General features: G+C 36.8%; 5 protein-coding genes across 18 annotated transcripts in view; 1 reads left to right on the forward strand and 4 right to left on the reverse strand.

Moving 5' to 3' along the window:
* Positions 1–8,536: 8,536 nt before the first annotated feature.
* TRPM6 (transient receptor potential cation channel subfamily M member 6) lies at positions 8,537–80,382 on the reverse strand. The gene is made up of 40 exons (XM_026703808.2): positions 79,961–80,382; positions 75,164–75,243; positions 72,801–72,848; positions 71,480–71,518; positions 69,619–69,799; positions 67,531–67,744; positions 66,755–66,879; positions 65,041–65,212; positions 63,685–63,859; positions 62,987–63,110; positions 61,886–61,958; positions 61,681–61,781; positions 61,375–61,509; positions 59,466–59,519; positions 58,389–58,529; positions 57,553–57,687; positions 54,899–55,179; positions 52,539–52,767; positions 49,286–49,441; positions 47,525–47,668; positions 46,969–47,097; positions 42,610–42,861; positions 41,492–41,666; positions 39,620–39,734; positions 37,235–37,437; positions 35,388–35,520; positions 33,500–34,629; positions 31,049–31,155; positions 28,834–28,960; positions 27,341–27,438; positions 25,481–25,545; positions 24,942–24,967; positions 23,257–23,307; positions 21,059–21,124; positions 20,434–20,720; positions 19,408–19,490; positions 17,083–17,288; positions 11,967–12,018; positions 11,151–11,251; positions 8,537–9,342 (listed from the first exon to the last, which is right to left on the reverse strand). The coding sequence occupies exons 1-40, from the start codon at positions 79,976–79,978 to the stop codon at positions 9,206–9,208; spliced, it is 6,168 nt and encodes a 2,055-aa protein (XP_026559593.2). The 5' UTR covers positions 79,979–80,382; the 3' UTR covers positions 8,537–9,205.
* A 3,700-nt stretch (positions 80,383–84,082) lies between these two features.
* C2H9orf40 (chromosome 2 C9orf40 homolog) lies at positions 84,083–88,859 on the reverse strand. Its single transcript, XM_026703809.2, has 2 exons — positions 88,494–88,859; positions 84,083–86,386 (listed from the first exon to the last, which is right to left on the reverse strand). Exons 1-2 carry the CDS (start codon positions 88,812–88,814, stop codon positions 86,234–86,236), a joined length of 474 nt encoding a protein of 157 aa, XP_026559594.1. The 5' UTR covers positions 88,815–88,859; the 3' UTR covers positions 84,083–86,233.
* Positions 88,860–92,039: 3,180 nt separating this feature from the next.
* On the reverse strand, positions 92,040–111,597 carry CARNMT1 (carnosine N-methyltransferase 1). The gene is made up of 8 exons (XM_026703810.2): positions 109,965–111,597; positions 106,782–106,977; positions 105,266–105,429; positions 98,936–99,076; positions 97,829–98,007; positions 95,683–95,796; positions 94,818–94,921; positions 92,040–94,263 (listed from the first exon to the last, which is right to left on the reverse strand). The coding sequence occupies exons 1-8, from the start codon at positions 110,321–110,323 to the stop codon at positions 94,153–94,155; spliced, it is 1,368 nt and encodes a 455-aa protein (XP_026559595.1). The 5' UTR covers positions 110,324–111,597; the 3' UTR covers positions 92,040–94,152.
* Positions 111,598–111,611: 14 nt separating this feature from the next.
* On the reverse strand, positions 111,612–124,325 carry NMRK1 (nicotinamide riboside kinase 1). 14 transcript variants are annotated; one of them, XR_015742186.1, is made up of 10 exons: positions 124,305–124,324; positions 119,474–119,516; positions 118,755–118,845; positions 117,177–117,225; positions 115,145–115,313; positions 114,996–115,067; positions 113,405–113,511; positions 112,911–112,991; positions 112,582–112,669; positions 111,612–111,897 (listed from the first exon to the last, which is right to left on the reverse strand). XR_015742186.1 is itself a non-coding variant. In XM_087926734.1 (10 exons), the coding sequence occupies exons 3-10, from the start codon at positions 119,500–119,502 to the stop codon at positions 111,869–111,871; spliced, it is 627 nt and encodes a 208-aa protein (XP_087782860.1). In that variant the 5' UTR covers positions 119,503–119,516; positions 122,670–122,827; positions 124,179–124,296; the 3' UTR covers positions 111,612–111,868. The 14 variants fall into 14 exon arrangements, 9 of the variants coding, with proteins under 9 accessions (XP_087782860.1, XP_087782862.1, XP_026559600.1 ...); XR_015742187.1 differs by lacking the exon at positions 124,305–124,324 and adding an exon at positions 124,167–124,295 and having other exon boundaries at positions 119,474–119,507; XR_015742189.1 differs by lacking the exons at positions 112,582–112,669; positions 124,305–124,324 and adding exons at positions 114,430–114,487; positions 120,325–121,446.
* A 235-nt stretch (positions 124,326–124,560) lies between these two features.
* The window catches only part of OSTF1 (osteoclast stimulating factor 1), a 30,008-nt gene continuing 10,389 nt past the window's right edge, over positions 124,561–144,179 (forward strand). Inside the window, exons 1-2 of the mRNA XM_026703819.2 lie at positions 124,561–124,887; positions 139,749–139,795. Coding sequence (XP_026559604.1) covers positions 124,854–124,887; positions 139,749–139,795 — 81 coding nt within the window. The 5' untranslated portion in view covers positions 124,561–124,853. The remainder of the gene's footprint in view (positions 124,888–139,748; positions 139,796–144,179) is intronic.

Here is a 144,179-nt window from a genome sequence, read left to right on the forward strand (position 1 = left end):
CGGTGGCTAGTGACTCAGCGGTTGCAAGGTGCATCTGGTAGCCATCCCATCCTCGTCGCCAGTGTTAAGTTTGAGCAATGAGAGGCTGAACCAGAGCATGAGTGCAACAGTACTTTATTTTACAAATAAAGGGCTGACCGTGCTTGCCAAGCCTGGAACTGGCTCGCAGCAATCAGCAACCAGTTGGACCCCGCAGCCTGCTTTTATAGCTGGCTGCTGGGGAGAACCAACCAATGGGAATGGGGGAATATCGCCCACACAAAGTGAGTGGACCTGAGTGAGAACTCCTTGAGTCCTCAGGACATAACACCACTAATCTGTTTTCCAGCTCTATTCTCCTGTGCAAAAGAAGACCCAGCCGATCAGCTAGGACTTGGGAGGCAGAAAATAGATGGGGGATGTGGCCAGTCAGAGGTGGCATTCTGAACTATTCAAATTTTCTGCTACCGGTTCTCTGAACTACTCAAAATTTCCATTACCAGTTCTCCAGAACTGGTCAGAACCTGCTGAATACCACCTCTGAGGCTGTCCCAGCCAAAAAACAAGACTGGGAGCCTGTTTTTGTGGCAGAAGCACCACAGGCCAGTCCTTTGCTGTTTCCAGGGCAGCACCACGGGCCAGATCTAAGCACCCTGCAGGCCAGATCCGGCCTGTGGGCCTTGAGTTTGACACCCTGAATACAGTATAGCAGAAAAGCATAAATAGAGACTGTGGGAAAGAGAGGACCTGTCACCACTGATTGCTATAGATTATCCAACTCCTTTCGATTTATATGAACACTTTTCATATATCTTTTGTGGATTGGCACGACACTTTTTTTTTTTTAATTAAAAGCTTTGACAGAGTTGCATCACTCCGGGCTATAATTTGCAAAGAGTATTGTATGTTTAATCTTTTGCTTTCCAATTTCTCCAAGAGTGGCAAAAGTTATTATAAATAACTGCAAATTATACAAAAGAAAGAAGCAGAAAAAGTTACTGGACTGACTGAGTGGGTGAAGCCAAGGTCGTTCTGAAAGCTCAAGTTTTTCTGAGTGCATCAGGCTCGAATGAAGAGTCTGAGTTAATGCAAAGGACTTTGGAGACATTTAGATCCAGATTCCAATTCAAAACCCCAGCTGAGCTGCTTTTTGGGGGGAGGGGTCAGGCTTCTTGATTTTGTTAGCACCATTGTGCTCCTTTGATTGTTACCACTTAAGATTCTCTCTCTGTGTGATTCTAATTATTTCAGTCTGCCTGCCTTTAAATAGCCATGCTCGAGGTCACTTTCTCCACACGTTGCCATATAGCAGAGGTGTTGCATTTTCTTTGACTTCAGATTTGACAGCTCATTAACTTTGAGGAACACCTAAACAGATTCCCCATGTATGGCATGTTACAGAACAAACATTTTAATAGGAGCTGGCATAATGGTAAATGTGGCACACACGGGTCTCTAAGCATTTTCTTTCCCAGCAGTTTCATCAAGATTACAGAAACAGCGATAAGAATACCTTTATTACATTATAAAATAACCTAATCACAAGATTTGATGTAGTCTTTGAAAAGCACAGGGCCATAGCTAAGCCCAAAGGTTAGAAGAATGAGACTCTCAAATATTATCTCTTACAGAGCTCTGTATCTTCATATCCTGCTCACCTCTTGCTCTTCAAGGTAGTGGTGGCTTGGTAGCTCTCACTACCAGGGTGCACTTCCCCTGCTACCTTCCCCCTATTCCTGGATTCCTGCAAACAGAGACAGTTTTACGAGAAATTGAAAAAAATGAAGTAAATTCTGCAACAGCATCTGCTGATCTTGAAATATTGAAGTATGAAACTACGGGAGTCAACCATTTTTTATCCTTCTACCTTGAAAGACCATACAATCTCACAAGACACAAATGAAGTCAGACTTTATTTTGTTTTGTTTTTAAAAAAGGGAAAGTAGAGAATGTAAACTGCCCCACCCCCATTTTTTTAGCTTTAAGTAATCCCATGTATTCAGTCAGAAAGGAGGTAAAAACATAAGAGTTGTTAAAATCATAAAACGCAACAAATCCCATTTAAAACAAATACAAAGTTTATGGCAAACCACAAGACTTGTGGTTTGCCACTTGGAATCTCTTTATGGTGGGCTTGTGACGTATTTAGAGGCAAATCTACCATAAAGAGATTCCAAGTGGCATAAAAAAAGCACTGAGCATGAAGACAAACAATAATACAGAAGACAATGAAGCTAAAACAGTAGCACATAGAAAAAGGACAACAATTTACATAAACTTAGGATCTTCTCACTGAAGTGAAATGATGAGCAGGAGATTCACTTGCTAGCTGGATATTAATTGGAAACAGAAAATGCAAGGTATTGTATTTATCTGAAGAATCCTCTCACCCCAGTGGGATTGGCCTGCCCCACCCATGCCGGCAGAGTGGGGCATCCTTTGGACTCCTTTATTCAGGGAATTGCAGCTGGTTGGATGAGGAAGAAGAGCCTTTTCGGCAGCGACTCCCACATTCTGGAACACTGTTGCCCCCACACCCAAGATGAGGCCCCTTTTGGTCTTATGAAAGGACCTGAAGAGCTGGCTATGCCGATTGGCCAATGATGGGGCATGTCAGGGGATTAATGGCCTGTGATAACAACTTACCTCCTCCTTGTGTACATTTTGCTCCTTTCCTTGCCATCATATGTGTAACTCAATTTTAGTGTTAATATTATTTTAATGTTTGAATGTTTTTCCTTGTTGCTTTTATAGCTGCCTACGGTCACCTCTGGGAGAGATGGGAAGCATATGTTAAATAAATGAGTAATATACTTCCTACATATGATTTATAAACTTTTCAATAATCATAAATTGGATAGTTTAATTACTTCAATGGAGACCATCCAAATACAGTAGTGGAGTCTTTCATATTTGGTGCTTCATTGCCACCCTACCTGTCTCATGGATCTTAATAATGTGAAAGGAGTTTTAAAAAAAAATCCTAAGTGGAATAACTTGTCATAAAACTTTTCTTGGGTATATCTTTTTAATGCCCAGGGTTAATATTTAATATAGTGCTTATTTACTCAAAATACTAATTTAATATGCTACATGTATCATACAGTATATAGTTTAAAGAATTGCACATAAGTTGTATTAAATGCCTGTAAGATAAGGCTGTTAAACCTGTGGCCCGTGGGCCAGATGCATCACACGCTGACCATGTCCACACCAGGTTTACCAAAGGGGGGAAAGTCCCAGTACATCACGTGACACCACCTTGATGACGCGAGTTTGACACCCCTTCTTTAAGATCAAGTATTGGTCGGGGAAGATTTTGGGGAGGGATCCTGTACTTGCATAAAATAATGCTAAGCTTTAATTATTTTCAAATAAATAAAACTCCACTTGACTCTCGAAAATGCCTTTTCTTTCATGAATACTGTCTTTTCATTTTCCTCCATAGTGTCATCAAATTGCTATAGATTATCCAACTCATTAGCCCATTGTTTGCACAAATTATAAAAGACAAATAAACCAAGAGTTTATAAACCTGTGTATGACAGGATCCCAGTGTCACAAGATATGTTTTAGGTCGAAGATCACATTAAGAGAGTAAGATCATGACCTGGGTCATGAAATTGACCTTTAGACAATTCCATTTCATTGGATTCTTCTATCCTGAAGCTATTCCTTTTCTGCTATCAGGAGAAAACGATGACTGGTTGAATTACCCTACAATTAAAACGAGGAGAGGGCTGTGAAAATCCTGAGGGAGCTTATGAAAACAAATAAGTGGGAAAGGGCTATTGTGCTATAAAGCTGCATCTTTGTTATTTCAGGTCCTCAACTGAGCGAGAGAAACCAAAGATCATACTTGGTCCTATACATGCCCAGTGTTTTCATGCCTCTCATCTTCAGCTGAAGAACTTTAGCAGCTAAGCTAACCAGAGGACTGCTGCTGCTTAGAAAGTTATATGGACTCCATATAAAGAGACGACACCTATAAAGCCAAGTAGCAACCATTAGGGTTGCCAGTTAATCCCAGATGGCAACGATATAATTCTCTCTATTCCATGGGTAGAAATTCCAGGGTTTTATTAAGTGACCCAAATGGATGGAACTGAATCTTCGACTTGAGTTTCAAGGCCCAGAGTTTTGAATTACCAGATCCTCTGGGAAAGCTGGATAAATGTGCCCTCCTCCCTCATTGACTCCACCAGGGCTCCCTTTGCACATTTTCCATTATCTGAAGAGCTCTGTTAAGCAAACCTATTATCGTTTCTCCCCCTGGTTTTTTTTTTTTCCAAGTTGTGAGTGGGAAAGCAACTTCGTTAATGGCCCACAGATTGATGATTAACATTTTTACATATCCCTGCTGGTAAGTAAAAGAACTGCTTTGTGGACGAGGAAGCGCCTGGGAGAAGGAACAGGAGTCTGTGCTGCTTCATTAATCAGCGTCTTTTATTATTTGGAGGACTTTGAGCCAACTCCACAAGGCTTCTCCGGAGCAGGCTGGATCCAAAGCAAATGCTCCAAATGCACCTTTGACATCTGGCCTAGCAGCTGGTTATCTGCTCCACAGCTTTCCAAGAACAGAGAGAGCCACGTTCGTTGTGACCCTTCCATTCTGTCTGATTTAAAGTGACTGCAGAGGGCAATGAATTACCTTAAAGGAGCTCTTTGATAAAACCCCAAAGTTTTATGCCGGAACCCTGCCGGCCTTCCTACTTGGTGAGCGTGAACAATCAGACAATTGAACTGATTTGACTTTGCCACTCCTGGAGTTTCATTGCCTTTAACCTGGGGATGTAATGATGGTAATTTTATGCTAAGTGCCTCTCTTACGGGGGTTGTCAGATTAAGTAGGGCAACCCATTCTTGTTAGTTGAAAACTCTGGTGATTTGCAGCAATAGGGAAAATAGTCTGAGCCTGATTAACGTGGCTGGGAATGGAAGTGAGCTCCTTTAACGTTCCTGCAGGCTGGTTGATTATCCTGATTATCTCCTTTAATTGTTTATTCATTACAAGGTGAGTTTATTTTGGAATTCTTCAATGCCAAGAATCAATTTCATACTTTTGGTTTGGTTTGGGGAACTGGCATGTGGAGGAACATCGGTATTCATATGTCGGGGAAGGATTGTGATCTTAAGGCATTCATATCAAAAACAAGGCCAGAAAAGGTTTGTGTTTTAATAAGAACTGACCTAAGTCACACTTTCCAAATTAACTGAGATACAATTGGCCTTTGCACTTCTCAGAATTTTACAGTTCCTTGAATTTTATAAGCCATTCTCTGATTTTTTTAAAAGTACATTAGAGAAAAGGGAATTTTAAAAAGTCTATTAAGGGCAACCCAGCTAAGAAGAAATCATTTGCAAAAATATGGATACATGAGGAAAACATGCAAAAACCATTCAAGGTTTCTTGAATGCAAAAATATAAATTTTTATATAACTTTTGCTTTGAAATGCTCACATGGAGCCATGATGGAATAATTTTGTGGCTGTTATCATGTGGCCATTGTTGAAAGGAATCAGACAAACGTTGCCATTGTTATTAAAGAGATACTGACTCTTTCACAAGAGGCTGATAAGCTGTCTCAATAATAAATCAGTTAAGCTTCTACTGGTGATTCTGAATATCAAAATGGAAGAAGTGCTGCCTAGGAAGAAAGAGAAGAGCACTTTGCAAGTAGTGGTGTAACTCAATATTTGCAGTTCTGAACTTCAAAGATTCAAACTTCCTCTCTTCTGTTTTAGGCATTACTTCAATTGTGGTGCATAAACCAATCCTGGAGTAAATAAAGGCAGCATAATGTAGGGCAATGTTTCAACTTTAAGATGTGTGGAACTCCCAGAAGTTGTGAGTGCTTCATCACTGGAGATTTTTGAAAAGAAACTGGACAGACGCTTTTGTCAAATTGTCAATAGGTTATGATGCTACAGATATCGTCGCAGGATGGAAGCTGCTCCCAGTAAAGCCATCTTTTGCAATCGACTGATGGTGAATTTGTCAATGCCAATGGGCGTTCAAGTGATGCTCCAGTTGTTATTATTATTATTCATTTGTAGATATAGTAGATGAAAGTTGACTAGTATGAAGAGAATGCTGATGTTAATTTGAATGAAAAGCTGAAAAGTTTTATTATTTTATTTAGCTGTATCAATAAGACTTCGTTAGAGTGGCAAGGTTAATCCTCCTTTGGATTTTATTCATTCCTCAGTTCTCAATATGCTTGATATGGCAAGCCAATAGCTTTTAAGGTTGCCTTCTCTTATGCTAATGCAGGGGTCCCCACACTTGGCAACTTTAAGACTTGTGGACTTCAATTCCCAGAATTCTCCAGCCAGCTAAATTGCTAAGTTTGGAGAACTCAGTGCTAATGGAACATTATACTTCTGTACTTGTCCTGCCATTTCATGTGGGAGGTTCAACTGTCATCTCAGTTCTCTGACCAGTTCAGCATTGTTTCTGCAGCCTCTGCTAATCACCTAATTTCGACTATTGCTAGCAGGTGGCCCTTCAGATAGAGCCAACTGCATCAAAAAGTCTTCAAAGATTGCCCTTGTGCCATACTCCACCTAGCATCACACCTAGGCCAAGGTTGAGACAGTTTCTGATCTTCCACCAGAAAAATCTCATTTATTATCATGTTTCCGAAGAAATAACAGTACTAATAATATGGACTAGAACACTCTGGCTCCTGTTTGAAATATAAGCAACTGAATCCAGAATCACTGTGGTAGATCCATCATAGGAGCCATATCAAATCCTGGAAATCTAAGAGTTATTCCTGCTCTTGGATTAAAGGAAGGTTTGAATTTAAGCACATCAACTGTAACATCTCCACTATGTCAGTGTTTGCTGTTGACATGGCTACAATTTGTAGCATTTATGATCACCCAGCAATGCAAGCAATGAATTAAAAATCTCCATGGGGCCCGTAGTGCCATGCATATTAAGATTAAAAGGATACTTATGTAAAGAGTTACTTCATGGTTGTTTATCTGCCTGCTGTTGAGTTGAACCTAAAGTAATAAAGTGACCACAAAATGTACAATTTCCACAGGAGGCAGTTTTTCAGTGGTGCTAAGGGGATCTTCCTGGCATGTATTTGTAACAAGAAATGCAAACAAAGCATGATGGATAGAGAGAGGGAGAAAGGGATCAACGGATGGACAGACGGACAGACAAATGAGAGATAAGAGACCGGTGGATATTAAAAACAGGATAAAAAGTTCTCCAGAAGGTTATATATCTGACAACAAAACTATGGTATTAAAAGCAAGCTGTAGTGATTTCAATAATGGTAATAATGGTAAAAATGCTTGAAAATGTCAGGGGATGCAAACAATCCCTCGTCCTACCCAAATATCTCTCCTCTTTCCTAAAGCATTGAATTGCCAATTTGTTTTTGTTTTGTCTTTGAGCACACAGATTATAAAGATAGTCACTTCCACATAATGTATTTATTTTCATGCAATGATGGCAGTTCATGTTAAATATTTCTATTTCTCATCTCTCCTAAAACACCTACAGAGAGAAAGAGGGGGGGAGGGAGGAGGGAGGGAGGGAGGGGGGGAGGGAGGGAGAGGGAGACACACAGAGAGAGACAAAGATAGGGAGGGAGGAGGGAGGGAGAGAGAGAGAGAGAGAAATTGCACAAAGTTTAAATATTGAGTAAAGTAGTGCAGTGCATATTAAGATTAAAAGGCTACTTATGTAAAGAGTTACTTCATGGTTGTTTATCTGCCTGCTGTTGAGTTGAACCTAAAGTAATAAAGTGACCACAAAATGTAAAATTTCCACAGGAGACAGATGTATTCTTTGATTGATAATTTCTTTCCTTGCATAGATTCCTAAAAGCTGGAGGACTCAAGTGAAATTAAAGGATCATTCTAAGAGCTAAATTATACTTCAGGTAACAAGGCATGTCTGATAAATGTTGACAATATTGACAAGTGTTACATTTGCATAACACACTGTATGTTTGTGGTGCATTTCTACTTCTTTTTTTAAGTTACTGTAACCCTCATAAAAACAGGAAAACATCTATCAGATACATTCATGTAGGAGATTTAGCTATCTTTCTTCTTATAATTTTATTTTAGGGCAACATGGTGCAGCCTCATTCAGAGCTTGTGCTCTGTCTGAAATACCTCAAACTATTTCAGTACTAACATTCCATTCTTTTTATTGTTGTTGTTGTTGTTGGGAAGGACTGTAGCTCAGTGGGAAGTTCACCTGATTTTGTGAGAAAAGATCTTTGTTCAGTCTGCTTTGTGTCTATAGGGATAATTTATGACTGAAGCCCTGAGAATTTGATAAAAAACAGGAAATTAACTTAAATCATAAATCTGACTTGTAATAAGATCCTGTACCTTGTAATTCCAAGTTAGGTATGGATATGGATATTGTTTTTCAGTCATCCTAATTTAAAGTTTTATCAAATCCCAAGTAACTTACAACAGATTTATGCAAGAACTGGTTTATTTACATAGATACACACATAAACAATGAAAATCTAGATACAAAAAATATTAGGAACAGGTCTGATGGGAAACTGGGGGATAAGTACATTCTTATTGGAATGAGTTCTAATGTTAACAGATACCCACCAGATTTAATTTAATAAATATTTTCCATGTATGTGATCAGAACTTACTTGAAGTAAAGCCATGGTCAACCCAAACACTCAAAACTTTCTTAAAATTTCCAGCCATAATTATAGGATACTCAATTAAAGTAAAAAGATGAAAAAAACATTCATATAATATAAATGCAGGTGACCTTTTCTGATGTAGCTCCTGGACTTTGGAACACCTTTTCTTGGAAAATTGGACCCTCAATTTTTATCTGGCCATTTTGTCAACATGTTTGACCACCTTTGACCAGGACTGAATATTCTGGTTGCCATCTGGAAGATTTCTTTGAATTTGTTTCTAGGAAATCTTCCAATTTCTCAAAACCATTGGAACTTTTCTTATTTTAAGTGACACTTTTAAAGATTCATAAATTGGAGCACTGGCATATTTTCAATTACTCCAGTGACTTTGGTGAATATCCTTTAAAAACAGAGGAGATTCCTTATTTTAGAAAGAATTCATTTGAAAACACTTTCACATTAATGGTATTTATTTCTTTATTCTAGAACAGTACAGACATTGGAGGTAGCGGGGCTCCTAGGAGTTGGCCCTTCAGGGGGAAAAAATTCTAAGGCTAAAATTAGCAGCTCTTGCTTCACAGCCGAGTATAATATTCCAGTGGTTCATTGTTCCTATTGTTTGCAGACTCATCTGCTGCTACCATTGGTATTTCAGTTTCAATTTCAAAAGCTGGATTGATCCTCCCAGATGCATAATCATTTCTTTTCAAATCTATGAAAAGAAAACAAAAAAAAAGCTTTATCTTAGATAATACATCTTAATTACATTTGCATGCTGCTGTAATTTCCAAGGATTCCAACAATAACAAACATACATGCAATATACAACATTAAAATATCCAGTACTACTATTACTAATAATAATAATGTCTGCTGCTTTGTCCCCAGTGTTCCTCAGAGCTCCTTAAGATGTACCAATAGAAAAAAAAATCCACTTCAGAACATCAAGCTTCCAAGCCACATCCTGTTACCAGAAGTTAATTACCTAAATCAAACCTAAATCAAATTATCTAATCACCAGATATTGGGAAAACTCCCCAAACACTTTTCAAATTCCTTCCAGATCCATCAGTTACTGTGGACTTCTTCAGAAAAGTCCTGGGTGGCAATCAATCCCATCTAAAATAAGATGCATGAGGCCACAGCAAGGGACTAAAGCAAAGGTCTCCAACCTTGGCAAGTTTAAGACTTGTGGACTTCAACTCCCAGAATTCTTGAGATAACATGACTGGAGAAGGAATTCTGGGAGTTCAAGTCCACAAGTCCACAAGTCTTAAAGCTGTCAAGTTTGAAGACCCCTGGACTAAAGTGTAAGGCATTGTATAACAGCACACAAAGTTGTTTATGGGACAAAATTAACATCTAATCTATGTTGTCATGTGCGTGAGGCAGAGATGATCTGAGACAAGCCCCTTGATTCATGCGGTGGAAATCATGATTCTCTGATCCCACCTACAGTACATGAAGAGTGAAGTCCTCTAATATGAACAGGGAACAACATTTGTCCAGAGACAAAATCTAGGAATAAATCAGATGGTACACCATACAGATTCCAACTTTGTAACTCAGCACTCTTATCATCTTAACAGCAGTGGGATTCAAAAAAAATTATTATCGGTTCTGTGGGCATGGCTTGATGAGTGTGGCAGGGGAAGGATACTGTAAAATCTCCAGTCAGAGGTGGGATTTGCAGGTTCTCCGAACAACTTAAAATTTCCACTACCAGTTCTCCAGAACTGGTCAAAACCTGCTGAATACCACCTCTGGATTGAGCTCCAAAAGAGTAACATCACAGCCATCATCCAAATGGATTTTGGTAATATGTATTAATATTAGTAACTGAAGAGATACATCTTCAACTAAGCAGGACATCTTCATATAATATACTAATTAAACAGGATGAAAATAAATTATTTTGTTCTTCCTTCCTTCCTATAATCCATTAGATTGTAAAAAGATAAAAGAAGTGAAAGGCTGCTTATTTAATCTTTAAATCTACTGCTTTAGTCACTCTACTAAAAAAAGCTAATCTAATATCATATTTAGAGAAAGGACATGATTGTGTGTTTAATATGACATGTTAGTTCATAGGTCTAAGGCCTTGGGGCCTTCTACAAAAATGGCCAGTTTTAATGTGATAATAAGGAATGCAACGTAATATAAATTATTTTTTCCTTTTTATTCATTCCTTTTCTTGTACCTACCATTTTTGGAATGGACCATGAAAAGCCAAGTGAGACTTTTGGCATTAAAAAAAAGTGCATCCCATATTTAAAGTTTGCTACATCCAGATTTGAAAGACCAAACCAATAAATAAAGTTCACTATTGCTTTTTTTTCCTCCTAGGCCCATGTTAGTCTTGCACAGGCCCTCAAAATATTAATGGAAAATGTTCATTTATACAACTCGTTCTTGGAATACTTTGTTACCAACGGCAATACAAAGAGCTCAGTTTTAGATTCAGGGATTAGCTCTAAGGCCAGATTTGTTCAGAAACATTCAGAGTTTGCTACTGTATACCAGGAAGTTTGAGTTTTCTGCAACAAGAATTGCAGCAATGCTTTGAAATGAAGTTTTTGAAGGCTTCTTCTCCAAGGTTTGCCGGTCCAAAGGCCATCTCTCTATAGTTTGAAAATAATAAAAGAATAATTAATGTCACAATAGCTGTACATACCTTTTCCACCTGCATATCACCAATACGCTTAGTTGGATGTCTGGTTTTGGGGGGAATCTGCCTAAACTGATTGGAGGATGAGTGCAGGAGTAATGGAATAAGAAATGCTTCATTGTGTGAGCTTCTATTAGCCCAGAGGATGTAGCGCTTATTAAAAATTAATGGTCTAAACTCATAGTCACAATCGAGTTTGACACAGATACCACTTTGCAAAGTAGCTGGAGGGTAAAACCTAATCCTTCAACTAGTGTCATGAGCATTACTTATGAGAAACTGTGGTTAGATAACATTTCATTAACTGTAATCCATTTCTTGTGCATTCCTAGGATTAAAAGGCCTATTTAATCCACAAGAAACAACATAATGAACTTGGAAACCAGTTATGTCCACTCAATATAAGTCAAATATTTATCTCTTCTGTTGCCAGGTTTTGTGGTAAATATCTGCATTTACAGCTTTATTAAGTCACTTTCAGTTACCTTTTTGTCAATGCATTACATTATTCTTAATCAGCCATTTAAAACGATACACATACAAAATTGTGCTGTTAGCCAAAAAGAATAGCACTGTCAGCATATGTGAATTATAGCTAATATTGAAGATTAATTGAATAATGGAATATATGTCACATTTTATATGATAAATTTACCTGTGATACTTACTGTTTGTCTTCAGGTTTAATAACAGATGGATCTGTGAGGTTTTCTCCCACACCTGCAGAATTCAAATTTATAATAGTTATTAGAAGGTAACTGTCTTCTTAAAAACCATTTGTGAAATTATAACCTATGCAATTATTATACAGTTATCTAATCTTTTGGTTTACAGAGTAAAATGAAAAAGCAATATTAAAATTATAAATTGCATTAGACTATGACAAACAAATGTTGCATACTCAGCTACTTTTTAAAACATGTTTTCATTTAAATATAAAGCAAACAATATAAAGGCTATAATTCAAAAATATTTTGTGGATCCATATGTATATTGCTGGAACTATATGTAAATAGAATATATGTTTCAACATCAGAGAAAACTAAGATAAGAACTACTTTTTAAAATTAAACACATCACTAATTACAGGGGCAGCAACCCCATGTCGATCAATAAGGATGCATCACTGGCAGAAGAATTGAACTGTTTCTTTGCCCGGTTCGAACTGAATAGGTCTTCAAACACACTGACTCTACAAACCACCGATACTCAGCTGTTCACAGTACAAGAGTATGATGTGAAGCAAGTGCTTAGAGCAGTGAATGTAAAGGAGGCCGCTGGCTTTGATGGGGTACCTGGGAAAGTACTCAAAGCATGTGCTGACCAGCTCGCAAGTGTGTTTGCAAATATTTTTAACCTTTCTCTTATACAAGCCATTGTTCCATCATGTCTCAAAACTTCCATTATTATTCTAGTTCCCCAAAAAACCTCTCCTGATATTTTAAATGACTATAGACCAGTAACTCTCACACCCATAATTATGAAGTGTTTTGAAAGACTGGTCTTAAAATATATACAGGATTGCCTTCCATCAAACCTTGACTCATACCAGTTCGCCTATCAGAATAACAGATCCACAGAGGATGCTATTGCCGTGGCTCTCCACATTGCACTGAAACATCTGGAGCATAGTGGGAGCTATGTAAGAATGCCTTTTGTTGATTACAGCTCGACTTTTAATACTATCATTCCAGATATATTGATTAAGAAGTTGCCAGAAATGGGCCTCTCCTCTCACATCTGCTGTTGGATAAAGGACTTTCTTACTAACAGACCCCAAACTGTTAGGATTGGCAGCTATTTTTCCTCCACTCTTGCTCTCAGCACTGGCTCTCCACAGGGTTGTGTGCTGAGCCCCCTTTTATATTCACTCTATACCTACGACTGCACTCCCTCTTGTCCCACTAACTCTATAATAAAATTTGCAGATGACACCACATTGGTGGGACTCATATCAGGAGAAGATGAAACGGCCTATAGGTCAGAGGTTCTCAGACTGGTCTTGTGGTGCAAGAGTCATAACCTCGCCCTGAACATCAAAAAGACCCAAGAATTGATTATAGACTTCAGACGATGCAAAGCAGAGCCTCTCCCACTATATATCAATGGAGATTGTGTGGAAAGAGTTCATAGTTTTAAATTTCTAGGAACTCATATTTCCGACAATCTTACTTGGTCGGTCCACACTATGGCCACTGCAAAGAAGGCCCAACAGCGCCTGAACTTTCTGTGGCTGCTGAAAAAGAGTGGTCTGGGTGAGAAGTTGCTGGTTACTTTTTACCGTTCTACCATCAAGAGCATTTTGGCATACTGTGTAACGGTGTGGTATGCTGGATGCTCTGTAGTGGATAAGATGATGCTCCAGACAGCACAAAAAATCACTGGTTGCTCTCTTTCTTCTTTGGAAGAGATTGCGAAGACCAGACTCCTCCCTACAGCACAAAAAATCTCCACAGACCGTTCTCATCCTGGACATTCATATTTCGAATTGTTACCATCAGGGAGACATTATAGGTGTCTTAAAATGAGGACTAATAGACTGAAAAACAGTTTCTTTTCCAAGGCAATAATTGTCTTGAATCAAACAGTACATTTGTGATTTAGTTCTATTTATAAAGTGGCATTTTAAAACTAATTTAATATATGTTTTAAACAGGTTTTAGACTAGGTTTTTAATTATTATTATTACTTTAATTATTTTACATTTTAAATACTTTGTAGTGTGATTGTGATGTGGTGTTTGGGGCACTGTGCTGGAGTAGCTTTCAAATTTCATTGTATGACAATAAAGGTATTCTGTTCTGTTCTGTTCTATTCTCTTCTTTCCATCCAGTGCAAGGAAATTTCCCTACTCTGAATAAAATACATAAACACCATAAACATATTCCAGCTCTGAAACCTTCATATGATCCATAGTATCTAGATCAAGGCTGAAATTTGGATCCTCATATTTAATCTATTGCATAGGCTTGCTTTGTTCTCCTGAAACAATAGCTTACATTAAGCATATTAATGTTTTGTTTATTTATGTCAAAGTTGGATAACTTTTATGGTCCATTCTGGAATTTTGAAAGCTTCCATAGATCACTTCCCCAGTCACAAAATTACTATTGTGTGGCCAGTCACAAAACATCCATTTATCAGAAGGCAAACTAGTCCTCAATGATGCTTTCTTGATGATTCTCTGTGGGGCCTCATTCATGAAGCCCAAGAGGTTGATGCTTTGCTTTGGAACAAGTCAATTTCCTTTAAAACAGTTTTTTTTTAAAAAAAAAAAGTGGTGTAAATTGAAACTGTGTTATTAAGAAGACAGAACTGTTAGGTAAACATGGATCAGGAATCTATGATTCTATTATATTGTGTATAAGTGATAGATATAGATCAGGGTTCTCCAACCTTGGCAACATTAAACCTGGCGGGCTTCAACTTCAACGCAAAGCTGGCTTGGGAATCCTGGGAGTTGAAGTCCTTCAGTTTAAAATGGCCAAGGTTGGAGACCCCTGATTTAGATGCTTAATATTAGTTCTTTTTTTTTTTCAAATTCTTTATTCTATTAAAAACTTGTGATACATCTGCACAAGTTAGCCCCGAGAGTGAACTACCTATGCCAGCATATGAACTAGATTCTATAAGTATCCATAGTTTCCATGACTGGTCTGACATACACTGGCCACTCTCTCTCCTATACTAGCAGCCTCCTTCTGCAAATATACTATTCTCTGCGCTCACTGTGAATTATATATTTTGACAGACCAATTTCATGTAGAAATAGAATTTATTATCAGCTAATTATAGAGGGATCTGTAATATAGGCAACCTTGATCTTGAATAACTACACCGATGTACACTCAGAAATTAACTGGAGCCCAAATGTGTAGAGCTAATCAATATTTAGTTCTGCCTGATCCAGATAAGTGCAGAAATACACATGCAAGTTCTAATACACCAATATATCAAAAATAAAATAGACAGGAGATACTTAAAAGCAACCATATTAGTGGGAACTGCCAGAAGCACACCACACAATTCCATTAAAGAAAAGTAGCATGAGAACAAAAATATAGATGCGTCTAACCTGTGCTTTTTTTGAAACATGTTCTATACCAAGCAACCACACTTTCATTTTCCTAAGAGATAGGTAATGGTGGTATGCTATGGCAAAACAGAGTTTTTCAGTACTAAAAGATTCATACTGGTACATATACCATAACATGAACTTGCCAGGTTGACACAAGTGCTCCAGATCTCACTACTTCAAGAATGCAGATGTGGCAAGGCAATGACGGCTACCTTATTTGTGCCAAATGATCTCTGTGTCATCATATTTCCCCACATCAGCAAGAGGTCAAGCTTTGTTTGTGTGCTTGCCATCCCAACCCAACCCAACTCAACCCTCCACTAACCTCACCTCACCAAAGCCATCAAGGATGCAATATTTAAGTTAGTTAATTAGTTTTAGTTATCCCTATAAAAACCAGTGATCAAAGGCAGCAACATTGTCCTGCTAGTTAAGGGCAACTCAATAATTACTTAGTATTGTGCCAGGTCAGGAAAAATGGTGTTTCACATGGTTAGAATCTGACTTGACAAGGCTGTATATTAGACTGTGTGATGGGGTGAGTTCCTGTCATTTGCTCCAGCTCCTGCCCATCTATCAGTTTGAAAGAATGCAAACACAAGTAGATAAACAGGTACCACTTTGTTGGGCATAATAATAGGGACAAGAAAGGGACCATAAACAGGTATCCCTGGATAATGGTGATGTCACCAGCTAATTCTTTCCACCCCAAAATGCCTTGGTGCTTCTGACACGAGTACGATGCAATGTGATGCCAAGCCCTGCACTCCAGGAAAGCAACTGAAAAATTACTTGTGTATATTTTGTAGGTTTTTATTTATTTATTTTTACTTTCAGTATGGTCTTCAGTTTTAATTCAATGATCACAACTTTCTTCCTTCCTAAAAAGAAAATGGGAGTTCTCCTTTCCTCATACTTTTAATATATTTTGATGATAATTAGGCAATACTTGGTGATTCACACTTGGAGCACTTCTAATCCATTTGCTTGGCATCAGCAAGAAAGGGGTTTGTCATGCCCCTTTTCTGAAAAAAAATAGTTTTTGCAATTTCCAGACTAGCCCACATTGAAGTATTAACTAGGCCTAATCTTACCTTGCTTTGAGTTAAGACAAATTCAGACAAGTGCTGCTGCCTATTGATTCTCAGGCATATGATCTCAACCTTAAAAGAGACGTAGGGGGGAGATTTCAAAAAGAAAGTATTGAGGCCTTCCCTTTATAATTTAAAGAAACGGCTCAGATCAAATGGATATGTCCTCAAATCTCTAAACCTGGCCTTAAAACAAATCATATTTATTCCAAATCTCAAATATTCAAGGTGAATCAGAACTAATTCACTTAGGCCTCCATGGCATTTGCAAAGATGGAAGGAAAGAAGGTAGAATGCTGAAAGCAGAAATGCAATATCATGTTGCTCATACAACAACAAAAAGGACAGAACCTGTGGCATGCTTGCACAATCTTCTGTAAATGCACACATACACAAGCCTAGAAGTCAGTGTTACTCATTCAACCACTAACAATAGATGGGTGTTTGTGTGCCTGTGTATATTATGGACTGTATTTGTAGAACTTTTCTTGTTTCTGATAAACTATACTATAGCCCACAAATGCTGACACCCAAATAAATGTGTTACCCATTCAAGTGTCATATGCCATTTTTCTAACTTTTCCTAATTTTCATGGTACAGTCTTTTTTACTCACCTTGCAAATCTAATACAAGAAGTTCTCCTCGGGTATATTCATAACTCCAGTGAGAAAAAGCCAGCATAACTTCTTCCAGCAAATTGCTAGGTGTGATTTCATCCCCATTGTTGTTATTGTACTTGCGGAATTCTCCTGTCATGTATTTCTCTATTGTCAGCCACTGATTGGCTGAATGGCAATAAATTAAAAAGACTTCAAGGAATCTGAAAAGAAAGGATAATATCTTTTCAGGAGGTGTTATTCATGCTGCTTTTGATGAATAAAGGGTACTAATCTCATGTACAACTTTCATCAACATCATATATTCAAGAACATTCAAGAACATAAGTATGTGAATAAGAGTACAAGTATAAGAATACAAGTTAAAACGTAATGTTATCTTATCTATCCGTGTCTAGGCAGAAATAAACCTAACTGAATTAAATGACATTTATTCCCAAAAATTAAGTTTAAGACTATAACCAAATTTTCAGATAGAGTTTCATAAAATCTCCAAGCTTGATGGGAAAGTTGGGCACCACTTTGGGAAAATCTATTATCATAATCCTGACAAACAAATTACAGAGAACAACTCACCACAGGCGATTTAACAACAGAATAAAAATATAATAATTACACCCTAGAAGGTTCACTTGTGATTGCCAGCTAAACATATAAGCAGCCATTGGCTCTCACAAAACTATTAGCATGCCCCCCCCCCTTTGTTTCCCAAAAATCAGCAGTTTTCTGATATTTTTGTTTATTTTGCACAGTTACTTTCTACAGGGCTTAATCCAATATAGTCCTTTCTGCTAATTCTGAAGTTGGATACTCAAATGAAATCGCTATTCACAGAATTAAAAGCATGTCTTGTATTTCTTATTATCTTGTAAATCAAATAAATCTTCATTTTAAATATTAAGAATGAAGTTTTGATATTGCTCATTAAATGAATTCAAATGAATGTAGAAGCTTGAAGTAATGTCAGGGGAAAAAATAATGTATATACTTTAAAAGGATTTTAACTTGATTGTTAACTTGAGTAATTTTATCAGCACTGAACTGAACAAAAGGAATAAGATAGATATATAAGATAGTGTGTGTGTGCCTGTGTCTGTGTCTTTATATGATGTGTGTGTGTGAGAGAGAGAGACAAACAGAGAGAGACAGAGACAGAGAGTTGAAATAAGCCCCAAATTCCCTGAATAAATTCCCTGTATTTCTTGAATAAATATCTAATATTGTGGATCATCCCTTTAGGATTCATCACAGTCCTGAAAAGCGGCATCTTGTTTGTAATGTCAGGTTTTGGTGGTCATTATATAAAGAGATGGAAGGAGAGGAATGCTGTTCAGTCACTAAGTCATGTCTGGACCATGGCACACTCTCTCCTTCACTGTCTCCTGAAATTTGCCCAAATTTTATTCATTTATTTATTTTATTTGTCAAGCGATTATAAGATAACAGGTATAAGTATAAACATAGTTATGAATACATGAAATGGATACATATAAGAAAAATAAAAAGAAACAATAGGACAAGGACGGTAGGCATGTTGGTGTGGTTATGCACACCCCCTACAGACCTCTTAGGAAAGGAGTGAGGTCAATAGTAGACAGTCTCTAAGGTTAAAGTTTTTGTGGTTTGGGGAAGAAACCACAGAATCAGGTAGCATATTCCAGACATTGATTCATGTTCTTTGTGTCAATGACACTATCTAACTATCTCATCTTCTACTAACCCCTTCTCCTTTTGCCTTCATTTTTTCCCAATCTCAGAGTCTTTTCCAATTAGTCCCCACTTCTCATTAAGTGACCAAAGTATTTGAGCTTCAGTTTCAATTTCCGTCTTTCCAAAGAATAATCAGGGTTGATTTCCTTTGGAATTGATTGATTTGACCTCTTTGAAGTCCAAGGGACTGTCAATAGTCTTCTCCAGAACCATAATTCAAAAGCATCAATTCTTCAGCATTTTGCCTTCCTTATGGTCCAACTCTCATACTGGGAAACCATAGCTTTGACTATGATTTTATAACTATGCCATAGCTTTCCTCCTAAGAAGGAAAGTGTCTTTTAATTGTCTGAAGTCACCATCTGCAGTGATCTTGGAGCTCCAAAAAATAAAATCTGTCACTGCTTCCATTTCAATGGAATATAGACTGTAATAATATATAAAACACATGAATAAATAGTTGTCTGTTCCTCTAATAGTTGTTGTAATTATAGTGCAGGATATAGTGCCTGTCTATTAACTGCAGATATTAATAATTAAATCACCATATAGTATATAGAATGAATAGGCTTACTCTTTTACATTTTATTTCTAGAAACACATTTTTCATACCTGGGAGTATATGGAATGCTATGGGGCTTCATTTGATTGAAGGTATATATCAATTTCTGAGCTGCCCTTTGCTGCTGTATTTCCTAAACATAATAACAAAACAAAAAACAAAAAAAACCTAGCTATATTATTTCAGGAATGTTTACAATAACATTTAACAAGTTAGTGCTATTTCCATCCACGTTTTAAGTACATCCATCCTTTTTAAGATTATGATGAGACAAGGTGATTTGACTAAGTCTGCCCAATGTCTCTTTCTAGAGATGAAGTAAATAAGAGATGAAGTAAGAACTGAAACCCCAGCTTAGAGATCATATCCAAAACTATTAATTGGCTTGGGTTGGGAAAACTTAAAAGTACTCGTAAGTGTCATTCAAAGGACAGGATGAAAATTTAGTTTCTTGGAAAACAAAATCACAAAATAATTTATAAAATATGATTGAGCTGATCCCATGTACCTGTATTTCACTGACAAATAAGAAGAATACACTTTCCATTTTCTATTACAATGATATTAACAGTTGTGTGACCCCACACTACAGAATAACACACTTGGAAGGGGACCTTGGAGGTTTTCTAGTTCAATGCAGATGTTTTCTGGTCATGCAGGAGATCCTATACCATTCCAGACGAATGATTATCCAATCTCTTTTTTAAAACTTCCAATGATGAAGTACCCACAACTTTTGAAGGCAAGCTGTTTTACTTATTAATTGTTTTAACTGTAAAATTTCTCTTTATTTCTAGATTGGTACTAGTTTGAATACACTACAATATATACCTGAGAGTACTAGTACTTAATAATATGACTATTTATGTGCTATAATGAATCCATTTTAGCCATTCTCATAAATAGAGCTACTTTTGGGGAAACAGGGCTGAGATGCCTGTTCACAGAGTTGGGATTTAGGTAACAATGGGATTTAACAGATCTCTTGTGAACCACCATTTTAGACCATGGTGCAGGGTTCCTTCTGTAGAGTGTTGCTAGCCTCCAGTTATTAGTAGGGATTGCTGATTACTCACTCTGAGACACAGATGGAGGACTGTGCTTTCATGGAAGATCTTCTGCCAAGTCCGAACAACTTCAGGAAGGAAAGATTTTACAATGAAAACTTCACCTAACTTGAGCACATTATTTTCAGACCAGGTGCAGAGAGCTTTCATGGCTCTCCTCAACCCTCCATCCATTTCCTCCTGAGACAAAACTTGAATCATGGCAGCCATGCCGTGCTGGGACCAAGAGGACATGCTTTTATCAAGGTTCGAAGGTGAACTTTCTTCCAGTCTATAAATCGTTACTTCTTCTCCAGCTAAATAAATTGAACAAATAAATAAATAAATTGGAGATCTTGTAAAAAAAAATTCTGAGATTGACAATAGAAAAACAATGAGATTACAAAAAAAGAAAAGAAACCCAGTTAGCAATAGAAGAAAAATGCAAGGATTTTTAATGACAATGTTTTCCAGTTATTTCTTGATATTATACAAAATAATGCAAAAGATAGATGTATAGATGAAAGAAAGAGAGGTGCACCATGATTTAATAAAAATAACTAGGCAATGGAATTATTGCACATTTTAAGTCTAAATTATTGTGAATTTTCCTTATGGCTAAAATGTTTTCATCAGCATGAAATCCAGTACTCACCAAAAAACTGCACTGGTGTGAAAGGGATGGTTTGAGCCAGCCTCATTAAATTGTTTCTTTCAACAGCTGCAAAAAAGCAAGTTAATCATATGATCTGAAAAATTTTGCCCACCATTTTAAAAAAGAAAATTTGAAGAGCTGTCGCTCCCACAGAAGGCCTTTGACTGGGAGACATAAAATACAGTACAACATTTGAAGTGATTAGAATAATGTTTTATTTTCATTCATGAAAGTAAAACTAATTTGTTAAAATGTTATCTAAAGAGTAATTTCAGCATTTTAATTTTCTTACACTACTATTTTTCTGACCACTGGCTGGAATGGGCAAAAAATATAGAATGGGGGAATAAATCTACTAGACAAAGATTGAGTTAGAAGATGGAAAGGAACTTAAATGAACAACATAGCACTGGAAAATCTTTCAAAAAAACCAAACCCAGTTGAAATCATTTACTCAACCCTCAAGGGCCATCCACTGAATTTATTCTTCTGATTTAAATAAAATGGGCAGTATTTGATGATATCATTTCAACTCTACAACTGATCTAAAGCCTTACTGTAAAGTACTGTCAAGATTTAAAGCTGAGTTTCCCTCAGATCTTTGGCAAATTACTGATACCTTGTCTGAACTCAAGGTATCCCTTTCTATATTTCTTCTCAGATAGCAAAGCATATTATAATATAGGATGTATTTATTGCTGAATATACATCAAGGTGGGTTAATGGCATTTCAGAAAGTTATGTAAGTATTTTCGTAAACTCTTACCAGTTATAAAAATGATCCTTCACTTTATCCACATTTCCAACATAAATTTGAACTATCTTATACATTCTAGATATTTTTTTCTGGAATCATTTACCAGAAAATACATTTAATTTAAATTTAAATATATATTTGACTTTTTTCTTGCTATATAGATTTTGATATATCTTTCTGCCATTGTTCAGTTATCAGAACTGGTTTTGTTTGAAACAAAAACATTATCCTTGGCAAAAGATACATTTTCTTAGAAAATTTTTTCCCAACCATCACAATTGTAATTTCTCCTGTATTAAGATTCTTTTTATGTATGATTACTACTGCAAGATTATTATATGCACAAACATGGAAAGACTCTGAAACATCACAATGGAGGAATGGCTGGGAAAAGTGACAAAACTAACAGAGATGGTAAAATCATTTGGTTAGTGACAGATCAACAATACATTTATCAGTGACTAGAAACTCCTTATGGACTTTATGTTGAAAAAAGAGATAAATTTATTACTGTTATCAAGGAGATTGGAAACTATTTATATTTTTTTCTTTTATTTCTTTTTCTATTTTTTTCCTCCATTTACTATTTTTTATTATTGTCTTAAAATTTCTTTTATTGCCTTTATATTTGTAAAAAAAATATTGAATAAAATTAATTTAAAATAGTAATGTGTAAGGTTTGAATAGATTTTCCTTAAGTTTTTTCAAAATCCAGCTTGGCTCTATTTTTAATATATACTAAACTGACTACAGCAGTTTTCATATATGCTGATATGTATTTATGATATAATAGCTTTCATACTTATCGTAATAAAATAATATACTACTGCTAGCCATCATACAATTGTTACCTGCTATAAATACTGCATTTAGCAATCTAACTGAACAATATTTGCAAAGGCTGTATATATACAGTCTTAAATGTGTGACAGCAAGGACATCTGCTGGTGAATTTTACAAATTTCATCAGCTTTGAATATGTAGCAGCTTAGCAGGTTCATATGTGTTCATTGCTTCCATTACAGTGTGAAGTCATTTTTTGGATATGAATTCACTGGGGATTGATATTAAAAGCAGATTTATTTCATCAGAAACTGAACTAGCTGATCCTCAAGCTCTACTTCCTTTCATTATATTTCCTAAATATATTAGAAATTATATTTATAAAAGAAATTATAAAAGAAATTTTATTTATATGGCTTTTGATTATAGATCTGTTATTATCCTTTCCAGTAACCAATTTATTTTACCAACAACTACTTGGCATGCAGAAAGCAGTGCTAACATAATAAATTATCCTAATCTCCCCAAGATACTCTCTTAGGAATTATTTTAATATACGGCTCTTGATAATGAGCTACTTCAAAGTCAGATAATTAGAAAATGATAGAGGGAAAGAATTAATATACTCAGCATACTCACTTAAATACTCACTACGTACCTGAGTAATGATGGTGCAAATCTTGAGGGGGTTTAAAGCAGAGTGAGATATCTGAAATATTTTTAAAACATTGTTAAATATGGAAAAAAATACAGTGTTGTGAGCACTACACAGTCAAGATTGCCATAAAATGATTGGAAATGAAATACAATCCATTTTAACTTTTTATTAAATTATCAGTAAAAAGCATATAATTGTATTGGGGACCATGATATTATTTATTTCACAAGACCTATAACTTCCTCTATTTCTAGCAGTCTTTGGGCAGAATACAACAGGGTTCAAGCATTTTTTCAAGTATTATCTTAATTGTATTTATATACGATTCAAATAATATTTTAGAAAGTCAATGATCAATATCATAGGTACCAATAAAATTAAAATAACAGCTAAACATATACCATAATCAAATGCCTTTCAATTCAATTGAAAATCTGCTCAGTTGAAGAACATGCTATTTCTCTGAATTTGAACATTTATTATAAATTTTATAAAGATAGATCTGTTTTATTTGGTCAAAGGCTAGCACTTAAAATAACATATCAGGACAGATTTTTCCAGATACAGTTCAAAATTATGAATCAATATATGGAAAACAGGAAAAAAGAATGGTAGGTGAATAAAATAATAGAAAATGATAGAATATAACTTTTATAATAGATAAATTTTAATTTAAGTTTAATGGTTACCGACAGCAGTCGAGATAAGTGTTAAAGTTTGCTATTTTCCTGGAAGCTTCACTACAGTAATCACTTAATTAAAAAATGCACTGTATTTTGTTGGCTCCAAATCAACTATTTTGCAATTAGTGGTATTATTAATTCTGCTTTCCAAGATTGGACAGGCCAGGAATCAGAGGTTGGTATTCAACAGGTTCTGACCAGTTCTGGAGAACTGATAGCAGAAATTTTGAGTAGTTTGGAGAACCGGCAAATACCACCTCTGACTGGAGATTTTACAGTATCCTTCCCCTGTCACGCCCACCAAGCTACGCCCACAGAACCAGTAGTAAAAAAATTTGAATCCCACCACTGCCAGGAATATATGTGTAACCATATCTATATCAATATTAGAACAGATAAAGAGATAATCTTGGAAAGGAACATTATGGCATTTCCTTGTGAAAACAATTGAGGGGAAGGTATCTTGATGTGCCCCAACGAATATCTTTTGCCGTATCAATACAGAAATTTGGAGCATACACTAAAATGTAGTGAAAGGTAAAGGTCAAAGTAAAAGTGGTGTGAGGTGGTAGAACTAGTCTGAACTGGAGAGACAGTTTTTTTATTTGCAATCCAGAAATGGATATTATAGTTTGAAACTAACCATAATTTTCAATAATTGTTGATATAATAGTTGAACCTACATTAAAGGTTTTCAACATCTTTGGGTTTTTATGGAGGCCTTCAGATATATAACTAAGCACTAATGCCTGATTTATACTTTTTTTTTCTTTTTCAATCCCTATCTATTTTCCACATATTGTATGACTTTTAAAACAAAACAATCTCAACAATCTCTACAAATCTGGGGGGTATCAGATTTTATATCAGAGGGATAGTCAGTCATAGTAAGTTTCCATATAGGAAAGTGAGTTAGTAGTGAGAGGCTCTTTAAATTAAACTTTGTTCTAAACAGGAATTTGACTATAGTATTTACAGATAAAATAAAATAAAATAACTTACTGCCATCTCCATCTAAACTTCTCAACCTTTTTGAAACAAAGAATGGAGTTAGATTTTTATCATTAAATTAAAATGCACCCACACAGAGAATGTTTCACTGCATTGGGAAACTTAAATAACTTTTCATTCATTTTAAGTTTGCAAAAGATATATAATAGTCATTACAATACAGACTAGGTTCATTTATACACTAACTTGTATTTCTTAATATTTCATGACTACTGATAGACAAACTACTTAACTGTAAACTCTATCATTTTTATCCAGCATTTATTTGCTTGATGTATTCTAAGTATTGCAAGTGGTGCATGCAGAGATATATTTCTTTGCATTTTTGGCACTAGTTTCAATGAGGATCACATGCAGATCAATACAATTTAATATAACTCACAATTTGTGATAAGTTTTTAGAATGGGACATCTCAATTAGGTTATCAGCTAAACGATTAAAGGTCACAAGGGCATGTCAGATAATAGAAATATTATGGTTAAAAACCATCAAAAATGCCATCTGCAATCAAACAGACAAGAATACTTACGAGTAGCTTCTGCTCAGATTATTCTTTCTATTCTTCTTAGTCCAAGCAATGCTGTTATTTAAATCCTGGGGGAAAGTTGTTGTTTCTATTATTTTTTTTATGAATAGACATTTTAAATAAAATTACGATTAGTAACTTTCATGTATCCATATCTCTTCTTTCCTCTTTAAGCAGCACAATATACACATTATATAAAATTGTACTTTCTTTTAGCTACAATTTATTGAATCCACTTCAGAGGTGGTATTCAGCAGGTTCTGACCACTTCTGGAGAACCGGTAGCGGACATTTTGAGTAGTTCGGAGAACTGGCAAAGACCACCTCTGACTGGAGATCTTACAGTATCCTTCCCCTGCCACGCCCACCAAGCCACGCCCACAGAACTGATAGTAAAAAAATTTGAATCCCACCACTGATCCACTTATAACATTAAGCCATATTTGTAACTCACCAGTTATAATAGCTGTATTTTTTTTATCATGTTAAAACAAAACCAACCACTTCATGCAATATGCAAACACAAATATTATTAGTTCTTCACTAAGGATACCGAAAGGCAGAGAGCATCTAAGATTATATGCCATATTTAAAGCTAAACCTCTCGTTTTCATCTCAAAATGTTTTCAAGACAACCTTTGTTCTTAATATTTTGTTATTGTAAATTTATTCAATGTACCAGAAAACAAACTTGTTTTCCATAATTTTATATATATTTTTATTTCTATCTCACTTGTATTGCTATATAAGCAATTTAAGACAGCAAACATACATAATCCTTCCTTGAGGTTTTCCAATTAGCAGCTCAACTTGATTAAACTATTTAATCAACATTAAATCTTTTTCTGGATTTAGTAGAGGTAGTCCTTGACTTAAACAGTTCATTTAGTGACCACTCAAAGTTACAATGGCATTGAAAAAAAGGAACTTATGACCATTTTTCACACAACTGTCATAGCATCCCCACATTCACATGATCAAAATTCAGAGTCTTAGCAACTGACTCATATTTATGACGGAGTCATGTGATCCCCTTTTGCAACCTTCTGACAGGTAAAGTCAATAGGGAAAGATTCACTTTACAACCATGTTACTAACTTCATAGCTGCAGGGATTCACTTAACAACTGTAGCAAGAAAGGTCATAAAATGGGGCAAAACTCACTCAACAAATGTAGCACAGAAATCTTGGGCTCCATTGTGGTCATAAGTTGTGGGCTACCTGTACTATAGCTTAACAAGGTTGGTGGTATCAAGAAAGCAAACTGGATTCTGATTAGGAAAGTTCCAAAGAACGAATTATAAAATTCTTTCATCAGCAGACTATATTAGGACTGTGTAAAAGAGTTGATCAGAACATTTTGGAGTATTCATGAACCTGTTTTAAAAAAATAATAACCCCATGTTTCTTTCCATCTTCCATATCTGCCACAGAAGGTATTTCAGGGAACAGCCATGGAAAGTAGCTTCCAAATTAGCGACATGAACCTGGCAACAAACATGGCTGCTTTATCAAATTGAGAAGACACGCTATGCACAGGTTCTCTGCTGCCCAAAGGATCCCTGTGAAGGATTGCATACCACTAATCTATATTTACTCATTGATACTATTTCCTTAACAACTCACAATCATATAGAACCTCAACATTTAAATTTATTCTCTTCCTATATCCTTGATTTATGTTTTGATAAGTTAGGTTTTTTTAATCATTGATCTTTAAAAATATTTCAGATTAATTATTTATTTCTTCACCAGCATCTTCTGCTCTTGCTGTATAAAGAAAAAATCAGGGTTCTTTAGTTTACTCACTAGAGATTCGGCAATTAATATAAATACCCTAAAAATCTACCTTGCACATCTTACCTCTTGCGACTGTCTCAGGTAGTCACAGATTTGCACTGTTTGCCTCACTAGTTCTTGATTTTTCATTTCCTGATGCATACAGTTGATATGATCTAAATCTAGCCAAGTAAACAAATGTAAAAGCGGTATACACAAAGTTATTGCAAGTATCTTGTTCCCCCAAAAGTGAAAGTATCCATAGCAATAAATCAACTTAAAGCAAGGTGATTCTTTATCTTTGGGAAATAGGACTTTCATAAGGGTTATGCAATGTCAACAGAGGACCGTGTCATGATGGACTCTTTTTAGACATGACAGACAAGCTGTTTTTCCCATCCTTTGTTTGACTGTCACTAGAATATTGTTATCAAGGGCCTGCAGAGTATGGGAAAGGAAATTTGATGATAAACCATTTATATAATCAAATGAAGGTAATCCTCGACTTACAAAAGTTTGTTTAGTGAATGTTTGAAATTATTATGGCACTGAAAAAAGTGATTTACAAATGGTTTTCATACTTACAACCTTTGTAACACCTCCATGGTCATGCAATCAAAATTCAGACACTTGACAACCGACTCGTATTTATGACATTTGCTGTGTCTTGGGGTCATGATCGCTTTTTGCGATCTTCTAACAAGAAAAGGCAATGGAGAAAACAGATTCACTTAGCAGCCATGTTACTAAAAACAGCTGGAGTGATTGATTTACTTAACAGTGCCAAAAAGATCATTAAATGGGGCAAAACTCACTTAACAACTATTTCACTTAGCAACAGAAATTTTGGGCTCAATTGTGGTTGTAAATTGAAAGTCACACATTATTAACATGATCTGGATAAGGTAGGTGAAAAATCAAAAAGTTTTGGGCATGTGGATGAATCGTGCTAAATATGTTAAATCTTTCTGTGATTCTGGGATAGAGTGGTGGTAATTTGCATGTGTTAACTTCCTGAAATATTTAAGGCATGCATTTTGCATTTTTAAAATTCCACAAATAAAGACAGGCTAAAAATACCAGCTTTCTAGTTGTATAAGTGCTTGGCTCCCGCAACCCTCAGGAAGAAGAGGAGTGGAACTTCTAGCAAAATAAAGTTAAGTAATCCTGTTCTTTGGAACTCATGAAAGTTTTTCTGGTTCCATGAAATGTCTTTGTACTGTACAACAAATGGAAATTATTATACTGATGATCAAGTCAACATTCAGTCGTAAACCCTGTTAACTCCCTAGAACAACCATACATTCCACAGGGGCCCAAGATTTGCTGTAAATTGTATATCTGTAATTTGTTACTTATGATTTGAAAATATGTTCATACTTCCCATCATGGCAGATCTACAACTTTCTACAACTTGTGAAATTATTATTCTTCAAATTCATAATATTGTAATCCTTCCCAAGAACTTTCTTAGCCTATCTTTATAACTTATTCTCTTTAAGAAATTATTTCCCACAGTATGCATGGTTTTCTTTTAGTCTTGTATGCAATCTTCATTACATACTAATGTGACATACTCAGTTGCTTGAAGTGAGACACGGTCAGCCATTTGGCCCTGCGTTCCTGTTTGTCTTCAGCAGGCTTACTGTCAAGCAGTTCCAAATTCACTTGGATGTTCTGAGGGCAACTATCTACTGTAATCAACTGCCAAGAAAAATAGAAAATAAAAATCAGTAGAAGGTCCAGAGAAATAGCCATTTGAATATCACCTGGACTGCTGTCATATTTTTAGGCCTTCTTAAACAGTGGTTGCCAACCAGTAGGCCGCGGACCCCTGGTGGTCCACGAGAAAATTTTGGTGGTCCACAGAGAAATATCACCCCAAAACATCCCCCAAAGCAATTAATTCAGGCTGCACGGGAACACAAGGCTTGCATCCCTTGCATTGTGAACAACATGAGGTAGTGAGGGGAGGGGGGAAAGGGTGAAGGGGGGGAACTTGCCCTACTCACCCCACGTGCCTGGCCTGACCATCGAGCTGCTTCTTTCTGCTTCTTTCTTCTGCTTCTGACTGCACGCAAGGAAAGCAGCAGAAGTCTTTCTCTCCCCCCAACTCTGTTAGAAATGAATCTTTGGGACCTGGCAAGGCATCCTGCTCCAAGAGACTGTACTGGCAAAGACTTATTTCTGGTGGAGTTTTTGGGAGAGAAAGAAAGTCTTCTGCTGCTTCTGCTACTTTCCTTGCATGAAGCCAAAAGTCTCTCTCTTCCCCTGAGAACAGAGCTGGAGACGGTATCCTGCGATCCCAAATAAAGAACGATCCATTGGTAGGAAAACAGGGTGGGGAATTTTCCTGCAGACTTTTTGGGGGTGATTAGTGTGCAGGAGAATCCCCCACCCCATTTTCCTACCAATCGAACGTTCTTTATTTGGGATCGCAGGATACCATCTCTCTCTCTCTCTCTCTCTAAGAATGGAGCTGAAAAGCAGATTAGTGAAGGAATGTGGCTGCCTTGGAGGTTGTGTGTGTGTCTGAGGGGTCATGTGTGTGTTTGAGAGAGGGGGGGAACATCACTGCCAGCCCGCTGAGGTTAGATCAGATATCTCTCTCTCTCTCCCATCAAGGTCAGCAAGCCACTGTCAGTCACAATATATATTAGTGGTCTGCGGGATTTAAAATTATGAATTTGATAGTCCCTGAGGTCCAAAAGGTTGGTGACCCCTGCTCAAAAAGCAATGTCTGTTACCCCCATTCAAACAAAGATTAGAGTGTTAAGGGAAAATATTGCATGCATCAAATAGAGTAGAAACAAGGTACAAAAATATACATTGCCCCAATTTTCATCCAAAGTCAAATCAAGATATTTAAATGAAAGTATTTGCATGCTCTATGCATTGTAGTCATTATGCAATACAAATAGTTGACAGAAGGGAAGAAGCTATTTTTCTTTTATACCAATCAGTTGAAATGGCAAAAAATGTCATCAAATGTAGGATTAAAAGTCACAATACTTTGGGGGATTCTATTCATGGGATGAAATCCAGTGATTAAGCAAATAATACTATATGAAACATGCATTTTTCCTGTGGATTGTATCCTACAATTCCAGATGACTCATTTAATCAAACATTTGAAAATTTGGAATATGATTCACAGAACAAAAAAGTTATCTCTGTGGATTAACTACTCCAAAACCTGCTGCTTTGAAATAATCTTCAAAGGAGATGAAGAGCTTTTCTTTGAAAATATCATAACTATGCACTGGAGTTTACAAATAACCATCATCTATTTGAAGCACTAGCTTCTATTTTTTTATGAATGTTTGTCCTTTGTTTTAGTAATGCACTGTCTGAAAAAAATTAACTGACATTACCAGAAATTTTAATCACACCCAGGCAGATCCACACACCCAAACACCTACAGACACACCCATACCAAGTATGGGTGTGTGTGTGTTTGTGTGTGTACATATGTATACATGTTGTGTGTATACACACACACGTGTGTGTGTGTATATATATGTGTATGTGTGTATATACATACACACACACTGTATACATTACACAGTATATATGTGTTTATTGTGTGTGCATATAAATGAATGTATGTACACATATGCATGCATACACACACTGTATATTATATATGTGTGTGTGTGTGTATGTGTGTGTACAGTATCTGTGTACAGTGTGCGTGTGTGTGTATACATGTGTGTATATGTGTACCTACATTTATATGCACACACAAACTCTAACAACATGTAACTCTAATTCTCTAATTCTAATACCTACTGGAACTTGAAGAGTTTTTCGCTTTTTTCTTGAAGACCTCCTTTCTTTGTTTCCAAATTTTGCCTTGGCCCATACTGACTGACAGAGATGAGTAGATTTTGAAAATTCTAAGAATCAAAAGAGGGAGGAGACAAATTCATATTTCAAATAAGTCTACAAGTTTTGCAGTGAAGTTTCTTTTTAGAGATAAGACATATTGTGGTCAATGAGGTTTACTTTTAGGTATGCCTCTTTTTAGCATTAAGAGCTTGCAGCACCATAGAATCATTTTTAATATAATGGAAAGTATAAAGATACTATGAAGTCAAGTGATAAAAGTGGATATATATAGATGTGGATCTTTGGTTATTCGGGTTTTCTCCTGCAATAGATTGGAGGTATCTAGGCAACGTTTCGATGAAGTCTCATTCATCATCTTCAGGCTTGTGTCTTTGGCTCTGTGCTTCTCAGAGTGATTAAAAGTGACTAAACAAAAAGTGGATATATATTCTGCAACTAAAATTCCATTTTCTATTTAGTCATAGAATAATATATATATATTATATATAGCAGTGCTTGCACTGGCACGAAGCCGATAGCACCAGCCTGAGGATGGCGAGTGGGACCTCACCGAAACATTGCCAAGATACTCTTAATCTTACACAGGAAAAGACCTGAACACACCTAGACCTACATACCTGTACCCGTGAAAAACTACGAAAACAAATTATATATTATATATATATAATTTTAAGTGCCTAACAAAAAAATTAGTATAATTTCAACATATTAATATTCCATAAATTTCTTTGTCATATTTGAAATTTCTTATATAATTGCAAATATATATAAGCTGCCCATCTCAAACAACTCTAAGTGGTTTACAATTTATTTTCCTCTTTTCGTGCTTCTGTTTTCCAGACATAACGGACAACCTCTGCTATCAACAGCATTGTAAGAGCTGACTATGGATGATGTAGATGTAGACCCAACAGTATAGGGAAGGCTGAAATATCACAAATTGGTCCTCACTTTCTGCTGAGGAATAGCTAAAGATCGGCAACTATTTTTCTTTTATAGACAAAAGTATGAGTAAAGAGGAGAAGAGAGGAGAGCAAAATATTTGAACTTAATAGCATAGGTGTATGGAGGAAGAATGTCAAGTGACGTTTCATATGTCATTATAATATTCCATTACTTATATATCATTTCATGTCATTCATATATAATTTCTTTTTTTTTTTAAATATAGTTTATTAATTTTTACAATTAAAACCAGTCACAATACATACACAAATAAGCAAAAGAAAGAAAGAAAGAAAAGAAAGAAAAGAGAAGAGGAAGAGAGGGAAAGAATTTTAAGAAAAGAAAGAAAGAAAGAGGTTACAGGATTAAAAGTATTCTTATTTTAACAGTTTGCAAGATCTTCTTTTGTTTTCATCACCTTAACTTGTGTCATATAATCACACCTGTTTTTAACTTATATCGCTACCTCGTTGTTATGTATTGATACTTTTCTTTTATGCCTTATAATATATTATTTATCTTTGGTCAATCCAATTATACCAACAATTCCAGCTGTCATAGTATAGTATATAATTTCATTTGCCCTTTAATTTCATAAAATGTGTCATATCATTGTAATGCTACTAAATACTATTCCAAAATATTATTAATGTCATTGGTGCCTGCAGTTGCCATCTTGTTTATATTTGAGGTGTGATGGCTCTGTTTATATAACCTGACAAATTAAAACCACATGGCACCCATTATCGCTTAGGGTATTGTTTGAACCCAATGCTGGTTAATACCGATTTCATTTATTTGTACACTACTTTCTACATACACACACAGAGAGAGAGACAGACAGCTAAAAGAAGGCAGAAAAATGCAAATATAAACAAACCTTTTTTAAAAAATACAGGTATTCCTTGACTTACAACCACATTGGGACCAGATATTCCGTTGCTAAGCAAGGTAGATGTTAAGTGGGTTGGACCCCATTTTATGACCATTGTGAGGCTAATCACTGCATTTGTTAAGTGAATTAGGTGGGTCAGTTGTTAATCTGGCTTCCTCCATTGACTTTGCTTGTCAGAGGTCAGCTGGGAAGGACACAAATGGTGACGACAGAATACTGTACCCCTCGCAAATACATGCCCTTGCCAAGTGACCAAATTTTGATCATGTGACAGTTGGAGATGCTGGAGGAGGATGATTGGTTGTAAGTCTCTCTTTTTTTTCCAGTGCCATTGTAACTTTAAGGTTGCTAAACAAATGGTTGTAAGACAAGGATTATCTGTAAATGCAATTCAAGGCTGGTGGACTTCAACTCCCAGCTAACTGGGAATTCTGGGAGTTGAAGTCCACCAGGCTTAAAGTTGCCAAGGTTGGAGACCCCTGCAATAGAGTTCTCTCTTTAAAGATGAAAGCATAAGAAGAGGAGAAAACTCAAATTTGGGTGATTATTGCCTTTTATTTTGCTGGTTTTTGCCGTTTTCTCAGCCCCATGGGCACAAAAGCTGCTCCCTTTGTAGAAAGGCCAATTCCTCTTGAGAGGATTGATCCAGACAGACATGCTACGCTGGAAAGTCAGGCGGGACTGCGAGCTATCACTACTGTACTCTGATACGTCCGAACTGTAAGAGAAAGATTTGGATTCCTTGATCTGTACATGCGAAGGACTGCAATGGCCATCTTCTTTGTCACAGAGCGATTGTTGACCTGCTTGCTGTCTTGACCAACTGCTACCATCTCTCTTCTCGCTGTCTTCCAGGAAGCCCCAATTTACATAACCTTTCCCTGGTCCCTCACAGCGATAAGGAGAAGATTGAGAGGTCTCACTGATGCTATTAACTGCATGGATGGACAAATGGTGTTCAGCAGCAGTTTCATTTTCTTCCTTAGCCAAGGAAATGTTCAGCTCCTGCACTTGGCTGATAACCGGCATTGTTTTTGCCACATCATTGGCACTGCATACATGGCATTGAGAGACAGCGTCACTCTGCTTCATTTCATCTTTAGCGTTTAAGTCCTTAAGCTCATTCAGCATAGTCGAAAAGGCCAAGCTTAAACCAGCATCTTCAGAAGCTCCTTTCTGATCCGGAGGCACAAGAAGAAACCTTCCGTACTGAGAGCCTGATTTATTCCCTGAAGATAACTCCGATGTCAGAAGGCCATTTTCAATTTCCTGTTCTGGATCTTTCTTGGTTAATTGGATTTCACCATAGTTTAGGGCATCCAAAATGGGATGGCTGCCCCCTAATGACCAATGGCTTCTCGCTAGGTTCCTCTGAAGAGAAGGTGGCACGCTATAGTAATTGCACTTGATACTCTCACTTTCCATACAACTCAAAGCCTTTGAGCATAGAGTGTTGCTCCAACTATGCGGAAGCTTCCTACAGGTCTGGTATTTCTGTTCAGAAAGAAAGACTTCGCCTTCTTGCAAAGTATCCACAGCTGAAATGACTTTGAGAGTATCAACCGTTAAAACTGAGAGGTCCTGTAAGTGTCCCAGTTGGCTGTCCAAGGCAAGCAAAGAATCTTTGATATAAATTACTTTGTCGTGAATTTCCTTCAGCTGTGAAAACATTTCTTCAACTCTAGGGGAAGAACATCCAAAAATTATATTCCTATGCATGGTTCACTACACTAAAGGAATGTATTTACTGTATTTTCCAACTGGTAAATTAGAATCATTAGATATGAAGTCAAATTGTTTCACCACTTGCATTTTCTACCCTATAACTCTTGATTACTGCAAGGTGTTTATGATTCATAGAATAGTTTGTCATAAATGTGAATATCTGAGACATATTTAAATTGTTTGGAGTCTGCTAAAACAATTTCAGCACCCAAAATTTGGTCTATGTGATCATTTGAGTAATAGAATAGTTTTTGTTCAATATAATTCAGCATAACCCAACATTTAGTTGAATAAATTTTTGCTTTCTGTATGAAACTGAAGAATGCCTAAAGAATTTAACAGGATGGTATAGCTTAAGGAATTTATTCATGTTTTTTTAGAATGACCTTAATATTATCTATTATTATTTTGTTTTTTCACTATATTGCATAATACAATAATGAAATATTTAATTAACATTTAAATGTCTAGGACCAGTTCTGAAGTTCAACATGCTTTTGTTGCCAAAGTTATAAGGGGCAGTTCAAAACTGCAAGAATTGAGAGGTTTGCATACTTGACCTGGCTCTTTTACATATGACATTGCATACATGCACAAAAGGGGCAGGGTTTTCATTGTGATGATGTGACTGGCATCTTATTAATTTTGGACCCTTCCCATCAATGCCACTGTTGTTAGGTGTCAAAAGAAGTATTATTACAAGACATGCCCTACCTTTCATTTGTAACACGGATCTGTTCACTGTCACTGAAGTGAAAGCTTTCCTTCTTTTCATGTAAGTACTGTTCCACACACTGTTCTTCAAAATCATGAAGCTTTTTTAATTCTTCATCACTCAGGTACAGTTCTAGGTAAAGCAATAACAAATCAATTTTAGCTTTGTTGGTTTTAAATAACCCCAGTTATTTTAAATAACCCCAAACATGTGACAGAAACATGCCAATTACAGGTGGGTGAACTTTTCAACAGTGTAGATCCAGGGTTGTCAAACTTGCAGCATCACATTATTATCACGTGACGTATCACAACTTTTTTTGCCTTTGCTAAAATGGGAGTAGGCGTGGCCAGCACATGACACATTCAGTCCACAGGCTGCAAGTTTGACACCCCTGGTATAGATTAACTGCTGATAGGAAGTGATAAAATGAAACTTGAGACAATGACATCTGAAGATATAAGTTGGTCTTTCAGGCCTTTGATTAAGATGGATAGGGCCCTGGTTGGATATGTTTGTCTATTTGCATACAGTGACTGGATGCCATCTTGTTTTGTTCTGTATTGTATTTTATTGTTTATTATATTGTGTGTCATCCAGAATAAAATAAAATATAATAAATAAAATCCTTTTCATTGTAATTTCCATTCATCTTATACACACCACACACACACATCTATGTAAACATCACATATAGTCTATTCCTCATACTTTGTTAAATAACGGATGATATTGAAAAAAAGTTATTGTCTTTCCTGCATATAAAGGCAGCCCTCCTTAAAGAAGGTAGAGGTAAACTCAAGGGGAAAAAGTAATATAATGGTTTTACCAGTTGATAGTTTGCATGAACAAAAGTTGTTCAACATATTCTGGAAGCCACAGCATTCCCTTCTAAACAATCTAGTTCATGCTCAGAGATTATGCTAAAATTAGTTTTATCATTACAGGGTCTCTCTGGAATCAATAGAACATAATATTTGTAGCCCAGGATTGAACTGTAAGGCCCTTGGTGCTCTCTAATCTTGGTGGTTTTCTTGCAGACGTTTAATTACCAAACCAGCTAATATCAACAGTATACACTTATGATGTTATCTAGTTTGGTATTTAAATGTCCACAAGAAAACCAAGCTCAGAGAGCACCAAGGACCCCACCTCTCTGGAACACAGCATGTTTTATCAGCTGAATGGTATAGCTACAACTCAACTTGATTAGAAATAACTGAACATGATGTACACTTTTCACTTGGCACTAGGATGCTGATTGTAATCATAACCTGTGAATTCTTCTTTGGAATTGCACACGCACATCCCAAAAAACCCACATGGGTGCTAGGCAGTGGAGAGGAAGAACTGCTCTGTGCAATGAAATTCCCTCCCTTAGAAGATCTTGATGACATTCTGGAAGTCCTTAAAGACCTGGCTTTTCTCCCAGGTCTTATTTTCTTCTTCCTGATTTCTTCTCCCTGGTTGTTCCTTGCTTTATACTTCTTGTTTGATGTGGCATATATTTGCAAGTGTGGCATTAGTTGGTCAAATTTTCCACCTTATTCATTCATTTATTGTTCTTTGTGCCAACAATGATTACAACAAATACATAAATAAACTTTATTTTTAGAATTCTGCGGCCTGCTTACACATTCAAGGAAGAAGGAATAATAAAAAAGAGCAGCATAACTTCTTCAGTTCTGAATTTAAAAACACCCATTTAAAGAGAATTTAAGTTCTTATTTGACTATACGCATAAGTACACAATTATCAATTGGAATGCCATTATGGTCCTTTTTTTTAATGACATATATATTTGGTCCTTGTATAAGAAATCTAAACGTAGATAGACTCTGCTTACTGAGTTCAACATGCTCCTTCTCCTCTTGATCCATTTCACTTGGGAAACGGCGGTTGCAAAGGCAATTTAGCGCAATGCCAATGTGGCTCAATATGATGAAAGGTGGGGGCAGCCATGGCTTATCATGGTATGTCATGATATAGCGGTAACGGTTGTATTTCCAGAGTTTGTTTGACATAGACTTCATATCAAAATAAACATTACTGCGGATTAAGAAAGAAAGGCAGAGGGTGGATCGTATGGCCACTTTACAAACCACAAACTTTATAACCATTGACATGTTACATCATATTTATGTTAGAGAGCACTTACATTAGGAAACAAGAAGAAATACAAGTAGTCCTCGACTTGCAACAGCTTGTTTAGTAACCAGAGTTACAACAGCACTTTAAAAAGTGAGTTCTGACCAGTGGTGGGATTCAATTATTTTTATTACTGGTTCTGTGGGTGTGACTTGCTGGGTGTGGCGGAAGGATACTGTAAAATCCCCATTCCCTCCCCACCCCACTAACCTGCTTTCCAGCTCCGTTCTCCTGTTCAGGGCAACAAAAGAAGACCCCGCCGATCAGCTGGGACTCGGGAGGCAGAGAAGATATGGGGACAGGGCAAGTCAGAGGTGGTATTTGCCGGTTCTCCGAACTACTCAAAATTTCCGCTACTGGTTCTCCAGAACTGGTCAGAACCTGCTGAATACCACCTGTTTCTGACTGATTTCAGACTTACACCCATTGCAGTATACCTGTGTCACATGATCAAAGTTCAGACACTTGTCAACTGACTAATATTTGGGATGGTTACAGTGTCCTGGGGTCAGGTGGATACCCTTCTGTGACCTTCTGACAAGCAAAAGTCAATGGGGCAGTTAGATTCACTTAACAACAGTGTCATTAATTTAACTGCAGTGATTCACTTAACAACTGCAAGAGACTAACCAACAGGAAAAGGCACAAAATGGGGTAAAAGTCACTTAACTAATATCTCGCTTAGCAAAAAAAAGTTGGGGCTCTATTGTGGTTGAAAGTCAAGGACTACCTGCATTCCTTCAAAAAACGTAAATGGTGATAATATTCATAATGTTTTTACCAATCATTTGATTGTTCCTTTGCAACTGAAACATGTGCCATATAACTCAGAAAGAAAAAAGGTATGACTCTAATAAGGAAAACACCAAATGAAGTATTTTTTTAAATAAAGAGTTTGCTTTTCATCTCCTGCCTGATAATTATCCACCAATGGTAAATCCTAGACATCTATACAAAGCAGGGGCGAGATTCAACCGGTGTTACTACTGGTTCGGTGACTATATTTTGCACGCACATGTAAAAAAAAAATCAGCTGTGCTGCCTGGACAGCTGAAAAGCACTGCGTGCAGGTGCGCAGCATTTGAAAAGCCTCTTTTTTTCCTGCTTTTTCACCCTTAGCTGTGCCGCACAAAGCAACTGAGGTTGAAAAAGCAGGCAATAAAAGACAGGTAATCGCCCGGGCAGGTGGGCCAAACAGCAGCAAACACAGAACTGGTTCGGTGTCTGCTGCTCTTCAGAGCTACTGGTTCTATAGAACTGGGCAGAACTGGTAGCATCCCACCCCTGATACAAAGGCAGCATGCAAGCAAGAATCTGTTGAAAAAAACATTCAGTGTTGAATTCATTTGTTAGGAATAGACAACATCTAGTAAGAAAAAAAATCATGATCATAACCTTGGACTTATTGTGCTTTTTCTCCTAAGTTGTGCCTTGGAATCTATATATTATAGCTGAAGTAAGTGGATTTTTACTTCTGTAAAAATAAAGCTACATGGAGTAAGCTACATGTCAGGGTTCCAAGTAATAGATCCATAGCAAGCAAAACTCCGAAGCAGGTAGATTCCTCAAAAGATAGCTTTATTGGAAAAATCATCTTGGCACATATCTGGCGAAAACTGACTTTAAAGTTTCCCACATTTTTCACCTAGTTAAAAGAGAAAGTTGTTCCTCAAATTCCAAACAGTCAGTCACATGGTCCAATCAAGAAGCTGTCTAAGCATCTGGATACCTCCCTCCTTCTTCCCTGATCCAGGTGTGAGAGTGTCCTTAGTTCTCAAGAGAAAGTATTTTATTTTGGCTACACAAACTTCTCGATCTCTAATCTCCCCTCCCCATCCCTCAACTCCAGTGTGGCAACATTGAAGCTCCAATATGGCTCCAGTGACCAGTCCGGTCAGTTTCAGGGTTGACACTAGATAGACTACCAATAATAACAATAAAACATAAATGTTAATACCCTACGTATTACCCTAGGTATGACCCTAGGTATGTCTGGACTATACTCCCCCAAATTTTCTTTGGAACTTTAATTCTAAAATTTCTTAAAATTATCAAGATAGGGATAGAAGAAAGCAATACTTACTTGAAGAAAGCAATAAGTAGATTGACCAGAATGATGTATTGTACAAAGAGGTACACTGCTTGAAGAAATGGGGTGAGGAATGAACCTGGAGGACAGTTTTCATCTAATTCACAAGCTGAAAAAATATAAAATAAACTATATAAATCTTGTTTGTGAATACTAAGATAATGATACATCCATTCATGAATTAAGTGCTCCAGCCAGTTGAAACCAAATAATGAAGTTTAATCAATTTGATGGTAGTGAATTAGCCATAAATGAATTATTTCCAACCATTTTCTGTATAATTATTTCTTTTATTTTATCATAATGAAAGACAAATTACATATTTACAGAATTTAGTGACACCTGACAAGAGGACAGAGTTCTTAGAAAAACACATATATCTCATAATGTCTATTCTATATTATGAAGGTTATAAAGTCAGAGCAGTGGCTGAAAGCACTGAAAATTATTGAACTACAACCTCACTAGAGATTATAGTATATAATTATATAAGTATATACCGTATATATAAATATAGTATATTTAAGGCATAGTGCAATCTAAGACATCTAATCATCTACCTAATCATCTAGTCATCTAGCCTATCTTTCTCTCTTCCCTTAATTTTAAGAGTTTAAGACAGACTCCTGCTGGGAAAGTCAATCATCAAAGTCAGAAAGGATGGGGAAAAGAGGTATATTTTATTGGTTATCCCAGGGGTTGACAAATTTCTTAACAACTGGTTCTGTGGGTGTGGCCTAATTTGTGGGTGTGGCTTGGTAGTCATGTGACTGGGTGGGCATGGCTTGTATGTAAATATTATAAATATTGATGTAAATATTGATTTTTTTTACAAAAAAGAGCAACTTTTACCCAAATCAGGCAAAGCAGCCAGGCATATTGAGTTGCTTATAGAATCACACATTCACTTAGAGATCTATCTATCTGCAATCAGCTACCTAAGCCTGCACTGAAAAGTAGAAGCTTCAGTCCTAAGGAAGATTTGGCTCTGCTTTTAGATTAGCTAGAAAGCAAGAAATCCAAGGATTTCTTGCTTTCTAGCTAATCTAAATCTCCTGGCAGAGCAGATCAGCTGATGATTGGGGGAAAAAAAGGAAAAATAGCAACTTACCAAACCAGGCAAGTTGGATGGCTCGCATGCCAGGTAAGGAGTGAGTGGGCAGGTAGGGGAAGGGCCAGCCAATGGAGCGATTTACCAGTTCTCCAAACTGCGGACAATCATGACATGTGTGTGTGCAGTGTTTGCAAGAAATTATCAGCTGTGCCACCTGGACAGCTGATAAGCACTGCTTGGGTGTGCAGCGTTTGAAAATCCTCTTATTTCCTGCTTTTTCAACATCAGCTGTGCCACACAAAGCAGCTGAGGAGGGAAAAGCAGGGAATAAATGACAGCCTAAAGCCCAGGCAGGTGGGTGGGCCAAAACCCAAACCAATTCGGTGTCGGCTGTTCTTCACAGCTACCAGTTCTATAGAACCAGGCTGAACCAGAAACACCCCATCCCTAATTTATCCACATATTGGAGCTTTTCATTGTGGTGAAATTGGAGAATGATGAAATTATGCTTCATTTGTATCACAGGTTATAAAGCACAATTAAGGCAAACATTTTCCACTGTTCATTATTATTAGCCACATAATAAATGGCCGTGTTAATAAGTAAGCTATGCATTTATTTGTTTTATTTGTCCAATTTGTATTTTACAAGAAGTGAGTCTGGGAGGCATACAGAAAAATCTACTATTAAAGCATACTGACTATAAATCTATTAAAAACAATTAAACTAATAAATGTAAATAGAAGATTTACATGAAGGTGATTTCATTTACATGAAATTTAAATGCAACATTTCAACAACACCAGACATACCATCAATTTCTCCCGCATATACCTCACCAAATATCATCCAATATGGCTGAAATACAATATCTCGTGCAAGAGTCCATGATGGCTGCTCATTTGGAGAAAGTATTGCTTTTCGTGCAACGCCAAAACTTAATAGCACTATGGCCATCATAATTACAATATAAAACATATTTGCTGTCTGTAACGAAAAACAAAACAAGCTATCATAGTAGTAAGAATTTTAAAGAAAAGACAGTCTCTGTTGTTGCTTTTAATAAACCTGATTGTGCAATCTATTAATAAATGATTTAAAGGCATCTTACAAGATACAGGGTTGCCAATTGTTCAAAAGCATGAATAATAATAATATTCTAATCATGCTAATAATAGCATGATTTATTATCTATTTCCAATCAAATTAATGAGCTTTTCATAAACCCTTCTCCCAAAATATTTGAACATTTAACCCAGTCATTCAAATGACCAAATAAATCAGGAATTCTTTGTTTAGCATATTGTTTAAACTGGGGAGCCTGGTTTGTTATTCTCAATGAATCCAAGATTTAAGTCAAGAATAAATTGAAGATTAATTGTAGATTATAATCTGATTTACAATGGAAGAGAAGGAAAAGAGAGACAGGGTAAGAGAGATTACCAAGATACTTGAGTTAATACCTAAGGCTGAATAAATTCCTCATGATATTAACAGGAGGTTCCAAGTGGGAGCAACACCCACCAACACATATCTTGTAAACAGTAAGTCAAGTGTCTTTCATCATCTCATTTTATTATTCCATGCACATTTCTGGTCCAGTATTGCAGTTCTATTGACTCGTGTGGCCACAACTTTTTATTTATTTGACTTCTATATCACTTTTATTATTGTTTATGAATAACTCAAGGTGGCAAACATACTAAATACTCCTTCTGCCTCCTATTTTTGTCACAACAACAACAACCCTGTGAAGTGAGTTGGGCTGAGAGAGAGTGTCAGGCCCAAAGTCATCCAGCTGGATTTTCATGCCTAAAGCAGGACTAGTACTCATAGTTTCATGGTTCTTAGACTACCCAGAGAACTATTAAAGCCAAGACTCATTAAGAAAAGGTTATAATTATTATTAATAGCATTCAACATTACTTACCATTTTGCCTATCATTGTCAGATAGGGGCCAGCATGCTGATTCACAGCAAAAAAATCAAGAAGTCGAGCATACCAGAATATTATATCCAAACAATAAATTAACCTTCCTATTGTTTGAAGTGGAGGATTAGCCCAGCGCAAACCAAATCCGGTCATGAACAGGATGATAGCAATAAAGTCTGTAAAATTCCAGTATTCATAAATCCATACTTTCACCTTTTGGATGAACTTGCTTGGCTCTGAAATAAAAATCTAAAGGCAGAATGATTTGTTATAACATCACTATATAAACGCAATTATGTATCTCAATAGAGTGACACTAGACAAAGGAAAAATGATTCTCCATTTGACTTCTGAATTATTACAAGGCAAATGTCCAACACCTCTATTACACTTACACGTTAAATTAATTTTCTCCAGAAATAAAATAATTATTGTCAGTATTACTTTTATTTATTTTTCATTCATAAGGCACAAATTACAATGCTTTAATGACTATGAATTAGTAGCTTGAAATAGATATATTTTTATCTTTTATGTAAGCTAAATTGTAATTATAATTTAGAAAGAAGCCAATTTTAAAATTTAAAAGATCTTTGTTTATTTTCAATGTTAATGTTTTGCCAAATATGGGTTATTTCTGATGACAAGAAAATTTATTCTGATTCAGATTTGCTTCAGATCAGAGAATGATGTCTTCTTAGAGAGTTACAATATACACTAATAGCACATTTTGACTATCTCTTCAACCTGATGCATTCTATTTTTTGCTGCCTTGATTTTCTACTGAATAGTTGAATAATACTTGAATAGTAAGTGGAGGTCTAATTACTGTATTTTGTGTCTTCTTTATTCTTCAGACAGTAGGGGAAAGGTCATTTAATTTATTCATGTATTTTTCTCAGGTTTTATGGATTTGGTCTATGTTCTTTCTTTGGAATTCTTGAAATTTGAAATTTTCTTTATAGAATAGAAATGAATACTTTATTGGCCAAGTGTGATTGGAAACACAATGAATTTGTCTTGGTGTAAATACTCTCAGTATACATAAAAGAAAAGATACATTTGTTAAGAATCAAGAATCATAATGTACAATACTTAATGATAGTCATAGGGTACAATCAGCAATCAAATCATACTAGGAAACAGTTAATATAAATCACAAGGATACAAGTGACAAAGTTACAGTCATACAGTCACAAGTTGGAGAGGATGGTGATAAGGAGTGAGAAGATTAATAGTAATAGTAGTGCACACTTTGTAAATAGTTGAACAGTGTTGAGGGAATTATTTGTTTAGCAGAGTGATGGCGTTTGGGGAAAAAATGTCCTTGTGTCTAGTTGTTCTGGTGTGCTGTGCTCTATAGCGTCATTTTGAGGGAAGGAGTTGAAACAGTTTATGTCCGGGATGTGAGGGGTCTGTAAATATTTTCACAGCCCTCTTTTTGACCTGTACAATATACAGTATACTTGATTGAAGGCAGGTGGGTAGTAATTGTTTTTTCTGCAGTCCTAATTATCCTCTGAAGTCTGTGCAGAACCAAACCAGACAGTTATAGAGGTGCAGATGATAGACTCAATAATAGATGAAATCCTGCATCATTCATGCCTTATTTTTCCCAGTTACTTTTTTTAATGAGATCTTCCTCCAAAACTTCTAGGAGGGTTTATCAGTTACCTATCACTTCATTGAACCAGAGCAATGAATAACCTTTTGATGGAGGGTATCTTTATGTGTAAAATGATAACGCTCAAATACCTTGACAAGTTCACTTGCAGTTAGCTCATGTTTTCCTCTCTGAGTTTTACCTCTCAATAACAATATCTTCATATTGAAGATTCATATTGAAGCTGAAGCATCTCCAGTACTCCAATGGGCTCATGTCAGGATTATTGATCAACCACATATCAAGATCACAAAATTAGTATTGTACAACATCTCAGCTCCTTTTCTTTATGATGAGAATAAAATAACTGCAGACAGAAACCTTATGCTCAAATGAAGATCCATGAATACGTTCACAGGTAAGTTGTAAATTGAAAGTCTAAGATATAGCCCATATCTTAGACTTTCAATTTACAACTTACTTGTGAACGTATTCATAGTCTGAGGTTCAGAAGCACGTGCATGGAGGTTGCAGATAAAACAGGCTATTAAGTTCCTTGATCTGGAAAATCTTCATTTTGCATGCAGATTGTGCAACAGCAATAACAAAAAGTTAATAAAATTGTGTTCTTATTGCTTTAAATGTTTTTCGTAAATAGTCTATGATTCCTAAAAGTTATTATTATCCCTGGTCAAACGTAATTGTCTTGATGATTAATAGATATTTGCAACTTTGGAAACGTGACTAGGGTAGCTAATTGGCAAGATGGTAGCAAAGAATCACTCACTGAAATTTTGGAAAAATGGTTGGGGGACTTTGGCAGAAGGAACAATTGAAATTACTCAAATTACTCAATCAACTGCTGTTCAAAAACTCTGAATATCAGATTTTTGTCTCTCCTTCCCACTGAAATATATTTCTATTTCTATGTCTATTTGTTTTCTGTTTCATTAGAGTGACTGTAGGGCTGCAATAATTATACATCTATTTAAAATATAGCTAGCACTCTGGCAAAATGAAATATTAATAAAAGGATATTAATAAAAAACCAAGGAAGCAGAAGGGAAATCAAAAGAGTTTTAGTCAAGTGAAGTATGAATTAATGAATTAGTTTTATTCTGATACAAAAAGAAGAAAACAACTTGTGGGCATTTTTAAAAGGCATGTCAATCCTGAAAGGATAAATTTTTGACATTAGAGAAAATTAGTGGTGGAGTGTGTGTGGAGGTTTCTGGAACAATAAGAGTGCCCTTCAGGGCTTTTTCAGCAAAGCAAGTTATGAACTGGAAACTTTGGAAGGTCATAAAAAAGATTTATTAACACATTATACAGTACAAAGTAATTATACATTGCTACGATTGTGCTGATAAGCTGCAAAGTGAAGGAGTGGTATTAAAATGTTTGCCTCCAACCCAAAAAAAAGGGAAACATATGAATGACTCCAGGTGTATGAGTCCCAATGAGTTGAAGGATACTATTAGAAAAGATACTAATATTTAAAGAAATAAATATATAAATATATGGTCAGGAGTTAGCAATTACTTGATACAATCTAAGAGACAAATGTCTCCACACTGCATAGAGCAAACACTTGTGAGGTAAATTACTAATATGTAAAACACAACATTCTGCAAAATTGTACTTGGTAACCCAAGAACCAGTGCACAATGCTGTTTCATAAAGGAATAGCTTCTCAATTACTCACTCCATCAAAGCCGGATCTTTAGCATACACATAGACAACATTTAATTAATTTGTACATTTGGGGCTGATTTTTTGTGGGGGGAGAGCACAGCATTTCTTGGGCAAAATGTGGTCTTTAAATAGCATGGTAAAGATTGTACTCTGAAAAGAAAGAGGCAAAAGCAGCATTTAAAAAGTACATTTGATTTCTATTTAATGTATATATTTACCTATTGCATTTTTAATTATAATTAGGTACAGTGTTTGGTTCCAGGATCAAATGCATCAGCAAAAAGCTGAAACTCCTAAATGGCCCCTGCCAGCCCCAGTTCTGTGAAATTGGGGGAAAGGGGAACACTGCAAAACAAAAATGCTGCCCACAACTGTTAAGTGCTGCTTTCAGATGTATTTGGTACTTCCACCCACCCACCCAAAAATATAGATTGCTGAAAGGCTGCATTCCCAATGTACATTTTCGACCTCCTGTTCAGTTTTGTTTTTACAAAATATGAAATATTAATATTTTTCAAGAAAAAAAATAAGTTGATTGAAAATTCCTGCAGGTTTGTTTGTTTGTCTTTCATAAATAAGTAGTCCTCGACTTACAACAGTATTCATTTAGTGACTGATCGAAATTACAGTGGCACTGAAAAAAGTGACTTATGATTGTTTTTCACACATGGCCTTTTCAGCATCCCCATGGTGATGTGATCAAAATTCAGATTCTTGGCAACTAACCCATATTTATGATGGTTGCAGTGTCCTGGGGTCATGTGATCCCCTTATGGGACCTTCGGACAAGCAAAGTCAATGGGGAAGCCAGGTTCACTTAACAAACATGTTACTAACTTTAAAAAAGCAGTGATTCACTTAACAAATGGGTCAAAAAAAAGTCATAAAATGGGGCAAAACTCACTTAAACATTGTCTTGTTCAGCAACAGAAATTTTGGGCTCAATTGTGGTCGTAAATCAAGGACTACCTGTAATTGTACACATATCTGGATGTATTTGTATGTAAGAATTAACTACAGCAATAATGCTAGCATTATTAAACCAAGGGCATACATACCTCTCTGACTTTCTCAATGGAGGTAGTAAAAATGTAGATGATCACAAGCCATTCCTGAGCACTGGGGGTTGATTTCATCTTCACCAAGATTGTGTAAGTAAACAGCATGAGAAAGATTAAATAGGCCATCTAGCAAATATACAATAGACATTTTATGATTGACAGCTGTGACAAAAATGAGCAACTAATAGTTTACATCATCACAAAGTAAGCCCATAGAACCAATGCTGATATTTTGAGAGATTGAATTGTAAATATAGTATCAGTCAGTTAAATCAGTCAGTTAAATATGCAGGTTTATATTTAGTAATCTCATTGTCTTATCAATGCAACATTCTCAGGACGTTAAACTCCATATCATTATTTCAAATAAGATCATTCTGCAATATATTTGGCTATTAGAAAATCTAAATAAATATGTAAAATAAAATTCAACCAAGTAACTACTTAAAATGCCACATTCTTCTTCTCTCTCATGAATAGGTCTGTTTCAGTGGCATGCAGAGGGATTGATACACATTTGGGTAAAACGTTCAGTGTAACATCAATAACTGACCGTATGGAACCAGAACTTGACAATAGGGGCGTTGTAGAATTCATAGATCTTCCTCGTTCCAAGAAGGCTTTGTGGTTCATTGTTGTTGGGGTAAGTAGGTTTTTCAGCTTGCTTCTCAACCTCTTTCTCAAAATCATAATTGTTCTTTTTAAAAAAATGAAATGTTTAAATTAGTTGCCATCCAACTAAATGAATGAATTCCAGTATATGTAAATAAGCAAATATTCTGATTAAATCAATCCACTGTAAGTATTTCTGAATTGGTGGGATGCAGGCAACATTATGTTGGCTTGCAAAGTAGTCTCTATAGATCCAACTTGCATAGACTGGCATAAATATGCTTTGTTTGGGACTTCTGAGGAAGAAATGGCAAAGTGAAGACAAGCTCTGCTAAAAATGGAACCTACAGCTGCAGTCAAAAGAAAACCCAATAAGTAGCCTAGCTCTTTATAATTCCTCTAATCATTAGGAAGCTGCAAGAAAGCAGTCCACAGTGAGTTTAGAGATTTAAAACCTCCAACCTTGGCAACTTTATGCCTGGGGGACTTCAACTCCCAGAATTCCCCAGCCAGCAAAGTTGCAAAGGTTGGAGACCCCTGCCCTAAAACATGAGGGAATAGCCTTTTGCTCAAATCAGTGTTCAACCTTTGAAAAGACACTTGGTTCACATACTTTGCTTCTAATCATCTTCAGAGATTGCCCCTTAAAAAAGTAAACGGGATATACAAAGTTATTTTCGTTGGGGAAAGCTATTTCTTTATATACATTTTTTTTCTTTACCATAGTCTTATATTTTTTTTCTTTCTATTTTTTATTTTCATTCTTTTCTTTTACCTTTTATCTATCCTTTTTTTCCCATTTGTATTCATGTTTATTGTTGCAATTGTCATTTTGAATAAAATTATTCTAAAACCTCAGTTTTTGGTAAAAAGAATGAGCTTGGGTGTACTTGTGTTGTACTAATGATATATCGAAGACAGAATAAAGCTACTTTGCTTCTTTCTACGATAGACAAGAGGCGAAAAAGTGGAAAAGAAAAGAAACTGTTGGAATAATAACAAAATTGTGCTGTGAATTTCCTAGCAGAAAAAAGGATATCTAAATGTAGTGGAAAAAGCTATGTACAAATAGTCCTCGACTTATAACAGTTCATTTAGTGACCATCTGAAGTTATAACGCTACTGACAAAAGCGTCTTAGGGCCTTTTTTTCACACTTATGACTGTTTCAGCATCCCCACGGTCATGTGATCAAAATTTGGATGCTTGGCAACTGACTGATATTCTGGATGATTGCATTGCCCAAGGTCATGTGATCACTTTTTTGAATCACTTTTTGACAAGCAACGCTAATGGGGAAACCACTTAACACACATGTTACTAACTTAACAAATGTAGTGATTCATTTAACAATTGTGGTAAAAAAAAGTAATGAAATGTGGCAAAATTCACCTAAAAACTTTCTTGCTTAGCTACAGAAATTTTGAGCTTTGTTGTGGTCATTATTCAAGGACCATGCTATCTGCCTTGTATTTATTTATCACATCTGTGGCACGCATAGTTATTCAATTATGGCACTTAGAATATGCGAAGCATGTGACCGACACTTCTCCTTTGTTAATATATAAACCTGCCCCTAAAACTTTGTAAGCTTTAGATTTTTCTTCTGATACAATATTTAGATCAGAACATTTCCTAACAAAAAAAAGTCTGCTTTTATTCCATCCAATAAAATGAAATCCAAACCTGGTTTACATACTAACCAATGATAAGTTATCTTTTCCACTGGTGGTGTTGGGATCACCATGGTACCATGTGAATTGGTGGGGCTCCTGGGGCTGAGGCACATGGGACATTTCAGCCTTGCTTTTAAAGTCCAGCATCAAGATGGTGGGAGGTAGAAGAATACTTAGAATAACCTAAAAGAGCATCAAATTTTTACTATGAATGGGTGTTTTTTTATTCTTACTTAATATGAGACAGCAATAGTTGTTATTGGGCAATAACTGCACAAAAGGTTTCAAAAAGCAAATCCAATCCTGACATCTTGGCATCTTAAACTTGGCAAAGATTAACTTGGCTAGTCTAATCCAATCTAATCAGTTAAATTCACCTGATTGCAAAAATCACATTTAAAATATCAGTAATAGGGATCCATCATTCTGAATTATAGCCATGGTTGGAGGGATAGCAGAGTTTCAACCTTTTGCCCTCCTTGCAATCCTGATTGGTCTGGAGGCTGGACATTTTTCCTACCTGGGTTGGAGGAAAAGCTTTGTTCATATGATAAGGTTTTCTGTTATGGACACTCTCTCTCCAGGAGTATGTGCGGTGCCCATTGTGCTGCAGTTCCATAAATGGTTTTATATCAGTGCACTTTGATTCCAATCAACTGATTTATGGGTGCCTATCTTGGGCTTTATTTGTTTTATTTATTTAGCAGATTTTTATACCAACCATCAGACTTGCAGGCCTTTTTTATGGTCATTTATAGAGGTAAAAACAATTCAAAAAACACATTAAAATATATATTTATGCTTTATATATAAATATATTATGTATTTTAAAGATGTATGTGTGTGCGTCAAACACAAAAATGGTTTATCTTTAGTTATTTATTTATTTACTTTCTATGGCCATCCATCTCAGCAAGTGACTGACTGGCACACATCATAAAACATAAAAACAATTAAACTATTACAATAATGCAAAATACACACAACCAAGTCTTCATGGCCTTACAAAAGCCCAACAGGGTTGAGGTAATCCTGATATCTGAAGGGAGACTATTCCAGAAGGGAAGGGCTGTAACATAGATGGCACATTTCCTGGTTGTCACCAGCCCTTAGCTGAGGGGAACTACAACATGAAAATTGATAGAAACAACTGGTAGAAACAACTGGGAGAAGACTTCCCTTAAGAAACCCAGTTCCAACTCATGAAGGGCTTTATAGGTGATAACTAGCACCAGGAAACATACAGGCAACCAATGCAGTTCTCAATGAGTAGTGTTACATGTGTCAAATACATTCACAAAAATAGAGCTGGCAAACGTACTCCATGATTGGGAAATAACATTGTTTTATGTGTTCTTACTACATATGGAAGTAAGCAAGTGACCATTACTGACATACATGGGTTTGAGGATTGGAAAAAATAGGTAATAGAAGAATTGAAAGTAATCTTGAAAGCCAGTTTCATCTATTGGTTAAGGCACCGGCTAGAACCAGGAGAACTTGAGTTCAAGTTCACTACAGCCATGAAATGACTAAATGATCTTGGGCCAATCTCTCTCTCCTTCCCACCCACCCCTTCTCAGCCCAGCCCACCTCACAGGATTGTTGTTGTGTGGAAAATAGGAGGAGAAAGATGTGTTGCATATATCTGCTATCTTGAGTTGTTTGTAAAAGTAAAGGCAGGATACAAAAAAATAAAACAAATGAATTAATAGAATAAACTTTCATATTTCTTTTTCTTTCTTTCTGCATTTTTTTCTTTTTCTTATCTTAATTACTTTTTTATTAATGTTTCCACTTTTTAATGAAAAAAAAATCCAATAAAAGTTTCTTCTAAAAAAAAATTACTATGAAACAATCAAATGACGGAGTATGATAATCTATATTTATTTTGGCAGCAGAGGCAAAGGCTTCTGCAAAACTAAGAAACATAAATGAGTCCTGGGTTAAAAGAGTACAGAGTCCATTCCTTCCCCTACCATAATCCAAGGAGGAAATGCTTTTAAAGAGATAACCAACAATTCAGGGTTTGAGAAACAGGAAAGAGGGCCTTATAAGTTATCACAAAGTTCTCATTTGTTTGTTGTGTCAGATAAGTTACGTGCAGTTTTTCTCCTGCATTTTTGTCAGTTCATCAGACACTGACATTTAAGATACCTGGTGTTACCAGAATCTGAAAAAATATGCATAGATGTAGGCAATTATGACCCCTTTACAACTTGTGGACTTCAACTCCCAGAATTCTTGAGTCAGTATAGATGGGTCAATGGTTCTGGTCATTAAAGTTGACGGGTCATAAAGGGGCCATAGTTTTCCACCCTTGGATAGATGTATGTATAGATGTTTCAGGCAGTTCCTCTGGGGACATCCACTTACTGTTTCTCACCATCTGTTCAAAACTCACACAGTTACATACTGTAGTTCTCCAATCCAGTAATTGTATGTGGCCATGAAATAGACTAGAATGGAATGGAATGGAATGGAATGGAATAGAATAGAATAGAATAGAATTGAATGGAATAGAATAGAATAGAATAGAATTGAATTGAATTGAATTGAATTGAATTCTTTATTGGCCAAGTGTGGTTGGACACACAAGGGATTTGTCTTGGTGCAAATACTCTCAGTATACATAAAAGAAAAGATACATTTGTCAAGAGTCAAGAATCATAACTGATGAACCACGTACTATTCAGGTACAACAAAATAATGCAATATTGGATTTGTGCTTGTCCCAGAATCCAATTTAACTGCATTACTCACAGGATCAAAATTATGAAACTGATAAAAACTTTCCTTATCTTGCATTGGTACAAACATATCCTGGAAATATTTTTAAAAAAATCTTGGGTTTCCCAATGATGTTGCTTTCATTTCATCCATGAATGAAACAGGTCATCTACAACCGTAGTGGTGTTTAAAAAATTAATTTTCCTCATATTCTGATACTGACCAAGATGTATGAAAATGATTAAGCTTTAGCAGCTATTACGTTGGAAGACGGTTAGGTAATTGACAGTGATTGACAGTCAAACAGAAAAAGAGGGTCAACAGAATAAAAATTGTAATGGGGCAGTTAATTTCTTAATAACGTCTTTGAAAAGACCAGGATAAGAGAACAATATAATGAGATTACCTCAGCAAACAGGGCTTTCTCTCTTGAAACTAAAATCACTGAACTAAAATGAGGGAAACCTTCATATAATTCCAGTTTAAGCATCTCCAACTGTGTAACCCAAAGCAGAAGAAATTTGGTTTAGATAAAGAATAAACTGTTTACCTTAAACCAGGAATTCTTTCTCATTTTTAGACGCCCCATCCACATATCAGTCAACAGCATCTGGGTGCATGTGTGAGACACAAAAGGTCTCAAACCCACCGACACAGCCAGTTTCAGACATGTTGAGTTACTCCAGTTCTTCAACTCATATGTCAACAGCTTCATGGCCATCTGCTCATTTTGTTTGAATGCATTATCTAACACATCTAGAGCAAGCTGCCCAAACTCACTATAACAGCAAAATAAAATAGGGCAAGGTGAAGAGAGTTGTGACTGTTAGAATAGAATTTATCATAGGAACCAAGGCGTCTTTGCATATATCTCTATATCATATGTGTAGCATGACTTTAAACATTTTCTTGAATGAGAATTATGTGTTGTGGTCCGCTGATGGCCTGCAGAGCTGGCAGCAGAGTCGACAGTGGGGAGGAACATGGGCCAGTCCTGGAGTCTGGGGAGAAATCAGACATGGGATCAGAGTCCAACACAGAGATGGGGCTAGGGTCATCTGAGAGTTATGTGCTGACTCTGGAGCCTCCAGAATCTGACATCCGTGAGGCAGAGGAACAGGGGAAGCTTGTTCCCAGTGTGCACTTGCGCAGAGCTGCTAGAAGGCAAGAACAGTTAAGACAAAAGGGGCGACTTGGGAGTAAGGCTTTGAGATGATTGGCCCCTTCCACAAGAAATAAAGAAGGAGCAAAGGGACATGAGCCTTTGCAGGAAGCAACTTTGTTCGTTCTGGTTGATTTCAAATCTGAAGCTCCATGTTGGCCTTATCCTGAAAGACTGCGACAGACTTCTGTTGGACTATTTATAAATTGTTTGGGACTTATTATGGGCTACGAATGCATATAAGTCACAGCCGTTGAAATTTAAAAAGGGGTTTTGGCAACAGCGTGTGATTGTTACTGTGTCAGAAAGCCTTGGTCAGAACATTATGCCAAGTGAGATTTAGAGAGCAGTTATATACAACACAATGTTTTTCTACAGTTTTAAATTAAAGTATTTCTTTCAGAAAATCCAAGCATCTTTCTATAATTTATTCTGAAAATCAAGGGCTCACATTTATTTATTTACTTTTTACTAGTATCAAATACATGTATGAAAACTACAGGGGAACTAGTTAAGGAAGATGTTTCAGAATTTGAAATTTTGATTTTAAAATAGATTTTATGCTGTCTGCTTCAAAATGGCAGGAAAATAGCCCTGGTTATCTTGGTCAAATTTCTGTTATCTTGGCAGAAATTTAAAAAGGGCTCAAGGCTTTTATATATTTCTTGGATGCTTATTCCTGATTTATGCTAAAACTCTCATCAGCTTTAATAGATTCCAGCTATATTTTTAAAACCTATTTTACTACAATCATATACCTAATTACTCAGCTATTAATCCCATTATGTCTAACAAGACTTAGTCTTTTATACTTCCTATCAGACTCTATTAATCAGATAAAGTAAAGATGAATCGCAGATAGGAACAGAAAGAAGAGATAAGTTTCATGCTGATACTATAAAATAATAACTCATTTTAGGAATAATGCCAACATTTCAATAGATTTTAATCTAGGCATCATTCAGATACACAAAATAAAGTATCTCAAATAATGAAATTAAACATATAGGACCCTCAGCTTAAATATAGTTTATAAAAATATAGTTCATAAATAAACCAGAATTTGTATTCATCATTTTTTTTATATAACATGATGTACTGCAGCATCATAACAAGTAAAGAATGTACGTACACTGTAAGAATTCTAGAAAAAAAATTGAATTAGTGTGTCAACTCATAAAACATTTATATGGATGTTTTAGAGTTGTAAGTAGAAAGGGGGGGAAGGGTTTTGAAAGAGCAGTGCAGCAGCTTGGAAATCAAAACTGCATTCCATATATAGTTTTTCAGAGATTGTAACGAGGTGATTGAAGTTTCTGCCACGCAAAAATCTAACTGGAGAATATGATTTATGACTCTTGGATATGGATGTGTGTCATTGGAGAATATGAATTATGATACACCCAGAGGGTGGGGGGAAACCAGGCTCAAGGGTGACAGTGAATTATGTGTCTCAGCTACACCCAGGCAGTGCCAACATGTTAACTCCCAAATAAAGCCTGCTTAGTTTTGGAAGTTTGGCCTGAGTCTCATGATTTAATTGGAGTAACTGCCGGACTCCTGACATAGTGCTTAGGGATGATTACATATATTTCAAGCCAGATCTTTGCATGCGGAGCCAAAAGATTTTTCAGATCAGATTTCACCTGCCTTAATATAAAAACTGTATTAAGTAACCAAGAGAAAAGTGTCTAATCATTCTAAGTACCGCAGATCATTATTATCCAAAGTGAAAGGAAGGTCCTTACTTTGAATACTTCTTCAGTTCTTCGGCTGTATCATCCTCCATGTTGCATTGTTTGGCTTCACGTGCCATGGCTCTATAGAGTTTGCAAGCTACCACAGCCTTCACCATTGCTTCCTTTCCATGCTGCCAGAAGAACCTAGCCATCTTCTGCCTTTTCATTAAAACTGCCCAAACCAAGAGATCATTGTAGGGGTAAATAAAACCAACTGACTCTTGATCATCAAATACGGTGAATTCATCTTTGACCTTCTTCTTAGATTTATGGAAATTTGTTGATTTTTCCTATAAGTTAATCAATAAAAAGTCAATATCAGTCATTAAACTTTCAGCCTTTTGTTCCTAACATTTTTTTCTCCGTCAGTCAAGCTTAGCTTTATGCCTTGGAGCTACAAAGTTAGAAGCAGAAGTGGGAATATGTAATATTTAAAAGATAAAAACATTGTATGGAAAATTGTAAGTTCACAAATGGAAATGCAATACATGAAACAACTGTCAGAAAACTGTATGCAATAATTAATATTAAACTTTTTTGTGGTTGGTTTGTACCTAAGCAATTAAACACACATAAGGCGTATTTGAAACTAGTAGAAGTACAGAGAAATACAAAGTCCACAACCCAGATCACAATTTCAACAGCTACAGTGAAAAACTAGAGAAAGCTGCCAAGTCTCATCAAGTGGTGAGGGCTAATAGCCAGCTATATTTATTCTGTTGCCTTTATGAAGAAGCTTTTTTCTGCTTTAGCTATGATGCCAGTGAATACAGATATCCTTATAGATTTAACCTAAAACAGATTAAGGAAAGCAATTGGTGGATTCTCCTTGTTAAGTCGGTCGATCGGTCACAAAGGGACGCGAGGCAGTGACTTGTTTAAGCTCTTTTTATTAAGTTGAATCTGGCCGCCGGCTGAGTATGCTGCGGCTTATATTGAACTGGTGCTGGGCGCCGCAGCCAATGACAGCCATTCGAATCAGCCGTGATCGGCTCAGCCAATCGTGGTTGCTTCGTAACGGCCAATCAGTGCCGCGCACTCGACCAATCCGGTTGCTGTGCGTTTAGCCAATCCGAAGTGCAGGTTTCCAAGAATGCAAATGTACATACAGAATACTCCTGGCTTTGTTTTTCTGTCAGTGAATTTTAAAACAAAACCCACAATCACTCTCTTTAACATGTGATGCGACAGGAATGGGAGAATATTGGAAAATGCTTGCATGGAAAATGGACAGATGCTGGAACATATTTATGCTTTAGGCATCTGTCAGATTGCCTGACTAATGGGTTGCAAGCTCAGAAATACTCTAGGTGTGTGATCTATCGCTTGGATTATTTCTGAATTTAGGTCTAGCAATCTTTTTGGGGGGGTGGGGGGAAACTCCCACTAAACCTGTGTCTAAAACCAGCCAGCCTGATAGCATCAGGCACAGAGGAGGGAATGCATGGAACATCATGGTGCTGAGTCCCACTTCACTCTTCCCTTTCCACCACATCTGTGACCCACCAATTGGACTAATGGATGCAAAGGCGGCATGTGAGATAAGGAGTAATGGATCAAGAGATTGAATGCTAAAAATATGCCAAAGGATTCATAAGGAGTCCACATTGAGACATGACCAGTGCTTCAGAAAGGTATTAGATGGGCAGATGCTTCTGCAGAACCTAAATTTCTAGCCTCCTCTTCAGCCAAAGTCCATGGAGAGCAGTGCACAGAGAACAGAGCAGAAACCTGTTCCTACAATGGCTAAGGGCATATCTTAGGCTCTGTCAGTTGTATTATTAATAAAGTAGGCTAGCCCAGGGGTCTCCAACCTTGGCAACTTTAAGACTGGGAATTGAAGTCCACAAGTCTTAAAGTTGCCAAGGTTGGAGATCCTTGTGCTAGATCATGTCCCCCCCCCAAAATGTGTTGGGAGAAGTGAGTAAGCACCGCTTTAACATCTAGAGCAGCTTTAAAGTTCGGCTAATGATGATTTTAAGTTGCTTCAGTTGTGAGTTGTCAATGAGATGAAAGCCATTAAAAAAATATTGCTGGGACATGTTTATGCTTCAGTTTTTGTATTGGGATATGAGGATGAGCAATCAGATAGGAAACTGTCTAAATAAATATTTTTTTGCATTAGAAAATCATGACTATTCAGGCAATAAACTGGCATAATAATTTATAATGAGCCATAATTCCAGTTCTATAGTCTAACTCTGTAATCATTTCTAATTCTATTATCAGCCATGTCTAGCAGGAAACAAAATGAGTGAAGAGCTTCTCAAAGACTTAGGAGAATTATTTGTTATCTCAGCAAAACCCCACAATAACAAGAACTGTTGCAGACAGTCAAATCTTGAGTAAGATCTATTCAGTCTATCCCTTATCTTAAGTTGGCTCAGGCAGGTTAAAGTGTTTCCAAACGATCTCTGTCTATTATCTGACTTCAGCAAAGACCTCAAATCTTTCTCTACTTCTCACTGCACCGACTAAAACAAGAGAAGCATAGAAGGCCAGTGCTACTTCTAGCTCTTATCTGATTCAACCTTGTCTCAATATATTAAAGAGAAAAAATTAAGCCAGTATGCCTGCCTCTTTTATCTTGTCAAGTGAACAAACAGGATCTCCAGTCTAATGCCCTTTTAACAAACTGCACCAGTAAACAAGATTCACAGTACTTTGTATTTGTATGGCTGAGCTGTTCTAATAAACTGGGAATGCAAAGTATTTTCAGCAGTTCCACTTCGACTCCCAGTCTGATTAACTTGATGAAGCGAGAGGTTCTGCACCAGCCTGGAGGCAACGTCTTGATTCTAAAGATTTGTTATGAAATAGAAAGAAAGAGCTTTATTAAGACTAGGTTGCACAAACAATATATCCTGGTCATAACAATGCTGATTAAAATGCATGCATACATGCAAAACGGTCCTTTCCCACCCACTAAGTTAAAATATGTGCTTATAAAACTATACAGAGTTTAATTTGCTTTACAAAAAGCATGTGTCATGGTTGCAAGCTAAGCAAAAAATAAGTATAGCAATTTTTCAACATTTCTTGGATATCATGTTAGTACATTTTAAGCTAAACTCAGTGTTTACAATTAGCTTTTGAAAATAGCTCTGTTTTATTTCTTTATTAGATTTAAAGCTCAGTTTTTGTAGAGGAGTTCAAAGCAGCCTACTTAGTGTTCCCTCCTATTTACTGCACAGCTGTAACGGTGGTGTAGTTTGGGTCACTATTTTAAAAGAAATAGTCACACATCTGAAATATTACACTGATCGTGTGCTGATCTAATGAGGGTCATCTGTTTATTGCCTATTTCAAATATACACTTAAAACATAAAAAATAGAATTTCCTTTATTCTTCCATCCCTCTCCACATTAGTTGAGCTTCCGATGGTAAAACTACAAAATCAGCATAAGCAAAGCATAAGGGAGGTAAGAAATAAAGATGAACGAGGGTGCTCCCCATACAATGTAAGAAAATGTGGCATGGAATCATGTGGTTATTTACCTTATGTTTCCTGTAAATATTATTGTATAAAATTCTGAAATGTTTTCTTGTGTAGCTGCTCTGATAAGCTCCACCAATCAAGTATTCTATAACCAATCCAATATCAATCAACAATATTTTATAGTCGACGGGAAGAGTACTCTGTAACACAAATATTTAACATCTTACATTGCAACAAATATTTGTTTTGTAACATATGTAAGAAATTGTTTTCACATCTGAGAAAATCTTTCAAAAGCATTATTCTTGTCACCTTGTGGTGAATTCAAGACATTAGTTTTGTTAAAATTTCCTCTTGTGTTCTTGATTAAACTGTGATGAATATAAAACTTTTCTAGGCTACAGTTTATTCATTCATTTTTATTTCCTGGGCCAAAATTGAAGACAGTTAGCTATGAAACAGTAATCTAATGTGGCATCAATAAAAGCCAGTGAAACAAATATTTGACAAGGTTTTTAAAATCAAGAAAACTGCCAAACAAATCAAACAAAGAGATAAAAGTCAAATTATCTGATGGCCAAATAGAGTGCCTGAAATAAAATAAAATATTTACTATATAACTTAATGCTTTTACAGAAAGTTAACTTGAATATTGAATATAAGAATCAACTTTGTTGTTACTTTAGCTACTGAAGAACACTTAATTAGAACAAAGTTCCACAATTTACATATACATTCATTGTAGCAATAACCTATGAGCAGTTAATAGCTTTTATCATTTTAGTCAATACCATATTCCTAAAAATTTTTACATCTTTAATTAGAAGTTACCCAGATATCTTCCTCCGTAACAAGACAAAAAGGAATGGAGAATATTTCACAGAAGAGTATTCAATTAGAAAATCTTATTTAGTATCATCTTTTTTATTACAGCAATTGCTATGGACCAATAAATGTCCAACCTTGCCAATTTGTTAGACTTGCATGGCTGGCTGGCGAATTCTGCGAGTTGAAATCCACATATCTTAAAAAGTTGCCAAGGTTGGCACCCCTGATATATACATTTGTTAATACCAAATAGTGATAAATTGCTGCCTATAAAAGCCCTTGCTCTTCGTATTTTAGAAGGAAATTACCTGTTTCACGTCACAAAGAAGATGATGCAAAAGTAGGTTTGTTGGCCCTTGTCTCTGGAATTTAGAAATAAAAAAAATAACATGAATAAATGAATAGCATGTAAATATATCACCAAAATAATATTTAATTACACTATTTTTTTTAATTGTTCATGAGTTTTGAGAGACTTGCATGAAGAAATTGTGTGAAAACTTCAGAATCTCACAAGACTCCAAATTTCTTTTACAAGAACTTGCAAAATCTCAGCATGTGATGGTCCAAAAGTATTCTTCAAAACAGAAGCAATTATTGGGACTGAGGTCATATTATGGACTCCAGAATATAAAAACTGGTGAATCAGAATGAATTCAGGAAGACTATTTGACTTTGGTTTTCAACTCAAGAGAGGTGGGGACAAGAACAGTGTAAAATTTGGGAGTTTTCTTTTTTCTTTAAAAATTCCCAGGATTCATCTTACTCTGTTTCAAATACATAGCTTATTTACATCCCGTGTTATTTTTTTCAAGGATTTTTTAAAAATTATTGTTGTGGGTTTCACAATCTTTAAGTGGCCTGAGATGCTTCCAAACGCTGAAAAGAAAAAAAGATTGTTAACATTGGAGTTTTTTACTTGCTTTGCCCAATTCCTTCTACCATTTTGTATAGCATGGTGGGATAGATGTCACACAAAACAAAATAGAGCTGTCCATTAGAACAAAACTGGCAAGATTATTCTTAAGGCTAAACCAGAAGTCACAATATAGCCAAATTTTGGGGATTTTTTTTTCTCTATTTTATAATAATATAATATTTTAAACCCCACTGATTTATATATATTTAATATATGTATTAGCTGTTTAGTGCATGTTTTTACTGACCTCTTAGTTAAAGAAATAAAGTTCCCTGGGAATATATAAATTTCAAGGACCTAACATTTTTTTCAAATAAAGTTGTATTGAGTTTTAACCAAACAAATAAAACATCTTATTTGAGTACAGCATCATTCCGGGTTATCACATTTCCATACAGACACAATTTCATATGCATATTCATCTTATGTATTCAACTTCATATCTTATTACTCTTTTTCCAACTTCTCACTATTTCTCCCTTTATTTCTCTTTTCAAAGTTTCACTGTTAATCCTCTTTATTTTTCCAGGTGGCACTCCATTTTTCCATTATTCCAAGTCCCACCATTTTGCCTCCACTCTTCTCCTTTTTAGGGCTTTAAAATGACCAAGAAAAAATCTTTATTCTCCTTTTGACACTTAGATTTCAGCTTAAGGTTAGCCTATTAGTGTCAAAATAGATTAATATAAATTTATTTCCACACCATTTGTAATTGTCAATATAAAGGTAAAAAAGGGGGGTTTAACCTCCTTTTCTTTCTCCTTTAAAGATCTTCTTTCAGAAGTATCCCTCTAGGTACTTTTAGATTCAGGGTACCTTGCTTAGATGTTCTCTGTTGTTTAGCCCAGTTTGTCCTGCTTTCCTCTTTGTCTTCCTCCTGCACTACCTTATCCAGTCGGGTTCTTCCTTGAGGTGGCCATTTCTGACCACTGCTACAACAGCCTTCGGGGAAGGGAGTTTAGACCAGCCAAGGAGGAGAGATGCGGCTCCCCTCCACTCGGCTAGCAATCTCCCCCCTCTTCACCACCTCTATGGGGTGGCTTCAGCCACAAATCCAAAGGATCAGGGCACTCCAGTGGCGAGCACAGATCGAAACTGCACACAATCGTAGATTTCTATCTGTTGCTGAAGAGACCCAAACCGGAGAATGACCTAACATTTTTATGGGTCTTTGTAGTTATCCTGTAACCTATTTATACAGTAACAAACGAGTCTGTGATGCTGTTTCGTTTCTTTGATTCTATGGTTTAAAAGTCATTTGTCATTATTAAAAGCAAATCAGAATTTCAGGTACTCACAGTATTGTATAGTTCTTCCAGTCGGGATATCGTAAGGAAGCGGTGTAGATTCACACCATGTTCTATTAGCAATTTCACAAATTCTACCTGATCCATAATAAGGGCATCCTGCATTGCTTGTTCAAGGGCGCCAACCTTCATACACAATACGGGGAATGAAAATTTTTGTTAATGTTATCACAGCGCTGATGGCAATTCAGATATAAAATGCACCATATGCATGATAAGACATGTAAAACAATGCAGAAAAGCAGAACTGATGGTAGTAGTCATGTGCAGCAGAAAGAAATTAAATATGAAATTTACCTTCCAGTGTTGTCCATAAACCAATATATGTTTTTTAGCAATGTCCAATCTGTTCCAAGCCAGAGCCAGATTGAGCTGATCTGGAGCAGACATATGTGTGCCTATGCATAAACACATTATGTGTTAAGTTTCATACTCAGAATAATTTAACTTCTACTTCCTGATTTGATTTTGGAAGTACATGAGAAAAGACAACATAAAGTACCTTTCAAGAGTGCAGTCAGGATTGCGAGATCCATGTCCTGATGTTCCTCTGATTCAGCATCAAATATTGTTATCTGTCAAAAATAACATAAGTTACCAGAGGAAAGAAAAGTGAACACCATTAGACAATTTCTAAGATCTCCTAAGTTTTAGAGAAAAAGATTGACAGGAAGGAAGAGAATCAATGCCCTGAAAAATATGAAAATAAGATCAGAAGGAATAAGCTGAAGCTGGCATGGCAGAGAGATATCTAAGACAGCGGGAGTTAAGCTGCATAAAGAATAGGAAGCAAATGCTGAAGACAGATGGAGTCTGCATATATAAGGGGAGAATTCAAATCATTTCATAATGCTTCCAAAGAAAGAATGATGGACAGTCATTTCATATTTTAAGCCACATTATCATAATTTGTGATTCCAATATCAATATGCAAACTAATATAAAAATTGTAGCAATCAAATAATTTCCCCAAAGTATCCCAACCAAGGAAAAAGTATAAGGACGAGTATTGCTCTGCAAGTATAACAATGGATGTTAACACAAAAATGCATAGTGTTAGGGAGATATGGTGCATAAAATTGCGTATATTAGAATTGTACAAAAATATACTTCATGACAGGAATGATTTGCAGAATGAACTTGTTATGAAAACTATATTGAAAAATTATGTAAAATATGGGCACAAATATGCAAACGGCTGACTATGATTGACTAAATGATAAATAAAACCAGATTGAATTCAACAGATTTCTTCATATGTGTTCCAGATAAATATCCTGCTGCAATTGATCAAAATGTATTGTGAAACTACGTTTTTTGTGGAAGATGATAGAAAGTAGAATGTAAGGATTACGGATTCATATCATTAGTGCAAAAATGTCCAACCTTACCTTGAAGTATACAAATGCCTTATTTAAAAAAAGTATTTGTCACTAACTATTATTATAATGATATGAATAATTATGAAATATCAATAATTATTAATTCTTATTTTTTTTCTTTTGATAATATTAATTAAACAGTATCTTGGTATAAGTAATAATTCAGTGACAGAGAAGAGGATGGGATTAATAAAGAGATACCATGAAATCAGGATACTTACAGAATCTCTATGTTCCATACATTCCATTAAAATTTTGAACAAGTGATGGGACTGCTTTTGTCCAAAACTGAAGCTATTTTTAATCTTTAATAATATCTTTTCCTTAAGTTGAGTGTTCCAGTTTCTGACAGGAAATGAATGGTGAAATAGATATTAGTTCATTACATGCATCTTGTCATGTTCCCCACCAGCGTAACATTTTCCAGTAGCCCCAGCAATGCTTGTTATACTGTACCTCTCCTAAATATATTTTGACTTATAACCATTCATTTAATAGCCTTTCAACATTACAACAGCACTGAAAAAATGACTGTTTTTCACATTTGTGACCATTGGAGCATCCCCATGCGATCAAAATACAGGTGTTTGGTAAAGGCAGGCATTTGTGAAGGTTGGACTGGGTGATTTGTACCTTCAAAGCAGGTTTCCAGCAAGCAATTTCGATGGTAAAGCTAAATTTGCTGAACAACAGTGTGATTCACTTAATGACTGCCATGATTTGCTTAATAACTAGAGCAAAAAAGGTCATAAAATAGGGCAAAATTCACTTAACAACTGTCTACCTATAACTAAATATGTACTAGACAGAGGTTGTCTTAAGAATCAAGATTTAAAGAATCATTTAAAGATTTGAGCTGCTTATTTTGGCGCACTATTTTTTCATTCCACATTTGAAGGAATGTTATGCAAACACTCACCTGTCATCTGCGGTGTGTTTATAAGTGAATGCAATAAGGTCTGCAGCTCTTCCAGTTCCTTCACATATCACTACTGGAACAGCAGGTGTGTCCCTGACATATTCCCAGACTGTCAGGATTTCGTTGGGACCACCTTCTACCACTAGCCCAACTAAGGGCACACCTTGTCCCATTCCTATTTCAAATCACACAGAAATTGCAACCATTAATTTAGGGGATTCACTACTTGTTGAAATCTGTTGCTCATAACATTTCTCACGTTACAAAATGTTAGAAGAACTGTAAATGGAAGACTTTTCCCTTAATAAAAATGGCACGTTTTAATACGTGACTAGATTTCATTTGTTCAGTGGGATGAATGTGGGTATGCATGACAGCTATTTTCGGAATCAAGAATATTTTTCTTGTGTTTTTTTTATATAAACAGTATCTGCCCTATGATAAGCTTCTCATCAGAAGATGCTTTTACTTCTAGCATGAAATAAAAAGAAAAACTTTTTAAAAATGCATGTTTTTAATGACTACTTTGACAATTAAATACATGGTAATGGTATGTTGATTTAAAAAGAACAGAAATATCAAGAAATTACTAATAAAAAATATGGTGAGACCAATAAAACAAACCACCTCATTGAAAGGGTTAAGATTAGAATTAGGGTTAGGGTTGGGTTTGGGGTTTGGGTTTGGGTTAAGGTAGAGGTAGAGGTAGGGGTCTGCAATCTTAAACACATAAAGAGCCATTTGGATCTGTATCCCACAGAAAAGAAAACACCGGGAGCCAATAATTTAACAACCGGTGTGACTGGGTGGGCGTGGCCAACTCAACCTCACTCATTCCCACTCAGTCCCCTCCTACTCTGGAATATGGAGTGAGTCTCCACCCCCTGCCATTATCCTTACCTTCTCAGCAGTGGTGGGATTCAAATTTTTTTACTCCCGGTTCTGTGGGCATGGCTTGGTGGGCATGGCCAGGGAAGGATATTGTAAAATCTTCAGTCAGAGATGGTATTTGCCGGTTCTCTGAACTACTCAAAATTTCCACTACCGGTTCTCCAGAACTGGTCAGAACCTGCTGAATACCCCCTCTGCTTCTCAGGACAGGCAAGGAGTGATGGGAGGGAGGGAGGGGCCAGCCAGTGATGGGATCAGCCAACAGGGAGCTGCAGCAGAGGGCCAAAAGAGCCGCATGTGGCTCCAGAGCCACAGATTGCAGACCCCTGAGGTAGGAGTAGAGATAGAGTAGGAGTAGGGGTAGCGTTGTCAAAATACACAATCCCTCTATCCCCAAGATCAATTAGAAAAGTGCACCACTGAAAGAGGTTCTCACAGAAGTAATACAGAATAAGGATTTCTTACTGGTATGTATTTTTTGAAGTGATAGATACTTTTCCAGACTTCTCCTGAGTTTCATCTCACTGCCATACTTGCCCACTGTGCCATCATCAACCAGTATGAAATGGGAATGCATGCTGTTGAGGGTGCTCAGCTTGCTAAGGGGATTTCCAAGTGTCTGATACAGGCAGACTACCTAATGAGACACAAAAATTAAAAAACAGCCCTTCCAAAGCACAGTTTCACTGTCTTTAAGACGGATGGCAAACAAACATTAGTAGCTCAGGAAGAAGTTATCCCTGGCAAATTAACGGCCTTAGGTAATGAGAAATTCCATATAGGAGGGAGAGAAGATTTTGCAGATGAAATATGAAAAGATTTTTTCCTCTTCCATTATGCTATCCTGTTGTTTTTCTATACTTTTTGTGAATAACATTTTTTTTACAGGATTGGTAGAAAAAATAAAGAGCATTTCATTTCTTATTAATCTTCATTACTTTTTTTAAAAATGGAACAACAATGATCTTGCTAACAGGATAACCTATGGCACGATTTAGTCGCATAAGAAGTGACTTAGTTTGTGAGGTTTGTCGTGATTGGTTAATTTTCAATATATAAATATACAATTTCAAGTGGTATCTTACATTGCACAATGAAAACTAATATGATTTACTTGCATAAAATCGAAAATGAATGATTCATAAATAGTTCCAAACACTTTTCTTATACTTTGACATTCTGCTAAATACCTAATAATTATAAATTCCACAGTAAATCATACAAAAATAAACATAGTATGTATTTCTGTGCAGAAATAAATAGACAAATCTCACCTGATATTCCCCTAGCTTTAAAATATATTATAATCCTTTAAAAAAAGCTTGCCATTTGAAAATTGTTCAAATGTAATGAAAAAAAATACTCTCCATCCTATAAATATTAACATCTCTGTTATACAGAATTTTAAAACCCAAGTTTCATTTATAAAATAAGTATGTTTATAACTGCAGGGAAAAAATGTAACAGGTGTAATTGTGGGTTTCTAGATTATAATGGACTGGGACTCTAATTAGTTGAGAATCTGTGTGGTATAAGGATGGAGTGAATTTGGATCAAAAATCAGGGGACTTCTCAGCCATATTTCTCTGTCCAAACTATTTAACAATGGGAGGTTAAAACAGAAATATAGTTTTAGAAGTTTTGGTGCCAAATTTTTTTACTACTGGTTCTGTGGGTGTGGCTTGGTGGCCATGGCAGGGGAAGGATACTGTAAAATCCTATTTCCTCCCCACCCCATTAACCTGCTTTCCAGCTCCGTTCTCCTGTGCAGGGCAACAAAAGAAGACCCAGCTGATCAGCTGGGACTCGCGAGGCAGAGAATAGATAGGAGCGGGGCCAGTCAGAGGTGGCATTTGCCGGTTCTGCAAACTACTCAAAATTTCCGCTACCGGTTCTCTAGAACTGGTCAGAACCTGCTGAATACCACCTTTGTTTGGTGCATATGATAAATAAATAATAAGATATTTTAAATGACCAGTAAATTACCAGTATTATACAGGATAAATTCTAGACAACAAAACTTGCAGCTACTTAAACAAGTAAATAGAAATATTTATCTTCACATATACTACAAGTAGGAAATTGTAGTGTTCTCCAATCTATACCTTGTCTCTTATACTTACACAGTGCAACAGTGCAAAGATTTCATTTAAGGGGGAAAAACCATTTGGGAACTCACGTCTTTGCCAATAAGTTCTTTCTGATTTTCAATGATGCCCCAAGGAGAAATTCCAATAGCACAGATCTTTCTTAAATATTGAGAGGCATGGAATTTCAATGCATTTCCCACGTGCTTAGATATTCCTAGACAATTACATTGAAATAGATGACATATTATCATCATTACACATTTACAATATGATCAGATTACAGAAATGAAATATCTTTCCAAATGTAAATGAGAATCAGAGCAATGTTGAATCTGATGGAATTACTACATCTTAATTACGTACATCTGTAAAATATCTACACAATAATGTGCATTGGTTCCTCACTTATCTTACATGATTTTTTTTTCTGAAGAATGAGATGGCACAATATTGTCCCACATGCTTTATGTTAAATATGATTGAGAATGTGTAATAATATTGGGCTAAGAGAGTGGCTAGATTATGACGGGACTAGAACTCACCGTCAGCTGGTTTCTGGGCCAGCTCTTTAACTCCTTCACAAAACTTTAACAAAATTTTATTTCTGTAAATTAATATTATTGTCCAAGAGTGCTTGGAAGAAGATACTACAAGGAAGTAAGCAATATATCTGGGGAGAGAACCATCCTTTAAAACAGCTCTGTTGCGTGCATATGACAGACACAAGCAGCTCTACTGCTACCTGGTATAGTCTTAATATGCTTAATATGTAACTCCTATCGAACAGGGTCATAGCAAGACTATTCTAGAGTTCACAGATGTCAGAAACATTTGCCCACCAAATATTAAAGAGAAAGAAGTTTACCTGTGTTAATTCCTTCTGTTAATATCCAAGCTCCTGTAGTTTCAGCAGCTTTGACCAATCCTTTGCTGAAAAGTTGCAGCAGTTTAGATGGAAGTTTGAAGTTTTGGTTACCACCGTGAACCGAAATGACCAATCTGGGAAATTCCATCTGCCATTCTTTAATCATGAGCTGCAACAGCTGATCTAGCTTTACGTCATAAGAGGTTCTGATATACTGTGGGACCAAAGAAAACCACAATGTCTGTAGTTGCCCAAACACAAAAACAACATATAATTATAAGATTAACTATAAAATTACAGGAATAATATAGAAACTTAATTCTAGCTTCCTCAAGCTGCTGTGAGTTCTAATCATTGTCTTGCCTTTCTCTATCAAATAGGCCCTAGGTCAGGGCTGTCAAACTCGTGGCCCATGGGCCAGATGTGCCACTTTCTGGCCACACCCACACCTGGTTTAGTGAAGAGGAAAAAAGTCACGATACGTCACAAGATGACACCACGACAATGTGAGTTTTGACACTAGGTCCAAGAAAGAAACTCTACAAAGTTTGATTGGAACTATACTTCATTAATTTAGGCTATACTGACAGAAGTTTGAAAGCCTTTATTTTCCCTTCTCTCTTTTAATACCCCAGAGAATTACAGTGGAGCAGAGATGGTATTCAGCAGGTTCTGACCAGTTCTGGAGAACCAGTAGCAGAAATTTTGAGTAGTTCGGAGAACCAGCAAATACCACCTCTGACTGGCCCCACCCCCACCTATCCTCTGCCTCCCGAGTCCCAGCTGATCGGCTGGCTCTTCTTTTGTTGCCCTGCACAGGAGAATGGAGCTGGAAAGCAGGTTAGTGGGGTGGGGAGGGAATGGGGATTTTGCAATAACCTTCTCCCTGGAGTGGGGTGGAATGGAGATTTTACAGAATCCTTCCCCTGCCATGCCCACCAAGCCACGCCCACCAAGGCTCACCCACAGAAACGGTAGTAAAAAAATTTGAATCCCACCACTGTAGTGGAGCCAGTTTTACCATCTATCTCATGATTTCTCTGTTTCCCACGCTTAACAAAGCTTTTGTTTTCATAGTCATTTCTGCCTGTTTGTTCCAAGGTAATTTCTGTGGCTCTCCAACCTTCAAGACTTTTTCAACTCTGTAACACTGCCTACAATTTTCAGTTTCATGGTTCAAATCATGCTTCACAACTTTGTCTACCTGATGTCTTTTTCTTTCCCAGTGCCACAACATCAACAGGAACAGAAATCCACTGATTAATATGATTTCACTAATGTTTTAATGTTTTCCAAATTCTTGGTCGGAAAAGTGTACATTTATCACAAAGGGAGTGAATGGATTCCCTGCTTTAATTAAATTATTTTCTAGCCTGTTAGATAAACCAGGAAATCAACTCAACAAGAAGGCTAAAACTATTTTTTATTAAGATTGGTTATTATAACAGAATCTTGAAAGTCTGATTGTGTAAATGTCTATGGTGATTCTCAATCATCCAGGTCATGGTTGTCCCAAAGCTGTTTTTTTTTTTCCAAAAAGCAACTGGACCTTTTTGTTTTTTTTCCTTTGAAAACATTTTGCTTCTTATCCAAGAAGCCTCTTGAATGAGAAGCAAAACATTTTCAAAGGAAGAAAACCAAGAAGGTCCAGTTGCCTTTGGGTCTGATTGTGTATTACCTCCTGCTTTTTATATTTCAGTAAATTAGGGAGGCGTCTGCTGAGTTACTTCTGAATGTTACGTGGTTGCTCTGAACTTAGAAAACAATACTTTGGTACCTTATGCCTAGGCAATAGTTCCTTAATATCTCCATCGTCATAATCCTTATTTTCTGCAATTATTACAATTGAGGTATTAAGACTGCTATTTCCTTCATGATACATATGTATTGTTTGCTGATATTCAGCTCAACAAGTTGTGACAAAACATTTAAATAAAAGCACATTTATATAGGTTCTCTTTGTTCAATCTCACAGCAGTTTATGTTTAGCACTAATATTTGTTTCATAGAGGTTTCACAGCTGTACTTCTACAGAATTCTGTAATAAACTCGATAGTGTTACAAATCCAGGTTTAAAGTTGTACAAACCTTAGCATGGTATGTGTGATCACTGTCTTGAAAATTGATTGTACCAAATGCATCAGTTGGACTAATCTTTGTATCTCTTTCAACAGACCATTCCACATTATGTTTTTCTTTTTCGGACTGAAATACAGGATAACCATAATCTACCCCATGGTGATCACCAATTAGCCGACCACAACAACATCTCAAATAGAAAGGGAGAGTTTCCATTAGTATTAATTCAATCAATGTTGGTGTTCTTTTTTTTAACATTAAATCACCATACTAGCTACTTCGGCTCAAAGTTTAATATTAGAAATATGAACGTTATTCTCATGCTTTCTGAAGCTCAAAACATAACTACATCTTTCAATGTATGAAAAACATGGCGTCTGTTTTTTATTTGTAAGCTTTCTTTTGTAAAACATCAATTGTCCAATTTGTCCAGAGCTTGCTTTAATTGAGTCTAGATGAATTTGGTTATTGGTTGTTTAAAAAAAAAAAAGAACTCATGACGTGCCACTTTGTCAGAACAGGCAAATAACTATTTTTAGGTTTTTAAAAAAATATTTCTAGTATAGAAATATAATATTCATGATTGGACAAAAGAATTGCCAAGAGTGTATTGTTAGTGCTCAATGTATCTTTGATTAGAAGTTAACCATAAAATCATTAAATTACATTTTATTCTTATGTTGCATTATTTTAATAATGAGAATAGGAATTCAGTCTTGGAGCTAAGAGCCAAAATTTCTTCTATTTGTTAAGAACAAAAAAGAAAAGGAAATGAAATGAAAAGATGAAAAACTACTAAGAACATTATAGATAAATATGTTAACATTTCTTTTGTTGTACTTAACTAATGTCCAATACTTATAGACATTTATTTTTTTTCATGTGCTGGATTTCAGTTCTTATTTAAAAATTGATGTTTCAAAAATAGAGTAGCAAAGACAAGGGTATCAAAAGCATGCTTCAAATATTTATCTTTGGCTTGTTGCATAATACAAAATATGCATTGGAGCCATTCTTGCTTCAATTTAGTTAAACTTACATGTATTGTACATGTATGCGGTTAGTTTTCCAAATTTAAGATCCCAGTCTGATATCTTCAGTAACATCTTTCTTTTCTAGTGTTGTGCTAAATTAATCTTTGCCTCTGTCAACATGTCTCTTAGTAAATTGATATTTGCAAGTAACTTTTTTTTAGAGAAGTAGTGGACAATTTCACTTTCTACTCACTCTTTACTCACCATTAAAGCAATCCCTGGGATTCAAAGTATTGTTTTTTCATTATGTTGATCTAAATGATCTTGCCCATTTTGATTGCAGTGTTTAACTTTTTTACAGGCTAACTTCCTAAAGGAAGGAATGTCCTTACAACTAAGCTTGTTGTTACCCTTATCTTTAATATTTTTAAAAGATCCCTTTAATAGAGATTAAAATCTTGCACAATGGTCTTGACCTGTGCTGAGCATAAAACAATGTTGCCCATTGGAAACTTGGCAGACTTTTACAAAAAATTATTTTTTTTCTTTCATGCAGTAGCTAGTTTTTCCAGGATTTTTTTTCTTTTTCAAAGAAGTTGAGAGGAGCACAGTTATATCATTTCTCTGAAATATTTTTATTGTGTTCCATTTCTAAGACAAAAGTTATTAATATCTTGGAATTCAATTTCTAGATCATCACTATAACATGATCACTGGCAAATAAATTATTCCTGCCTTCTTTCTTTCTTTCTTTCTTTCTTTCTTTCTTTCTTTCTTTCTTTCTTTCTTTCTTTCTTTCTTTCATTATTGAAGAATGTTTAAATAGTAATTGCATCATTTGTCAAGAATACTCCATTCTTTGTTTTTGCAGATATTGAGATTTTAGATAGTCTTACCGAATTAGATTCTGGCATACTTGACATCCTGCAGAACCTCTGAAAAACAGTTTCCATAAAAAATGCACAAAGCATATAAATCAGTTAAATGAACAGTTTTGTAGTATTTAACACATAGACTTAACACATTGAATATGGCATAAGTTCCAGGGACTTGCATTCCATAAAGTTTTTGTTGTTGTTGTTGTTACAGCAACATTTTGCATTAAGAGACTAACACAACTACCCTGTTGAAATTATTATGCATGATTCCAACAGGGTAGTTGTGTTAGCCTCCCAAAGCAATAATTATAAAATATACATGCCTGAAACTGTACATTATTGTGTATGGCATTCCTTAGGATTTAGATCCCATTCTTCAAATATTAGTCTATAAAGAAACAAGCATCATAAAATATTTGATAACAAATTGGTAAGTAATAGACTAAAGATAGTAGCAAAAATGAAGTGGAGTTTAAAATATAAACCCATCACATGAAATATAGGGAATAAAAGGAAAAAAGAATAAAAGGAAAAAAGAAGAACAAATAGAAAAAATTTAACATGAAGTTAAATATTTCTTTATGTATCCAATTTTATCCTTGATGACAAACAATATGAACTACACGTTATTGGGCACAAAGTCAGGTATGATACAAGTGGTCTCTCTCTCTCTCTCTCTCTCTCTCTCTCTCTCTATATATATATATATATATATATATATATATATATACACACACACACACACACACACACACACACACACACACACACATATCCACTTAGAAACAAACAACCTACTAATAAACAATTGGTTTCAGGAAAAACTATCATGTAATCTGCAATTCTTACACTGGAAAAACATATGCACTACACAACTCAATCAGGGCAAAGCAATAGACACAATCTACATAGACTTCTGGAAAGCCTTTGATTTTAGTGGTACATGACAAACTACTCCTAAAACTAAAATCTTACGGTATCTTTGGACAGTTACATAACTGGATAGAAGCATTCCTGTCAAACAGACAACAAATGGTCAAAATTGGGAGTGTCCTATAAAATTCTGTACCTGTCAACAGTGGTGTCCCCCAAGGCAGTGTTCTAGGACCAATTCTTTTCATACTCTACATAAATGACCTCTGTGATCATATCAATCTCCTACTTTCTATATCAGCATCTTAACCACTAAAATAAACTGGGTCTACAAGGATTATAGAAGAATTATAGAAACATGGAAGGAACCACAATAATAACTTTTTGGCTTGATCGGTACATATTGTTGGATAAAATGGGCAATTCACAAGAATTAAAAATTAGTGTATATCAAGAATCTACTTACCTGTACAGTGGTCCACTGGATTGATGGTAACGTGAATGTTGAAAACATCTGGATTAAAATAAAAGGGTAGGTTAATAGAAAGGATATCAATTGTCTGCTATAGTTGACTCAACCAGGCAAAAGCCATAGATGGAGATTTATTAAAGTAGTTTGCTTAAGCCTAAAAGAGCTATGAAGTCATTGTGACTTTAAATAAGGATGTGTATTAGCAATATAAGGAAGGGTTAACAGCCAAGGAAGTTTACAGAGCTCAAAAATGCAACAATGAGGGCAGGAGAGTAAAGGTAGAAAATCAGCTGGCTAGAGAGACATATAAATAATGTCATATTATTGATATGTCTCTCTTGCTAGCTGATTTTAGCCAATAAAAAGGTTTGCTCAAAGATGTCATCATCAAGAGAAACAGAGGTCTTGAATTCAGTGCTTATTCCAAACTGGGCAATCTTAAAAGATGACTAAGAAAGCAGAGAAAATGCCAATGTTCCTTCTGTCTTTACAAAGGACATGGTGATTTTCATAGTGTAGACTTGGAAAATATAATAAGAATAGAATAGAATTCTTTATTGGCCAAGTGTGACTGGACACACAAGGAATTTGGCTTGGTGCAAATACTCTCAGTGTACCTAAAAGAAAAGATTCATTCATCAAGAGTCAAGAATCATAAGGTACAACACTTAATAATACTCACAGGGTACAAAAAGCAATCAAACCATACTAGGAAAGGGAAGATGCAAGCTAGTAAGTATGTAGTAAAGGACCTCATAGCTAATATGAATGTTTTCAAACCCCAGGCCCCAATGAAATACACCCTCCAGTATTGAAGAGATTGATTGAAGAGCTGTTGGGACCTCTGCCAACTACTTGAAGAACAAATGTAGTCTATTATTTAAGAAATAGAAAGAATGATATCTCAGGAATGATTAACCATTGAGCCTAACAATACCTAAAATTATGTTACGGAATATAATGAAATAGGTCCTTTATAAACCTCTTGAAGACAAAGCTTCAGTTTGTCCAAATAGGTAATATAAGATAAATCTCATTTCCTTTTTTGACAAATTTCTATGTGAGCAGACAAGAACAATGTTTTGGATATAAACTCCTTTGATTTCAGCCAAACTTTTGTCATGGTTTCATATGACATTCTTCCCTGTTCCTGTCCTTCACCCTTACCCTCACCCAGAAAACAAAATCAGTTCTTTCTTTCCATTGAAGAGCAGCTTCACTACAGATAGCTCCTTCCTCCTCCCCACCCACCAGCTATAGTATTTCTGAGTTTCTTTATATTTATCCAAGCTGCTAGACAGATGGCAAGAATGCCACCTCCCCAGCAAATAAGGAGTGAGCTGAGCAGGTTCACTGTAGGGGTGTCCCATATGGGAAGGCTCATTTTCTTCACAGTTATATTTTTTTATTATTTACATATCAAAATATTGAACACAGTGTGACCATCCTGGCATTTCCTTCGCCATGCATACTAAAGTAAAGAACAAATAGCATGTATACTATTTATACAATGCTAGTTTTGTACAGTTATTCTTGACCAATATATTCAGTACATAGTATCACATTCGAGGTCTATTTGGTTCATCTATTGCCAAAACTCCTATACGCTGCTTCTCCAGGTGCACATTCCATCAGAAAAGCAAAGTCATGGTCACCTGATTTTCACTTAGCTACCACTTCACTTAGCAGAGTCACCAGAGCCAATTGTGGTTGCTAAACAAGGACTGTCCATCTGTATCTAATGATTCAATGCTCTTTATGCTAACTTTATTCCGAGTCAGGCAAATAAATCTAGTTTATATTTGTTGTTTGTTATAATAACTGCATTAACATACTGGACACTGGTCCATCATGTCTCACACTGCATTTTATTTCTATTCCTTTGTATTAATTCCTTTTGTATTAATATAAGCCAATCTAAATGTGCAGAACACTGAAATAATATGTGAAGAATATTTAATCCATGATAAACGTATTTCTTCTAGTGCCATCTAGTTTGTAGAAGTATCACTTTTAAGAGGAAAAGCTGGAAATGCTGAGTTAAAATATAGCTGCACCTTTAAGCTAATTATTTACAGAAATGAAAATGACAGTATTTAATTTTGTGGTTTAAATATCAGGTCCCTCACACAGGCCAATGTTTCATTTCCAATCTTGCATATTGAAGAGCTTTATACACATTTTTATTATTTGGCATTAACTTAGTGGTGCTAATAAGATTTCAGATTTTTCTTATGTCAGCATGTCTAACTTTTCTCTTTAGGCAATGAATACTGATGTTGTTCAGTATACATTTATACAGAATACACCATATTCCTTGTACTGTTCAAACAAAAAAACAAAAAGAAGCAAAGTACCTGTGAGAATCTTTTGAGCTTGGTACAATTTTTGCACATTCTCTTTTACTGAAGACACCTTCAATCCAAGATTTCTGGGACTGAAAAGAAATATTACATCTCAAAGAGATTTTCTAGAAATCTTAGATATACAAAAATAAGCAACTTCTATAGGATCAGAGAGAAGTTAATACTATATTGCAAATATTGACACAGAACTGAAAAAAATGTAGAAGCTGTACATAAGATCATTAGTTTACACAAGTCTTGCCTTTGCAACCCTTTGTAAACCTTTTTTTAAACCTACCCAGTCCTAAAGATAGAAGCAATCCTGCAGATCATTGAATAAAATAAGAAATAATGATAGAGAAATCTTACCTCTCCAAAATGACAAAAACATTTAAGGTCCAGCAACTATTTTATATTACAGCAGTGAGAAAACGGGACCGGTCACTCTTTATTGAAGTCAATATTTTGCTCTAAATGACTAGGACTATGCCAGTATGGCTTTATAAATGACCATATAAAGAAATCTTTAGAAGAAATGCTGGTCTATAAAGATTTTATCATGCCCACGGATATCTCCTTGTATCCATTAGACAAGTTGTATTGCTTATTTTAATATAGGAAAAATGAAGAGCATCCTAAAATCCAGGAGTCTAGGGATTGGGAGACCAACAGCTTAACTGGGTTGCTTTGTGATAAATGGCTGTTTGGTGGCAAATAGTAAAATAAGTGATAGCAATCACTCTGTGAATATATACCCATCTATATTCTATATAATATATACCTACCCATCTCTGTACTAGCCAATTTTTGAAAGCATCTGTGCCATATGATAATATGGACATGTATGTTTCACATGTATCTACTATTCAAAAAGTTTTGAAATGTAGACATTCATTTAAAGTTTGTGTTCTATAATTGATACTTTTTAAAATCCACAGGTAATTCATAGGAGTCTCCCAATGAACTTCTTGAAATTCTTAACAAATGACTATTGACAACTTACCAGAAGGGTAAATCATCTATTGCAAATGTTGCTGTCTAGTAGAATCAGTATGTAACTAGTGAATTGTGAAATCGTGTATCTTCATAGAGAATCATCTATGAAACCATTATTTCAATCAAGCTATTGAACTGAGTCAGAATAGGAAAAAGAGCAGAATTACTCTTTTTTGGGACAGCAGAATTACTCAATTTGGGATAAATATCTATCTATCCCAAATTGGTCTAGAATACAGTTGGTGAACCTTTAAATCTGTAGATGTTGCTATGCAGCCACTATGGGAAGCACAGGAGTTGTGTACAAAACCACCTAAAAGATCACAACTCCTCATACTGTTACTCCAAAAGATTTGAATCCTTCAGCAATCGGAACTCCATGGTTGGAGAAGGATAATGGCAATGAGCTTAAGAAAATTGACCGTAGTCAGGAGCCTTGTTGCTGAGGTTACAAAGTATGCATGAGGCAATGCAGGTAGTGATAAGCTGGCAAGTGACATCCATTGAAAACTATGTTGAAGATCCTGCTCTTGCTCCCAGTGGGTTTTTGAATACGACTAAAGCTGCTAGTTATAAAGCTCAATGTGACTTAGTTCCTAGGTATCTTAAGAACTGTTGCCTTCAAGTGGAATTGATCCCTCAGATATGTTCTTCTTATAAAGCTGATAAATGTCTTTGGAAATTCTTAGTTTATCCAAGTCATGGTCCTTTTTTCCAAGAGGCAACTGGACTTTCTGGTTTTATTTTGAAGATGTTTTGCTTCTTATCCAAGAAGTTTCTTCAGCTTCTTGATAGTAGCTGAAGTTGATAGTAGTTCTCAATTTTCAGATGAGTAGAACTGAGGCTCACTTACATTAGCAACGTCCCAGGTTCACACAAGCATCATTTGCGACCTTCTCAGCTAGCTTCCAATAAGCATGGTCAATTGGGGAAACTGGATTCATTTAATGGCCAGATGCTTTACTTAATAACTGATGTGATTCATGTAATGATCACAGCAAAATGGTCTCAAAACTGGGCACGGTTCATTTAACAGCTGCCTCACTAGGGATGGAAGTTCTAGTCCCAATTGTGGTTGCAAGTCAAGGACCACCTGTACTTTCTTTCATAATGGCCATTATTTTATGGAATAGTCTCCCCTCCAGAGACTAGGTTGGTGTCACTTTCCATTTTCAAGGAATTCAGTTATAAGTTCAATTTTCTGAAGGGATGCCGTCAACAACTGTTGTTATATTATTTGTATTATCAGATTTTTATGTTTTTGTTATATGTTCTTATGATCTTATTCAATCCGTTGTTGATTATCATGGTACATTTACACAAGTATTTAAAGTAATCTCCATTTAAAAATGTGTTCTGTTCCCAAGCTCTATCCTTAAATCAAAACTGTAAGCCAGAACGTATTATTGTGTAATACTGTATAAGTAGCATTGTGTAATGAACTTGAACCATTGTATATTTAACTCAAATTTTGCTGCAAGAGGCGATCTTAACCCAGGCACTTGCCGTATTCTCTTTCTTTTTGTTCTTGTGAAGATGAATTGTGTAAGAGATGACAAATAACTTAATGTCATTCAGTGATACTTGTAACTATCTCCAGATTTTAGACTCTGTGACCTAAGGCTGCCACCACCATAATGTATCTTATACCATACAAATTAAAAGATGAAGAAAACATCCCTCCATTATATCAGAATGTGGCAATTTCCATGTTTTAACAGTTTTCCAGTTTCCCACTCTTATACACAGATTCTTTTGCTGCTTTTTTCACCAACTGCATAGGTCATCATGGCACTGGCCAAACTGTCTCTCAGTCTATTTCCTTCTAGCAGGATAGGAGCCTATAAATTCTTGCAATTAAAGGATACTTATAGCCTATAAATTCTTGCAATTAAAGGATACTTACCCTTTTTTAAAAAAATTGGCTGGCTGCGGTTCTTGAGAAAGCAGTAAAGACTAACTGCTTTGTAAATATGTGACTTGCTATACCCATCACTCAACTTTCACTATTGTGTTTCAATTGCACTTCTGTCTTACCGTTTGAAGACTCAAAAACACATAGAATAATATTTTTTCCTTGTTTTAAGGTTCAGCTTTCAGAATTTCCAAACCTGGTTCTTGATCTACTATATAACAGTTAAAGTTGGCTGACTGGATATTATGTTTGCATACCCACTCCAAAAAATTCAGAGCGTTCAACGGAGCCTTGGCTGAGGAAGGAAATCAATAGCTACCAGAAGTCTACATGTTTATCATCTCAACTGTTGATTATGCGAATGTTTATTTCCCAATAGTTGCCATGGCAGAAGAAAAACTAAAGTTGATCTTGGTGGAGATTTCTTAATCAAAGGTACACTTAAATGCTGATAACAAGTTTGTAGGTCCTCTAGAATTGCACAAGTATAGACATAACATCCAGAAATTGGTGAATTGGAAAAACTTAAATTTCCCAAATATTTATATTAATACAAACACATGTACACAGAGAGAGAGAGAGTATGATCACTAACAGACTGGATTTAAAGTCAGCCATGTCTGGATTTCTTAGTTCCAGATGAGTTTATTTTACATATTCTCTTCTCTATGGAAAAATAAAAAGTATATACACCATGCAATATTAAATATTCTCTTGACATCTATAATACAACATGTTACTATGTTATAGAAACTAACATTTAGAGTGGTACATACTTTTATACACCAAATTCACCACATCAAATAAACTATTATTCTTAGCCAGGAAGTCTGTCCGTTCATATATACAAATATTAGTATACAAGCATATTTGACTATGCAAACATACTATGGATAGGGAGAGTGCCTTGACATATAAAAAGTATATATAATGCAAATGGACAATTCTATAGTAACAAACTGAAAAGAGTTACATTGCTATTCACTGACTTCACATTTGTCTCTTTCTAGAACCCCCTTTTATAAGAATGGAAACTTTCAGGTCACTGAAAAAAAGCATAGTGCTTTTTGAAAGTGTGATATATAAAGTTTGATCTGTAGAAGCATGAATGAGTCCCTAATGTTCAAACCATATGCAATTAATATAATCTAATATCAATAGAGCTGGTATTTGAAGTTATGGCAGTGATAATTTTTTGTGTTTAGCAGTCTTAAATTACTAGTTTGCCTATATGAAAAAGAAAGAGAGAGAGTTCTTTCAACCTCTCGCAGCCATATTGCTGAACGACACTTCCTAGTCTAAGAAAATTGGTGAATAGTGATGAATACTAGGCGCCTTCTCCTAGTTTAGGAAACTAAGAACTAATAATGTTCTATCACTTTATCTCCTGCACACCTAGAACTAGATCCTTAGTAATAAACCTAATTTTTCCCCTTTTTTCCCACTCCCTACCCAATGACTGTACCTTCATACAATACTGTATCTTATTTTTCCAACTCAATTACATAGAAAATCGAAAATATGTGAATATACTTCTAAACTATGATCTGCATTCTGTCTCTCTCCACATAGCTACAAAAAAGGGAAATGGATTCAGAAAACAAGAGCCAAGTAAATAACAATTTATCTACCCCATGCATAATACCCATGTTCATAAACATATGCTACATAACTTTTGTATTTTCTTCCAGTAAGGTGCAATTGTGAAAACAAGATCAGCAGGATGCCTGAAGCAGTGTGTAAAAAAAAGTATCTGCTATGGAAGAAGCAGGATGGAGACATACTTTACGTCAGAAAGATTACCAGCTGCCTAGATGTACTGCATTAAAATGACTAGCAAAAAACCTCGATCCAAACTTGTCCATCTGCCCAATTCTATAAAGATTGCTTTTTTTTACCTTCACTTGAACTTTCATCCTGTATGGTGTTTCTTCCTTACTTCATAAATTGAACCTTCACAAGCCAGAGTTGCACTCATAAATCAGTGCTGCACTCTCTCTTTTCCAGTCCCTGAAAAGCTGCTTCAAGTATCACAGACACACAGAAAGAAAGTCCATTCAAAACTCAAAAGAACACTTTGCTTGATCCTTGGACTACACCATTGGTTAATGTTCCACTTCCTTCTATCAGAGACTGGCAGCTGACTTTATGACCCTAAGTTCTTTTGAGGATTCTTGAAGTTACATACTAAGGCTCTCTTGCAAAATAAACAACAGACAGGCCAAGGGGCAGGGTCAAACTATCCAGTTTGGTCTGTTATGAATTCCAGCATGTACTTCTCCACCTCAGTTGAAACACTGCAGGGTTCCTCCCTGCCCATAAGTTAAAATAATATATGTGAAGGAGTAGAGTTTCAAACTTTTTGGAGCCTTCCTACTGATCAGGAATAGCAACTTGCCAAACTTGATTTTTCAAAATAGTAGGGAAATAGTAGGGTAAGATAGCATAACTGCAATAACTGCAAAGATAGCACATGCAAGATAGCATAACTGCAAAATTGCTAAGATCCTCTGAAGCACCCCCTGGAAACCAAAATAATTTTACTGTTGATATCATATCGGTGGTTGGGCTTATACTATATAAAGATTTTTTTTCAAGGTAAATCCTAGTATTTTTTTAAAAAAAGAAAGAAAGAAAAAGAAGCCTGAATATAGTAAGTGCCTTTGGCTGTAAGTGTCTTTGGCACTATTATAGTAAGTGCCTTTGGCACTGTTCTCACACTTTCCACAAAGGAAAAAAACAGCTAATACTTGGATTTTTGGCCCTAGATTATTTGCACAAAGAAAACAGATCAACTCAGATTAATGATCACACCTCCTGAATATAAATCAATGTGATAATCAGTTAGTCTCTCTTCTTAACATTTTAACAAGGGATAACAAAATTAAAAAGAAAGTTGTATTTGGAATACTGAACAAAATTTTCTCATATTGTTGTACAAAAAAAAAAGGAAAATTGAGACAAGCTGGGAGTTCCTGGTTTTTGTCACAGAGGCAGGGAGGCAAGGACGCTAATAATCCATATACTATGTAGATAGCCTCAGAGATGACACTAAAGAGAATATGCATCAACAGTCACAAAAACAAAAGCCTGCATTAATTTCAAGAAATAGAGGAATGAGAAAACTCCGACTGGATCCACCCTAATTCACTGAGATGTAGAGGAGGGACTAGAAAACACAGCCAAGCTTCCCTTACTGATTCTGTTATTATAGCCTGGATTAATTCAATATCTTCAATATTAATTCAAGATCTTTCAAACTTTGTTTCCTGATCTGGTCTATTTTGAAGGGATGATACTCACTTTACAGAAAAATAGCCAAGAAGATATAAATATATATTCTTAGCCTGTCCTTGTACAAATAATCAGATTTTGTGCTCAGATTAAGCATAGCAAATAATGGTTAATTTTAAAAAGGGCAGGGGGGAAGCTTAGGGCTAATACACATACACTTTGCAGTTTTAGTGTTCATAGTTATCTTTGATCAACAAATCCTTATTGTTTTGTATCTGAAAACCAAAAAACTCAACATTGCAAAAGTATCTTCAAAACATCATGTACTTCTGTTTTGGCAGAGTTCCAAAAAGCATTACACAAAACCAATTGACTACACTTCAACAGACTGAAAGATTTAAGGACAACAAAAGAACCAACAATCTTTTGTCAAGAGCTCCAATTTCACCAATTCAGCTTCACTCCCACTTTCATTTTTCAAGTAGTAAGGGTAGAACGCATTCCTACTCTTTCATTAGCCATTCAGAAAAACTTCATAGCTCAAAAACTAGTTATTCAATGGGATAGCTGAACACTTAGAACAATAGTGGACAAGTCCGGCTTTTTTTTGAGCTCTGGACCAAACTCTGAAACAGAGAGCTTTATTCGGAGCATGGAATATTTTGCACACCTGTACTCTTCTAAAAAAATAAAAACCAAAAGCAATCAAGCCACTTTATTCTCTCCCTGCAAAGTCAAGTTTTCAGAAAGTGGTTTAATGGCAAAACAGAATTTGGCAGGTCCTCAAAATTCTACTAGAAACTCAGGACCACTGCATTTGGTTCAGAAGCAGGTGTCAGATTCAGTCAGAATCACAAGCAGGTTACAACAAAGAATTTGATCTAAAAAAGGTTTAATTCAGCAAAGACTTCTAATGATATTTGGTCAATAATCCACCTTTGAAGTAAAGCTTCTTCTTGCTATTATTAATCATAGTTTTCTGAGGTGTCAGATCTAAAAAAAACATACTGAATAGTGCAATATGACCAACATATTCATTACAGCATTGTTACAACATATTTTTACTTTCTTAAAAAATATGGAATGTTACAAATTCATTTATTTGGCTCAAGCACCTGACACCAAACCAGGAAAGCACTGCTCCCATTTTCACCTGCATTTTGATTACTTCGGAAGTTTGAGGTTTCTGCCTAGGAGCTAAGATACAACTAAAATAGAAGCATACAGTATTGATCACATGCAGACTATAATTGGTATGAGAATTGAAGCATAAAACAACTCTTCGCAAAAATAGTTGATTTGGCCACTCAATTTTATTTCATATATTCCATGATATATAAAACTATCCTATCATCACTTTTCCTTTGCACAATTTACTGAGCATCCCAAAGGTAAATCCTCTGAATCAGGAATGAATAATTTTACTATAATTTATCTTATTAAATAATTGGTATTTTGCAATGTCTCACACCCCTCCCGCCCCCAAAAAATATCCAGCTCTGCATTTGTGCATCACTAATGGAAAAGTACTTGTAATTGTTTTGAAATGTATTGATGAAATGTGTAAGGAATATATATTGCATTTTCCCACTTTAAATATTATTTCTTACACAGTAAATAATATTCCTTCCCCCTCCCCAAAAATCAGTGTAATCACAATTCTCTGAATTGATGTGTTCACAGGATGACCTACGGCTACGTTATAGACAAGACAGCAGTAAAACTTAAAGAGCTTAAGAGTGCAAAATTCATCTGACACAATTTAAATCCCAGAAATAATTTCAATTCTTTACTTTTATTGATCCTTATACACACAAATCAGTAATATGTGAAAGTCCTAACATAAGTGATTGACGCAGCTGGACTAGTCTGAAGACTTAGGTAACTTTTCTTCGCATGCAGTTTTATCCAGTGTTGTCTTTTGCTGAGAAGTATATGCCAAAACCCCAATAATAATAGGTAAGGGGAAAAAGTCAGTGCTACTGTTTTCTATCTTTCTCTGGTTAATTTTTGACATGCTGAAAACGTTTATTCCTTTGACATTGAACCCAATAAAAACTTTACATTTTATTCAAAGTTTTTCCATATCAAAGATGCATACATCACAATAGAAAAGTCAGCTTACTTACCTTCTTCGTTCTCATCACTAAAACTAACTTTTTTCTAGGCTTTAGCCCCTGGATTTCATACTGAACTTTCCATCTACATCACAATCAGATAAAACCTGCTTTGCCCTAACAGCTAATGGAAACAATGCTGGAAAGTAATGATTACAATTGTCCATGTGCTTGCAATTAAAAGCTTTAATGGGAAAAGGGAAAAAGATGAACTCTGAAAACTCTGGTGACATACTTGTACTGCAATTAAACTGAAGAGACTACAACTTATACTCAAAAGCATGTGACAATCTGGTTTCAAGTTTATATACAACATTAAGGAAATGATTAACATTCAGAATGTTTCTTGTTTGTTTTAAGTAGCAGCTTAGTTCAGAATAGAAGTTTTCCAATGGAAAAAAATCCAAAGAGATCCATCACCGTGGATCTTTTACTAATATAAGCTGACTTGTTCATTATGAGATAACCAAAAAGCACTTTTACTATTTTTGTTGCTAATCTCAATGCTACTAAATACTTATTTCTTCCTAGTAGTTGTTGCAACAAAATATTGATGCAATAATTATCATTAAAAAGCTTGTTGTTTGTATATTATAGCTGAGTAGGTCCTTACAAATATATTTTGTGCAAGTAGTGTGTGTACTGCAGAAAACAAGAAAAAGTCAAATATATGATTTACAATGCATTTTAATTACAAAATCAACTTATCCAATATTCTTATCCAAGAATGTGTTCATAAGAGAGCTGACCATGTGCATTTTTCAGATAATAGTTTCTTTTATAAAGGTAGCTTCTTTTGGTTGGTTGTTCCTCGTCTTATTATCCCAAACTTTGGCCCATGATTCAAAATAATGAAATAATGCTGGAAAAGGAACAGGAATGTTTAGGCTGATGAAATATTGTAAGAGTAACTTTCTTTCATTCCATAGCAAACAGATAAATGGAGGAGAAAGGAAACTATACTTGTTTTTTCTTCTGCAATCAAAGAGCTTGATGGTGAATTCTCATGAAATACAGCAACCAAAATTTAAGTACAAAATTAGAAAGAGTCTGCTATACAGCAAAATTTGTATTTTTAAGAAAAAAAAATCTGCAATTGCTAACCAAAATTTAGCATCTTAGAACAAAGACCACTATTTTCAGCAGGCCTTATTTTTGAATAAGCATGCAAAACTAACTTTATAGCAGTTACCGGTATCATTTAACATGAAATGAACTGTGTAACTATTGGAAAGATATGGAAGGTCAGTGAAATTAGGTAAGTATTATTATATATCAGATAAGCCTTATGTATTACTTTCTACAAGGAAAATTATTTCAACACACCTTATTAAAAAAAAGTCTACAAACATTGCCTGTGCTTGTTTATCGACACATAGGTTTACTGAAATGTCACCTAAGGTTAAAGTGAAAATACCATTATAAATAAGAAATCATTTAAGTGAATTCTTTTCATTGTATATATAGTATTTTTTCACTGTTTTAAGAAATCAGTAGAAATTTTATTAGGCAGTGAAGACAATTTTAATATGCTCTAGTTTTTTTTAAAAAAACAACAACCTGTAATCTGCTTAAAAACTAAATTATCAGAATTCTGTTGAAGATTTCAAACAACCATCATTAAGAAAGTGACAGCAAGGTCAGTATTTTAAAAATAATCAAACTTTTATAATATGCAAGTTTTTAACTATACAGTATGGATATGCAAAATATTCAGTATTGGAACAGACAGTTCTGAATATTCTATGTCAGATTGATCTCTACGTTTGGTCTGTGTTTGGTATGAATAAAGAGCACATATTCTAGGCTGAGGTTTTTTGGGTGACAGGTTGAATGATCAGAAAACCACCAATGGCAATGTGTAGCTAAGGGAAAGTGTGAGGCAAGCATGAACACGGGCAGCATGGGCAGCATGCAGCTAAAGGAGCACAATGAAGGAAGGTGAGCACAAGAAGGTGGGGGAGGAGTGGATCAGTTGAATATGCACTGAAATGGTGACAGGCGGTGTGCAAAACAGGGTACGTGGAGTAAATAAAAATGGAGAGATTAGGGCAGCTATGGCTACATGGACAGGAAGAGAAAGGAGGCTTAATTGTAGTAGCTTTACTTTATTCATCCTTGACTCTTCTATATTTGTTTCATTCTAAATCTGTTAACAATTAAGACATTCCTAGCTGACTGCAACTTGCCTCCTGGTACAATCCAGCTCCAAGCCACTTTCTGTAAATATGCCCAGAGCTTCCATCAGTTGGTCCATCGTGCAGGTTTCCTATCATTTTCCACCATGATTCTTCAATTTGCCGGCAAATTGCTAGAACTTCTTAACATCAAGTAACCAGTTATAATAAAAATAACTGATTAAATTATTTTCAGCAACAAAATTTATTTCTATGGAAATTCTTGGAAGAAAGTGTTGGCCATAGTTGTTTCAGTTTTGCAGAGACTTGCAGGTTTTTTTTGCTGTTAAACTTTTCTAGCCATAACTAAAATACACACATAACTTATACTCTTTTCCATGGCAGTATACCCCTTTTTAAAATTTTGCACACATTTAATTTATACTGGCAATGAGCTAAAGCAATTTCGTTCATATGTATCAGTTTTTGTAAATTCCTTTAATCCTCAAAATGTATTGGTTCAATATATTGATAGCTTCTCTAGTTAGTCTTTGATGAATTCTACATTTTAAAAGAATGCAGAAGTTATCCTTTCTTCAAATTATATTTAACACCTTCATAGTTTCAACTCTGCTTATACTTTCAAGGAACAACAGTGCAAAACAGTAACCACACTCTATAATCTATACCAACAGATTATTCTTCAGGTTTCCATTTCTGATAGTGAGGTGTTACTGGAGGATCTTGTTTCTGTTATGGAGCCTTTTTCTAATTCTTGAATATCAGACAAATCAATGGTAGGTAATGGTAACTTCCAGAACTGGAAGGAGTTGTAGTGCCAAACGTCATCTTCAGGCTATGAAAACAAAATGTTCAAACAGATTTAACTGTATTAAAAAACAAAGTCACCACCAACAAAATATAATTAAAATAATGCTAGAAATTAAGACCTCGTAGACAAAGAAAGGACATAGTATGGAGAAATATTCACACAAATATTCAAGGGTTCTCTAGTTACCATCATTGTAGCACCTCAATCAAATTAAAATTGATTTACCACAATGGAAACATCTGCATTCTTCTGTGTGCCCTTCCTTTTAAAGACTCTTATCTGTATTTGAATGTCATGTATTTCATGTGTTATATCAATCAAAGACAGAAGTTGCCCAACATAGAACTTAGAAAATTTGACTTGTATCACCCTCTGGTGGCTTGAAATGGAAAAATAGTATTCTGTGAAAATACATTTTGCAATTCTCAATAGTTCACAGCTAGCCAAAAATTGTGGTTGCCTAGAATTAGATTTACACCATTTCCTTAAATTTCTATCTAATTTTGGAGTTGGGAAGACACAAAAAGCTTATGCATATGAAAAAAAATATTTAAATTCATTATGTGGTAACCAGAACTTGGTAATCATACACCATTAAAAAGGAATTGAATTTTTCTATTTCTCTCCATTATTCTGTCTCTTTGAACGACTGGCAATGTACATGTATAACAATCTGATTAGGGCTGAATAGTGAAGCTTTAAATTTTGTTTATAGAAAAGCTATGGGAAAAGATAGTTTATTGCATTTTAAGAGAAGGGGATAAGTTACTAAAATAATTTAAATTTGTTGTGTTGAAGGACATTCATTTCTTTATATATTTCTTTTCTTTTTTCTTTACTATATTTTATTTCTTTTCTGTACTTATTTTTAATCTGTATTAGGTTTTTTTAATCAAAAAATAAATAATTCAACTTAAAAGACCAAGTGTGTCTTTTTGCCTGAAATTTGGAAATGAAATGAAATAAATTGGCTTTATTTCATCTAATAGCCTTGATTGATCTTTTAAAAAATTAAATTAGGTGATCCATGGCTACAGCCTTACAACACGCAGTCCCAAAGAAATTTGCAGCCAATTTACTTATTAGCAGCGTCAGAAGTATATTAGAAAACTATGTGTTTGCTGCAAAAATTGGTTTATGTATCAGTCGCCCATCTCATAAATGTAACTTTGATTGACATACAATAAAACAGTTAACTAAAAGCAGAGTTGTCTATGGAGGTTCTCTATCATCCAAATAAATCATGGTTGTTCCTAAGGTGCTTTTACCAAAAGGCAAGTAGACTTAGTTTTTTCTTTTAAACATTTTGCTTCCAATACAACAAAACCAGTTTTCCTTTTCAGAAAAAGCATGTTTGGGATAACAGCAGGATTTATTCACAGAGAATTGTGTACTCCTTTACAAGCTTTTTAATAACTTTGTGGCAGCCGAAGCCTCAAACTTTGTGACAGCTGAAGCCTAAGGGGGCTCTACCACCTTAGTTTTTATCCAGCCAATCTAGAGTGTTTTTTTAAAAAAAAATCTGTCAGAAGCCCTTAATAAACTGGTAGATAGTCCTCGATTTACAACACTTCATTTCGTGTCCATTCAAAGTTGCAACAGCACTGAGAACAAAGTGACTTATGACCGTTTTTCACACTTACGACTGTTGCAGCATCCATTTCCCCCGCCTGTCACCTGATCAAAATTCAGGCGCTTGGCAACGGATTCCTACTTATGACGTTGCAGTATCTCGGGGTCATGTGATTCTCCATTTGCAACCTTCTAACAAGCAGAGTCAAAATGGGGAAACCAAATCCGCTTAACAACTGTCATTACCTTAACAACTATAGTTATTCACTTAACAACAGTGGCTAGAAAGGTCGTAAATGGGGCCAAACTCGCCATTAACAGCCACCTGGCTTAGGAACAGAAAAAATTGGGATCCATTGTGGTTGTAAGTCGAGAACTACCTGTATTCCCTTTCTGCTTTTGCCAAGGTTTGAACCACAAAGGTCCCTTCACTGGCTCCTCTAGGCCATCGCCGACCTCCACTACGGAAGCTTTCCCGCCTGATGCTCCGGCTCGCCCGTCCCTGAAAGCAACAGACGGACCCCTAAACCACAGTTTCCCAGAAGCTGGCTTTCTTCACCTTCTCGGGCCCTCCCTGACCGCCCGTTGCATCTCCTCCGGCGAGGGCCGCCGCTTCGCTCGCCATCCCGGCGACTATAGGAATCCGTTGCTCGGGCTCCCGCCGCGCCGTTCCTTCCGCCAGCCTCTTGCCGCCGGCCCCCGCCTCGTCGCCTCCCTCCGCCACAACCGTCCATTTGCGCTTCTCCCCGCCGTTTTCCCGCCAGAGCGACTCCCGCCGTTCGAGATCGCTCCGCGAGCGCTTCGAAGGAGGCGCGCGCGGGAAAGAGCGTGGCTGGCAAGGCGCGCGACAGGCCACCGCCTCCGCTCTGCGCTTAGCCATCAAGGCCGGCTTTGGCCGAGCTCCGAGGGGGCCGCTTTAGCTTCACTGCGCAGGCGTAACCACTGCAAACGGGGGCGGGGCTACTACTGGAAGAGCACACAGCACTGCGCGATACTTTTGGTTTGTACTCCGGTCGCGTGTGCCCTCTGGCGGCCACGTAGTACGTAGCTGCGTATGCCCGGCTTCCTTTTATTCTTCATGGCTAGGAAATAGAAATAAGAGGACGTTCATAGTCCTTGGTAAGCTTGGGTTGTTGGTTTGCAAACGTTTCATTACCCAACTAGGTAAAATCATCAGTGCTGAAAGGAGTGGAGTTTGTTCTTATTTTATGTTCTGAGGGTTTGCCCTGTCAGTGTGGGTGGGAGTAGTTTTGGTAACTCCTTGATTGGGCTATTTACTGTCAGCTTGCTTGGGGAAATGTTTGCTTTTTGATTCATGCCTAATGTTAATCTTTGTATTAATCTCTGCTCATCAGTGTTAAGATTGCTGATGAGGAAGTGTGTGATCATTTTGTTCTTTTGGCGGGGTTGTTGATTGCTTGTTGATGGCTGATTTGTCAGAGGGCCCTGGCTACCAAGAATTATCTATTCTTTTTGGACTTGGCCTGAACTGGTGATGTTCAATTTCCCACTTGGAATAATCGCTAAGGCTGTCCATGTTATGAAATTATGGAAACTTAATCATGTCTTCTGCTAGTTGTTGTTCATGGAAGTGCTCTGCTTAGTCTTCTGTCTTAGTGGCCCTTGTGTAGATAAGAAGTCTCCAATATTTCTGGCTTTAGGGACCAGCAGTGGTGGGAGAGGGAATGGTTCTGTGTTGAGTGGTAAGATTTTGCCATGCCCCTATTCCTTCTGCAGGCTTATCTGACTGTTGCCTAGTCTGTGATTCTTCTTCTTGTCTCCTAAAACATTCCCCTATATATTACACATATGAAACTAAAATTTATGCAGGTGCATTTGTATGTATGTCTTGAGGAAAGGAAACACCACTACTGAATGCTGCCAGAATTCTTCACAAATGAGTAGAATCACGTATATCAAAACACTTTTTTTCTTGACAAAAAGAATAAAGGTGTGGAGAAAAAAATAATAAAACATCAGTGAAAAAATAATATGCAAATTTTAAAAATGTATTCTTCCCTTCCTTCCCATTTATTTCCAAACTGTAACTACAGCTTAAACAGTTGCACTTTACATTGAACATTGATAATGGCTAGTAAGTATTTTCATTATTACTTTTTATTCTTTTCCTAGGAACACACATTTTCCTTGATGTAGTTTATTGGCAAACTATTCCCGCCGGAATTTAAATTTTTATTATGCATATGTACAACCCTATCAATTTTGCCATTGTTGCATATTCCAATTTCTCCTAATTTCATCATCAGCAAAGGTTTTTTTCTCAGTTGTTGGGTATATTTGTTTCTGAAGCTATCAACATGTAGCTTGATGAATTGTGCTATATTTTACTTAGGTGTTCTGCAATTATCTAGTAATAACATATGAGGTTTTGATTAAAATTTTGTAGAATTTTGCAGTGTGTCTTGATATATATTTTTCTACTACTAGCAATTATTTTCTTTTACATGACAAGTGATAGAATGTTCCTATTTTACTGAAACATTTCCAAATTTGTTAAATGATTTTTTATTTTGAAAACTGTTGGATTCCTATACCCTGTATACAACATTTTACATTAATTTTCTTTTAAACTGTATATTGGAGTAAATGCTATTGATTTTTCTCCATAGCTCTCCTCATTATTTTACTCTGATTCGTGGTAAAATTTTGGAAGCAAGCATTTCTTTTAGTGTCCACCTATGGAATAGCTGGCTGTCTCTTCTGTTTTTTTCAAAAAATGGTTAAAAGGTGATTTTTCAACAAGGCTTTGAGGGATGGAGTAACAATGTTTTTTACCAAATAGTGGCACTATCAAATACATTATTTTATGTATTGCATTGTTATTGTTTAATATAATAATGGTGTTGAACTGCCTTCATTTGTATATAATTTGCCTGACGGTGGAATCCAAACTCTTTGAAAATACAGGTAGTCCTCAGCTTACAAACACAATTGAGCCCAAAATTTCCATTGTTAAGTGAGACATTTGTTAAGTAACTTTTGCCCAATTTTACGACCTTTCTTGCCACAATTGTTAAGTGACTCACTGCAGTTGTTACATTAGTAATACAGTTGTTAAATGAATCTGGCTTCCCCATTGACTTCGCTTGTCAGAAGGTCACAAAAGGTGATCACACCGGGACACTGAAACCGTCATAAATAGGAGTCAGTTGCCAAGAGTCTGAATTTTGATCACATGGCCATGGGGATGTTGCAACAGTTAAGTGTGAAAAATGATGTCACTGTTTTCAGTAACTTGAAACAGTCACTAAATGAACTGTTGTAAATCAAGGACTATCTATAGTTTTATAATCTTTTCCAGACTAGTGAGTATCAGTATTTTTTTAAAAAAAATCCTCTAAAATCTCTTGTTTAATCCATGGTACACTTGCATTGTGAAAATCAGGCTTTGATACTGAATACCCAGGATTTTTTTATTTAAAGGAGGCAGGATAAAGATTCATAACTTTCAGGCACCAAGATATGTCCTTTTCAGCTAATAAAAAGATGATGAAAAGGTATTCAGAGATAATTTACACAATGGAAACAAGGTCAAAAATACTGAAAAAACAGCAGATCAATAGAAAAATATTAAACTTCACTTGCTAGATTAATTGGAAGTAATGTTCACAGATGGTTGCAAATTCACTATTTGAAATAAAGGATACTTTACATTTTGTAATTTACTTTCATTTAATGGGGCTGCATATGTACCTTTTAATGCTATACATCATATGATCATAAAATGATCACAACTGCCAGCCTCCTTTCATCAAAATAGGTAATTTCCTATTGTGTGCAAATATACAAAGAGTATGCAAACATACATACAAGAATTAACAAAGATTAACCCATGATAGTTCTATTGTAAGATACAGAATATGAATTCTACATATCAGTATTGGAAAATGATTCCTAATTCCTAATTTTCAGAAATCTTTGCCATGTTTGTTCTCTGGAAGTATTGTACACATGTAGAAGGAAAAAAATCTTAATATTCCTCAAAAATTAGTTACTGCTGAATTTCAAAGAATACACACACATACTTTACATGAAAATGAGTTTGAATGGGGAATGGAAAAAAATTGGAAAGAAAATATTAATGACTTAAAGTATTTATACTTGTAATTTTAACAAAAATATGTAAAAAGCAAATAAATATGATAAATTTAAGACACTTGATGTACAATAAAACTTATTTGAGCACTAATGCTTAAATTACATTAGTTCCAAAGTAATTTCAGACAGCTTAAGTTGTAAAAGAACACTTTCTAGGATTGAAAAGTTGACACGGAAGTTGTGCCCTGAATTTAGCAAAGATAGGAGGAAATTATCAATAGAAAAATCCAATACCCACTGAGAAATCAACCCCGCTTACTTCAATGGAACTTACTCTCAGGTAAGTTTTGCACTGAAAGGCAACTTTGAACATGCATCTATATGAGTTACTGAGGATAACAGAATGGCCACAGCTTGATTTAATATGAAAATTCAGTTTTCCTTAAAATATCAATTTTAAGAAAGCATGAAGGTTTCATATTCTACAGTTTAAACTGAGCTAAGTCACTTAAAAAGCAAATATGAATGTTGGTTTTTTGCACTATGAGTTTAAATAACTAACAACATTGCTCATAGAGCAATATATTCTATTTCTAGTTCAAGTACAGCAGGAAGCAAAATTATTCTTTAACCTTTCAACTTGAAAAAGGACACATAATAGTTAACTAGGCTGTAGTAGCGTAAGAGATTCTCTTGCATTATTTGGTATTTCAAAAGCCAGTCATGTGCCCTAGATCAGGGGTGTCAAACTCATGACTCACGGGCCAGATGCGTCACGTGCTGGCTCCGTCCCCGCCCACTTTAGCGAAGGGGGGGAAAGTCCCAATATGTCATGTGATGACGACGTGATGACGCGGATTTGATACCCCTGCCCTAGATTATATCTTCTTAGCTCAATTCACTTGGAAGTATATTTGGACTATATTTGCAAGCTAAGTTGATATAGGAAGTGTATAGAAGAATGCCTAACTTGGTTTTGAGAGATGGTATATTAATTTCCATAAATTTACCTAGAGTTAATTTTACAGAAATCTTTCATAAACTGTACTTAAATAACTAGAATTCATGGCGGTGAGTAATGCATAAATCCAAACAGAGCTGGTGCTCAAGTTATGCCTAGTAAAGCTGATCATTTGGTAATTAGTGCAAAATTATGACAGATTCTAACAAGTTACATCATGAGAATGAAAGTACATTTCTGAAAACATAATTATCCAGTTTGTTCGCGTATGTGTGTCAGTATATCATAATGTGGGTAAGTTCACACAATTACCAATAGCACTGTCCTTAAAAAAAAAGTGGGGGGGGTGGTTTACCATGTATGAACTTGTTCTATGAAAAAATAATGCCTGCAAGAACAGTATGAATCAATGCCAGACATCTTTTAGGAATACTTCCAGATCTTCATTTTGGGATTTGTGACAAAGTATTACAAACCTATCTACAGTCTCATTTAGACAAGTAATACATTTATAGTAACAGTTTCCATATATCAGTGCTTCAAACTATTTATCCATATGCTCAACATGGTATGAGCAAAATGCAATATTGATTGAAGCTTTATGTGTCAATTTTGTGTATAAAATTCTTATAAAGACAAATGTGAGGGTGTTTTTTTTTTACAAAAGTTTTCTTACTTTTTCTAAAGCTTTGAGATGTAAACAGCCACATTCACATGATGCTTCTTGCAGTATTTGCAATTGGGGGGGAACCCTTTTAGAAAATTCACTAAAATACTGATCAAAATTGAAATTTGTATTTGTTTTCTAAACAATATGTCTGTGGGGAGGGGACCAGTTTTGTATCCAGTAGTGTTTCTTTCATACAAATGTAGTAAACATTTCTGTATATTACAGAGAATGATGAATGTCGATAATGTATTAAAATATCAATCTTTCAAAAATTACCAATTAAATAAACCAGAAAGAGCAGATACATAAATATTTGAATTCCACATTAATAACCCAAATATAAGTAATGCAGAAATGCATGTCTGGATATCATTAAGGAGTGTAGAAAATAAAGAATGTTATATTCTGTTATGAATAAAAAGGCACCACTAATAAGAGGCAGGGTCCAGTCATCCCTTACAGGCCACTTCATGTTCTGCGAACATTGTTAACAAAAATGCCAGCAATATTCTTTTTGGACAGTCTGTTTCAGATACTGCTTTCTGGTTTCCTAACCACAAACATCACACATTCATAATAGTATTTCATCATAGACAATTCATTCACAGTGTATGTTGTCAAAACAGATTCATTCTCCATCTGAAAAATAAACAGTGTTTTGTTTAGTTATCTGCATTTCATCTGAAACATGAAATGCTACTGTAATGCTGCACAACTGAAATTTGTAGCAGGTCAGTATTGGGTGAAAAAGTATTTAATCTCATGTGTTCTTCCCAATTGCCCTTCTCTTCCTTTAGAACATGCCTGTAAACAATTAAGAATCAATCGCTATGCCTCTCCTGTCCCCCAATACAAACATTTACTCTCCCTTGCTCTCCACTAACACTTGCATATTCCATTTATCTTGGGAATTCTTTTATTCTTTTTGTTTTTATTCATAGTCCCCATCATCCATCCATCTTTGCATGTTTAGGCAACTCTAAATATGCAAAAATCATGTTCTGATGGACTGTTTTGTTTGTTTTTTTAAATTCTGCCTAAAAGGCACTTTGTTCCCAAAGCTTCATTATGGAATATTGATAAATTAATCACTTCGTTACTATCATAGTAACTAATCATGTGATGAAGAATGAACAGGATGAGGAATTATATATTAACATTATTATTGGTATGTGAAAATCAACATTTCTTACCTCAATATGGAATCCATATTGTAATATTACATTTTTTATATCTTCATAGCTCAATTCAATAGATAATTCATTTGCTAAATTTTCAAAATGATAAAGAAGAGGACCTAGGATATATTAGAAAAAGCAGTAACTTTATCAAATCCTTCTGAAATCCAGAATAATTTATTTTTTTAAAAAAGCCCTGCCCAGTAGCTGAAATATTTCAGGCGGTTTACTAAAAATACAGTCTGAATTTAAAAATATAAAAAATGCAAAATAAACACATCATATGAATTAAGACAACTGTACTGTACTCAAAGACAATGCAAATATAAATACAAAAATCCTGAAAGGTCTTCATTTGGCACTGAAATGCTGCTAGCATGATCATCACTCAGGTTTTTTTGGCAAAGAAATTCCATAAATGGGGTCCAACCCCAAAGGTTCTCTCTCTGACCTTACCTCCTCTAATGAAAAGAGTTGAAGGACTTTGTAGATGATCTGAAGGCCTGGGTAAATACACAGGTAAGTAGCACCTGAAGCACATTTGCATTTTCTTCCAGTTTAAAGGTAGATTCTGTTCTAAAATGTTTTATAAGATCCTTCTGGCAATCTATTTTGAATTGAATGTCTGAAATGGTATATGGTCTCCTGCTGGAGCAGGGAGACAACCTCCAAGGTCCCTTTCAGTTCTATTCTGGTTGATTGTTTCTTTCCCCAAAATAATTGAAATAAAAGACTATCAAAAAGCTTTAACCTATAAACTGACAATGCTTTTAATTCAAAGGGTTGAGATCAAGCTGGAATTCCCTCATATCTTACTTAAATTACAATGTACAAAATACTTCAGCCCTTTCTATTAAACTCAAAAGATCTAGTAAATTACCTAAATTGATCCATATTCCTCCCGGTTTAAGTATTTTCCATATTGTATCAATGTAATCAATGACATTGTGTGCCGTGTCTATGAAGAAACAGGTTGCTATGCAGTCCCATATATCTGTATATAGAAACAGGAACAGAGAACAGTCTAGCTGTGCAGTGAAGCTTGCAGGTTACCATCATAAAGAAGACTTAAGAGTGATAGTTATCTGTGCTCAGTTCAGTGTCTTAATTTTCACCCATTTCCTTGGCTGCAACAATGTGTTGTAAATAGTAAATTCCAAAGAGTCTACTTATGCAGAAGAATCTAACACATTCATAATTTGTAGAATTGAACCATTTGATTTTAACTGTCATTAGCCTAAAGCTGTGATGGCAAAACTATGGCACACGTGCCACAGGTCGCATGCAGCGCCTTCTCTGTAGGCACGCGAGCCGCCGCCCTAGTTCAGCTCCACCGCACATACCCGCATGCCTCCCACTGGCCAGCTGGTTGTCAGGTCTCTGCTGCACATGCACGGGGTGCGTGAGGGGCTCTCTCACGCATGCGTGGGATGCATGCATATGGGTCACGTGCACATGCGGTCGGTGCATGCACAGGACGCATGTGCAAAGGTGCAGTGTGTTTTGGAGGTTAGGCACATGCGCACGAACACTTTGGGCACTCAGTCCAGAAAAGATTAGCCATCACTGGCCTAAAGTAACTAGCAAGAATCTATAGTAATAATGCTTAATTAGACATTACTAGTAATAGAGAAAAGAAAACTAAAAGCAGAAGATGCTCCCTCAAGAAGCTTGCCGTCATGTAATGAAAGAGGTAGCAATGTCTTCTGCTTCCAGAAGTCCCCCCTGTGTAAAATCTTTTTAGAGGAACTACCAATTCAGTTGATTGGTTTGTCCCTCTGTCAATACACACAGCCATATAAAGGTAAAATGAATTCTGGTCAAATGTTAAACAAGACCAAGTACTGTGTTGTGCATTTGTGTTTTTTGTAAGCTTTTAACAAGAAAGCTTGAATCTATTTTAAATCATTACTTGTTCTGTAGATGGTACTGTTAAAGTGATTCTGATTTACAGTTACCCCTTGACTTATGATGGCAATTGCGACTGAAATTTATGTCATTAAGCAATGTGGTCTTAAAAGCTCAACCCACACTGCTTAATAAAGCAATCCCTGCAATCCTGTGCCCCTGTGAACTGAATCCCACAGTTGTTATGCAAGGCACCTTCCTGTCAGTGGGGAAGCCAGCAGGAAATTGCAAGTTCTGGGTGGTTTGCAAGTAGCTGGCAAGCAGCTGCTGCCAGGAATGGGAGAACACAATGTGCAGAGTAGTGTATGAGGGAGTACGCAAAAGGTGCACAACATACAAGCTCCAGAGTTTCCACAAGGATGCAAAAGGGCCATGGCAAGATTTGGGGAAGGAGAGCAAAGATGCATGAGTGTTGGGAAGGCATGGGGAGACACAGGAAAGGTGCATGGTGATGTGCCATGGGAGATGCCACATGAGTGCAAAGGGGATGGGGAAAGGTGCAAGGATGGAGGAGACTTACTGCAGCAACTTGTGACCTTCCCTGCCAGCTTCCCCACTGACTTTCTGGGGAAGCTAGCAGAGAAGGTCATAACAGGCCATAATGTCGTGGGGCACTGCTATTAATTAAATATGACCAGATCACAATCATAAGATCACAGGAGTGTTGGGATGGCCAGAACTCCAAAGCCTGCTTGTAACCATCATTTGTTAAGCATCATCATAACTTTGAATGGTCACTGAATAAATGGTCATAAGTTGAGAACTGTCTGTATTTATTTTCTATCTGGGAGAAAAGGAAAAAGAAGCTAATCAAATCTTATTATTTTGCACAAAGACTTTCCTATTCTTTATTGTAATGCTAAAGCACAATCAAATCTTATTTGCTAACTGATAAAAAAACAACCCAAACCCAGATCAGAGAGTCCTTGAACAACTAAATATCTTTCAGTAAAATTATAGGACACTTTAATAAACAAAGGGAGATGTATTCTTTTTTTTTTAACCTAAGGCTTTTAAAAATTATTTACAAAAGTAATTCTAATTGTCTAATATTGCCTTGTGTTGAGAATTTGACAAATTTCATTTTCCAAGTCTAATTACTTCCCCTCCCCACTTACTACTCTCAGAGTAGATTTCTCGAAAATCGCCTGCTGTCATAGAAAAGTTGGCACCAGGAGGAAGACTGTGAGGGTCAACATCCGGGAAATAAATTGGCTGTATTTGATCAGCAGATCTCTTGTTATTGCTAAACTGATGAATCCAGGGATATAATTTACATGAATTAGTTTCACAGCATCTGAAACATATAATTATCAAAAAGTTGTTATTTATTATTAAACAATACAAAGTTTTAATCTTTCATTTTGTTTTTTCAAACACAACTTGATAATTAACATTTCTTTTTAAAAATAATTGGTGTAAGATTTCACTTATTATTTGTAACCTACAAAGAAGCAACTAGAAAAAAAAACATTTGCTGCTTAAAACTTTAAAACTCTTAAAGAAACGGAGTTTAGTTTTTTAAACAACTTTAAACAACTTTGAAACAACTTTATTCATTGCTTAAAATTAATCTCATTAAATCTTTAAAATTAAAACAAGATTGCAGACACCTCAAATGTCTTGTAGGTGATCTAGAAATGTCTTGTAGGTGATTTCTTGTAGGTGATCTAGAAAGGGTAGGACCTTTTTTTCTCTTCAGGGTATTCAGAAACTTACAAGTAAGCAGATTGCCTTTCTAGAGTTTTCCACTTTTATTTTTAAAAAGAACTCTGGAATATGGCAATTTAGTGATGAGTGTTGGGGGTTTAAGCATGGAAGAAACCTTTTAGCCATTTTGAAGATGAATTTTGGTAGTAGAATCTTGATGTGCTAAGAAGCTTCATGCAACCATGGACTACTTACTATTACTGTATCATTTCCTATTATATAAAACTGAAAAACTATTTAACCAATTTGAACACTGTCTGTCACTTTGAAAATGGCATCTGAAAACAGTTAAATGTAGCCGATTAAAATGAACACATATGAAATACAATAAATTCCCCTCATATAACACCCATGAGGCATATTAGTTTAGCATTTAAATAATTTAAAGAAGCATGTGAAATACCAAACACCCAAACATTCAGTTAAAGAACCCGAGTTTTGTGAAATAACAGTGTCAGTGCTGGCCAGTTCAAAAATACAAGCGTAGAACCACATGTACAAGACAGTATATGTACCTGTTCAATACAAAATTAGAAGAAAAGAGCATAAAGAGGCTCCATTCATTTCCTTGGCAAGTGTAACCAAGCATAGCTATTTCCCAGGCCAATCTACCTAGCCCAGCACCAGGGACCAGGACATTTACTTTGGAGAGATCCCTGAAACAAGAAAAAGGATTAATCTTTAATTAAATATATTTGAGAGAAATAATGCCAATTCATTTTCGATCATGTCTTCTATTTCCCAAGTTTATTTTATTCTAGCAAAAAGTTGTTTTCAATGTGTCTACGGACTCTACACATAGAAAATTATTTGTTATTTTTATTTAAATTTGCTAAACTTGTTTCCAATGTATATTTTTTTCTAGTCTCAGTCCTGCAAGTGGCCTGATTCTTTTAAATACTGGAAAGCTACTACAGCAATATAATTTCAGAAAATAAAGTATCTTTTTAAAAATCACTGATTTCATTCTTCAGATTGCACTGAAGAATACTGTAATTTTTGTTTACACTTTGCACAAACTTAAAATGTAAACCTACCCTTGTCTTGTAACATTTTAATTCCACTTTATTTAAAAGGATTTCCTCCCAGGTAAATGTGTAAATAAATGAACAATGGTAACATTACTATCTACTCAGCCTTCCAATGTGGGTAAAATGAAGACCCAGATTAGATTGGGGGCAATATACTGACTCTGTAAACCGCTTAGAGAGGGCTGTAAAAGCACTGTGAAGCAGTATATGTCTGAGCACTATTGCTATTACTATCCAGACTGGTGTGTCCAACCTTGGCAACTTCAAGACCTGTGGACTTCCAGCTCCCAGAATTCCCCAGTCAGCTATGTTATACCTTGTACTTTTTCTATTCTATGTTCTATTCTATTCTATTTCAAAATGTTCTATGTCCATACCGTTCTATGAAATACCATCTTACTACTTGGTGATTTCGGTGGATCCCAATAAACATAGTATACTGCTATTCAAATTCTGCATGTGTGTTTTACTTTGCATTCCATTCCATTAAGAGGTGCAGTAGTTAGAATGCAGTATTGCATGCTAACTCATTGGTCATTGCCAGGAATTCGACTGTGACTGGCTCAAGGTTGACTCAGTCTTCCAAAGTCAGTAAAATGGGGACCCCAGATTGTTGGGGACAATATGCTGACTCTGTAAATTGCTTAGAGAGGGCTGTAAAGCACTAAGAATCAGTATATAAGTCTAACTGCTCTTGCTAGTAACAGAATGCAGACGGTTAACAGCTGTTTTACAATTCTCCATCTGTAATGTTTTAGGATAATCTTTAAATACAAATCTTGACAGTACTATAGCCAGCCCATCATACAAAATGTTTCTTTACTTTCTGCAATGGTACATATTAAACCCTGAGAGCCTTGAGCGTAACCATGCCTTTTGAATCAGATTTTCCCAGCTTCTGGCCTCTCCAGATGTGTGGAGTTAATTTCCAAAATTCTCAACAACAGTTATGTTGTCTAAGAGCTGAATTAATTAGAATTATTTCAAGGCTTAAAACAGTCAGCAGAATAACTTCCTTTCCTTGAATATGAAAAATATGCTATGTAAGTTTAAATAAACTTTAGACAATTTCTAACAGTCCTGAAATGACCATGTAAAAATGATAAGTTTTAATACATAAAATGATACAACTATGAATATACAAGGGAAAAATTGCTTGGATTCTGAAAAACTGATACTAGACAGAAATGAACATTCTAAAAAATAAAATAAAAATCAACTGGACTTATGGTCATCAATTAACCTGTATCCCAGTTAACTGATTAAAAGGCTCAATGATTCATTTTAATGTTACATGAAATATATTACCCTGTTTCTCCAACAATATGGCCTCACCCAATAGGAAGTCCCAGCATGTTTTATAGGCATGAAATGAAATTAAGCCCCCACCCCCAAATTAAGGCCTATATTAAAACATGCAAAATGGGGGGGAATGGTGGGGGGGCTTGCCATTAGGAAGTACTTTTGTTGCACACCCGGATATGGTGCTGCCTGTGTTGACCCCGATACGAAGTGCCCCACCAACATCGAGGTCAACATCCAAGCCATCACCACCCGCCCGCTCAAATATGCAAGGGGGGAATTAAGTCACCCCCCGAAAAGACGGCCTAGCCATTTTTCCGGGGCTCAAAAAAAAAATAAGACCCGGCCTTATTATATGAGAAACACGGTAGAACTTATATTATTATTGTTCCTAACAAGTTTATTTCAGTACAAAAACAGGAACCAATTTGTTTATAATGCTCTTTGCCCATCTTCAAGAAACATCTCTATACACATCTGGATAAGGCACACATACTAGGAAAGACTTAATAAAATCAAATGACTATGAATAGTGACTCAATCTTTAATCAAGTGAAATGTATAATATAAACAATCAGGAGATGATGACTTTTTTTAGACACACAGCACTAAGCTATAGAAGCTCATCAGTATTTTAAATAAGTCTTTTATATATTAATTTTTTTTAATACTGCCTTTATTACTTTATAAGTAACTCAAGGTGGAAAACACATCGTACTTTTTCCTCCTCCTATTTTCCCCACAACAACAATCCTGTGAAGTGGGGCTGAGATTGACTGGCCCCAAAATTACCCAGCCAGCTTTCATACCTAAAATGGGAGTCTCCTGGTTTCTCAGAGTCTCCTGGTTTCTGGGCCAGCATCTTAACCACTATACCAAACATTAGTATCTTTTTAAATAGTTATTTGTATTAAACATTACAATTGGAAAGATAATAAACAATACAAATTAAAAAACGAAATAAAGGAAATAAAGGAAAAATAAAAAGTTCATAAAAGAAAAAAGGTATAGAAACTAAGGTAAAAGAATATAGTAAAGGGGATATATATCAGCCAGTCATTTCCCTTCATCCCAACAAGTCTAAGCAATTTTAGCAACTTACAACCTTCTGTTAAATAAAACGAGATCTCTTTTTTCATGTCTTTTTCCATATCTTATCAATAAATAAAACTTTAACTGTCTCATTTCAGTACTAATCAGCAAATGTCTGTTACCAGAAATAACAATGTATCTATTTTAACCTTGATCAAAGAAATCAATTTTAGAATCCTTCCTTTGTTAACAATCTTGATTTTAATCCCTTCAAATAATGTACCAGAGCTTAATTACTTTTTATTTCTTTGATCTTTCCCATAAAATGCTTAAATGCTTTAACAAGCCTCTTTTGTAAATCCAATATAGGAAACCTTTGCTTTGTTATTTATATCTTTTTAATTAGAATTAAAATATAATTATAATAGCATTTTATATATCCAACAGAATAGCTTTTTAAAATCCACTTTTAAATAATTGCAACTTATATAACTTTCCCTTTTGTGTCAAATAAAAATTAATTTTAATTTTAAAAATTAATTTTAAAAAAATTCTAAAAATTAATTTGACTCCATTGTCCCAAAACACTATGTATGTCCACTATGTCCAAAATATTTTGCTTCATTCTGTATTAGTAAATCAAATTTAGGTATTATGCTCCTCTAATTATAATCTTTAGTTCCTTGTAGTTCTCTCTCAACCTTCTAAATCTCATCCTTTTTTTTTAAAGTATTCAAACCAAAGCATTTTACCACAGAAAGGATTCTTAATTCAAATCCATCTGGACCCTTCATTTGTAACTTTCAAAAATCAAAGTTATAATCACTTGCTGTTTATTCCAAAAAATAAAATATTTTTTATAAGTCCTTAAACTTGTATTTAAAATTTATTTTGCTAAGGATTGAAGGAAAGTCATGCAATGCTGTAAAACTTGTCAGAGCAAAGATTCTTAATAGCTGAAAAGCAGTTAACAAGCAATAGCCAAAAGTGATTTGAAAAGTATGTGAACCCAGTATCCTTTTTAAATGCACAAAGCACAATTTCAGCAAAATGGTTATTTCACTGTGTCCCAGAGCTCTAAACGTGCCAGAAACCTGTCTCACAGGCTTCTTGCAAGGAATTATCTGTTTGGAGTACTTGTGGGCAATCTCAAGTCTTCTTGTTCAGAAAATAATTAACAAAGAACCAGGTTTATTTGGCCTTGGTTGTTGGCTCTACTTTTGCTCGATTTAAATCCTAATATTAATTCACAAGAATAATATATACTTATTTTTTAAAAACCCAAACCAGTTTGAATTTCACCAAAGTTTATTATGACTATGTGCATCCACCAGTGTCATACTGGATCCAATGTCATTCCACTGAAAGATTCTGTTCCAGCCAGTAGATAGGATTGTTAATCTCGGCCTATGTTTCTGTGTAAAGGTTCAAGCATGTTCCAGGACCCTTCTCTAACAGATTTGGGGCAGGTAATCCTGTATAAGCAGAAAACTGCTCTTGGAATATTGAATCTAAAATTCAGCTTTCCCAAGTTCCTGACTGAGCAGAAAAGTTAAATATAAATTGAATAAATTTACACTTGAAAAATCAAAGTCTTTTTTCAACTGAACAAATGATTATACTTATTTAGACTAGACAAATTATTTAAGAAAGGGGTTTTCAAAATGTGGAACATAAAGAAATCTGAGAGGATTATAAACCTGGGGGGGGGGATCATTCTCCCTGGACAACTGTAAGATTTTCTACAGTTGATTTTGAAACTCTTGATTCAAAATAAATGTGAGGCAAGAAGTTAAATTAACTTTCTCAAAAATAAAACCTAAATCTTAAAAATTATGCAAAACTAAGGAGGTCATTCTTCCCATTAAAAATATACTTTTTGATTCTTTTATTACTTCCAATGAAAATAATAAATGTGAAATGTGAACTTTTATAAAGTCACAATATCCTATCATTTTAGTTGCTATAAAGCATGGGTGTCAAACTCAATTGAGTCATGCAGCGTTTTCTGCTTTTGCAGAGCTCGGGTGGGTGTGAGCTGTGCATGACTTATTCGGCCAGCAGGCCACCAGTTTGACAGGATTGCAATAAAGGTTAAGCTTAATTAAAAAAATAAGTAGCATACTTCAGTGCCCAACCCTCACCGCAGTATTTATTACTAATTATAGCATTTTAAAAATTTCATCTGACTGTGGTGTTTAGATATTGTTTAGAAAAAGAAGTAAACATTCAAAACATTCTGGGATGATTTATTTATGTATTGCTTCAATGTGTGTGCTAAGAAATGACAACATATTCCTTAACTTTCCAAATCAAGAAGCCATATTACATTCAAAAAACATGCTTCTACTTCTGTAACATTGTTGTCTTTGTCTTTTATTGTAGTAGAAGACATGCCAGTGTGGTCAAATGATTTAGGCTGGTCGCACTATAACTTTGCTGAGACTTTGCTCTATTTTGTCTATAGGACAAAATATTTCAAAATAGATCACAGATGATCAACCTCACTACCTAGTTTAATTTTAAAAAAAACCCTTACTGTAACAGAAAGAAAAAAACATATTTCAAAAGAAGGAAAAAAGAAAAATGCTAGTCCTTAACATTTACTAATATCCCTACACAGTTAAAAATTCACATATACATATCCCTTTTTTTTTACAAAGATGAGTGGGGAAGTGGGGGTCCTTGAGAAAGTCAAACCCTTTTATTTAAATATATAAAAACTTACCGTAAATTTTTCTATATTTGAAGACATTCTTGAATGCCTTGAATCTAACAAGGGAAGGGTATTCATGTTATATTATGAATGAGCTTTTTAGCTTTTTTTCTTCAGTAATGCAGTAGCAATTACAAGCTGTGTTAAAGTGAGATTAAAACAAATGTTTTTTATCTTAGCCCACCAGTTATCAAATGAATTCTCTCAACACAGACAAGGGAAACATTAGACTGTGGATCAAGACTGCCATGCTATGTCCATTTAATAAAGCATCTCAAATAACTAAATCTTACCTATAAAGAGACCACTAATACTACTGCTATTGCCTTCCCATGGTTTATTTGCTCTCTACTTGACATAAAATACAAGTATTAGGTCTCACAAAAGAACTGGGGTACCAGAGAGCTTTTAGTTCCTTTCATTTCTGGCTCTTAAAAAAAATTAAAAGATATGGCCGAGTGATCTGTGGTCTTCTCAACATATATTTCCAAGTTATGAGATTCTTTTACAGCTAGTAAAAAAAACTCTTATCAAAGTTAAGTGATATGCTATTCTTGTAACTATAAACTTTACTCTCTTTGCTGATCTGTTTAGTAATCACAATTACATTTTATGCGAAGCCATTTACAAAGATGGCAAACATTCATGATGATTTTTTCCTTATGATCTAAACAAATTTTCAAAGACAAGTTCCAGTAACCTTTACCAGAAATGCATTATTGTGCATATCTTCTCTTTAAATAAATATTTTAAAAGGTATTTACCATCTGTCTTTTGGAAAGTTCTTTACAATTTCATTAATGATAGGCTGATAGCAAGAATCTCTCTCAGGTTTCCCAGTTTCACTCCAATCTCTTACAAATTGTTTCAGAGTGGATTTTAATTTATCCATGTCAAAAGTTGAAGCTGGTGTAATCTTTCCATTTCCCTAATTTAAAAAAAATTAGCTACAGATTAATATGATACATTATCATAACATCTTGGTTAATATAAAAATGTAGGAATAACTGGAAACTAAATTAAGACTGACATCCTAAATCAACTCGTCACATGTTACATGATACTGTCACATAATATATATAATACACATCAAAAAGTTGACATTCATTATTCAGAATAGAAATTGTCTGGTGAGCCTTTTCTCAGCCATAGCTTCTTATTGCTGCTTCATGTATTCCTACAGTTATCCAAAAATAAGTCAATACTTGCTTTGTTGATAAGATGCTGAGAGTACATATTACATTAGTTTATATTTTAAAAGAGGACTGATAAATATGAACTAGCAAAAAAGGAAGTAAGGAGACTGAGGTGGTTAAAAATGGAGGTCATGGCTGGCAATTAAATGGTGAACATATACTTAGATATGTCTAATAGCTGCTGAAAACAGCTGTTAGTTTAAAACCAGTGAAAAAAGGCTAGTGATCCTAAAATAAATCAGGCAGTATTTGTGCTGCTGAAAGTCTATTAGATCATGAATTTTCTAAAGTTCATTAAATGATCCAGGAGATAATTCAGAGTGATGAAGAGGAAGAGGACTGGCACAGAGATCTTATTGTGTTAAAGTGTTAAAGGTCTTTTTTAATTCTAAAATTAAGTAGAATTAGGATAGAGCACAGATAAATAAAATTGAACAATAATCAGCTCACACATCCATGCTTAAACTGACTAGAGCTGAAAATGGGTGTTAAAAATATTCCTTATCTGAAAAGGGGAATGGAACTATTCATATATTCCTGTTACACTTGAAACATTTAAGGATAAAGAAAGGAACCATTATTTATGTTTTGAATGGTAGTTTAAATGGAAAGGGAAAAATAAAAACTGTTTTGCACTATAACTGAATGTCATAACCTTCAGTAATTCCCAGGACATAGGGATAAACTGAAGAAAATAAATAGTGGGCACCTGTGGAAAGTAATAAACAGCTTCAAGCAAAAAATCAGGGTAAAATTGGAAAAGATCTAATTACTTTTATTTTAAAAGATAAGACCAAAGTTGAATGAGTGGGCATAGCTTTTGTAGAAATATAAATTACGTAACATGTTGAAACATTCCTCCTTATCACTAATGAAAGAAAATCATGGTTTACTAGAATAGACTAGAAAGATATTTCATTTGTAAAATCTAAGAAAGGGTTTATCAATTTTCCTAGAACTTTCTTAATTTAACTCAGGTAATTTGAAAACTTTTCCATGTGTAAAAAAAACCATTTATGAATCACTAAAAAAATAAGTTGAATACAACAAAATTGCTCTTTTAGAAATAAAATGCTCAACATACATCACCATCGTATTCTCTATTTTCAAACATTCGGGTACAGTCATTCACAATAGACTGCAAGATCCCTTGATTGTGGTCAACACATTTTCGAATCTTGTCAAGATGAGGAAGAAACTGAGGTAACAATTTCTGTTGCAAGGCTGGAAGTGTTCTAAATTGTCTTTCTGCACGAGTCACTCTTTCATGCATATTAATTCTAGAAATTAAAAAAAATCAAAAATAATGAGTAAAACAAAGTTCCCTTGGTATCAGTTTTGTAAATTTTTAGTGGATTCCCATTTGGAAATGTTTTTTAATCACATATATAAATTTATCACATATAGTTTCATCCCAAAGTCAGTATGCCAGTATATGAGAATATATACACATGGTTTAGAATCTTGTCAAAATCAATAATTTAGGATCCCATGAATTTTATTGCTAGACAGAACAATGTTCCAAAATCTATTTTATATTAATAACAAATATATTTGTTACTTAGATCACGTTGTTTTAGAAGAAATGACAAATGCATATGGCCTGTCACCAATAGCCATTTAGATTTATAATCTTTGTAAAACAGCACATAGATATTTTTTCAGAAAACTTTTAAAGCAGAAGATAAATGTATTTTAAAACTTTTGCTGAATTGTTGACTTCATTTAAATTGGTTTAGGTTTATTCTGTGGCTGTTTCAAATGGTTCTAAAATATGGACAGGCAATGCATTTTATAGTTTAAATTATAGACATTGACATTGTAGAAATGCAATTAATAAACACAGTATTTTTATTAAAAGCAAAATTAAAATACCAATAAATCTATACTAGGACCTGCAGATTTGGCAGTTCCATTACTTTCCCAGACACAATTGGTACATGTAAAAAGTGTTAAAAAGAGGATCCTGTTGAAATTCATCTTGATTCCTAAAACTAACCACAAACTGAAACACTACATCAATGAATATGGACATGGCAATACATTTGGAAGTGGTAATTTAGAACACGGGTCTCCAACCTTAGCAACTTTAAGACTTGTGGACTTCAACTCCCAGAATTCCCCAGCAAAGTTGAAGTCCACAAGTCTTAAAGTTGCCAAGATTGGAGATCCCTGATTTAGAAAACTTAATGTGCTGTGTAATTGACACTGGTATCTTCATTTACTCTTTCTATGATTTTGGAAACAGAAATGAAATGATAAGGATTTAAACAATCCTGTCCACAACTATTCAGAATGTTGCAATAGTCAATAGGTCTTACTGCCTTCTTGAAAGGTTATGCATACGTGATCAGTGTTATTATCTACCCATTTTGTCTTCTGTTGGCCTCTTTTTTAAAATTCACTTTGATATTATTGATGACCTTCTCTTGTGACTCTTGCCCTCATATTGTGTGTCCAAATATTTAAACTGCAGTTTAAATGAGTGCTTCCACAAGTAGCCTCATTTTGTTTTTTTTTAATATTAGAAACTTACTTAGAATAACTTTGTCACTAATCTGCATACATTAAAATGAAATTCCATTGCATACAGCTCTCAAAGGATCACCACCTTCAATAAACAGTATATAAACAATTTGCTTGTTTATGTAGTGTATTTTGATTACATAAAGAACAAATTATTTGTTCTTTATGTAATCCAAGACATTCTCAACAATTTTTCAGACGAACAACTCAAAGAGATCAATCTTTCTTCATTCAGACTTTTTGAGGACCCAGTTTTCAAAACCATATGTTACAACTGGCAAAACCATGGCCTTCAAAATACATGCACCTACTTAGGTGTGATGTTTCTGCAGTTTAACAAGTTATCGAAATCTGCCATAATTCCCTTAAACAGGAGACATCATTTCATGGCTTACATAATAGAAAAGATGTGCTCAAAAACAGTATTCCGAACTAAAACTGTAGTACCAAATACTTCCATGCTAGACCTCTCATAATCCCCACTCACAATGGTTAACGATCAATAGGCCCTAAGAGCTAGGCTTCAAAACATTCTGGATGGTGCCACATTGGCATCTTATTTACTTCAGAGTTAAGTCCCAATGTACTCAGCAGGGTTAACGTCTGAGTAAATATTTATTAAAGGGGTATCCCAGCTTTTCCCTTAGAGCAGTGGTCCCCAACCTTTTTTGTGCCGGGCCACGGTACCGGCATCTCAAAATCATCCGCGGCCCGGTACCGGCATTAGCACGCATGGCAAGGTGAGCCGAGCGACCGGCCAGCCAGCCGTCCCCCGCTTCTCCCCGCCACTTTCAACTCCTCCTTTGTATCTGTGTCGATGGGCTTCAGGACGGCTTCAGGACGGTCACTCGGCTCACCTTGCCATGCATGCTGAAAGAATCCTCGTGCCTTAGTTTTGTTCGAAGCCGCCCCCCCTCGATGAAACTAAGGCGCGAGGATTCTTTCAGCACCCAAACGCTGCTTTCTACCTGGAAAAGCTCACCGGAAGCACTTTTTCATCAAAACAAGATGGCGGCGCCCAGCAAACCGGCGGCCTGGTAGAAATTGTTCCACGGACCGGTACCGGTCCGGGAACGGTGGTTGGGGACCCCTGCCTTAGAGCTTAAGGTTGATTGAGAGGCAAATTGGGCTGAAAGAATGCGAACTGGTCCCAAGTCGCTCAATGTGCTTCCATGATTCAGGCCAGGTTTGAAATGGGTTGCAGATAGTCCTTGACTTATGACCACAATTGAGCCCAGGATTTATGTGGCTAAGCCAGAAATTTGTGAAGTGCATTTTGACCCCATTTTATGACTTTTCTTGCCACATTTGTTAAGCAAATCACTGCAGTTGTTAAATTAGTAACATGGTTGTTAAGTAAATCTGGCTTCCCCATTGACTTTGCTGGTCAGAAGGTCGCAAAAAATGAGCCCTGGGACGCTTGCAAGCGTCATAAATATGAACCAGTTGTCAAGCTCCGAATGTAAATCACATGACCATGGTGATGCTGCAACGGTCATAAGTGTGGAAAATAGTCCTAAGTTCCTTGTTGCAACTTCGAAATGGTCACTAAAAGAAATGTCGTAAGCCGAGGACTACCTGTTATTTCCAGCCCTTGATCACTTAAGCCCCACCACCACCACCTCCCAGCCTCCGTGGGTAGATATCGCTATGAACTGGTGGATCAGAAGTCAGGGCTCCTATACTCCACACAGGTAATGGGATGAAGGGTATCAGAGTAAGCGCGGAGTGAATCGGTTACCCATAGTAACGGAAGGCATTGATAATTCTCCGGAAGTGCTCCCGTTCCTGCTTCTCCTCCTCTTTCCCGTCCAACTTCGTGGTCGCCAACTGCGGTAGGGAGTCCGGCTCGCACCAGGTGTTCCCTGCCGCCGCTTCTCCATCCCGTCTGGGCGGCTCCGCCTGTTCTTCGTCTTCCTCGCTTTCCCGGCTGTCCCCGCGCATCGCCTTGCCCCGCGGCGTCTCCTGCTGTCCTTGCCGCGACAGAGCGCACGCGGTGGGCACAGACATCTCGGCCGCTTTTCTCCGACGCCGAAAGCGAACGGCCGCTCGGCCTCCACGCGCCTTTTTCCGCGCATGCCGACGAGCTTCCGGCTTCATAGAGAACAGCTGTTAAGGCGGCGGGTCAGCCTACCGCCTTCCGCCGAACACGACTCTACCGCTCTCGCTCGGGCACGGCTACCCAATGCGCAAGCGCGTGGCACGGGGGGGGGGGAAGCGAACGACCCGCCACGCATGCGCGTTTCACCGCCCGCGCCTGGTTAGAGATGAGGCGGATCTTCTTTCGTTTTGTTCAGAAAAATGAGCGGAGTGAAGGCTGAAGCTCTGCTGGCTAGAGCTGTGCATCGCTTCCCGTTGATGGTCCGAGCGATTTGTTTCCGACCTGGCTCAGCATTTCGTACCCATTGTTGCTAAGCCAGAAACGAAGAGGATGGGGTTCTGCATTTCCAAATCCTACAATAACTGATAGGACTCTCTCGTAAGCATGGGTGCAATTGAGCTATTCGCCATAAGCCCATCCTGTGTTGAATATTTGCAGAGGTTCTTCTAAAGTGCGATTCTTAACCTACGATGTAACTCAAATTCCCATCTGGGCGCTTTGATAAACAAAGGATTACCATCCCCCTGGAAAAATTTGCATGGTGTACCTATCGGGAAAAGAACCTTTGAAAGAAAGGGTCTGCCTGAGCAGGGCGCTGGATTAGAAGGTCGCTTTCAGCTCTATTCTGATTGAATTGATTGAATTTCACGATAGGGGTTTGCTCAGATACCTGTACGGATCAAGTCACAGGAAAAATATTCTTAAATTCAGGACCGAAATTAGTACTTAAGGATCCAAAGATGCGTTAGTAAATGGCTCCTTTTTTTTTCTTCCCAAAATGTGAAATGAAAAGATAAGTTTCCATTTTTTTCTCTTAGAAAAACAAAACAAGTAATAATAATAAGGACATATTAGAAAATGTTAACCTATTTCTTCCTTGAGATCGCAATGTATTCTGTATCCTAATGAGAAAATTAGATTTCTTAATAGTGTGCATAGTGCTAATGATAATAAGGTAGAGATAATATTAATGGAGTAATAATTACATTGAAATATTAGTGCTACTACAGTATGTAATCGATTTCTCTACAGGTCCCCTTTTTATATATACTTCTGTTTCAAATTATTTCAAGTAAATTTTATCTATAAATCTTTTAACGGTCAACTATTGTCATTAAGAAGATAGGCACTTTAGCACTTGCCTAAAACAGTAATCCGTTTTTCAAGCATGATTCTCAGTCTTTCATATATATCTATAATAGACAGCTTTATTAAATTTCAAAACAAACTAATATATAGCGAAAGGAAAGGATAAAAGGGAAAAGTTAACAAGTGACCAAATATATGCAAAAAGTAACCTCCAACTTTATTCAGTAGAGACACTATTATAAAATATAACAACCTCTCATTTTTTGACAATATTAAGAAGAAAGGAGTTAGAAGAATTGCAGCAACTGAATTGGTACCGAACCACAACCAATATATCCCATTGTACAGAAGAGCTGGCTTTTCCTCATTTAATTTTTAGTGCTTTTCTGTCAACTGGCAAGGGGGCCTGGGATGTTCTTCAGTGCTTCATGAAGCAAGTTGTAATGAAAGCAAATTTATGCATGCATAATAATGCCTTGCTCACCTATAGAAAAAAGAACAAAACCTACATTGGTTCGAAGATGTGCTGCAGTTTTTCCTACTCAATCCATTTCCAATGTTAACATATCCTTAAATTATCATTTTTATATGTATTTTATATACATATAAAAATGTATTTATCATAATACTTTTTTTGCTTTCCCAAAGACCTCCAATACAAGGCTTCATTCTTACATATCTAAAGTAAAAAATTCATTCAAAAGGATTTATTTTGTGTAGCAATTGCAAATTTAATAAAACCTATTTTGACGTAACTTGTTAGTCAAACATGCACATAACATTTTGGAAACTATAATTTTGCAAGAATAATGCAATCATTTCCCCCATAAGTAACATTAAAAACTTATGAAATTGATTGCTCATTTAAGTTTTAGCTGTAAAAGGGAAAATGAAGTGCTCTCAGAGGATTACAATAAACCTGTGTTTAAGAGGTAAAATGTAAGAGGTATTTTCTTTTTCAAAACCACAATACAATGGTATTAGGAGTACCAGACATAAAACATTACCTCAGCTAGGGGAAGATAAGGATAAGGACTGTGCTTGTGGCATAGTCATTTTGTAAGGCTTCTGTAATGATATGTTTCCGAATATTGATGGGCGTTTTCCAGCATGTTTACTAATACTGACCTATATGCAACACATGCAGATTACTGGATATATTTATTACCTGAATGACCTAATATTCTGGGCATTGGAAAAAAAATTGAAGGTGAAGATTTAATAGCCACCAATTGCTGTCCCCAATCTGCCTGTACCTGTAGTAGGATTGAGTGGAGAGGAAAGATCTTAGACAAGGCAGTGAAACACTGAAGCCCTAGCAGCTGTCCAAGAAAACCCACGAGTTGAACTATACTTCCGTGGGACCAGATTATGTTTCTCAGCTTTCATTTGATTTCAAGTGTATTGGGAAACATACACATACAAATCTAATGATGCATCTGGCATTATTTGCAGTTTTCTTGATGCAAATTATCTTAACTCAGGCTAATTACTTACTTGTCTTTTCCAATTCCTGCATTATATCATTATATATCCTTGAACAGAGATCTTCCTGTGGTTTTGTTCCATCTAAATAAACTGCAAAAGGTGGAATACAAATGCAAATTATTTTCAGCAGAGGAAAAAATTCAGAATCACTTTATTGCTGAGAAGTGTGGCATATACATTAAATAAATAAATAAATAAATAAATAAATAAATAAATAAATAAATATAACCTATCCACTAGCACAGTTTATACAGAGATATATAACTTAAGGTCCCGTGCAATCCAAACAACAGTTTGACCACTAAGAGTGTGAGCTTATAAATGTCTAATCATTTGGGAACTAAAGACCCTCTTATCACACTCATAGCTATTCACCTTTTACATAAATGCAAAGAAATATTAAGACATTTTTAAAGAAAAGAATATAGGAAGTGCATAAGTAGCTATGCACTATTTATGCAAATGTCAGACACCTGACAGAACTATAAGAATGTTAGCTGTACCAATGCTTGCTTCATTTTCTTCCATTTCTCTCCTGTGTTTCTGATACATGGGCCACACATGTCCATCAAAGTAACCAGGTGGGTCTGGTGGACTGTATATTCTGTTGCTACATTAAGCAAAAATAAAACCCAAAGTGGTTCTTATTAGTTTGATAATGTTTAAATGGTTTCTTTTTTCTGTACTTCACTCCTAGATTTTATAGTCCCGCATTTCATATTGTTTAATGCTATTATTTTAAGGCATTTTCATAATTTTTGTCAAAGTCACTCAAGCATAATGGGTCACTTAAAGAAATTTAACATGTTTTCAAGTTGTGATCCTTGAACCCTTTGTAGCTTTAGCAGAATAGTTGAGCACTTATGACTTTTTGAATATAGCTAAATTACAAGTCCCTAAAAGCCCCAACTATCATGAATTGAATTCTACCATCAAGAACTTAGGAGGGAATCACAAATTAACCATCCTCAAATAAAACCTTTATAATAGCTATAAAGCCCGCAGCATCCACAGCAGTATTCAGAGGTAATTTCCATAATGATGTGCCTCAAGCTTTACTAACAAATAATGGAGCTCTCGTAAGGAAAGATCATGCTGATCTAAGTAGATTTCACAGTGTTTTGGATTCTGTTAGAAGATCTGTGCAAAAGACCTACTGTTCCCTAAAGCTCTGTCTAGACTGATCTCCTTTAATGAAAAAAATGCTGGAAGTGATCACCCTATCTTTTTCCATTGCGAAAAGCATCCTGTCCGCTCTGCCTCAGCTTGCACCTCTAAGTAAAAATGATCCTTGCCTCCATTCGTTGCAAAAGATAGTTTTATTAGAAGTCAAATGAACTGCAGTAAAAGAGAGCCAGAACTGAAATTTGTGTGCCATATCCCCAAGTGTAATTTCCCTCCTTTTACGCATTTCCCACGCATTTACAGGGGCAGGATTCAAATTTTTTAACAACCAGTTCTGTGGCCGTGGCTTAGTTGGTGGGTATGGCTTGGTGGTCATGTGAATAGCCAACTCAATATCACTCACATCGAGGCACGCATCTCCTCGCCTGACCTCTCGTGACTGTGGGGATGCTGCAACAGTCCTAAGTGTGAAAAACGGTCATAAGTCACTTTTTTCAGTGCCATTGTAACTTTGAATGGTCACTCCACACAAGCAAAGTACCAGCAAAGGAGGGGAAAAAATTCCAGAGATGTTCTTAAGACAGGAAGTCTAGTCCTGCCAAGAATGTAATAAAGGTTAACAGAGAAGCAGTTTCTGTAGGCAATTCCAGAATGTTTTCTTCCTGCCTTCCTTACAGGATTAGGCCAGTAATTTCTTCTAACAACTGGTTTTCTGAACTGCTTACAATGTTAACAACTGGTTTTAGCGAATAGGCACAAACTGGTAGAATCCCACCACTGGTCGATTCCCCTTTCCAAACACCATTTCCAGTCAAAGGGAAATCTGGCCCATGGGCTGAATATACAACACAAAGACAGCCTAAAAGTGGAGCTTATTTTGAAGTAGGATGTGCAGCTTTACAGAGAGAAGAAAACAGTGGACAAAGAAAAAAAAGTTTTATATTAAGCATTGCTTTTAGTATGCCATACCTTCTTCGCCTTTTACACTCTTCATAGGGAATTGTTAAGAAATATTTTTTATCCCATATATCACTAAGGGGCCTGCAAGAGTAAAATGACAAGTAAGGGATGCTGGTTTGCCATATTGCAGTTCTTGTAAATGTTAAACAGCTGCTTACTTGTAGTTAAACAGAAGGAAACCTTCAATAATTAAGACCCGAATATCTTTTGCTCCTGTCTGATCATCATGTGTATTATTGGGTGGTCTTGGCAATGCAGAGTCTTCTGGTTTTGTCATCCAAGAACGTATGCTTGCCACCATTGTCTCCATGTACAAGGCATCAAGTACTAAAAGAGACACTTAAATCTTAAAATGTAAGGCAATATTCCCAGTCGGCACTCATTCTGTTCATGAGACACTCAAGGGCCAAAGCTTGAAGTTTATATTGAACAGAATGGGAGGGTTGGGGATTACTTTAAATGTTAGAAAATTTTGTTATTTTGAGGATTCAGCACCATCTGAGAAAATGCAAAGTATGTTTACGGTTGATTAATCAGGACTGGAAACAGGAAAGTTTACAAAGTGATAGCAAAGTATAGGAGTGATTCAATGATCTTACTATAGTTCTCAAATCTGAAATTCTATGCAAATAGCAGAAAAATGGGTGGTAATGAATTAAGGATAGATTAAAAAAAAACAGCAGATCAATAATTTCCAAACAATAACAAGGAAAAAAACCCCAATTGTTTCAGCTTCTCATGTACAGTTTGGATTGTACTAAATTTTAAATCTTTATCATTTAGTATATAAAGCGAAATATTATGTTCTCCTTAAGCAAAATGAATTAAAATAAGTATATGAATTCTTTTAAGGCAGTAAAACGTCATACTTAGAACAGTTGGTTTCATTTCATTTTTCAAAGCTATATGAAGAAAGTAAACTAACACATTTATTTATAATCAAAATATATTAGTGAGGGTTCCCTAACTTTAAAATGTTTTTTAAAAAGTGAATCTGAACAGTCTGGACAAGTTTCTCTGCTTGGCAAAAATGTGGAATCAAAATAGTATCTTTCTAATGAACAAGTTTGAGATGAACTACCCTAAAGTCAAACTGGGGCAGAGAGTGTTACTGAATTTCATTAATGCTAGCTGTAAACTTGGTTATTGTATTTTCATGATTAACTGTTTTCCATTTAACTACTTAATGAAAATATTTATATTCCAACAATAAACTGACTTTTGTAGGCACTCAAGTCCTTTCTAAATCCAGACAGCTTTAAGACAGCCTAAAGCTTTTACATAAATTATCTTTATCCTAGAAAGAGATTAATTCTTTTGTCTTTTCTCATATCTATTTCTTTCTGCTAGTTCAATTCAGATCTATGAAGGAGGTGAAAATGTGGTTCATCTCATTCATATGTAATGACGTTCTACAATCCCCAAAAGCTTACTATGCTTTCCTAAGCCAATTCATTTTATGGTGAATGCTTATTATGTTGCAATTCAAACATTTAATAATTGGCTGCATTGCACAACAATCGGGGCTGTCTGAACCTGAACAAGTTAATCACATTTATTTCTGCCAAGTATCTTATTTATATTAACAGCTTTTAAACCAGCTAGTTGTTTTTGTAGGCAAACGTAGCACATTTGCATTCCAAGAACAAGCTATTTCCATAATAGAGCAAGCTTTATAAGTAGTTAAACAAAGTAAAATGCAGATTTCCTCTGAACACTTGGTTCCTGGTACAGGACATCTAGGAAAGGGAGAACCAGATTGAGCAGAGAAGACCTTCGCTGTCTAGAAAAAAAAGGGCCTTCTCATTTATAAATTGGATGCCTTTGTGCTATGGTACAAAGACTCAGATCATTGAAATATCTTGTTGAAAATTGTATTTTTCAGTATTACATTTTATAATTTATTTATACATTTGCAGGTACATATATATAATTTAAAAGCCACTTGGCTCCTGATTACTCTTACGTGGCTTACAGGTGAAAAGTAAGAGCAATACAAAAAACAGAAGAGAAATTATGACTGAGCCAGGAAGCCCATCCAAAAGGGGCACAACCATCATCCTGCCCAAAACCTTGAGAAAATAGCAAGGCCTTTTAATAGCTTTTTGAATGCCATAAGGATGGGGGGGCCATCCAGATCTCTCTTTTGAGTTTTCAAAATATATATATTACAAAACCCAGAATATTTACCATCGTACTGCAGAAATCCATGATCATCTTTGGCCACTTCAGATTCAGGCTAAAGAAAACCAAACATATTAACGTTATGGAGAGTATGGTACAAACTCACAGGATAAGTGGCTGCAAATCTTAACACAGAGAGGCAATTTACACCTAATGATATTATCCCTATCATTCTGTACCAAGTAAATTCAATTCCTGTGCATTAATAATTAAAAAAACACCTCCCACAAACCGTATTCTTTCATTTAAAAACTGGTATTTGCCAAGTTTGTGAAATAATAATTTACAGAACAAGAAAAATCACAATAGGATTCCAAGTAACAGCCCATAGGAAATCAAAACTCCAAGGCAGGGTTCCTCAAAGTATAGATTTATTAGGCATGTCATATTGGTACAGCTGGTGAAAACCCGAATCTGAAGTCCCCTGGGTTTTCCCCACCCAGTTCAAAATCCAAAGTTCTTCCCCACATTACACACAACCATCACATGCTCCCACCAGGTCTTTCTTCCCATCCTGGATGCCTTCCATCCATGCCCCTCCAGGTGCTGGTGACAGTGTCCTTGGTTCACAGAAGAAAGAATGTTATTTTGGCTACATATTCCCCACAGCTATCTCTACTCCCCCTTCCCTTTCCCACAGCTCCAGCCAGCCTCACTGTGGCAACCCTGAAGATGCTCAAAGATGGCTCCAGGGTTGACACAAAGTTTGAAATGTTTGAGTAGACAAACAATACAGGAAAACAAATGAAGGAAAGAGTCTTTTCCGCAATTTTTGAGATCATTGTTTTGGTAATTTTGAGATCAGGTCAATTTGGCTGATTTTCTAGAAACTTAGCAGCCATTCCAAAGTGCAGAGGATTAAAACTTCCGTGACAAAATAACTAGAGCTTCACATGCTGACCTACTTCTACACTGTGAGGAGAAATTCCGCAATGAGGCACCATTTTTACACACATTAATTTCCTACCTCAATGTTTCTTAATCTCAGCAGTTTTAGGACGCTGCCTAAAAGGGCTGGGGAATTTAGGGAATTGAAGTTCAAATACTAGCAATCCTTGCTTAACGGCTGCTTTAGTTTAGTGACTGTTTGAAGTTGCAACGCATTGAAAGGGTAACTTTATGACTATTCTTGCACTTACCCCACAATCAATCACACAATCACCATTTGGGCACTTAACAGCCAATGGCTGTATATAATTATCACAGCATTCTGTGATTCATGTTATTATTATTTGCATATTTCACAGCCAAGCAGAATCAATGGAGAAGCCAGCAGTAAAATCACAGTTGCAGCCATATGATGTCTTGCTTAACAACTCCATGGATTAGTGATGAAGTTATTGGTCCCAATTGTGGTCAGTAAACAAGGATTACATGTAAAGTTGCTGAGACTAAGAAATATTGCCCTATTTAATTGAGAACTCTAATCACACTGGGTAAGTCATATTAACTTTTGATGTCCATCACTGCATAGACTCACTGTAGGGCGAAGAGAATCTTTGTGGGCATTGGAATCAACAAAGTTAAATCCACTTCTGCAACAAAGCAAAATATCAAAGTGTAAAGTTTTTTTAAACTTGTTACCTTAAAAAAGTCATCTTGGGAAATTATAGTGCAATTGGGGAACAATTTCTTCAGCTTTCCTGCCAGGGTTGATTTGCCTCCATTTGTTACACTGAATTGGAAATGGGGAGAAAAAATGTTGAGAAGAACAAACTATACAGTAGATAGCACTGTTAATAGCTTTGTTTACTCTGCAATTGCTTTGTATCCAGTCAAATGTAATGATTTTTTAAACTTTTAAGTAGCCAGAAGGTTATTTATTATAGCTGCATAAGGGCGTTCTCTGTCAATTATCTTCTACAGAATAAATGCACAATGATCATTCAGTATTTGTCCTTTTTCTTCCTGAGAGCAGGGTTCTTAAAAGTATTTGTGTGGTTGCAACAGCAAAAATATTAGAACTAGGATTGCAACAACAGTGGAAACTGCAATTTCATATACACTGAATATTTTCATAGTACACTATAGAACATAGATTTAGACATTTGGCAATCATTATTACAGAAAGTGTCATAATTTTTAATTGTATTTTATTGGTATTGTATGCCAATAATAGCCAAAGCTGAATAGGGCAGCCTTTATAAATGTAAATTATATAAATAAAAAATATAAATACTGTTTAACATGCAATGAAAAGAATCCATACTGAGCAAATGATCATTAAATGAGGACCATCTGTATTTATATATATTGATACATAAAATAAGAAAAGAGGATTTCAAATTCCTATTCACACTTACCCTCCAAGTCCAATGACCAATGTTTTCATTGTTCCTTTACAACCTAAACATTAAATTGAAACGATAAAATCAAGAGCATGTCCATTAGCTTTTTTTTTTTTTTAAATTGAGTTATGCCAGTGAGGGACTCTAAAACTGGGCTAGACTGGCCACTGTTTGAAAAATTACATAAGAAAGAGGAAAATCTACGTGGCTCAACAGTGAGAGCAATCAATGAAATCTCAGCTGAGACACAAAGGAAATAAACTATAAAAAGGAGGATAGGACAGGGATCTGGTGGAGAAACATTTTACGTACATATAATCATCTTTGCTATGCCCCTATATATATATATGCCCCGAGAAAATATAAAAGTGCATGCAGGAGGCTGTTGAGTTCTAATCCCACCTTAGACATGAAAGCTGTTTGGGCCAGTCCCTCAGCCCAACCCACCTCACAGAGTTGTGGACGCAACAGGAGGAGAAAGAGTATTCTGGATGTTCTTCACCTTGAGTTACTTATAAAGCAATAAAAGTGGCATTAAATAAAAATAAAAATAAAGCTAAATAATAACAAAAGAAACAGTTGTGTGCTGTGTGTTATTTAGTGAGAATCATTTGTTTATCCAAAGATCCTGGAAGAGTTAATATTTTTTTGAGCCAAACGTACTGGATCTCTTCTCCTGACAATTGGTTTTTAATCCCTTGATTACTTTATGGCTCTTAATCATCCAGATTCTCTGAATCCTTCACGAAAAATAATACATAAAAATATACTGTGTTCTGTATTTGGCACAGGGCATAATTACTTGAGGGTCCATCTATATTCCATGGTATCTGCCAGCCAGTTTGTTCCAGTAGATGGGCACTCACCTGGTTCCTCAGTTAATCTCAGGAAGTGTGCCTTCTCTGCCATAGCACCTCCCCTCTTTTGAATGAGGTTCTCCCTGAGATGCCCTGGCCATTGGTATTATCTAAATTACCCAGAGTCAGCGATAGTCACAGGTTTAATTATTAATATTTACTATTAATTATTACTTTCTGTTATTTGGACATTATTCTTCTACTGATGTGGCATAAAATTGGACTTTTAAATATTTATGTTACACTGCAGAGGCACAATCAGCTTGTGTTCATCTTCTGTTCCAAGGTTCTTTCCACAGTATAAACTAGGCATCCTACTTTTTATAGCTATACCATTCAAAACACCTTTTTGGAACAGAATCTGAAGTACTGCCTAGCCTTAATACACATGAACATAAAATAGGCTGTTTTGTTAAATTCAAACACTTCACAATGGGTTGGGTGTTTTTTTTCAGGTTTAAGTCCTTTTATAAAATAGGCAAAACTTATGACTACAGATACTAATAACCTTGAATGCATCTGGATTATATGCTGTTGATTAACTATTATTCTACAAGTGCTTCCAAGTCTTTTATCAGTTACATAAGGATGAAGGGCTTTGAACCCTTTGGGATGCAAAAAGTATTTCAAAACAGTAGAACATGGCTCCAAAATAAACTGTAAGGAGCAATGTTACATAAGCAGAAATGATTCATGAATAACACTATCACCTGCAGAACAAAGTATTTTTTCCCATCGTCACTGAACCCGGCAAAAATAAGGTTGATGTTGATATCAAAATGACTGCCAGTAAGACACAGCCCTATTCAAATTACACCAACAATTTACAATTGTTTGTAAATAAAAGCTCCATGTTTGTTGAATAAGACTGCAGTTCCTAATACAAGTAAACTTAAATGGAACAAGAAAGGAAGTTACAGTCAGGATGGAACATGGTGTAATCGACTTTTTCCCAGTCTGCAAAGGAGATTCCTTGTTTTCTTCTTCATTAATTGAAAATGCTCACAATTTTTAAATTGGAGGAAGAGAACTGTGCCATTCTGACAAGACTACTTTGAAAGGTGAAAGTGTAAATGATCTACTAACTCTTTATTATTGTAAATCAAAGAGCCAAGTGAAGACACCAATCTGATTAAATATAAAGATGGCTAACTTAATGGCAACCGATACAACAACCAGCCTCAGACTTGCCAAAGAACATACTGAAGTAATGGATAGCTCCTGCTTTGTAGGACTGAATACACATAGACCTCGACTTACAACAGTTCATTTAGTGACTGTTCCAAGTTACAACATCAATGAAAAAAGTGACTTATGACCAGGGGTGGGCTTCAAAAATTTTAGCAACGGATTCTCTGCCCGGTTGCTGGATGGGTGTGACCATGGTGGGCGTGGCCTAGTTGGCCTCCTGTACCATGGTGGGGGATGGGCCATTTTGCCCTCCCCGAGCTCCAGAGGCTTTCCTCAAGCCTCCAGGAGGGCAAAAACGGCCACCCCAGGCTCCAGAGGCTCTCTGGAAGCCGGAAATGTGCCCATTTCTGGCCTTCCGAACTTCCGGGAGGCCCATTTTCACCCTCCCCAAGCCTCTGTGCGCGCCCTGCACTTACCTGCATCCAAAACAGGCCATGTGGGGACTCCTGGGGGGGTGGAGCGGGGCGGGTAGGGCCAGCCAGGAGTGGGATTTGGGGGCTTTCCATACTGCACAGAATCTTAGCTAAGGGTTCTCCCGAACCACTGCAAACCCCCAGCAGCCCACCCCTGCTTACGACTATTGGCATAAATTGGCAACTGACTCATATTTATGACAGCAGCAATGTCCTGGGATCATGTGATCACTTTTTGCGACCTTCTGACAAGCAAAGTCAATGGGACTTCAAATGGGACAAAATTCATGTAACAAATGTCTCGTTTAATAACATGAATTTTGGGCTCAATTGTGGTCGTATGTCGAGGACTATCTGTATAAGCAGTAATGGAACCCAGGATTACATCATAGACTAGAATTTGGTAGGGTAGCAGCAAAAACTTTGGAAGAAATCAAGCACTGTGACACTTCTATACCTGAGAAGCTCAGGAGCTGACATCCTTCAGCAGGGAGGAACCCGAAATTTAAACAGGATATTCAATACCAGAACGGAGACTCAGAACAGTAAAGAAAAGGAGTGCAGGGTGCTTTGGGGATGGAGAGGCCCTGGGAGGCCAGGTGAAGGTTAGGCACGTGTGTCTCTCTGCTTAAGGCTAAAAATCTTGCTTGGATTTTAGCAGGAAGGAAAAGCACTTGGCATGTGGTCTTTGCTGGCCTTCCCACCTCTAAGGCTTCCATTCCTCTTTACCTTCTGTCGTATCTATCTTACCTTCTATTCCTTCCTGTTGGCCACCCACAAATTAACCACAATTGGGTGTGCAGGGATTGCACTCATTGAGCAAAACTGTCACGTGACATCCTGATTAATTACTGGTTTGTTCAACTATGAAGATTCCAGTTCAATTCAGATCGTGAGCCAAGGACAACCTGTATTTGGGACACATTATGTGAAGATTTAGTTCTGTGAAGAAGTCTACGATGCTAGGAAAGGTGGGAGGAAAAAAGAGAAGATCACGATCAGGAAGGTACACGGAAATTACAGCAACAATGGGTGTCCTAATTGAACAATATGAAGTGTCAGGTTGGGTTTAGATCACCCTGGGAAAAGTCTATATATGGCCACCGTCAACACAGACTTAATGGCACATGATCAATGAATGAGTAACAAGTGCAGTATGAATTATCTTCTCATTTACAGTTACTTATTTCATTCATTAAGGCAAAATTTTAAGCAATTTCCATTATAATTGTCCAGTATTCTCATTGATTCATCCAAACCATGAATGATCCGTATAAGGGGGAAACATGGAATAATTACAAATGGGTTTTGATGGGTTATGTTTTTAGAATAGAATAGAATAGAATAGAATAGAATAGAATAGAAACAGGACAGGACAGAATACTTTATTGGCCAAGTGTGCTTGGACACACAAGGAATTTGTCTTGGCGTAAGTACTCTCAATATACATAAAAGAAAAGATAAATTCATCAAGAGTCAAGAATCATAAGATACAACACTTAATGATAGTCATAGGGTACAATCAGCAATCAAATCATACTAGGAAAGAGTCAATATAAACCGTAAGGATACAAGCGACAAAGTTACAGTCATACAGTCACAAGTGGGAGGGGATGGGTGATAAGGAGTGATGAGAAGATTAACAGTAATAGTAGTGCACATTTTGTAATAGTTGAACAGTGTTGAGGGAATTATTTGTTTAGCAGAGTGATGGCTTTTGGGGAAAAACTGTTCTTGTGTCTAGTTATTCTGGTGTGCAGTGCTCTATAGCGTCGTTTTGAGGGAAGGATGTTTTGTACAGAAACATAAATGGTTATGAATAGGATTTTTACCCCATATAGTATTGGCTCGGCTTTCTAAACATAATTTCAGTTATGTTTGTTACCCTTCTTTCCTTCCCCCATTTATTTTATCTTTTTCTTACCATAAAGCGCTGGTTTGAAAGCAGCCATAGAAAACAAAAACCACCATTAAGGAAGACCGATAGCACAAGGTTACTCAACTCAAGAAAAGACCAGGAATGCTGACAATCGCATTCAAAACACAAACACATCATTAAGGCGCCAAGTACAGATTGCCCAAGAACGTCCACAATCTGCAATCACACACTTTTAGTGCGTTTGCAACCACACACTGCAGAGAACGAGGTCAGATTTTCGGATTTTTATTTTTTTTTAAGGAAGGTGAATTCTACAAGGGCTTCTGTTCAGAGATTCCCTAAGGCAGAGAAGCAAAAGCAACGCAAACAAAGTAACTCACACTTCTCTTCAGAGCAAAGCGCGCAAACACCTCCCTCAGGAAAGCCAAGCGGAGCCTGCCTTCAGCCCGCAAAGAGACGGGGCGCCTCCAAGCCCCTCCCACTTCTATCACCCCATTAGCCGCTACCTCAGTAAACCGCAGGAAAAAAAAAGGCAGAGGCGCTTAACCTTGCTTGTACGACCAAGAACGCGGGCACTAGGCCCCACCGCTGCGCTCCGATTGGTCAAACCCTCGCAGTCAGTCCGGGAGCCTTAAGGGGACCGCCCCGTCCCTTATTGGAGCTTCCCGCGCTGTGATTCGTCGCCCTGTTTGTCGATTCCCCCCGTTTCCCGCACGGGAAACGCCCCTCCTGGGATGATTCCGCCTTCTCCTGGTTCCCTTCGCTCTTCCTGCCGTGCGCTTCCTCGGCCTCTAGGCGGAGCCAGTCTGCGACCAAGCCGCACTTCCTCGTCGTTGCAACAGCACCTTTCGTGCCCTCGCCGAGAGAGAGCTCATCTGGGACGTCCACCCGACCCCCCCGACCCACGCTCCCTCCGAGCTTCGTAGGTCGCTCCCGAGCCGCGCCGCTCCCCAAATCCTCCGCAGGGGAAAGGCGATCTGGAGGCGGCGAGCGAGCCGGCTCAGCGCTAGGATCGGCGATCGCGGAGGCTTGGCTGTGCAAACTTGGACGCAGCGATGTCCAAGCCGCCGCCTAAGCCAGCTAAGCCAGGTAAGGGAGGCGCTGCTCTCCTTCTCTTCCTGGAAGCCGTCATCTTGATCTTGCTGCCGCCGCCGCCGCCTCCCCTCTTATTGGAAGCGGGAGAGTCCCGCTGGGCAAGGGGGAAAGGGCAAGGGGGTCCTTCCTGACACGTGGATCGGTGCTTGTTGCGGCTCAGCCGGGAGAGCCCCGCAGGACGTGGTGCATTCGGCGTCCTAAACGGAGATTTCAGCCCTCCTCCCCCTACTGTAGCTCTGCCAGCCTTGAAGCTGGCTGGCTGGCTGACTTTCTCCTGCCCCTTCTCGTTGCGATGCGTTGGAGAGGGCGAGGAAGAGGCTCGTTTGGCGAAGAGAAAGAGCTGCTTCTCCCTGGGTCGGGTGGGGCCCGGAGGGAGGCTGTCACTGTCCAAAAGTCAGGCCAGGAAGTTGAGTTTTGCCGAGCCCGGCCAGGCTCCCGCCTGAGCCACCTGGGGGCGGCGGCTTGCGAGAGAGCGGAAGCTCGGGCAAAACGGATCGATCCCCTTGAGATCTTAACTCCAGGCGATCTTCAAACTTGACAGCGTTTGAAGACTTGTGGACTTCAACTCCCAGAACTCCTCCTCCAGTCGTGTTAGCTCAGGAATTCTGGGAGTTGAAGTCCACAAGTCTTAAACTTGCCAAGGTTTGGGAGACCCTCGTCTTAGTCGGTGCAACCGGGGCTGCAATAAGAAAGCGAGCCGGGCCGGATCGGACTGAGCTCTGGGGCGTGAATGTCGGTTGCGAAATTGCCAGCAACACAAAAAAGATTTCCGCACCCTCGTCCGCAGGCATGTCAGAAAGCGGCAGGTTTCCTCCGGATCAGGGAGGGAGGTGGGAAGAGAAAACTGTCCTGACACGCAGACTGCTTAGCCAAAAGTGCTTGGTATCCATTAAGATACTCGACAGATAAGCTGCTAGCCTAATTCATACATAGGGTTTTTCTCAATCTCTTGCAAGGCAAAATAAGACATTATTTGAAAAAGAGAGAGAGCTGGGTAGCATAACATCGTGCATAAAATCAATTATTTTGCACTGTTCGGTTCTACAAATCAGGCCCTTTCCGAACCATTCGGTTGCACCAGATTGTGATTTAATGAAAGGATACTAAGCTGCTGGGATCTATAGCACAGATATTTACTGAGAGGTAATATGCAATCCAACAGAGCATTTGCCTTATACAAGAGAATGTGTGACAGAGGGAAGTTATAGAAATGTTGAAATACTCCAGGACTTGAGTGTGTCTTTCTGCAAAGAGGTTGCATTAATTGTGGGGGGTCACTGTGGGATGGGGCAGAGCAGGACCCCAAATTTTAAACTGTAACAGGAATTCCCAAAGTAAAATTAGTTTGCTCCTAAGGATTGAAAGTATCTGAAAGTAAAGTAAAAGACAGTGAAATATTGGAAAAACTTAGATTAATTCCTACAGCAGGAAGTCACGTAATGTTCAACCACATTACAAAATGTGGTAAGTTACAAAATGGTAACTTTTAAAAATTTTAACCCAGCAAATGCCCATTATTTCTTAAATTAGAAGAATATAAGAAGCATCATATATCTTCATAAAAACAATGCATCCTAAATAGATTCTAAGTCATCTTATAGTGGCACCGGTACTAATATCAATTAAATATCAGTACGCCAATTAAAATAATAACAGTGGAGAACCTTTAAGAATAGTTACGCAGTAGTGAAAGGTTCATGCCATATCAGCTGTGGATTCTTCCAAATCTTAATCTTTTCCTAAGAGCCGTAGGAAATGTATGGAGGTGGAGAGAATTAAAGACAATTGGTCTGAGATGAAAGCAGGGATCTCCAACCTTGGCAACTTTGAGACTTGTGGACTTCAACTTCCAGAATTCGTCAGCCAGCTTGCCAAGGTTGGAGACCCCTGTGACTTAAGACAACTATAGTTTTTAGACAGCGGGGCCTAGCAAGGCATATAAGAAAGCTTCAGATGATGGCAAAGCAACTTCACAAAATCAAGGTGCTTTACACGAGCCTTCCACAGGCCTTCCCATTTCTTGTACTACATTTCTTATAAATTTCTTTCCCAGCCTGGATGTTTATGTCTGAATAATAAAAGGAAGAAAGGTTTTATTTTAATTTTCTGAATCAGTTTCATTTTCGGTATTTCTCTTCGAAATATACTCTATATACTGAAACAGGCTAGGTAGTATGATGGTATCAGGATCTCCTGTCTCCTTTGGAAGAATTGTGTCTCAATATAGCCTCTTACTTTGAGGAATAAATGTACTATAATTTGTTTCCTCCTTGGTCAGTTTTGGTGGCATTTCAAATTTTCAATACATGTTCAAAGAACAGGGAAGAGTTTTTATGCAGCAGTCCTCATCTCAGTCAAAACATACCATTTAATTTTTTTAAACTGATATAAATTTGGAGACCCTTCCATGCAACCTATATGCAACATCTAGCTTGGCCTAAGAATCCAAGTACAGTTTAAAATTTTAATAGGCATGGCTTTTGCTTTATATTTTGTTACTTAAATCCATTGCCACATTTCAATTGTTTGCAAAACACTTATTTTCCACAAAACGTATGTGACTCTTATTTTTAAATTAAGGTATTTAAAGTGTGTCTAGGGAAATGTTGAGGCTAATTTAGAATAGTACAGTCCTTGGGAATAGCCTAGTCTCAGAGCCATATTTTAGTAGCCTTACAACACTAATAAGTATTTTACATTATTCACATAATCAAAGCAATTTACAATAAAAGTACACTGTGGAGGCAGGTTTCTAGTATGATGCCTTAGTCACCAAAGCAACTAGCTCTCCAATAATAAAAATAATATTTCGCTTGTGCCTGAAACTGAACAGCCAAGACGCAAATATGCTTTTTTTCATCCATCTTTCCAAACTGAAGGTCCCATGATGAAGCCTATCTGTGGAACCTAATCATTTTTTTAGTCTTCCTGAAACGCAAGTACCACTATCAGTTTCCTTTCTCTGAGTGGAATCTACAGACCTACTTCAAAGTTAGTTTCAGAACAGTTGCAAGATTCAGACTGCAAGGGTGACTAAAATAATGATTGTTTCTACTTCATCTCTGCTGACTAAGTTCATTTCTGTAAAGCATAAAGATCTATTTTCAGCCGTGGCATTCAGCCCATTTCATCAGACCTTTGTTAACACAACTCAGACTGATATGTGTGCGGTATAGACAGACAGCCAATTGCCAACACTTTAGCTATGCAATATACTAATGATGTGGTTATTTGCCATACAATGAATGTATCTCATGTAGGAAGTCCTCGATTTATGACAGCTTGTTTAGTGATCATTCAAACTTATAATGGCATTGAAAAAAGTGACGTATGACCATTTTTCACACTTAGAACCATTGCAACATCTCCATGGTCATGTAATTAAAATTCAGACACTTGACAATTGACTCATATTTATGATGGTGGCACTGTTACAAGGTCACGTGATCAACGTGATCTAGCAAGATCTTCTGACAACAAAATCAATGGGGAAGCCAGATTCACTTAACAACTGTGTTACTAACTTAACAACTGCAGTCATTCACTTAACAACTGTAGCAAGAAAGATCTTAAAATTGGGCAAAACTCACTTAACAAACTTAGCAACAGAATTGCTTACAATTGTAGTTGGAAGTCCAAAACTGCCTGAACTACTATAGATGTTGCTTCTGCCAACTGAGCATTGTAGAACAACTGATTCTTCAGAAAAAGTTAATTCCATTTGATTCCCTCCTTAGATAGAACTCTAAGAACAACATGAAATCTAAGTTTCCATCCTTGGAAGAAAGATCTTTGCCAACCGCTGTGCACTTGCATGCAGCACTGCTCAGCTGTCTGGGCAGCTCAGCAGGTTGTAAATTGCACTCATGCGACTCGACTACCAACAGAACCGGTAGTTACACCGGTCAAATCCTATTCTTGCTCATACAGCTCTTATCTGCTGGTCCTTCTGCCACTGGGACCTCAGTACCAAGGCCCAGGCATTTCACCAATTATGGCTTTAGGTTTTGGGTCACCAACATGCCAACCAAAAATATCTCTCTTGAAACTCTGTGCCTCCCCTGCTCACTTGTTGCTTATTTATTTAGATGCTTTTAATGAAAAGGAATAGAAGAGAAGCTGGCCTGCATAAAAGCAAAAAGACTGCCTTGGGGGGTATAAGCTATATTTCTGGGACTGATTCTGTGCTACATCTCAAAATGCCCCAAATAGTTTTCTTAGAAAATAAAAATGACAGCAAAGAGAGAAGATGCTGCCCAGCATCTGATCAGAAAGAAAGAGAACAGATATATGGAAATGGAAGAGACAGCAAGTAAAAATGCATAGTGTCCTACTTCCATTGGACCAAATGTTGGGCTTTCCAACTTGAATTGGCACACTTAGGGCTATCTGGTTCACTTACTACACTGTGCTCCAATTAGCTACAGCAGTGGCCCCCAACCTTTTTTGTGCCGCGGCCCAGTACCGGTATCACAAAATCATCCACGCCCTGGTACCGGCATCACAAAATCATCCACGGCCCGGTACCGGCATCAGCACGCATGGCAAGGTGAGCTGAGCGACTGGCCAGCCAGCCATCCCCCGCTTCTCCCCGCCACCTTCAACTCCTCCTTTGTACCTGTGTCGATGGGCTTCGGGACGGTCGCTCAGCTCGCCTTGCCATGCGTGCTGAAAGAATCCTCGCGCCTTAGTTTTGTTCAAAGCCGCCCCACCTCCCCCGATGAAACTAAGGCACGAGGATTCTTTCAGCACCCAAACGCCTCTTTCTACCCGGAAAAGCTCACCAGAAGCACTTTTTCACCAAAACAAGATGGCGGCGCCCAGCAAACCGGCGGCCCGGTAGAAATTGTTCCATGGACCGGTACCGTTCCGGGGACCGGTGGTTGGGGACCCCTGAGCTACAGTACACAACAGCAGGAATGATTGCTAGGGGTCTGCACACTGCTTGCGAGGGGCACTTTTGAAAACAAGTTTGCTGATAGAACAGTGAAGTGTGGGCTGGACCTGCCTATCTTGTTTTCTAACTCACACTGAAACAATGAGCCATTTTTTAACACTAGGTCAAGCTGACAAGAGTTTTGTCACTCTTGTAGCCAAGTGAAAGAATGATAAAGCTGTGGTCCTTTCCTTTCCCCTTTCCTTCTTTTTCCTCCTGTGAATGCAGGGAAGTTCAGAAGAAGGTGGGAGAAACCCATGCCAAAGATCCATCAGTAGAATCCATAGGTCTTGAAAGCCAGTGATGGATTAAGGCTCACGGGTGCCCTAAGCACTGACAAATCTTCGTGTCCCCTTCCTTTGTACATACACGATTTTTTACAAATCTTCATTGGGTTTTTTCTTTTTCTTTCTCAACTTTGTGTTGCCCCTTTTGGGCCTGGTGCCCTAAGCACGTGCTTAGTCTGCTTATTGGTTAATATACTACTGCTGAAAGATATTGGAGAGCAAAGCAGTTGGCACTTGCTTGGCCTGGCACAGGTAGACAAGTAAAAATGCAAGATAATCCACTACTTGTCATCCATAGCAAATGCAGAACCCTAGGCTATATCCCAATGATGAAAGGGGAGGAAGGGATTGAAATCTGGGAAAGCATTTCTTAGGCTTGGCATCCTTTCCAGACAATTTTCATGTGTGCATTCAGCAGCAGAAGTTTGTGAAGCAGCAGTTCCTTGTAGGACCACAACTGAGTCCCAGATTTATGTTGTTAAGCATAAGGTGCTTAACAACAGGTTTTGAAGTGAGTTGTGCCCCGTTTTATGACCTTTCCTGCCACAGTTGTTAAGTGAATCAATGCAGTTGTTAAGATAATAACATGGTTGTTAAATGAATCTGGCTTCCCCATTGACTTCGTTGGTTGTTGTGGCCCGCCGGCGGCTGGCAGAGCTGGCAGCAGAGTCAGACTGTAGTTAGAAGGTTGTGGAGGAACCCGGGCCATTCCTGGAGGCTGAGGAAGGCTTGGATGAGGGCTCTGTGTCAGAGGCAGAAATGGGGCTAGGGCAGGCTGGCAGTCATTAGCTACCTTTGGGCTCGGACAGCAGTGAAGCAGGGGAGCTTCTGGAACCGGTTCCCAGCCTGCGCATGCACAGAGCTGCCGAAAGGAAGGCACAATTAAGAACTCAGGGTCGACGTGGGAGTAAGATCACAGGTGAATGATGAATGGCCCCTCCCATCAGGATTAAAAGAGAAGCAAAAGAAGATGGGACTTTTGCAGGAAACAACTCGCTCTTGTGGTCATTTGTTTGTTCCAGCTTTGTGGAGATTTGTCTGTATGACCCAGCCTTTCCCTGCCAGCAATGAGTGTGGAACTATTTGCCGGGCAACGTCTACCTTCTCAAGACTGTTTGCCAAGCTGTTGGCTGACTGTGAACAAAATAAATTCCCATTAATGTAATAAAAGAGGTTTTTGTTGGGACTCAGAATTGACTTAGTGCTTTTGGGGGAGGCCTAGGATAGAACACCGATCAGAAGGTTGCAAAAGATCATCATGTGACCTCGGGATACTGCAGCCATCTGTGATGACCTGGGACGTGTCACAAAGGCAACACAGTCACATAAGTCAGAAAAGTCCCTTTAATACCTCCAACTTTGCCCCCAATGTCCAGTTATCTACGGCTGGAGAAAAAACTCTCCCAAGAACAGTCTTTAAGTGGAGGAAATTCTTTCTGAAAACAAAGTACATATAAACTGTAAATGAAAATCCACACAAACCACACTGCAGCAATTAACTGGACAGGGCAGGATAAGGAATTGTAGACTTCAAAGGCCAACAAAACACACCCAGTTGGGAAGACGCCAGGAACCCAGATAAGCCTTTGACAATAAAAGATAATTCATGATTTGCTTCTAACAAGTTGCTGTGCGCAATCTTCCTTTTTAAACACTATGTTCCCAGCTGCAGCTAATGAATCTATATTAGCTAATGAGCTAATCAGAGCCCTTTCCTCCCCCATAAGCCATGCAACTCACATTGCTCCCTTCTCCGTTCCTTCCTGCATGCCCTAGAATGAAGAGGGGGTGGGCCTGGATCTTCCTCTGAATTCCCTCTGCCTTGCTCTACCTCACCCCTGCTCTGCCCAGCTGGACTTTGCCCTTTCCCAGTTTCTTCCACAACCAATGGAACCACACCCCCACTCCCTGTCAGCTGCTCGGCTTCCCCCTCAGAATCAGATTCCGACAGGGTCAGGACATCATCATAAATACATTTCCAGCACACCAATCTTGATCATGTGGCCAAGCACACCAATCTTGATCATGTGGCCGTGGGGATGCTGCAACGGTTATAAGTGTGAAAAACTGTTATAGGTCACTTGTCAGTGTCATAACTTCGAATGGCTGTAAATCAAGGATTACCCATATTGCAAACAGAAGTGACAAGAATAATATTTTAAATGCCTGAAAAAGCCTTATAACACGGTCTTTCCAGATGCCTTTTCTTTTTTAAATTGTGTCACTTCTGTGTATTCCAATTAGGCTGCTCCAAAGGGCGGCCTGAGGACATTTTGAATTGCACCCTTTGAACTCTGAATGCAGTCTTGTTTTCAGGAACCAGTGCAGTGCACGAGGCCTGGCTACAATGGAGCAAGAATAGGATTGTGCTATTTCTCCTTCTGAAGTCTGTGTGGCAAGCACACATATCTGCAGAGGGAAGATCTATGCAAAAGTAGTGCTAGGTCAAGAAACAGTTTCTCCTTTGAGAAAAAGGAAATGAATGTGGTTTTTTTTCTGCCCCGCAGCTAGAAGGCTATGTGTTGAGGGAGTAGCATTTGAAATAGAAAACTAAAAAACCCTTCAGGCCTTTAAACCTGTTCCCTTTCTGTTCTTACCCAGATGCAAATGTCTGGCCTTAAAAGTTTGCTATCTTTTTCAAATGGGTATCATTGTTGTAATTAAGTTATTTTGGATTATTTTGAACCCTTCCTTCAGTCTGCCATTTTAAGGATTGCTTCATTGTCTCTACTGCAGTTGTTATTTTTTCCCCCCCAACCAAAGGTGGTATTCACCAGGTTCTGACCAGTTCTGGAGAACCGGTAGCGGAAATTTTGAGTAGTTCGGAGAACCGGCAAATACCACCTCTGACCGGAGATTTCACAGTATCCTTCCCCAAGCCACAGCCACAGAACCGGCAGTAAAAAAAAAATTGAATCCCACCACTGTCCCCAACCAATATTTTTAACATTTATGGCAGAAAACCATAGTATGACCAAAGTAGAACCCTTAAAAACGTTTAGGCTCATTCTTCCCTGCCCATCAGTGTTTTCCAACCTTAGCCATTTTAAGATGTGTGGACTTCAACTCCCAGAATACCTCAGCCAGCATCTTTTGAACCCCAAAGTCCTCTTGCTAAATGAGATAGTTGTTTAAGTGAGTTTCGTCCCATTTTATGTCCTTGCATGTTACAGTTGTTAAGGGAATCATGAATATTGCAGTATCCTGGGATCCTTTTACAACCTTCTGACAAGCAAAGTCAATAGGGAGGCCAGATTCACTTAACAACTGTTAGTAACATGCTTGTTAAGTGAATCTGGCTTCCCAATTGTCAGAAGGTCGCAAAAGAACTGCAACCGTTTACCAAGCATCTTTGGCATATTTTGATCATGTGACTATGGGGATGCTGCAACAGTCACAAGTGTGAAAAACAGTCGTAAGTCACTTTTTTGAGTGGCATTGTAACTTCAAACAGTCACTAAATGAACTGTTGTAATTCGAAGGCTACTTGTACATAAGCGTTATGTACACAACCACACAGCACTACAACTTTGTTGTGGTCAGAATTCCACAAGTAAGATATGTTCTGAATACCATATAGAAACAAAAATGAAATAGATTCAGTTGTATTAGCACTGCAATCAAGTCATAGCAAGTTCCGTAAATAATAAAATAGGATTTTGCTACATTGAAAGAAAGAGAATTGTACCCCAACAAATGTATATAAAATAAATCTGAATCCTTATTTTATAGGAGCTTATAAAGGATATTTCACAGCTTTATAAAATAAGAACTATTGCATTCTAAGACTGCTGAAGTCCTTATTCAGGTCTACATTTCCAGCGGGAACGCAGACTGCTCCTATTGGCTGATGGCATTTGACACTGACTATAAAAGGGAGCTGTCAAATGGCATCAGCTGTTGCCTGTCAGCCAGCCACCCTGTTAGCTCACGGCAGCCGCAGCAACCCTTTATTCTTAAATAAAGTTAAGCTTAATGTTGCTCCTTGTTGCCTCCATTCTTCCCACCCCCTATTTAATAAGAACAGTACAGCCAGGGGTGGGTTTCTGCTGGTTCTGTCCACCTCTGTAGAACTGGTAGCTCTGAAGAGCAGCAGACATAGAACCGGTTCTATGTCTGCTGATGTTTTTGCCCACCCGGGCTTTTACCTGACCTTTATTCCCTGCTTTTTCAACTTCAGCTGCCATACAAGGCACAGCTGCAGTTAAAAAAGCAGGAAAAGAGGGCTGTTTCAAAGGCTGTTTCTCTGCACGCAGCGTGCTGATGATGATTTACAGGTGCGTGCCCTCGCAGCGTACAGGGAAGCAATCACCAAACTTCGTAAATCCCGAACCAGTAGTTAACCCTGTCGTGTCCCACCCCTGAGTACATCTAAATATGGGCTACTTTGCCACAACAGAGGCTTGCCATGTATGGAACTGCCACGTCTCGTTGTTGTATTCAGTTGAATGATCATGTTATCAATTGCAGTACTATAGTTGTATTTCTGAAATGAAATACATTCTTCACAATGAGGTGTGTGTTTTTTAAACATAACAGAAAGGCCATTTCAGACCCTCTTATTTAGTATTGGAAATATTTCCTCCTTAGAAGTTAAAATTGTGTAAGCATGTGTTGTTTTGGTGTGCAAAGCAGGAAAGTGAATAAGTGGCAGTAGCATTTTAATAAATGGGAACAATATAAAAATGCCAACTTTGCATAAAAATAGAAAATAAAATATATTAAGTATATTAAGTTTAGTAAACTTATACTTTATAAAGCTAACTACACTTTGTATAGATGATGACATTGGTTGAGGTTTAGAATAGAATAGAATAACAGAGTTGGAAGGGACCTTAGAGGTCTTCTAGTCCAACCTCCTGCCCAGGCAGAAAACCCTAATGGTTTTCCAATTTCTTCTTAAAAACTTCCATTCACAACTTCCGGAGGTAAGTTTCCACTGATTTATTGTTCTGTCAGGAAATTTCTCCTTAGTTCTATGTTGCTTTTCTTCTTGATTAGTTTCCACCACGGGTGGGATTCTACCAGTTTGTACTTATTTTCTAGAACCGGTTGTTAACATTCTAAGCAGTTCGGAGAACCGGTTGTTAGAAGATATTACTGGCCTAATCCTGTAAGGAAGGCAGGAAGGAAACATTCTGGAGTTGCTTACAGAAACTGCCTCTCCGTTAACCCTTATTACATTCTTGGCAGGACTAGACTTCCTGTCTTAGGAACATCTCTGGAGTTTTTTCCCCCTCCTTTGCTGGTAATCTGCTTGTGCGGAGTGACCGTTTAAAGTTACAATGGCACTGAAAAAAGTGACTTATGACCATGCGAGGAAGTGCGTGCCTTGATGTGAGTGATGTTGAGTTGGCCACACCCAGCCAATAACATGACCACCAAGCCATGTCCACCCAGTCACGTGACCACCAAGCCACTCCCACCACCTAAGCCACGCCCACAGAACCAGTTATTAAAAATTTTGAATCCCGCCCCTGGTTTCCACCCATTGCTTCTTGCCCTGCCTTCAGGTGCTTGAATCCCTCTTCATTGTGGCAACCACTGAGATATCGGAAAACTGCTATTATGTCACCCCTAGTCCTTCTTTTCATAAAGAAGGAGTAGCAGTCCAGTACATTTGATGATTGCTCAAGAATGAGGTTTTATATAATGAAAAGGTTATTATAAAGGGCAGGGTTGAAGAAAATAAATAAATTGAAGAAAAGCTCTAGTGTTCAAAAACAATCGCCTATTATTCAGGAAACTTTAGTGTTTAGTTGAAAGCGGTGAACATAAAATTCTTCCATTGAAATAATCTCAGATCATTTTAAAGGGCTATTTCCCTCTTATAATTAAAATAGTTTACTTTTGCCCAAAATTGTTTGAGAGAACATAAACATTTATTTTGGATGAGTAGAGGCTAATTGCAATGATCCCATCTCTGCTGGTGATTTCCAAATGCTGGGTTGTTTCTTTTTATGAACTTTGTGCAGGAGTTAACATTTTTTTAAAGCAAGCTATAAAGAAATGGATTGAAAATCCATATAACCACTTTTTGCCTGGACATGTCCTTTTAAGAAATCTGCACTGCAGCAAAATCCAAAAAAAACCAGTCCACATCATTTGTGGTTCCTGTTGACATAAGCAGAAGAAAACACAGAAATAATCGGCATGTAATTTTCTTCCTCATGAGTTTTCTATGATGATAAAAGGAGTGAAAATAATAACACACGTTACAGATTAACACTTGATCACACTTGTACTAGTATTTAAAGATATCTACAGCCAGATAATAGGGGCTTCCTTGTTCTGATGTTGCATGGTGCCTCTTGATGATTTATTCACTATAATACTGTTTGTACACCTCTACTGTTTGTATGAATGGAGCAAAACAAACATTAAGATTTGTAATAGTCCCATCTAGTTTAACCCTAAGGCCCACCAAAATCAATAAAACATATTGTTCGTGCTTTTTAAATATAATGTTATTTCACTATGGGAAGAACTAATAGTAAAACCTACTGTATTTCCCCATGTATAAGCCACCCCTTTTTTCCAAAATTTTCAAGCCCAAAAAGTAGGGGGGTGGCATATACAAAGCAGGTACACTTTTTATACGTGAAAAATGCATAAAATAATAAAGTAGGAATAAACTGGTTTTCCAGTAGTATGCTATACTTTTTTGTAAAAATTGTACGTGATGATACGATTACGAGTGCGAGTACACGATAGAAATGCATACGCTAGGCATCGGCCTGAATGCTTCGTTCCTACTCCCGTTCCGATGCGTAGATTGCTAGCGTCGCCCGCACCGCTTTCGGCGTCATGACCGAAGTTGTAGATCTAGACGTCGAATTTTGTTTCTTTGTAAATTTTCTTTCTTCATAACTTGTTTCTCTAATAAAATATTTTTTTCAAAACTTCACAGTCCAAAAATTGGGGGGGTGGCTTATACAAAGGGGGTGCTTATACATGGGGAAATATGGTAATTGTTAGATGTTATACCATCTCAAATGGTACAATGGCCCAGACAGATTGCTACCCAACTTTTTGTGATTTGAGTAGTCTAGTACCTCATCCAAATTAGCTATAATTAGAAGCTATAGCAATTGGAGAAGTTATATTTGTCACAGATTTATCCAAAAATGCAGATAGAGGAAATAAAAGTCCCAAGGAAAGAATATGCATGTATTTGTCATATTGTTGCTATTTTTTTTTAATCAAATGTTCTTCTTGCAGTCCAAAGTACTCTCAACCATTTTCTGCGGTATCACAATTCAAAAAAAGCAATTTTTCTTTTTGGTGGTCCAGCTTTCACAGCCACATGTGACCAGTGAGAAGATCATAGCCTTAGCAACATGTATGAGGGACCCTTGATGCTCTCTGAGCTTGCTTGTTTTCTTGCAGACATTTCATTATCCTGACTAGCTAAACCAGTGCTAGTGTATATGTACCATATATAATCTCATATAAGCCTATCTATGATAAGCCAACCTTTGAAGTTTTAACAAAATACCATTAAAAATAAAACTAAACCTCAAAATGTTTTGTGTTCTAATTTTAATAATTGGCTTATCCGTAATAATCCAAAAGTATATATTTTTCATTGGTATTGAGGGTCAGCTTAACTGCAGTTGGACTTATATATGACCATTAATGGGATATATGGATATTTTTAAAAATAATTACCAGGGGTGTGTGTGTGTGTGTGCAGGTCTTGGCTTGTTCAGGTCTTTTCCCATGTAAGATTGAGAGTATCTTGGCAACATTTCAATGAGGTTCCTCTTGCCATCTTCAGGCTGAAACCTTCCAGCTGACCAGGATCTATGAGAAACTCAAAGTCTGAAGAGCCACCATCTTATGTGACCTCACATTCCTACGCAATTGCCGAGACAAAAAAGTGACCCCACATGCTTCCAACTCAAAGTCCATTCCAAAACCTCAGCCACTGAAAGGATCCTGAAAAAAACGAAATTAACCCTAATCAGAAACAAACTCCACAGGAAAAGATTTCTACTAGACCAAACCAACAGGGACCTAGTTACTCTCCACCTCAAACTCAGCAACAAAATCCACCCAGCACTCTGGGACAAATCCAAACAACTAGCCCTATGGAGAGCCGAAACAGAAACCTCCCACAAGATAGACACACACACCAGCAAACTCCACAAACTAGAGAAACACCAGAAGCCCCCCCATCCCCCCACAACAACGCATGAAACAAACAGCACACAACATATCAGACAGAACCCTCACCAGAGCAGAAACCAATGTCCTTTCCAAGGGATTCAACTTTGCAATCACCGCCAAACGCATCCCCACCGAAAAATTATATGCGGAGTTGAAGCCTAACCAAAATTAACCCAGATATAGCCAATAAAATTAGACTTGAAGTCACCAATGTCATCTGCTCCAGCAGTCCACCCAGAAGCAACTTACACAGAGAAGAACAAAAAGCACTCACCACCTTGAGGAAAGACAACAACATAATCATTCTCCCAGCAGACAAAGGCAACACCACAGTCGTGATGAACACATCGGACTACCAATCCAAACTATCCAACCTACTCCAAGACCCCGCTTACAAACCTCTAAATACTGACCCCACCACCTACCTGGAAAAAACCACCAAATCCAAAATAAAAGCCTTCCCCCATCAGTGAAGGGATCCAGCAAAGAATCATCCCAACTATAATGACGTGAGAAAAAAAACAGACAAAGCTGAATACCATACATACATACATACATACACATACATACATACACATAGTAGCTTTATTGTCTGTTTGATGCCTCTATATTTTAATATTTGTCTAGATTTGTCATATTCTTTCTTCCAAGAAGCAGTCATCTCTTTATATTATATCTGCAGTTACCATTCCTGTGAACTTTTTTGACGTAGGAAGATCAACTCTTGTTACTAATTCAACTTTATAGCTGCCTATTTGCATTGGCTTAATTTTTTCTTTTGACATAAAAGTAGGTTTCTATATCTATTTCTTGAAATCTTGTAACATTTCTTAGAATATATTTTGCATGGATTAGATATATAGATGGACCATATGCAATTCTGTTACAGATTTTCTCAAATTTGAATTTTTAATAGCTCCTTAATCCATTCGAACTGTTGCTTCCTGGTCACCAAAAAGATTCTTAAGTAGGCAGATAAGATGGCCAGTACACCGCTGTTTTTAACATGAGCTATTTGGTCAGTGCTGACTTGTAGATTTTCTCCCTGTTTTTAAGGGCTATCCAAAATCAGTTGTCATCTATAAATGCCCCTAATATTATACCATACTGAATATCCATAGAATTTCTGCAGTTAAACTGGTATTGTTGTTTGCTTGGGAACCATACTGATCAATCAGAAGTGCTCAATCATATATGCTCCAAATGCCATGTTTCTAGCCCACAGAGAATTACACAGTCACACTTTAGTAGCAAACTTATGAGCATTAGCACAAGTTTCTGGTTTTTTTTTCCTCGAGGGACTGGAAGAAATGAAATTCATGTCAGCTTTTATGCAGCTTAATACTACAAGGAAAAGGGAAGAAAATAAACATTAAAAAAACAGGAATCCAGACTCTGTACTTCAACTCTGTCAAGGAGAAATATTCTCTGGTTAATGCTTATTTCTTTCTGTATTTTAGGGCAGGTGAAAGTTTTTCGAGCCCTATATACATTTGAACCCAGAACAGTAAGTATATTTCTACTTTTTAAAGATACGTAAAAAAGGAAAATTTGCATCTTAAGGGGTAACTTGGTCCAGCCTTTTTTTTTGTGTGAACATGAAAGATGGGAAGGAATATACGTATTTCCCCTGAGGAGATGAAATATCATCCCATTTTTATTTTTTAGATTAAAGCTGTTGTTTGTTCTTCATTCATATTTACCGAGAATTTCATCACATGACCTGCAGATTGTGCTTTGGCTTCCAAATAAAAATGGATGCTATGTGTAGTAAGACTGCTCAGCCTTTTCATTGCTAAATCATATTTTGGCATGCAGTTCAGGCCTTGATTGTGCAAATCCTGCCAACTGATCCAGTCATTCCTGAACAAACAGTTCAAACGGCTAACAGAAGTATAACAGGAAGTGTCTCATGATTGCAAGCGGCATTTGTAACCACTAAGAATTAAGAAGAAATTCTTTTAAAACAATCTTGGGTCCACCTCCTCCCTCTGCATTTATCTTCAGATTTTATACAAAGTTTTGAGGTACGCGTTCTTTGGTTATTTTAACCTAACTATCTTCATGATTTGAATTCTAGTGTAACCTCGCTGAGATTTTGTAATGGTGAATGGTATGCTAATGTTTTAAATCAATCCATTTCTGTAACCTGACAGAAATTACTAGTCTGCTGTTGTGCTGAGTTACATCATGTCTTGGATCTTGTTTTTCCCAATGTCTGTCTTTCCTCTGTGTCATTGAGCTTAACCTGTGACATTTAGAAATCTGGAATTTAGAGGATTATAAAAGAATCTAAGCCTCATCGCTTACTTTTGTTGCACTTTAGGGAGACCAGGAAGAGATTTGTTTAGGCTTCCGCTTGTTTGCTCCGATCGATCAAATAAAAGTATTGGGATGAAAGATGCAACTCTTGCTTGTAAGATGTTTGTATCTTTTATTACACTGTCTTGTGCACACTTTCTGAGCCTTTGTTGTGCCTTGGGTAAATTGTAGAGATAATATTCTCTTAGCTGTTATTTCATCATTTCATCTAAGCAGAGCCATCATTTAGCTGATATTGTCTGTGATTGGAGGATAACTAGGTTTAGTCTTGGTTAGTACTTGGATGGGAGCCTCTCAATACTACCAGGGCTGAAGCAAAGCATTTGACCATTTTATCCAAATTACAAAACGGGCATTGCAACAAAAGGTCTGCCCCTTCCGTATTGGTGTGTGACATCACAACACCCATACAAAAGGAGCAAAGTTTGCAGCTTGACAGCACAATTTTATTATTTTTCCCTGCTGCTTTCTCTGATAGATAACTCTGACAAAAGTATCCATGCTGATTCTGGGTGTCAGGTTTCACCCGAAAAAGATTTTATTTTATTCTTTTGCAATAATAAAATGGGCAGAATTTCTAGTTATGATTGTGAATGAAGGCTATTTTTCCAAATAAGTTTAAGGTAAACTTATAACACTTCCATTAAGCTTTAAGCTGAGCAAGTGATCTTGCCCCATTTAATAGATAACAGATAAGCAGAGTTGGAAGGGACCTTGTAGGTCATCTAGTCCAACCTCCCTCCCGATCAGGAGACCCTACACCATTTCTTCATTACATTGTCTGTATGTGCATTAGCCTACCCTCAAGTCTTTTCTGCAACCAGAAATTTAGAAAGGGATATAATGGAAAGGCTATAGCTTTCAATAGAAGGCAATAAATGGGTTTTATTTGAGATCCCTAAGTCAGGATCTGAGATAAAGCCCAGCCATTACCTTCTATTGAAGGCTACAGCCTTTGTATTATATCCCTTTCTGGATTTCTGCCAGTTTCCTGTATTTATGCTATACCACTGGTACATTAAAATGTAAACTCCCACTTCATTTTTTTTCTATTTTACTTCCCTAAAATACACACCCACAAACCCGAACGCACCGAAATCTATTCAAATAAACTGAATCAATGAGCTATTTGGAAAGATATAGTTACTTCAGTTCAGCTCAAACCTTGTAGGATCCTGCATTTTACCAGTTCTCCATTAAACTTTCGCTAAATGTTTAGGTTAGCGTAGAAATAAGATAGCTAATGTTGAATAATAAACTGCTCAGTAAGGTCCCAGTTTCAAGTAAATTTGTAAATAAGATCATTTGGGTCAGGGGTTTCAAATTCAATTTCATTGAGGGCTGCATCAGGGTTGTGTTTGACCTCGAGGAAGCCGGGGGCATGACCAGTTTGGTGTCACTCATGTCGGGGGGCACTTGGGGGGATCCATTGTCCTCCGGGCTCCCTTTTCGGCTGCAACAGCCTGCTCCAGCGTTCTGTCAGTGAAAATGGAGCCTGGGGAAGGTCACATGCATCCCTCCCAACCTCTGTTTTCACTGCAGAAGCACCTTGGGTCATTCCTTCACTGTTTCTAGGGTGGACCTGTGGACCAGAACTAAATATCTCACAGGCCGGATTTAGCCCACCGGCCTTCAGTTTGACACTCCTGATTTGGGTTATTTCCTATCTCATTGACCATTAAATTATTCTGCCCCATGCTCTCTTTTATTTTCCCTTTTCACATACTTAGGAGGAACCAGTACATTTTTAAAAAATCACACGTATGCTCAAAACCATACTTCTACACTGCCTTTATTTTTACTCCTTACAATACTTCTGATTCAGTAATTTGGCATTTGCATGCAGATCCTCTTTATTTTGTCCAAGTTCCTGAGGGAGAACTGCAAAACCAATCAGCATTTTTCACCTCTGTCTCACCACAAAACCAGGGAACCTAGCTCCTAGTCTAGGGAAACACAGAACCTCGCTGGCCCCTATAAATCCCTTTCCTGTGTATCTATAATTCAAGAGACTCACAGATGCAGCTAAACCGCAGCAGATCGCAAATAGTGTTGGAGAGCCATTAGCCACTTCTGTGATCTCATTATATGACTGCTTTGGGGTTTGTTACTGGCTGTATGAGAATGACGGTGAAGAGAGGGATGGTGAAAGAATAGCTGGGGATGGCTCAAAGGCAGACTGAGAATGTTCTTGGCAGCCCAACTCTCAAAATGTTTTCCCTCAGAGAGATATGAGTGTTTCAGACTGACAGCACATGACACAGGTCTGTGGCCTCTTATTCTGATTACAACAGCAGTGCAGATGTTCAGTCCTTTAGTTATGAATCCCTGCTCTGGAATAACTGAGTTGGAAAGGATCTTGGAAGTTTTCTAATCCAATCTCTTGCTCAAGTAGGAGTCCCTATGTCTGTTCAATCTCTTCTTAAAAACCTCCAGTGATGGAGCACCTACAACTTCTGAGGCAACCCATTCCCTTGATTAATTGATTCCAGTGTCAGGAAATTTCTCCTTAATTCTAAGTTGGATCTCTCTTTAATAAGCTTCCATCCATTAGTTCTGGTCCTGCCCTCAGAAGCTTTGGAGAATAGGTTGACTCCTCTTCTCTGTGACAGCTCCTCAAATATTGGAAGACTGCTATCATGTCATCCCTAGTCCTTTGTTAGATTAGACACAGCCAACGTTCATTGTAAGTTTTTACTCCAGTTCCCTAATCATCTTTGTTGCTCTTCTCTGCACTTTTTCTAGAGTTTCAACACCTTTTTTGTATTGTAATGACCCAAACTGGATGGAGTATTCCAAGTATGGTCTTAACCAGTGTAGTATAAAGTGGTACTAGTATTTTACATTAGCTTCTTCCGATGGTTGCTCTTAGCTGTGCAGCAAAATCCACATCATCAACATTCATTCTTGTACTTGGTTCCACCTTCAACACAATGACATAGCTATTTTTCAGCATCAATAGATCAATAAAAATAAGGAGCATTTGCTATTTCAATTTGATTCATATGCAGTTTTACTCTCCTGTTGTACTGTATTTTTCCATCAGTAATCAGTAGATGGCAGCAAGAGACAACAGTATTCTCAATTTGTTGCTGTATCCCAAGTGGAAGGACAGTGATTACAATATGAATACAATATATATCTTGCCTCAATTTGTGGGATATGTGAGCATATGTGTGTTTCTGAAAACATGGGATTGGTTTGGGTGTATAGGCATTGAGTGGATGTGGGCGTGCACACTTGGAATCAAAGGGCAAAGTAGTTTTTACAATTATTTTCTATTGTTAGCGTACATTGCTATGAGTTCATGTGAAATTTAGCAATTAAAAATTAATAAAATAAAATAACACCACTCTAGGCTTAATGAAAAGAAGACCTAGGAGTGGTGTTCTAGTAATATTCCAATTTCTAAGGTGCTGCCTCAAAAAAGGGGGAGAGGTCAATCCATTCTCCAAAGCACCTGAAGGCAGGAGAAGATGGACGGAAACTGATCAAGAAGAGAACCAACCCAGAAATAAGGAGAAATTTCCTGACAATGGAATCAATTAACCAGTGGAATGGGTTGGGTG

This window comes from Pseudonaja textilis, chromosome 2 (genome assembly GCF_049901715.1).
Source record: "Pseudonaja textilis isolate UNSWEBS1 chromosome 2, rPseTex1.2, whole genome shotgun sequence".
In the NCBI taxonomy this organism is placed as follows: domain Eukaryota; kingdom Metazoa; phylum Chordata; class Lepidosauria; order Squamata; family Elapidae; genus Pseudonaja; species Pseudonaja textilis.

What these genes read in the sequence shown, in the direction of transcription:
- C2H9orf40 (XM_026703809.2), bottom strand. Translation starts at nt 88,814, where the DNA reads ATGGCTAAGCGCAGAGCGGAGGCGGTGGCCTGTCGCGCGCCTTGCCAG. An exon ending in GTCAGGGAGGGCCCGAGAAG is followed by an intron (nt 86,387 to 88,493) that starts GTGAAGAAAGCC and finishes TTGTTTTCATAG; the next exon opens with CCTGAAGATGACGTTTGGCA.
- TRPM6 (XM_026703808.2), bottom strand. An exon ending in CTCAGCCATACAAATACAAA is followed by an intron (nt 55,180 to 57,552) that starts GTACTGTGAATC and finishes ATTAACTTATAG; the next exon opens with GAAAAATCAACAAATTTCCA. An exon ending in ATATGCGGGAGAAATTGATG is followed by an intron (nt 39,735 to 41,491) that starts GTATGTCTGGTG and finishes ATATTTTTTCAG; the next exon opens with CTTGTGAATTAGATGAAAAC.
- CARNMT1 (XM_026703810.2), bottom strand. Translation starts at nt 110,323, where the DNA reads ATGAAGCCGGAAGCTCGTCGGCATGCGCGGAAAAAGGCGCGTGGAGGC. An exon ending in AACTTTCCAAAAGACAGATG is followed by an intron (nt 99,077 to 105,265) that starts GTAAATACCTTT and finishes TTCTTGTTTCAG; the next exon opens with GGATCTCTCCAAAGTAAATG. An exon ending in AGAAATCTACTCTGAGAGTA is followed by an intron (nt 95,797 to 97,828) that starts GTAAGTGGGGAG and finishes TTCTATATACAG; the next exon opens with ATATATGGGACTGCATAGCA.
- NMRK1 (XM_026703812.2), bottom strand. Translation starts at nt 120,367, where the DNA reads ATGGCAGAGAAGGCACACTTCCTGAGATTAACTGAGGAACCAG. An exon ending in CCCAAGATGACTTTTTTAAG is followed by an intron (nt 117,226 to 118,754) that starts GTAACAAGTTTA and finishes GGTTTTCTTTAG; the next exon opens with CCTGAATCTGAAGTGGCCAA. An exon ending in AGAAAATGAAGCAAGCATTG is followed by an intron (nt 112,992 to 113,404) that starts GTACAGCTAACA and finishes CACCTTTTGCAG; the next exon opens with TTTATTTAGATGGAACAAAA.